The following is a 144,179-nucleotide window of genomic DNA, read 5'->3' as shown; positions in this document are numbered from 1 at the left end:
GATCTAATCTCTTAGCAACTTTCACGTGTGCAATATGTTATTATTAACTGTAGTCACCATGCTGTCCAATAGGTCTCCAGGACTTATTTATCCTGTCTAACCAAAACTTTGTACCCTTTGTACCTACCAGAATATGCTATATTTATCAAGGGAGACAATATTCATTCATCTGTTAATTCAATAATTAATTAGTGTATTCACCGAACAAATATTTTCCAAGTGTTTGGAATATGCCAAGCACTAGACTGTATGCATTCTACTTCTGAAGGTTTTTTCCTTAACTGTTCAAAGGAAAAAAAAATCAAAGCAAAATGGAAGCCTCTAACTCATCCTGCCTCGTTATCTTCCATGAGCAGGACTAGGTCCACTTTATTATATACACTCCCTGGAACAGGGGAACTTTTGAGGAGAAAAAACACAAATAACTAGAACCATTTTTTTCCATGTCATTTGGACAGAATAAGAACACCTTTTGGGGAGGTAAATTTAAATCATTTAGCTTCCAAAGTACAAACTGTGAGAAACTAAATAAGAATTATTTCATATTCTCTCAGTATTTTATTTGTTATTCATTTGTGTACATCCCAGTCCACAATAATTTAAAAGAACTTGAGAAAACATTTGAAATACAGATGATATAGAAGTGAAAGGCAAAAATAGAACAATAAAACAGATTGAATGGGAGGTTAAAATTTGAAAAAAAAAATTAAAAATACAGGACATACAGGTGAACAAAATTGTTATAACTGAACACTAACTTTGGGATTGAATTGCCTAGTAGCCACAGTGAAAAAGTTTCTTTTCACAATTTTATACCTACAGGGAACTAATGATATCTGAGGAAAGGTCAGTGCAAATAAGTTCCCCACAGAATAATTCATCTTTCTTTTTCTGTTTTCTCAGAAGGAAATATATACTTTCTTTTTGGGAGAAGTTTCCCTGGCTGTTAAATATATAAAAAAAGTTGAATGCTTTGAAAATAAAACTGCAACAATTACTGTTAACTATTAAGCTGTTTATATTAAACTATTTAACTTAAGTCTTTGGTTGATTTCTATTAGCCTATAAGCATTTAGACAACACATTTTTATTGGGTTTTGGTTATAATATGAATAGATATTTTAGCAATCCAATATGCAGTTCCTCATTATTTGATGTTATACAGTCACATTTATACAGTTTTCATGGTTGTGATGGCTAATTTTAGGTGTTGACTTTACTGAATTATGGGATGATTAGAGGGCTGGTAAAGCATTCCTTCTGGGCGTGTCTATAAGTTTCCAGAGGAATTTGACATGTGAGTTGGTGAACTGAGTGGGGAAGACTCATCCTCATGTGGACAAGCACCATCCAGTTATCTGGGTGCCCAGATAAAACAAAAAGTCAGAGAACCTCTCCCTTCTTCCTCTTGTCCTTGGACATTAGAACTAGCTTCTTTGACCTTCAGCTGCTGAGACTTGCACCAGTGGTCCCCCTGGTTCCCAGGCTCTTCAGCCTCAGGCATAAGAGTTACACTATCAGCTTCTTGGTTTGGAGGTCTTTGGACTTGTACTGAGCTCTGCTACCAGTCTCTGTGGGTCTCCAGCTTGCAGGTGGTCTATCCTCAGCCTCCATAATCTCATGAGTTAATTATGCTAATAAATCCCCTCTCATATATTTACCTATCTCTATGTCCTATTAGTTCTGTTTCTGTGGAGAACCCTGGCCAATATAGATTTTAAAATCAAGAGTGAGGACTCTTGGCAGCATCCACATGCTGGCGCATGAGTGCGTGAGCTATGGAGGCATGCCTGCCTCCCTCTAGATTTCAAAGGATGCTGCAGAGACCTGCCACAGGGCAGAGCCAGTGCAGAGAGTTCCACTAGAGGGCAATGCCTAGTGGAGCCATTGGGGTAGGTGCCACCTCTGAGATCCCAGAATTGTAGAGCAACCAGCGTGCAACACCAGCCTGGGAAGGCTGCAGGCTTGAGACTCCAACCCATGATAACTGCTGCATGAGCTGAGCCCAGCAAAGCCTGGGGGAGCGGCTGGCCAAGGCCTTGGGGAACCAACCCTCCACCCCAGTGTTCTTAGAAGTCAGGACAAGGAATCAAAGGAGATTATTCTCAAGCCTCAGAATTTAGTGTTGTTTTTCCTATTGGGTTTTGTACTTACTTGGAACCTGTTTCCCCTTTCTTCTTTGCTGTTGCTCTCTTTTGGAATGGGAATCCTGTGCCTGTCCCGCCATTTTGGGACGTATCATTGTTGAAGTGAACTTAAGTCACCTGACTGAGGTAGTGTTTGTCAGTTTTCTCTATTGTAAAGTTATTCTCGTTTTCTCCGTTTCCATTTCCTTTTTTCCATATAGACTTCTCTTTGAAAGGAAGTCAGTATGTGAAGCCCACACCGAAGGAGTGGGGAGTTATGATGCACCTCCCTGACAGCAGAGTATTTACACAAACTATTTGGAATACTTTTATGTGGGATGTTTGTCTCTTCTCTCCCATTTATTTATGTATTCAATCAATTGTTTATTGATATCAATTTGAACTCATGGATATTTACTTTATACTTCAGGTCATAATCCAATACTACTCTACTTGTTTTGCTGCTCAAATTTTTTCACCTTTGGCCACTGGAAGCACTTTCAGTTGACTCCTGCGTCCCTTTGACATACCCCCATCACTGTGTGTGTGTGTGTGTGTGTGTGTGTGTGTGTGTGTGTGTGTGTGTATGCTTCACACTTTCTTACTTTTTGACACAATCATGTACTCCAGGCTCATGTTGTATATTTCCTGCCCCAGTTCTAGAATCAACCATTTCTCTAAGGAACACTGTTCCTTTTGTTAGTATAGTATTAAAAACCCAAATCACAATGATAGGTGTGTATTTTGCTACTGGGTATCATTGCTTCTAAGCCTTCTCAGCAGACAGAACAAGGATATATGTGTGTATACTAACTCATATATATATATACACACACACATATCTATAAATGCTTATGTAACCATCTGATCTCTGTAAAGCTACCATGAGTACAGATATCTTCAACTGTAATCCACTATCACATAAACCATTCTAGCCTCTTCTTTTTATTATTTTTTGTTTGTTTTTAAAATGTATTTTTAGTTCATTTTTTGTTTATTACATTTACCAGTTTCTGTTCTTCCACTTGGAAAAGTATTCTTGCTTATTTCCAAACTCCCACCCCAACAGTGAGAAAACTGGGTCGCCCCCCACCTTATATCCACTTATTTAATTGTTCAGTGCCGTTATGCATATATAGCAGTATTAGAATTGTTAACCAATACTCCTCTGTGAAACAAATGTATTAATTAGAGTACTGTACTTCAGCATAGTTTCTTTTCCCATTAGTCTTACAGACTCCACTCATTTTCAAAGTTTCTTTGATCAATAACTCACCCCCACCTTTTCCTTCAGTGAGGTTGTTTCATCCATTTGCAGTACAGTTAGATTTTCTTGTCATGTTCTGTATTTCATCCTGTAATTCCCCAACCTCCTTAACAATTTTTAAAAATTTACATACATTCACGTTCACTCTTTTTTTTTCCTAGTTTTTTAAAAATTTTATTATTATTATTTTACTTTAAGTTTTAGGGTACATGGTGCAGTTTTGTTACGTATGTATACATGTGCCATGTTGGTGTGCTGCACCCATTAACTCGTCATTTAGCATTAGGTATATCTCCTAATGCTATCTCTTCCCCCTCCCCCCACCCCACAACAGTCCCCGGTGTGGGTGTGTGATGTTCCCCTTCCTGTGTCCATGTGTTCTCATTGTTCAGTTCCCACCTATGAGTGAGAACATGTGGTGTTTGGTTTTTTGTCCTTGCGATAGTTTGCTGAGAATGATGGTTTCCAGTTTCATCCATGTCCCTACAAAGGACATGAACTCATCATTTTTTATGGCTGCATAGTATTCCATGGTGTATATGTACCACATTTTCTTAATCCAGAGATACAGACCAATGGAACAGAACAGAGCCCTCAGAAATAATGCCGCATATCTACAACTATCTGATCTTTGACAAACCTGACAAAAACAAGAAATGGGGAAAGGATTCCCTATTTAATAAATGGTGCTGGGAAAACTGGCTAGCCATATGTAGAAAGCTGAAACTGGATCCCTTCCTTACCCCTTATACAAAAATTAATTCAAGATGGATTAAAGACTTACATGTTAGACCTAAAACCATAAAAACCCTAGAAGAAAACCTAGGCAATACCATTCAGGACATAGGCATGGGCAAGGACTTCATGTCTAAAACACCAAAAGCAATGGCAACAAAAGCCAAAATTGACAAGTGGGATCTAATTAAACTAAAGAGCTTCTGCACAGCAAAAGAAACTACCATCAGAGTGAACAGGCAACCTACAAAATGGGAGAAAATTTTTGCAACCTACTCATCTGACAAAGGGCTAATATCCAGAATCTACAATGAACTCAAACAAATTTACAAGAAAAAAACAAACAACCCCATCAAAAAGTGGGTGAAGGATATGAACAGACACTTCTCAAAAGAAGACATTTATGCAGCCAAAAAAACACATGAAAAAATGCTCATCATCACTGGCCATCAGAGAAATGCAAATCAAAACCACAATGAGATACCATCTCACACCAGTTAGAATGGCGATCATTAAAAAGTCAGACAGCAACAGCTGCTGGAGAGGATGTAGAGAAATAGGAACACTTTTACACTGTTGGTGGGACCGTAAACTAGTTCAACCATTGTGGAAGTCAATGTGGCGATTCCTCGGGGACTTAGAACTAGAAATACCATTTGACCCAGCCATCCCATTACTGGGTATATACCCAAAGGACTATAAATCATGCTGCTATAAAGACACTTGCACACGTATGTTTATAGCGGCACTATTCACAATAGCAAAGACTTGGATCCAACCTAAATGTCCATGTTCACTCTTTGTGTTGTAAAGTTCTATGAGTTTCCACAAATGCATGGTGTCATGTGTCCATCATTATAGTATGAAACAAAATAGTTTTATGCTGTAAAAATTCCACTCTACCTCACTTATTTAATCCTTCCTACCTCATGCTCCTCCCCAGTTCCTCCCCCTTAAAGTCTGGCAATCACTTTTAAAAAATATTTTCTATAGATTTTTAAAATGACTTAAGCTGCTATAAATATTTATGTACACCCTAAATATCTAGGAGTGTGATTGCCAGATATTATAGTAAGATTACATTTAGCTTTGTAGGAAACTGACACACTGTCTTCCAAAACGGATGCACTATTTTTTATTACCACCAGCAATGAGTGAGAGTTCCTGTTGCTCTGCATCCGTGACAGTAATCTGTATTGTCATTTCTTTTAGGATTTTAGCCATTCTAACAGGTGTGCAGGGGTATGCATAGTTTCTGAGTAGAATTCCAATGTAATTCTTATTCTTGTTCTTCTATAGGTAAGGTATTTGTCCTATCTTCTAGGTTCTTTCAAGATTTTCTCTTTGTCTTTGGTTTTCTGAAGTATGAATATGACATATCTAGTTATACTGAAGTTTTATTTGTTTGTTGCTTTAGTATTTTTACTGGTTGGTGTTTTTTGAGCTTCCTAGATCTGTGGATTGGTGTCTATCACTAATTTTGGAAAGTTCTCAGACATTACTTTACACATTTCATTTGCTCTCTTCTTTCTTCTTCTGGTATTCCAATCCATTTGTTACACCTTTTGAGATCTTCCACAGTTTTTGGATATTCTGTTATGGATTCTTCATTCTTTTTAATTTTGTTCTGTTTTACCTTTGCCTTTTGGTTTGGGAAGTTTCTATTATCATGTCTTCAAGCTTATTGATGCTTTCCTTGGCTGTGGTTAGTCTCATGATAAGCCCATCAAAAACATTCTTCATTTCTGTTGTAATTTTTAAAGATTCTAGCATTTTCTTTTGATTCCTTTCTAGAATTTTCATCTTTTTACTTACATTGTCCATTTTTACTTAAAAACGTTAATCAAAATTTTTAATGTACAATACAGTATTGTTAACTGCTAATTTTAATGTACAATACAGTATTGTTAACAGCAGGCACGGTGTGCCCACCTGTTCTTGCCCATTGTTTACTTTTGCCATTGGAGCCCTTAACATTAAATCATAGTTATTTTAAATTCCCTATCTGGTAATTCCAAAATCTATGTTATATCTGAGTCTGGTTCTCATGCTTGCTTTGTCTATTCATACTGTTTTTTCTTAGAATGCTTTGTATTATTTTGTTGAAGATAGATATAATATATTGAGTGGTAGGAGCTGAGGTAAATACTACACTTTAACTTTGAGCTTATGTAAATCTGGCCAGAACTTGTGCCAAGTTTAATGTCTGCTACAGTTGTAGGTGCCAGAGGCTTTAAATTCCTTTATTATCCTTATTTTTGTTTGTTTTGTTGACTTTGGGCTTCCCTAAGTACCTCTTCTGAAGGAAAATTTGAGTCTTGCAGTTGTTTCAGTTTTAATCTACTGTTATTATACTGGAGCCCTATTGCAGTGGTAGTAAGGTATGTGAGAGGGAGCATATTCTATAATCTGATGATTAAATTTCAGTTTTTGGTGGGCCTGAGTTCCTAGGCTGTGACCGTGTTTCTTAACCTTTTTACTTTCCTTAGGTGAGACAGTAATGCCAAAGGGGGCTGGAGTAGGAGAAATGCCTTGCTGCAAATGGGCAAATATATTTGTAAATAAATAAATAGCTATTATTTGAAACATGTTAAATTCTTACTAAAGATGAATAAATTCCCTAGCCAATACTGAACTATTTGAAGCTATTCACCTGTTGTTGGCCCCTGTTTTTCAACCTTCTCCCTTTTCTTAATAAAGGACAGAAGGGAGAGGGCAAATTTTGGCACTACTCAGGGTTTGTTTGGTTTGGTGTTGACTCCTCTTCCTTGGTTGAGAAGCTCTGGTATAATAAAAAGATCAAGAGAATGCTTCGTGTGGGTCCTAATATTATCCTAAATTTAATCTGAAGATAGGATATGTCAACTGATATGCCCCAAACCACATAGTTAATTTATGGTGTCGTGAACTCCAATCCAAGTTTTACAATTCCAGATGGGACAATCAGCCATCTTGGCTTGCAGGGGACTGAGGGTTTTCCTGGGACATAGCTAATCAAACCAGGAAGGCCCCAGGCAAACCAGGAAATGCCAGTCACCCTCGTGGGGTATTAAAAACCCTTACTTAAAACCAATTTAAAAAGATGATATAAGATGATTAATTTTCCCCTTTGCACTTATTATTTGTGTGCTGATAATAAAACTTGCTTAGAGCATTCCTATAGATGTAACATGGCAGATTACAGGAGGAACAGTTTGCTGGCAAACAGTTTATACATTACTTCATTACTCATATCAGAGTCATCTGCGATTTCTATCTGTCTGACTAAACTAAACAATAAAACAGACAGAAGCTTCTCTTTTCATGGGAACTGCATAAGTGCTAAGCCTATCTACCTACTGGCAACCTACGCTTGGGTGGGAGTTTGATGGAAGCTCTGAGTAAATCTTTCTCTACTTGAGATTTTAGCACCAGAATCAGGAGTGGGAGGAAACAGGATGGGGCTGAAGGGAAAGGTCTTTGCACAGCCAGACTTGGGAACAGCTCATCCTGTCTCTACTGTAACCTCCACTGCAACTGGATTGTGTTTTCCTGAATGTAGTAACAGATTGAGGTCACTGACATGTTCTAGCACCAAAGTCTACTTAATCATCAAAAAGCTTATATTCCCAGGACCCTCAAGAGGGGTCTGGGAGTGGTATTAAGGGTAGAGTTTCTGGCTGTCCTAAGCTGGTTATGTGAGCCAGGTGCTCTGATATGGGACACCATCACCATCACAACTGTGGACCTGTGTGGCCCCGTTCTTACAACTGGGATTAAAGCCTCAATCCCACCACCCAAGTTACAGTTATTGTAATCACCTTGTCTCTTATTTTCATCCAACCTGGGACTGAGGCATAGTGTTTTTCCAGGCAGTTTCCTCTTCTAAGGACAAAAATCTTGCCAGCGACCCCCACAAAATTGCTTAGGACCCCGTGTACAAAGACTGATACTACCTATCACTTGTAGACTGCAGCTTGAAATTCACCATCTCTTTGAGCCCTCGTGGTCACAGACAATCTGCTTTAAATCTAGTTGGAGATGAGTCTATCTCTTAGGCACTATTTTGTATCCAGCCTGCTGGAATTGCAATGTTTGTTTGAAACTTCCCTCCCACTCTCCTGGTCAGAAGGTCCGGTTTGTGTCAGGCTAAACCCGGACAGGTGCTATATGGGTGAATGCACTGTCTGGGAAACTAGAGCACGGAAGAATGAAGTGGTGTCCTGGAATGTTGTCAAAGGTTGGTTACTTGGGCATCAATCCAAGGGCTTTAATGGAGAATCAGACCCAACAGATGGAAGCAAAATGGGAGCCAGGGAATCAGGAAATGGTGGTAATAGGACTAGTGGAACTGCCAAATGAGAGACAACTAGGAGGAATTGCGGAAGGGTTGGTGAGCAGACGGGCACTGCAGCTTTTATCCTGGGATGGCTCAGACTCATGAGGCATGTGGAATTTAGTTAAAGGGGATGTAATGAAATGACCACTGACCTGACGTAATAGGCATGTCTATGGCCATATCCTGCACTTTTGTGGCAAATAGTCCTACTGTGAGGGAACAGCAACATCTCCCCAGAAATTATAAAACTGTGATTCAAATATTCTCTTTGTAACCTGCCAGTACTCTGATATTTGTTTCATCTAAATAGAGTTCTGTTATTGGCTTTTACCTATGCTGATTTCAAATCTTTAGGGAATACCTATTTAGATGAATTTTTCCTCTAAGGCTAGATTCTAATTACTTAATGATCATGCAACTAACAATGAGAAATACTCTAAAATAATAACTGTCATGTTAGAAAAAAAGAAATTGAGACTGCCTTAGGCAAAAACCCCTAATATTTCATGTTTTTACTTTCTGATGTTATGAATAACCATGGAAATTTTTGCTTGAATATTTTCCATGCTTGGAAAAGGGGTTTCCAACTTCTTAGGAGGTAAAGTAGCACCTCTGCTTCATAGCCATTAGACTTTGGGGGAGGTATTTGTTGATAAGAAAATTTTTTACTGAAAGATCGTATATCTTGTGGCAACCTCTGTTCAGCTGGAAATATTACAAGGGTGTGTCCCTGGGGTGTGTGTTTGTGGGGAGAAAGTTTGGCTGAAGGCTTTTCCCCACTGAGCCATCATTTCAGGGACTAATCTCTACCACTTTGGAGAGAATATTCTGCTTATGTGGTCCCTGTTATTTTGAAAAAATGCCTCCGGGAGCCTCTGCTGCACCAGAGGAAGGAAACTGATACGACACCTTCATTTATTGTTTCGAACTTTGCTAAAAAATACCAAAGCACGGCTGGGTGCGTTGGCTCACGCCTGTAATCCCAGCACTTTGGTAGGCCGAGGCGGGCAGATCACGAGGTCAGGAGTTTGAGACCAGCCTGGCTAACATGGTGAAACCTGGTCTCTGCTAAAGATACAAAAAATTAGCTGAGTGTGGTGGTGCGTGCCTGTAATCCCAGCTACTCAGGAGGCTGAGGCAGGAGAATTGCTTGAACCCAGGAGGCAGAGGTTGCAGTGAGCCGAGATTACACCACTGCACTCCAGCCTGGGTGACAGGGTGAGACTCTGTCCCAAACAAACAACACCACCAACAACAAAAAGTACCAAAGCACAGCTTTTCAAAGCTCTCTCGTTCAGGAACCCATTTCATTGAAATTAAAAAATGTTCTGAGATGCAGTTAATGTGTGTTTGCCCTTGTAGGACCAATATAAATCTAAGTCTTTTATGTGAAGAGATTCAGGTCCTTATAACTCACTTGGGGAATATGACAAATGGGATGGTATGCGTGAATGTTGTTTTGATGGCTTAAGGGTGATGATCATATCTGGACACTTCTGAGAACTGTTGTTATGGCTCAATACCTTGCCTCCCTTCCTGTCATTTTTATGTATTTTTATAAACAAAATAATTATTAAGAAAAAGGAACTTAATGAAACCTTTCATTTTAAAATACATTATCCCATAACTGAGAGTTAATAGAATGAATCTAATTAATCAGTTTGAAAGAGAGCTAACATCCGCTATAAAGATTATGCTATTGGACACTTACATGGTGTTTACTTTGAGACTCGTCCTGGTTTGAGCACTTTACGTATGTTTACTTATCTAATTTTTATAACAGTCATTGAAATAGTTGCTCTTATTGTTCTAATTTCACAGATGAGGGAACTGAGTCTTGGAGGAGTTAAGCAAGGTTGGTGGTTGCACACATAGAGCTGACACCAACTCACGGAGTCTTACTCTGTAACCCTTTTAGGCAGTGCTAGAGGAACAAAATTGTCATTTGATCACGATGAGCTCAGGCCTTGATACAGTTTTCTGGTTTGTGTAAATCAACTCTGCATTTTCTCTGCACATTTAAAGTCAGACGATCAACCTTGGACAGGTTGTCTGTTAAAATCCATACCAATGGGAATCATTAAAACAAATGACATTTAGGAGGATTACATTTACTGACTAAATATGCTTGGGGCTTTAATAGCTCCAGTTTTGTTTAGTTTCCACCAACTTCTTGATCATGTGGATGTGCTTTTGTCAACCATTTTTGCACTATTTTCCTCAGTGACTCTGATGACCTCTTCTCCTTGTTAATCAGCTTCTCATATTCTCATGACCTTACCAGAGTGCTGATGCTTGCAGCTGCAATAACAGAATGTGCTTCTAAATTATAATTCTCCCAACCCCGGACTCTGAATCTTCTCTTTTTCCTGTCAACAGTTTGTCCCCTCTACAAAGGCCCTGCTGTTTATTCTTCACTGGCACATGCCCTCTGCCACCTGAAATCCATTGCTGGCCTTCTCACACTCTCTTTTCTTCTTTCAACTTCAAGGTCTTTCTAATTTGTCCTTTCTGCTTGTCCTTTGTTATTACTTATCACATCTCTCCTGGTCGCCTTCACCCCTTCTTTGTTTGGGCCTCCTTCTTTATTTCTGGGTATCTCTTTCTTTCTGTCAGACTCTGACCTTCTTCATGCATTATACTTAAGAACTAATCTTCCACATTTTCTTTTGTTAAAGTAATTCTTAACCTTTTTTTAAATCCCATTCATTAGAATAAGCTCATGAGTATTAATGTTTACATTAGGCCTTCCCTTCTCTGTCTCTTCTCTTCAAAATACCCAGCCTACTTAGAAGGGAGACATTTCCAATATAATAAAAACAATAGCTAACATTATCTGTGCCAGATGTAGAAGTCCACAATAGTCTTTACAACTTTGTCACAAGCATCATTATTATCTTCACCTTACAGATGAGAAAGCTGAGGACCAGAGAGGGAAAGTAACTTGCTCAAGTCACACAAGATAGTTAAGCGGTGGAGCTAGGTTCAGAATGTGGATAAGGTGATTCCAAAGTCTGTGATCTTGACCCCTGCACTTTACTGCTCTTTAAAGAGAGTAATCTGGCTACATAGCCTCTGTCACTTCATTGCAATAAATATTTGAGTCTCTGCATCACTTAAGTAGATTGATCAGTATTGCCAAGTATGGAATTCTCTGCTTCTAAAAAATGAAGAGGCCTCTCAGCCGGTTTAGTTTATGATAGTTTATGTGCAATATAGTAACTTGTCCTTTATTTTGAAGGGAATGTCCCAACATGCCTGAGACCAGTGAACTCCAAAGAACTTCATGGATATAGCAGACTCTAATATCCTTGTAATGTTTATTTCCCTCACTCTGGGGACTATGTTTCTTATTAAGACATCTAGAGTACTTGCCACTTTTTACTCATTGGGTCGAATTTACATGATGTCATCAATAGAGTATATTCATGTGATTTTCTGCAGAGTGTACAGATTGTTCATGCCCCTTCATATTGTGATAGAGGACATAGTTCTGCCTCAATAACGTTAGTATTTACTTTGTTTACTTGTCCACATCAAGTGAATGCAAAGTGCTTCTGATCTCCTAATGGATATTGACTAGAACACATTTACCAAATCAATAGGCACGTGTGACATCCCTGGGACTTCATTCACGTGCTTTAGTAAAAACACCAGATCTGGTACAGAAGCTGTAACTGGGGCTAGCGCTGGTTATGTTTGTGTTAGTCCACTGTCATCTATCAGGATCCACCTGGTTTTTCCACAAGCCAAACTAATGAATTAAATGGGTATAAACAGGGACCACCATTTCTCAGTCCTTTAAGCCTTTGACTGTGGCAGTAGCCCATTCTCCTCAGATTTTTTTTGAATTCACTACCTCAACTAAATGGCTTCTGATGTCAAACACTCAGAGAGTCTCTGTGTATTTTAATGGAAAATTGCTTAAGTATTAAATTAATATTTAAAGACTGAGCAAAAGATGTGAAGTTAATCCATTCTTTAAACAAATTGTTTTTCTATACCTATTAAAGCCTGGTGAAGAATTTTAAGAATTAACCATACTTAGAGGTGAGAGATCAATGAAAAATATAAGAAGATATAAACAGAGATCAGGCAAATGAAAATATGGTGAAGAGCTTTAAAAGTCAACAGGAGGTCTGCACGCAGCATCCAGGAGTTGCTGGAGGGCCTTGATAAGGAAATATATTACTATTACTACTATGATTATAGTAATGTTTAACATTAATGAGCACTTATTATGGGCTAGGCACTTTATTTACATTTTCTCAATTAATCTTTACTTAATCCAGTGAATTGAATTCCATTACAGATCTCATTTTACAACCAAGAATACTGAAGTTGAGAAATGTTAAGTAACTTACTCTAATTTAAATCTGGTTACTGGTGCTACTGTGGTTCAAATGCTCTAAATTGAGAGCTATTACCCCGTGCTCACCACATCTCTATTGGTAGTGATGTGTTCTGTTGGAGACTGTAGTAATCTAAGTCTGTGGTGACTGGAGTGGGAGGGCAGGTTATTAAACGGAGGAGGAAGAAAGATGCAGGAATACATGTTAATACAGCCCCTTGAATGCCGGGGGTATTAGGCAAACAGCCTCCACCTGAAGATCATAAATGAGGAGTGAATAATTTTAGCGTTGAACTTGCTGAAGAAGATAAGGGCATAAGAGGAATTTGGTTACTAGAATTCCCATGTCCTACAAAGGGTTGTCAACATAACAATACTTTGTACACTTTGTAGATATGATGCAAAGAAATAAAAGGCATTTATGAGGATAACCTCTTGAGAAGGCAGAGAAGGCTTATTTCCACCTCTTTTTTCTGTTAGATATATTATAATCCCTCTGTTCCTTGCCCACGCTACAAATTAATCGTCTAATAGAGTTTTAACTTAATGCTTACTTGTTCAACAACAATGTACCATTTTTCTTTTGAAATAGGGATGGTTGAGGTGGTGTTTAAATGCAAACACACTGGTTAAAAATGTGGTTTTCACATAATATCAACATATACTACTGTTTGCTTTTTTAAAAGTAATTTTAAGAAGGCTACATTAAATAACAATGGAAATTAAATACATTACCCACAAACACCATACAATACATTGCTTAATATTTTACTCCCTTCCAGTTCTTGTTAATATGTACATTATTTCTACATAATTGTAATCAAAGCAGAAATATAATTTTGTTTTCTTTTTTCCATCAACCTATGAGTAATTTCCCATATAGCTATTTAGTTTTTTAAATTAACATTTTAATGGCTGTATTAACTCCATAGAGTTACTATAGCAAAATGCATTTAACCATTTTCATATCATTGAACATTTAGTTTTTTCTAATTTTTAAAAAATTTTTAATTTTGGTGGGTATGTAGTAGGTGTATATATTTATAGGCTACATGAGATATTTTGATACAGGCATGCAATGCATGATAGTCACATCAGGGCAAATGGGGTATCCATTACCTCAAGCATTTAGCCTTTGTGTTAGAAACAATCCAGTTATACTCTTTTAGTTATTTTAAAATGTATAGTTAAATAAATTATTATTGACTGTAGTCACCCTGTTGTACTACCAAATACTAGTTCTTATTCATTCTAACTATTTTTTGTACCCATTAACCACCCCACTTCCTCCCCACCCGCTAATACCCTTCCTAGCCTCTAGGAATGATCCTTCCACTCTTTATCTCCATGAGTTCAATTGTTTTAATTTTTAGCTCCCACAAATAAGTGAGAACACGTGAGGTTTGTCTTTCTGTGACTGGTTTATTTAACTTAACATAATGATCTCCAGTTCCATCTATGTTGTGACGAATGACTGGCTCTCATTCTTTTTATGGCTGAATAGCACTCCATTGTGTATAGGTACCATATTTTCTTTCTCCATTCTTCTGTTGATGGACACTTACGTTGCTTCCAAATCTTGGCAATGGTGAACAGTGCTGCAGTGAACCTGGGAGTGCAGCTATCTCTTCATTATGCTGATTTCTTTTCTTTGGGGGTATTTATCTAGCAGTGGGATTGCTGGATCATATAGTAGCTTTATTTTTAATTTTTTGAGGAACCTTCCAACTGTTCTCCATAGTGGTTGTACTAATTTACATTCCCATTAATAGTGTCCAAGGGTTCCCTTTTCTCCACATTCTCATCAGCATTTGTTATTGCCAGTCTTTTGGATATAAGCTATTTTAACTGAGGTGAGAGATGATATCTCATTTTAGTTTTGATTTCCATTTTTCTGATGATCGATGATGTTGAGCATCTTTTCCTATGCCTGTCTGTCATTTGTATGTCTTCTTTTGAGATATGCCTATTCAGATTTTTTGCTCATTTTTAAAGTCAGATTATTAGATTTTTTTTCCATAGAGTTTGAGCTCCTTATATATTATGGTTATTAATCCCTTCTCATATGGGTAGTTTGCAAATATTTTCTCCCAGTCTTTACTTTGTTGATTCTATCCTTTGCTGTGAAGATATTTTTTTCTTTTCTTTTCTTTTTTTTTTTTGAGACAGAGTCTCACTCTGCTGCCCAGGCTGGAGTGCAGTGGTGCGATCTCTGCTCACTGCAAGCTCTGCCCCCCCGGGTTCACGCCATTCTCCTGCCTCAGCCTCCCCAGCAGCTGGGACTACAGGCACCCACCACCACACCCAGCTAATTTTTTTTTTTTGGTATTTTTAGTAGAGACGGGGTTTCACCGTGTTAGCCAGGATGGTCTCGATCTCCTGACCTCGTGATCTGCCCGCCTCAGCCTCCCAAAGTGCTGGGATTACAGGCATGAACCACTGTGCCCGGCCCTGCTGTGATGTTTTTTAACTTGAAGTGATCCAGTTTGTCTATTTTTGCTTGGTTACTTGTGCTTGTGGGGTATTACTCAAGAAATCGTTGCTTACCCCAATGTCCCAAAGAGTTTCCCCAATGTTTTCTTATAGTAGTTTCATAGTTTGAAGTCTTAGATTTAAGTCTTTAATCCATTTTAATTTGATTTTTATCTATGGTGAGAGATAGAGGTCTAGTTTTATTCTATTGCATATAGTTATACAGTTTTCTCAGCACCATTGATTGAAGAGACTATTTCCCCAAATGCATGTTCTTGGCATCTTTGTCAAAAATGAGCTCGCTGTAGATGTATGGATTTGTTTTTGTGTTCTCTATTCTGTTCCATTGGTCTATGGGGCTGTTTTTATGTCAGTACCATGTTGTTTTGGTTACTATAGTGCTATGGTATAATTTGAAGTCAGGTAACGTGATTCCTCCAATTTTAGTCTTTTTGCTCAGCATAGAATTGGCTATCTGAGTCTTTCACGGTTTCATATAAATTTTAGGATTGCTTTTTCTATTTATGTGGAGAATGTCATTGGTGTTTTGATAGGGATTGCATTAAATCTGTAGATTGCTTTGGATATTATGGACATTTTAACAATATTGATTCTTCCAATCCATGAACATGGAACATCTTTCCATTTTTTGTGTCCTCTTCAATTTCTTTTATCAATGTTTTTATACTTTTCATTGTAGATATATTTCATCTCTGGCTCAGTTAATTCCTAGGCATTTTTTAAATTTGTAGCTATTGTAAATGGGATTACTTTCTTGATTTATTTTTCACACTGCCCACTGATGGCATATGGAAATGCTACTGATTTTTGTATGTTGATTTAGTATACTACAACTTTACTGAATTTGTTTATTAGTTCCAACAGGTTTTTGGTGAAGTCTTCGGGTTTTCACAAATATAAGATCATTGTGTCTAGCTTTTTACTTGCATAAATAATGAATTACAAACAAATGGAATTTGAAGTCTGAATGCCCCGAGTTTGAGTCCTGACTTTGCTACTTACAAGGCATGGAATGCTGAGTCAGGTACTTAGGTTCAGTAGCCAACAGTATAATGTACTCACAGATATCTGTTATGTTAGAAACCATGCTTGGTGCTGGGTACATAGTGGAGCACAAGAAAGATGTGGTTCTCTCTCTGCACAAATGCATAGGTAATAGGTTAGTACAGTCTATAGTGATGATAACAATAACATCTATCTCACATGATTATTGTGAGAAGTAACAGAAATAACAAACTGCTTAGCATAGTGCCTGATACAGTGTTTATATTACTTTTATTACTATAAGCATTATCACTATAGTGCTCTTATTACTATGTTATTTATGCTTAATACTTTCTTCAAAACCACTGGTTTTCAAATATTATGAACCTACTGGTTGCTTTTATTATGCATTTTAGCATTTCTTGAAGCTGCCTTAAGGTAGATTGGTTTAAAAGCCCAGTATGGTGCACTTTAAATGACAGCTCTAAAGGAGACCATTGTTTTCATTTATGGAGCCCTGTCTATGCACTGTCAGGCACTGTGTCAGGCACTAGGGGTCCAGGAGTAGAGGCTGACCTCCGTCCTTACCCAGCCACAAGCTAGGTATTTCTTCAAGAAAACAAACAGAATTTCAATGGTCACTGTTGTGTTTTACATAAAGCTACATGATCAATTTTCAGTGTTTATATTCACAGGATATGGAAATCCTGACCTTGTACAGAAAAACCTAAAATCTGTTGTACTGGGACATCAGACTTTTAATAAAACAAATATACTCATTTTCTGAAGTTTACTTAAGTCTGCATGACTTAATTATTATGATCATCTTGATGATGATAACTCCCTTGGGTCACTCCATATAGTTATCATGTTGGTTTTAACTCCCAAATTATGAGTCAGCATTGCCACTATTTAAAACCCCTGGAAAATTCAGCCTTTTAATGTAGCCAAGGTGACATTTAAATAGAACAATTTTATTACAGTATACATTTTGTTCATTGGCTTTATTTCCTAATATGAGACTATATTCCAAAAATTAGTTACTAAGAGCCTGTGTAATTAATTTTTGCTTATGAATTTAATAACTTTTAAAAATTAAATCTGAACACAGATATCTGTGTAGTTTAGTGGACATGCCTAAGCAGTGGGCTTGTACCATAAGCCATAGTCTGCATGGGAAAGTGGTCAAATGTAGTCTGATCCATGTGCCATTTGAGGAAAATAATGTATCTGTACCATTTCTCTTTTACCTCTCAGCCCATAGTTGTTTTTGTGCATATTTAAAGTGTTACAGTGTAATGTTTTGATATAATATGAACCCAGGAAACCATCATCATAGTCAAGATAATGGCCATTTCCATCACTCTCAAATGTTTCCTTATATCCTTTTATAATCCATCCTCCCCAATCTCCTTGGCTTTACCTTCATCTTCAGGCAACCACTGATGTGCTTTTTTTTTCATTCTAGATAAGTGTTTTGCTTTTAGAATTTTATATAAATTGAATCATATAATATGTACTCTCATTGCTTGGCATCTTTCACTCTGCAGTTATTTTGAGATGCATCCATATTGCACGTGTATCAACAGTCTATTCTTTAGATTCTTTTGATTCTTGAGATTTAGTCCATTATATGAATATACTGAAATTTGTTTATCCATTACCTATTGGTGGAGGTTTGATTTGTTTCCAGTTTCTGGTTATTGTACATAAAGTTGCTCTGAACATCATGCATAAGCCTGTGTACTTTCGCTTCTCTTGGGCAAACACCTCGGAGAGGAAGGACTAGGTCATGTGGTAGGTGAGCTTTTAAAATGTATTTGAGCTTTTAAAATACTGAGGAACTGTTTCCTAAAGTGGGTGTACCACTTTACATTCCCACCAACAATAAATTTTCATATTGAGTTTCAAATATTTGGCCCCTGCTGTAGAAAATGCTAGATATCTGAAATGAGAAATTTAGGCTCTGTTAGGAAATCTCTATCTGTTAAATGCACATTTGTCTTACCAGACTAAAGCTTGCTGAAAAAAAAGTGAGGATATTCCTGTACTCTCAACACAACATGAGAAAGATTTTCTTGACATCTTAATTTTTGGGCTTATGTGAATTGATCTGTGTAAGGACATTTATGGAATATCTAACTATGCTTTCTTTTTTAACTTATTGAGCGATGAAAGAAGTGGATTTCCTCACATTTCTTTTCTTTGATGCTTCCGCAGGTATTTCTAAGGGGTATTCAACAGAGGAGGAGCATCAAAGTTGGCAATTAGTGTTTTGATCAAGCCAGTATGCCAATTTCATTATTCAGCTTACATCAGATACGTTAACCTTTGAAAGGATTTTTTTTTCTACTTGAAGACCAAAGGATTTTCTTTCGAATGTAGTAAACTTACTCAACCAATAAGGCATTTTGTTGATGACTTTTTGTAAAGACCAATGAATAAGACACTTGACAGAGGTCAACAATAGTTGAACGTCCAGGAAATCTCTTGGAACACTTCAATTCTGTTCTTCTCATCAAGCTTTCTCCAGTGCCTAGAACAATGCTTGAATACAGTAGGACTTCAGAAGCTAGTTACTGAAGGAATATTATAAATATATGAGAGTCCTTGTATCGTATTCTTGTCTTCTGTCCCTAAAACAAAGATATATCTTTTTTTAAAAAAACTGAGCACCTTTCATTTCCATGTTTGCCAAAAACATTTGTTTTAAAATACTAAAAATAGAGAGAACTTAATTTATTGAGGTGGACCTATATGACAATACTGTTTGAGCCTGTTGCATGAACACTGGATCTCATTTTTGATATGGTCAGAAATAATGTATTCTCTTTTCCTCCATTAAAAAAATAACAGACAAGCAAAACATGATCACCCAAGTTTCTTTTTGAATGTTCAGTGAGCACACTGGGAATGACCACAAGAAACACTTCAGAGAAAAACAATTGTGAGGGTTGTAATTTCTGATAATACTGTGAGATAAAGACTGTAATGGAAATCTAAGCCTAAAGGACAACAAATTTAATTTGCTCTGTTGTTTTTATAAGCCTTAAATGTAATAATAGTTTTAGTTAGGTTCCCCCACCCCCTTCCTCTAAGCTTTAAATAGACTACAAAGACAGGAAAGCCTATTGTTTGGTCATCTTAATGTGTCTAGTACTTTTGTTTATGCTAAATATTACAGTAGATGCCAAGAAGAACATCTGCTCTTAAAAATTACCAACATTCCTAAGATTGTAGAGCTGTAAAGTACAGTAGAATTTTCACTCAACAGTGAGCCACCCACACAGTTTTTTTAAGCATATGTCTTATAATAAAAATTCTCAGAATATAATTGTTCATGAGAGCTTCTAAAATAAAACAAATTGACATTATATATTTACACATGGATTGCTGTGTTCTGAGATTCTACACCATAATTTCATAAATTAAACTCTTGTCCAAAATATTATCAGATTATATAAGAACAATATTTCAAACTCTTTCTCCAGCAAAAATTCCCATGCTAATAACATAAGCTTTAACAGTTCAGCCAAGTTTCTTTACTTTCGCATATCTCTTGAAAAGATGGTGTAACTCTACTTGTATTGGTGGCTATATATGTAAAATGATAAAAAGATGATATTCCTCCTCTATCTCTGTCTTTTATATTTTCTAGAATGCTAGTACATACAACTGAAAAGGAAGTATAACTGAAAAAGAGTATGATTTCTGTATAAATGCTTTTTTTGAAGAGATAGCATTCGAAATAATTTTTAGAAAGAGATTTTTTTAGCTTGATAAGTTTATTTAAATAGGCATGGGCAAAGACTTCATGACTAAAACACGAAAAGCAATGGCAACAAAAGCCAAAATTGACAAACCAGATCTAATTAAACTAAAGAGCTTCTGCACAGCAAAAGAAACTATCATCAGAGTGAACAGGCAACCTACAGAATGGGAGAACATTTTTGCAATCTACCCATCTGACAAAGGGTTAATATCCGGAATCTACAAAGAATTGAAATTTACAAGAAAAAAAACACTCCATCAAAAAGTGGGAGAAGGATATGAACAGACACTCCTCAAAAGAAGACATTTATGTGGCCAAAAAATATGAAAAAAAGCTCATCATCATTGGTCGTTAGAGAAATGCAAATCAAAACCACAATGAGATGCCATCTCATACCAGTTAGAATGGCAATCATTGAAAAGTTAGGAAACAGCAGATGCTGGAGAGGATGTGGAGAAATAGGAATGCTTTTACACTGTTGGTGGGACTGTAAACTAGTTCAACCATTGTGGAAGACAGTGTGGCAATTTCTCAAGGATCTAGAACCAGAAATACCATTTGACCCAGCAATCCCATTACCAGGGGGTATACACCCAAAGGATTATAAATCATTCTACTGTAAAGACACATGCACACATATGTTTATAGCAGCACTGTTCACAATAGCAAAGACTTGGAACCAACCCAAATGCCCATCAATGATAAAGAAAATATTGCACATACACCGTGGAATACTATGCGGCCATAAAAAAGGATGAGTTCATGTCCTTTGCAAGGACATGGGTGAAGCTGGAAGCCATCATTCTCAGCAAACTAACACAGGAACAGAAAGCCAAACACTGCATGTTCTCATTCATAAGTGAGAGTTGAACAATGAGAACACATGGACACAGGGAGGGCAACATCATATACTGGGGCCTGTCGGGGGGTGGGGGGCTAGGGAGGGATAGCATTAGGAGAAATAGCTAATGCAGATAACGGGTTGGTGGGTGCAGCAAATCACCATGGCACGTGTGTACCTCTGTAACAAACCTGCACGTTCTGCACATGTATCCCAGAACTTAAAGTATCATAAAAAAAATCAAGCATTAATCACCTACAGTAAATAACTTATAAAAATAATATAAGACAAACCTAAATCTAAGATTTTTGTGGAAATTTATCTCAGCCCTACAGTAGGAAACACTTAGAAAGCATTTCTGAAATAAGTCTACAAAACTGCTTTTTATTGCATAATTCTTTACTCACTTTAGATTCTATGTTTAGGGATTAAAAAAGAGGCTGGGTGCAGTGGCTCATTCCTGTCATCCCAGCACTTTGGGAGGCTGAGTAAGGCGGGTTGCTTGAGCTCAGAAGTTTGAGACCAGCCTGGGCAACCTGATAAAACCCCATTTCTACAAAAGATACAAAAATTAGCAGGGCATGGTAGCATGCACCTGTAGTCCCAGCTAACTGGGAGGCTGAAGTGGAAGGATGGCTTGAGCCTGGAAGGTTGAGGCTGCAGTGAGCCATGATTGTGCCACTGAGAGTCTTTCTCTGTCATCCAGGCCAAAGTGCAGTGGCACAACTTCGAACTGTGTGACAGAGCAAGACCCAGTTTCAAAAATAAATAAAGAAAAAAGAAAGAAGAAAAGAAAACAGAAAAAGAAATCGAAAGAACAAAAAATTTATAAAGGTCTACAGATCCCTAGGGGCACATGGTTCTGTCTTTTTTTCCGCTTACTATGACTCAAAGATAATTCTTGGATTTATAATCTAGCTATGTTTCTGTTTTTTCCTAACAATGAGGTTGAATGCATAAACTATTCTTGAAAATATATTTTGAGATTTCAAACACAATTAGAATATTTGACTAAATGAAATCACTCTTTCTCTTCTTAAGTTGATTGATGTTGATATTTATTTGTTTTCCTGGTCTTTAAACTACCCACTCTAGCATTTCTTATAAATCAGTTATGAATAACTTTATTAGTCACTTTAGCATCAACTATTTATGAATAAGTAAAAGAGTATCTAGCATGAAAAGTCATAAAGTTATAATTTAAATGGTAAAATGTCTGCTTTGGTTTGCCATTTTGAATTAAAATGGCTGTTCATAAAAGTTTTCAAATGGGCAATAACAGTTTGCTGTTATTGCTCACAAATTTTGGTAAAAATGAAAGTGGTGTGGTGGCTTACACCTATAGTCCCAGCACTATGGGAGGCCGAGGCAGGTGGATCATCCGAGGTCAGGAATTTGAGACCAGCCTGGCCAACATGTTGAAACCTCGTCTCTACTAAAGATACAAAATAAATTAGCTGGGCATGGTGGCATGCTTCTGTAATCCCAGCTACTTGGGAGGCTGAGGTGGGAGAATTGCTTGAACCCAGGATGGGGAGGTTGCACTGAGCCAAGATCACATCACTGCACTCCAGCCTGGGTGACAGACAGAGACTCTGTTTAAAAAAAAAAAAAAAGGAAAAGAAAAGAAAAGAAAAGACAAGGGGCTATACCAATCAACCTCTCAAAAACACTACTTAAACTTCTCATAACTGTCAGCCAAGCATGCTATTGTGGGGTACTGGAATTCTCTGATTATTGAAGTAATCATGTTCTTAACGCATCTCGTTAGGAACAGCATCCAGCTGTGGCAAGAGAGAACATTAACTGTAACTTGAAGACTGAATCCAAGGTGAGCATAAGAAGAAAGCTACAGGCATCTGTAGCAACATGGCTATAAAGTCCAGCCTCGTTGAAGTCCAGATTGCCTCAGTTTCCAGGACTATGCTTCTTTAATACTGTCTGCCTGCAGTCTCCTCTCCCTTCAATCCCCTTCTCACTCCTACCTTGTCTTGACATCAATCCTTACGTGTTTTCTGGATCCTGACAACCTGCCTCAGAGTCTAGTCCTGTGTCTGACAGTGCTGCCTAGAATCTCTGCCCAACGCAGAAACCAAAACAACAATAATTGAGAAATTCCTACATTCATTAAAAAAAAACTTAGCCTGTTTTTGTGGAAAGTTAGATTAACATTAAAGAGCACAAGCTTCAGAGAAAAACAGATTTAACCTAAATTCCTCTCTCAGTTATTGATTAGCACTGTGGTTGTCATCTGGAAAGTGGGGGCAATCATAGTAATCTTATAGGGTTATCATAATAAGTAAAGAAGATAATGCATATAAAGTGTCCAGGGCTATGCCTGCATAAGGAAGATAATGAAATATATCTTATTTTATAACCACGTGCATGCCACAGGTCCTTTAACTAAGAGTCCATTTCACAACCGAAGGCAACAGGCAGTGCACAATTTCTTTTAAGACTATGTGCTTGGGGCCCTTCTTTAAGTTTTAACATCCTTTTATCATGAGATGTCTTCAACACATTCGAACCTTTAACCAGGCAGTCAGAGGTCAAAGTCACTCTAGTACACATAATAAAAATGGACTCAGGACCCCTAGCACGCACTGCACACAGTGTGAAAGACTGTGGCTGACACAGTTCCAAGACTCTCTTAGAAGTAACTTCTTTGAACCATCTTTTCTTTCCTGGAGGGAGAGCCCCAGTTAGCTCCTCCGAACTGGCCCGCCCACTTCCCACATAAAAGATGCAATACATCAGAGTAAAAATTGTTGTAAAAACCCACATGAGTCATTCTCAGGAAGCCACAACTATTTTAAAAGGAAGACTGATGTAGCGTTTTAGAATATGGAGGTTTGGATCCTGGCTTTGGCGTTTCTAGCTATGTGACACCAGGCACATGACTCACTCTGTCTGTGCCTCAGCTTTCTTCACTGTATAATGGGAAATAATATTGTTAGTGAGGATTAAACAAATTACCATTGTGAAGCACTTAGAACGGTGTCTGGCATCTAGTGATCACTAGATGAATATTAACTATTATTACTCTTCTGAGGCCAGCAGAAAGAGTTTATTACGATTTTTTTTAGAAGACCTGACTGTCCACTTTTATTTCTTGTTTCCTGTAAGTTTTGAAAACATTAGGAAGTACATTGACTATCTGCAGAGGTAATGAGCCACTTGAAATGTTCTCAGTGCTATCCAAGGAGATTAATATTATGTGGTATTTCCCTTGGAGCAATTACGTTGGAGGGAAGTTTTCTCATTTCAGGGCTTAAGAGCAGTATGTTCCCATATTTAACAAGGAAAGTGTTCAAAGCTGCTTTTGTGAACTGTTGGAAATCTAGAGTTTAAAGGGGAGAGTAGCTGTTGTTAAACTAAGTAGGTCTGATCAGGGACCATTTTGGTATGATCTTTTTGAGATTTTGTTAAACGAGCATCCAAAAAATATTTAATTTAGTTTAATTATTATCACCAAATCTAACAATTTTTTGTGAGTTTGTCAGCCATAAGTGACAGAGTTTGTTTTGTGGAGATGTTCTGACCTATAATAACAACAATGTCCCATTGTTGGAATCTGCTGGACCTGCAATGTTGCATTTGGGGCTTAGGATCCCTTTAAAAAAGAAGAAAGCAGAATATAGTGAAACTCCATTTTTAGGTATTTATGGTAAGTAAATCTTAGGAGGGACTTATTTCAAAATGGTCACCCTAGGTTTAATTAGTTTGCCACCAGCCACTCTTCTGGAGATCCTTGCCGAAGAACTCTCATCCATGTTGAACCAAAATGATCCAACACAGGCCGGGCACGGTGGTTCATGCCTGTAATCCCAGCACTTTGGGAGGCCAAGGTGGGCAGATGATGAGGTCAGGAGTTTGAGACCAGCCTGGCCAGCATGGTGAAAGCCCATCTCCACTAAAAATACAAAAATTAGCTGGGCGTGGTGGCGGGCACCTGTAGTCCCAGCTACTTGGGAGGCTGAGACAGGAGAATGGCGTGAACCTGGGAGGTGGAGCTTTCAATGAGCCGAGATCGCGCCACTGCACTACAGCCTGAGCAACAGAGCAAGAGTCCATCTCAAAAAAACAAAAACAAAAACAAAAAAAAAACGATCCAACACAAGCCTGGGCCACGACTGCCCTGTCCTTTGGCCAAGACCAATGGCATAGTAAGTTTTCTCCTATGTCACCTACATCAAAGGTCAGAATGTGTGAAGAAATTAAAAACTAGAGATATAATTTAAATGTTCATTCCCCAAATTTTAAAGCTTGAAGTTGGTGAAAAAAAACCATCTTATGTTCTGTACATTATATAATGATGACCATAAAATAAACAAGCATAATCTACAAACCATAGGGCAGATATTAATCACTGAATATCTAAACTTTCCAAATAAAATATATTAAAAAATATTAATGAGCAAACAGAGCTTTCCTACAGGAATGTTCTTTGTGAACTTTTTGTTGCAGTAAAGCATACACGTAAAAAAGTATGCAAATTATAAGTGTATAGCTCTAAATTTTACAAAGTCAATTTTCCTATGTAACCACCACCCAGATCAAGATGTAGCAAGTTGCTTCCTGCTCTTCCTAGTCAGAACCCCCTCCCCAGATGCAGTGAACAGAGTTCTAAAGATGGTCCTCCAAGATTCTCATTCCCTGATTATCTTATTGAGCACTAATCTAGGCATTGTAGTGAAGAGAGCTTGCAGATGTCAGTTGACCTTAAGATAAGGAGGTTATTTAGGAGAGTCTGTAGAGCATCATCTCTGCTTGATGTCAGAGAGAAGCCAGAGATTTGAAGTGAGAGGGGAATTCAAAGTATCTTTGCTGCTTTTGAAGATGGAGGTGGCCTTTAAGAACAGAGAGCTTATACCCAGCAAGCAACTGAATTTAGCCATTAACTTGAATGAGCTTGGGAAGTCTATTCTTCCCCAGAGCCTCCAGATAAGAGCTCAGCCTAGCCAACCCCTTGATTTAGGCCCTGTGAGATCCTCATCGGTGACCTTAGCTAAGACTGTGAAGACTTCTGACCCATAGTACTGTGAGCTCACAATGATTTAATCTCAGAAAGAAGTGAGGGACGTATTATTAGAAACTGGAGGAAAGGGGATCCTTGTTAAGCAGAGGCAGGGAGTTTAGCAGAATTATTCTTGCAGCTATGTGGAAAGCAGAACTTGTAAACAACGAGCTTGGATATTTAACAAAGATTTCCAAGTACTGAAGGTGTGGCCTAGTTTTTTCTTATAGCTTATAGTAAAATAAGAGAAGTGAGATATAATTCGAGACAAGAATCACACAAAAGAGAACCAGAACTTGATGATTTGGAATATTCTCAATCTATCCAGGTGGTGAAAGAGGCTAAAATTCACAAATGACTGCCAAAAGCATGGCATAGAGAAAAGGCTGAGTGTGTGGCTGTACAACTTCTTGTGGAAATTTTTGAAAGATCAAAGATTATTCAGTTGCAAGAGATTAAGGGTGCGGCTCACAGATTTCAAGTTTAAGAGTCTTGAATGGTGTGATCCCTTGGCCATCTCAGCAGAAGCCAAAAATAAAGAAGGGATTAGCCCAGAAAGATCTGTTGGTGAGAGTTTAATGGAGTGAACCCTCATGAAATTCATTCAAAATCCACAAGACTCTAGAGAAAATGATGTTGGCAGAAACACTGCAAGCTAGACTGAAAGGAACAGAAAGTGTATAAAATAAAAGGTGACTGTCAACCCTCATAAACCTACTTACCTGCAAACACAAGCTACATTTCATGCATAAAGGAAAGATGAATCAGAAGGTGGAACCAAGAGCTAGGAGAGCAGAGCCTGGAGCCCACAGGGTGGGATTGAGGACTCAGTGTGAAGCCCACAGCCTGGAGGACAGAGCTAAGAGACATAGGGGATTATTCAAGGCCTTCAATCTGGTAGCCACTGCCTGGATGCTGGTTTTTAAACCCGCTTTGCACTCACGACTTCTTTTTATTTTCCATTTCCTCCTGTATATTCATCTGTCAAACATTACCAGTCTCTCAATTACTGTAGCTTATGGTCAACCTTGATATCTGGTAGATTGTCAGTCCTCCGACTTTGTTTTTCCTTCTGTAGAATTGTCTAAGCTATTCTCAGTCTTTTGCATTTCTGTTTAAGTTTTAGAATCAGTTTGTCAATTTCCATGAAAAAAAATTGCAAGATTTTGATTAGGATTTCATTGAATTTATGTATATAGTTGAGGAGAAGTGACACCTTAACAATATTGAATCTTCCAATCCATAAACTTGGTATATATCCTGATATATTTAGATTTTCTTTAACTTTCTTCAGTGAGGTTTGTAGCTTTCAGTTTAGAGTTCTTGCACAGATTTTGCCCAATTAATCTCTAAATATTTAAAGGTTTTGATGCTACTGAAAATAATGGTGTTTTTAAAAATTTTAGTTTCTAATTGTTCATTGCTAGTATATAGAAATAAAATTAATTTTTAAATGTTGATTTCGTGACTGGTGAAAGTTATTTAGTAATTATAATAATTTGTTGGAGACCCTTTGGATTTTTAATGTACAAAATATCTGTAAATAATAACAGATTTTCTTCTTCCTTTTCAATTATTATTTGTTTATTTCTTTTTATTGCCTTAGTAGTTTGGCTAGGATTTCTGGTACAATGTTATATAGTAATGGTGAGAATGGACATCTTTATAGATGGAAAGCATTTATATTTCAACATAGTATAATGTTAAATGTACATGTATATTATACACGAATATGTAATAGATTATATATCATTGACATTCTTACCAAATTTAGAAAGTTTCTTTCTATTTCTAGTTTGTTCAGAGAATTTTATTATGAGTGGGGTTTATTTATCAAATATATTCTCTGTATCTATTAAGTTGATTATATGCTTTTTCCTCCTTATTCTATTAAATTTAATATAAATAATGCCAACAGAAATCCTTTGCTTTTAAAATGTTAATCCAGTCTTGAATCCTTGGAATAAACTCCACCTATTGTTATGGATTGTGTTATTCAAATAACTTGTCCATTTTCATAAAATTATTGAATTTATTGACAGAAATTTCTTCATAATATCCCCTTATTAGCTTTTTAATGTCTGTGGGATCTATAGCCAAGTCCCTGTTTTCATTTCTGCTATTAGAAATTATGTTTTCCCTCTTTTTTCTTTGACCAATCTTGCCAGGGTTTATTAGGTTTTTCAAGAAACTACTCACCTTTGGCTTTGCTTTTTTTTCCTTTTATATGTTAATTCTCTATTTTATTTATTTTGGCTCTTAAGATATTATTTCTTTTCATTTAATATTCTGTTCTTTTATTAGCTTATTGTGAAGAATACTTAGTTCATTCATTTTAATACTTTTTTCTTTTGAGATGGAGTCACGCTCTGTGGCCCAAGCTGGAGTGCAATGGTGTGATCTTGGCTCACTGCAACCTCCGCCTTCTGGGTTCAAGTGATTCTCCTCCCTCAGCCTCCCAAGTAGCTGGTATTTCAGGCATCTGCCACCACACCTGGCTAATTTTTAATACTTTTCTTTTTTTCTATTCATTTAGCCTATAAACATATTTTCAAGTATACCTTTAGCTGCATTTTACAATAGTATTTTAATTTGCATTTAGTTCAAAATAGTTTCTACTTTCTAATATTTCTTTGATTGTGAGTTATGTAGAAATATATTGCTTGATATCCAAAAACACGGTTTAGTTGTCACTTTGAAACTCTTTAATTTTATTTATGCTCTGTTATATTTTTGACAACTGATTCGATATTTGTTACATAAATATCTTAAATATTATACTATTGACAAAAAGAATCAGCACTCAAAGTCATTAGTCTGTATTTTGTTCATGATGCATTCATTCCACATTTATTGAGCATGTGCTAGATACAAGTACTGTGTATGTTAGTGACTAAGTGAGGGATTCAAAGGAAATGTATGGACCCTGCCCTTGCCCTAGAGGAACTCACAACCTACTGAAGTGACAATCCCAGGAAAGGCAGGGTTCATTGGTTCCCGTTAGCTTTGTTCTTTTCAACTGTAGCCACCAAATTAAAATGTTAATGATAAAGCCTCACAAGCTTTGAGTGAAGTGAAAATTCTCATATACAAGTAAATGTTGACTGCTTTATGGTTGCTCTATAATGCTCACAGATAATACCGTAGAAGGGATAAGCTTAAACGTGCAAGACTTTTTTTTTTTCTGTAACTGAAACTTATTTGTATTTGAAGCCCCCATTTAGCTGCAGTGATAAAAATCTTATCAATGGGAGGCCTCTCCATCAGAAAGTCAGAAACACTGACTGAAACATAGTCATCAGTGCGCTGTGGATTCTCCAAGGCTCCTCTGCATGGCCTCTGCCCTGGAAGTAGTGGGAGGGCATTCCCAGACAGTCTCTCCTTCCCCTGGAGTGCGGAAGGAGGGTACATGAGTCTCATTCTAATTCCTCCTCTCTTAATCTTGATTTTGTTTTTCTTTTTTGCCTTATATGACGACACTCCTTCTAGCCCAGGATTTTTGCTTCAGAGGCACCTGCCACAACTCATTTTTGCGGATGAAGAGTTTGAGGCTTCAGGTTAGGTGACTGGTTTTTGAAAACCACAGGGAGAAGGAGCACAGCAAGAACCTGGCCCATAGTAAATGTCTAACAAACATTTGGCTGTCAGTCCCAGTGCTCCCCAGCTGGTGTTATTTTTCATATGTGAGCAGGTTAATTCAGAGTATTATTTCAGGGAACAAATACTTGAATACCTGGATGTCCAAGGTGCCAGGGTTACAGGGAATTAGCTAGATAAAGTCTCTGGCCTTACTGGGCTTACATTACATAGAAGGGCAAGTAAGAGACAATAGATTAAAAAAAAAAAAAAGAAAAGAGAAAAACAAGGTAATTTCAACCACAACGGGTGCCATATTTAAGGTAACCTATGTCGTCCTCCATGCCAGAATACTTTCCCTTTAGGGTGCCCCAGGACTGTCTTTGGCCTTTGCCATTGGACATCACAGGAAGCAACTATGGTAGCTGGCTCTTCCCTCTCTTCTTGCAAAACCTGACATGCCATTTATTTCTTTGTGTGACATACCTTTCTTTTCTCTTGTCCTGGGACCATTTATCAGGCACAGGCTCCGGCACCCCACCCAGCAGCCTCTAATTACTTTCTGTTATCAATTTCCTATCTGATTTCTTATGTTGAAAGAACATACTATATAATTTTCATTTTTAGAAATGTGGTTTGTTTTATGGCCAGCATATGGCTTATTTTGGTAAATATTCCTTGTAAACTTGAGAAGAATGTGTATTTTGAAGTAGTTACGTATTTTTTATGTATAATGTATAACAGTGAGGGTGCTTTTGTACTTAGTGGTGTTCAAATATTTGCAAATACCTCCACTGATTTTTTTTCTTCTATCATTTTCTTTTTTTTTTTTTTTTTTTTTTTGAGATGGAGTCTCACTCTGTTGCCCACGCTGGAGTGCAGTAGCGCAATCTCGGCTCACTGCAACCTCTGCCTCCTGGGTTCAAGTGATTCTCCTGCCTCAGCCTCCTGAGTAGCTGGGATTACAGGCGCATGCCGCCAAGCTCAGCTAATTTTTGAATTTTTAATAGAGATGGGGTTTCACTATGTTGGCCAGGCTGGTCTTGAACTCCTGACCTCAAGTGATCCACCCACCTCGGCCTCCCAAAGTGCTGCGATTACAGGCATGAGCCACCACCCTTGGCCTCTTCTATCATTTTCTAAGTTGAGTTAAATCCAAATATTTTCTTGGATTTTCATATTTCTCCTCTTAGTTTTTCCAATTTTGGCTCTATTTCTAGTGCATGTTATTAAGAGCATACACACATAGAGCTGTCATACCTTTCTGTTGAATTATTAGTCTACTGTATCTGGTATCAGTTTGCTATACCACATTTCTTTTACTGAGTTTTATGTGAAGTGTGTGTGTGTATAATATTCTTTTAATGTTTCCTGTGTCCTCATTTTAAAAGCGTGTCTCTCGTAAGATGACCAAACTATAGATACACACACACACATGATTTTCTTGGTATTTTTTCCACTTAATAAATAAAAGGAAAAGTTTCTTGAGGAAGCCACTCTACTGATTTTTTTTTTTTTTTTTTTTTTTGAGACAGAATGTCGCTCTGTCGCCCAGGCTGGAGTGCAGTGGTGCGATCTTGGCTCACTACAAGCTCCGCCTCCCAGGTTCACGCCATTTTCCTGCCTCAGCCTCCCGAGTAGCTGGGACTACAGGTGCCCGCCACCACACCCAGCTAATTTTTTTGTATTTTTAGTAGAGACGAGGTTTCACTGTGTTAGCCAGGATGGTCTTGATCTCCTGACCTCGTGATCTGCCTGCCTCGGCCTCCCAAAGTGCTGGGATTACGGGCGTGAGCCACCACTCCCGTCCCACTCTACTGATTTTTAAAATAATCCACGTGGCTTCCTATCACCTACTTAACTGCCCTGTACTCTTAGCCACCATGCTGACCCTGCCACTTTGGGAAGTGTAGGTGGGACAGGAGGGGCTGGGGAAGAACCTGAAGATGGAAATGGAAAAAAAGATAACAGGTGAAGAGAGGATGGAAGGAAAGCGTGCCATTAGGTTTTTAAAAGAATTTTTACCTCTACACTCTCTCTCCTGTCCTTTTGCAACTTCAGTTACATGTATTTGGCCTTTTTATGAATTCTGTACATTTCTTACCCTCTCCATTATTTTTCCATCTTTTTTGTCTCACACTCCCTCTCGGTTTGTTCTTCTGACCTGTTTTCTAGTTCACTAATTTTCTGTTGTGTGTAATTTATTATTAAGCCCATTCATTGGGTTCTTAATTTTATTACTGTATTTCCAGTTTTCTCCAAAGCCATATCATCTTCCAAAGTACAGATCTCCTTCTCCTTCTTTACTTTAGGCTTTTCTTGATGTTGATTTTCATTTAGCTCACCCAAGGGACATTCATAGCGATAGCATAGACCTTAAAAGATAATACATAACCAATACTTAACAGAAAAATATTTTATATCTCAATTCTGTAGGGGTTTCTTTTCTTAATTAAGAAGATGACTATGCCTAAACGGTGTCAGAATATCAGAGCAGGTTGTCCAACTTGATCAAATTTACTTAGGAACAAAAGAAGAAAAATGTCAAAGGATTTAAGCTTTTATGTTTACTGAATATTAATACTTTCTAAGTCTTCTGTAGCTATCACATTATTTTCTCCTTGGGCATAGATAGATAGTAGTTGCTTTATTTGTACAAAGTTTCACTTTCTAACTTTTACAAGAAATGCTTCTACTCTGAGTCCTCCCACAGTCCAGAGGCCTGAAAGTTCAAGCAGATGTTGATTCTCTGGTATTAATGACCTCTTTAAAGGTGTGTGTCTGACTGAAGCTGGGCCAAGCAGAGCTCTGTCCTGGGATTTTATAATTTTGGATTGGAGAGATAGGTTACAGGCTCCCTTTGATAACAGATATTGGAAACTCTGGCACTGATGGATGGAAATGCGCCCTATCCTGAAGAAGAAGCTAGTTCTTAGCAGATGCTAATGAAACCAAGAAACAGAAACAGAGTCACTTGAGGGCTCCCCATCAGCCCTTTGGTTATCAGAATTAAAAAATTCCTCTTTGCCTAATTTGGATTTTTGTCAGACACAGCCAAAAGAGTTCTGACTAAAGTGTCCTCTTTGTTTTGCTGAGGCCTGAAAATTACGGGGTGGATTTTATAGTTTGATCACTATGGCTTAATCCAAAGGTATTTACAAATTTCAAAGGCATTTTTAAATTTCATATCTATTCCTACAATAGAAGCAGCTTGGTATATTGAGGGAATACCATTGACGAGGTTTGAAGACCCAGAAAACTACTTTTTCTCTCAGAACCTCCAATTTCTCACCTATAAAATGGGGATAAATACTTTCCTGTGACACAATGTGTGACAAGGATTAATTGAGTTAATACAACTGAAGAAATCCTGAAAGAAAAGCAAGGCAAGTATTATCTCAATTTGTTTGAAGAGAAAACTCAGCTTCAGAGAATTCAATCAAATGTCCACAGTACTGTGCACATTGTCAGCACTGGCCTTGGTTGTACATTATGAGCATCTCTATGAGTTCCCTAAGCCATGGTAGACACTTGGCTCCTGTGAAGAGGCACAGGAGGGAAGTGAGAGAGAAGTTAACATCCCCTGAGACAAACGTCAAGCCTCCCAGTCCTTCAGGAAGATAAATCTGAGGCATGTACCACACAGTTTCTCAGAGAGTCCCCACCAAGATTTGAACCCCAGTGGTCCTAAGTGGTAACTGGCTAAATAAGGCACACATTATTGCCTTTCCATATGTCACTCTCCCTACTCTCTTCTGCTCCCCACATTTTTCTCTCAAATAAACTACTTTCACTCAAAATGACATTGTCTCAGCCTCTGCTTTCAGGGGCTGCCAGAATAAGATACAATTATTCAAATCAACAAAAATGAGAAAAAGCATTGACAACACTCATATTTATCAATCTTGAGTAGTCGTTGGTCTCAAAAATAAGACTTGAAGCCCCAGGAAACTTAGGATTTTATTTGCATAAGCCGCAGTAATTAAGAAATTCAGTTTGGTTTTCAAATGGAGATCGACATACAGAAACACAACCCCATACACACATTCTCACACAGTCTGTGGGAAGTGTTTCCAGAGCAGTCTTGTTTGTGGTATTTGTTGTGTGGTCCTAGTGGAGAAGAAGTAAAGAGTCTTTGTTCACCTCAGACAAATTTATAAACTAACTGAATAGATGGCTGACCAAGAGATGGACTTTGTGTACAAGTCTGTTTATAAATAAAATGATGTTCTAATTTTTATTAAATAATAGACACTTAAGCAGCAATAAAAATAAGTATACCAGAATTAAACAGAGAAAGAAGTTCACATCTCACCTTAAAATGGTCAGCTCTTTTCCCCCTAAACCTCAAAAAATCCTCTGTCTCCTCTCACCATCTTGTTTTAGAATTGACTACTAACTATTGCAGGAAATTGAACTGTTTTTGACCTACATTTGTGATGAGTCTGGCATAATGTAATTCTGATTGTGCTGTCGAAGAAAACCACATATTTCCCCCCCCCAAAAAAAATTATGTGTAATGCAAACGTGATTATCATTGTTAGTGTGGAAGGGTACGATCAAAATTCTGAATGAATATTTTTCCCTTTACATTTGCCTTTCCTCTTTGACCTTTCCTCCTTTCAAGAAGCTGGGCAGTTTGATGGAGAAGACACAGAGCAGAAACTAGAAAAAAAATAAACAAGTCTTTTTCCGAATGTTACTCCTTTGAGAACTATGTTTAAGTCAATTTACAAATTAAATGATTTTCTAATTTTTATTAAGTAATAGCAAACAGTGAAATACTATGAAGAATATTTATAATAGAATTAAACATGGGAGGAAGTCCAGAGCTGGTTGTAAAGAAGCCAACTGTATTTTTTTTCACACTAAGTCCCAAACTAAATGTAGCATATCCACTTCCCTTCCTTAGAGAAACAAAAATTACTCATAATTTTGATGAAAGATGTAGAAGAAAATACTATATGAGAAAGAACAACCCTCCTACCCCACATACCCTGGAGAGAAGGGCCTGTGAGAAGAAAAAGAGTCAGGAGAAGTGTTAAGAATGTGGATATCAGTAGTTCAGGGTGGGAAGTCCTTTATCTTACTTCCATGATAGATACCTCCCCAGCCCAGAGGCAGGAAAACCAAAGCAAACCCAACCTAGATGGCCTGGGGTTGGGGGTACATCCCAAAAAAGAAAAGACACTGCCTCCTTTCCTAGTTAAGAATCTGAGCAACGGCAAGACCCCCCAAATCTGAATTGGCTGAGTGGTATATCTAAGCACACGAGACCTTAAAACAGACCAGCTAGGATTTCCACACTCTGTGACAAGAAAAATGAACAATTCCTTCGCACCAAACAGGAACACAGAAGTCATGGAGGTTGTTGCTGGACCTGAGGGGTCTTGTGACAGAAATCAAGCAAAGCTAGTGCAAACAAGAACCAATGACTGAGGCCCAGGGGCCTCCTGGATATCTCTGTGGATTCCAGCGTTCATAGCTGCTGACAACAAGGCCACATCCCCTTCTGTGCCCCCAATACCTTGGCACTATGTAAGCTCCCTGGAGCTTATATGCAACTCAGAGGAAAAATGGAGGTGCCACTAAGTTGGCTAACATGAAGTTTTCACCTCCCTGGAAAAGTTAGGACACAAAGTAGAAATTACGTTTAATTATAGAAAATAAGGGTTTTTTTTATATACTTGAATATGCATGAACACATGAGGCATACACCAATCATAATTTTGTTTTTAATAGAAATTTTGCTTTGTTAAATTCCATATTTATTCTTCCTACTAGACTTAAAAGCAAAAAAACAAGCTCCTTACAAAGAACATTAATGTGACTTTTTAATTCTATTTAACAATTGTCAAATAAAAATAAACTTATGTTGAAGGTTTAAAAGAAAATGACGTCTGCTTGCCTTTCTTTGACTTTTGCCTCTGCTGTGCTGTAATCATGAAAGTTCTGTTCTGTACACTTAGGCCTAAAACTCACTTATTATCTCCATGTTACTAAAAGCTTTTGGTTTGATTCTTTAGTGTCACGATGTAGAAAGATGGCTGCATTTTGCCTGACTCTCATGTACCATTTGACAGCCTCCTACTCAGAGAGGATTGGCAGACTGGGCTCAGTAGTTATTGTGCTGTACGAAGGGAATTATTACAAAGAAATATTCATACAACAGGAAAGGAAAAATGAAACTCACAGATTTTGGCACAACATGAATTGATTTACTTCAGACAATGAATATCTTCATGTTAAGGTTATATAATTAAAATCTTTCTCTTTAAATTCTTTCAAATGTTCCTTAAAGAAGTGAATTTTCTTTCATTAGGAAAATTAGAAGGATCTCTGTACTCCCACATCTCTGTGTGTATAACTACTACTTAAATTATGATAATTATGCCTAAGAAATATCAGCCCTAATTTACTCCCATATGGGCCACCACTCCCACCTCCATTTCCATGCATACATTCATTTTGTAAATTGCTGTTTTAGGTTCTCTAATGTAAATCAATGGCATTGAAGTCCAAAATTAATGGCCTCCTTGTATTCATCCCCTTTGCAAAGTGACCTTGCAGATTCTTCCATCAAGAGGTAGGTCTATTGCCTGACTCTCCTAATCTGGGCTAAGCCTTGTGCCTTGTTTTGGTCAATAGAATGTGACAGAAGTGCTAAGGTGCCACTTTTGAGCTTAGGCTTTAGGCAGTCATGAATGCTTCTGCTTTTTCTCTTGAAACCATGCCACTGCCATGTGAATAAGCCTCGGCCAACTTGTGAAGGATAAGAGACTATGTGGAAGAAAGCCCTATTATTCCATGTAGAAGCCAGGCTAGAGTTAGATGATCCTTAAATGTGTGAGACAGTCCACCCAAGACCAGAAGAGCTGCCTACTAGAGCCACGGCTGATTCAGATGCGTGAGTGGATCTAACAAGAATTCAAGAATTACCCTGATGACTCCTAATATGTGCTTTTGTTTGAAGCCATTTAGTATTGGGGCTTGTTTGTGATGCAGCAGAGCTAACTAATGCATTTAATAATTAGTATTTTCTTCAAACATTTCATTATACCCTAGGATTTCTTAAAAGCCCTTGGATATTTGGACACAGATTTATAATTTGTGTAATATTTTATAATATTGCATTGAGATTTTTCATGTGGACTGGGTGTGTGGGGTACTCCTTTCAGTATTTATTTATGTTGTATTTATGTGGCATTTGTATCAGTCATCTTGGGATGCCATAACAAAATATTATAGGCTATTTGGGTAACCATAGGTTGGCTTAAATAAAAAATACTTACTTCTCAGAGTTCTGAAGTTTGGGAAGTACATGATCGAGGTACAGGCCGGTTTGGTTCCCGGGGAGGGCTGTCCTCCTGGCTTGCTGACAGCTGCCTTCTCACTATGTCCTCTTCATGTGGTGGAGAGAGAGACAGGGAGATAGGGAGAGACGGAGAGAAGGAGAGAGGGAAGGAGAGAGCTCTCCGATATCCCTTCTTATAAGGACACTAATTCTACCAGATTAGGATCCCAACTTTATGACTGCATTTAACCTTAATTACCTTCTTAATCTGAATGCATTCACATTAAAGATGAGAAATTCAACACATACATTTATACTTTTAGGAGGACACAATTCTGTCCATAACAGCATCTGAAGAGGTCATATGGTTCAATCTCAGAGTATGAGGTATCTATAGCTAGATTTTCCTAACAAAGGGAATAAAAAACCTTATTTAAAATATTCCTGGTACTGGCGATTCAACCACCATCCTGGTAATAATATAGTTCCTTTACAATCAGTAAGTGCTTGCTTATATCTACTTATAAAAGTTCAATTTCTTGAAATTGGACACTTTCAATACAATTTCATACTTATATTCTCTTCTGTACAGTTAGGGAATAAGTGATTGCTTTATTATTAAACTTTTATTGCTTAAAGGCAGAATGGTCATGGCATTATTTCCTCTCCTCATTGTGTTTATTGATATAGTTTATGATTATGATTTTCAGGACTATATCTAAAACTGCCAGTAATACCAATTAAGGTATCCTAAGATGGTTTCTTTTAGACAGCATTTGAAAGTTTCTTAAATTTGTTAACTGATTACATAAAGCACACTGTTCCATTGCACCCACAAGGATAATATTCAGAACTACCTAAACATCTTTCTCCACAGGAGGAAAAGGCACACACAAGGAACTGATTTTAAGATAACCAAAATATATTAATTTTTTAGTTGATATAACTAATGTTTATATTAGTATGGATGCTCATCTGTCTCGTTCATCTTTGTATATGGCTTTAGTCACTTTCTACTGACTACATTGTACTGATTTCTGCCAGCTTATTTTTCTGTCATCCTTGAATCAATGAAGTTGATTCACTTATTCAATGTATTATATACTATTCTAAGTTCTGGGAAACCAAATCTGGGTAATAAATGAAGAACAGCCACTATTCCTAGGAATCTTACTATCTACTGGGGAAGAAGGCAGCACACAAATAAATATAAAATATACTGTATAGTAGTACCACAACGTGTTATGAGGAAAAATAAATCAAGATAAGTTAATGGAGAGCAGAGGGGGACCATTTTAGACAAAGGGGTCAGGGATAGTATCTCTGAGGATATGAGATTTGAGTGGACATCTAACCAAAGTTAGGGAACAATCATACATGTATCTGGTGGAAGAAAATTCCAGGTGGAAGAAACAGCAAATGTCAAGGCCTGAAACAGTGACAACTTTGTTTTAAAATTTGTAGCTCAAATAGTACTTTCTATTCCTTCAATCGTTCTACTTAAGATTTTTGTTTTGTTTTATTTGGAAGTAAGATTTCAAAATATAGCAAGAGAAAGCTTTATTTACAGAGACTGAAGAGGCCGGGCGCAGTGGGTGAAAGAGCGAGACTCCGTCTCAAAAAAAAAAAAAAAAAAAAGAGAGACTGAAGAATTTTCTCCCTGGAAATTTCTGAGATTAGGTTGCTTAAGTATTTGAAATAATTTTTATGGCTTTGCCAAACCCATCATATTGTCCCAGCTGATGTTAAATTGGGATTTGTAAGCGTCTTGGTCATTCTCTGCCTCTATGCCTATCGTTAATTTATTAAGAGTATTTATTGGCACATAAGACATGTCAGGGACTGTATTAAAGGCTGAAGATATCTGATTGACAGGTAAACCGTGGTCCTTGCTGCTCTAAAATTGCTTATTCCTACTAGAGACCAGCTGTAATAATTATAAAGATATAAGTTCTGGACTCAGACTTCAAGTGTCTGGTGCTGCCATTTATTAAATTTAGATGTTATACAATTTATGCTTGTTTATGCTTCAAATTTCCAGTTTGCAAAATGGGGATTCATTTACTCCACAAAGCTTTAGTGGTACATTACTAGGTGCCAGACACTGTTATAGGTGCTTTGGGATACAATAGTCAACAAAACAGGCAAAATTAACATAATACCTAATGAGAATGTTTTAAGATTTACCCAAGACGATATCTATAGTTCCCAGAATACAGTAACTACTAGAAAAATACTAGATACACACTTCTTATATTTGCAAAACTAGTGCTGGTAAATAGAAAGCCCTGATAAAGGAGGGTTGAATTGAATTTTGTTATTTTATGGAGCAGGATGCAACCTGTGTTACAGATTGAAAATACAAAGATCGTGATAAATTTAAAGATATTAAAGTGAAAATAGATTAATGAAAGGAAAACCGTCTGAATGTGTGAGGTCTGTTCCTAACTTTTGGAGTTGACATTGGGCAGCGGCCATGGCATTCCTCTTCAGTTCTGTGGCAAAACTGCAAGTTGCCTTCCCAGTAGTCATAGCCTCCCTTCCCTTTTTTTTGTTGTCTTTTTTGCACAGGTTATCATACTTTGTCTAAGTCAAAAGGATTACACTGCCCAGCATTCTTCACAGTCAGGATGGCCAGTGGTATGAAATGAGAATTTACTTGGTGAGATTCCTAAAAATGGAATTTAAAAGAGGAGGGAACTCAGCTTGCATATGCCTTTCACCCTTCAGTGTTCACCTCTTCCCTGCTCTAGGATATGAACACAATGCAGGTTGTAAAGCAGCCATGTTATGAGAATGAGCTAACAAGCAAAAGCAAACATGAGGACAATGAAATAGAAGACTGGAATGAGCCTGGTTCCCCAATGGCATCGTAGAGTTGCTAAATTAGCCCTAGATTTCCTGATCAGAACCTCTTGTTATGTATGCAAAAGAAACCCAAATTTGTTTAAGCCACTGTTACATTTTTTGGGAGGGGAGGGGTAGTTTCTGTTATTCATAGCTGAATGCATCCTTCAACCAATATAAAGTTTTTGGATATCACTGTCTACCAAATGTTTTCATGGACCATCAGTGGTGACTCTTGCATTTTTAGGTGTCTAGGTGGTTGCTCACATTACAAGTCCTGGTTTACCAACCAATAAAATGTGTGGCGTTTCAACCTCATAATTCAGTCCTGTCACCCGTTGTAGACCTTTTCCCCATCAATTTTATGTATCTCATCCTAAATTAACTTGAAGACACAGGTGTAAGATGAATATGAGGGGCTGGCCAAACCTCTTCTTGTGGAGTGTGGAAAAGCTGTTCTCCTAAGGAATGCTCAGTATATTGATGGATGCTCAGTGGTTCCCCAGGGATACACAGAGTTGAAGTTTCTGATGTCATTCATCTCAAAACTAGCTTCCTACCACTGCTTTAGTGGCATCTGTGTGTCATTTAAATGTAGAATTGCGGCTTTTTCACACCTTCTTTTCCCATTTTCAAGAAGTCTTGGTTATAAAACTAGAGAATCAGCTGGCCCTTCCGTAAATAAGTGAAAGTTTTCATCTTTTACTAATTAGAAGATAACCTAGATTCATTACTTTTTTATTCATCTTTCTTTTTAGTTATTAAAAATCGATCTTTTTATTTATAGCTGCATGAAAAATTCTTTTGCAGTTTCTTCAAAGGTTTTCTCTCCCCCATTTCTTTATCTTTCTTTCATTCCTAAAATGTAACTTGAGATGTGCACATGGGAAAATCTGTTTGGTTGGAAATAAAATGTGGAAGGGAAAAACCAGCTATCAATGGCACAGCCGTATTTTAAATTTGGACTCTACCAAGCCATCATAGATCAGGAGTATACCATTTCATTTAAATTGGCTTTTTGTCTACAGGTACCATACTTCAGTATCCATCACCTATGTGAGGTTGTCAGAAATGAGGCTGCATCATAAATTGTCCTAATGGCTCTTAGGTCCTGTGTCTCAGTGTGCTAGCCAGCCTTGGCCCCTTTGATTTCTGTGTCAGAGTAGCATCCCTTAGGCATTTCTTATTACTTGCAGGGCTGAAACCAGCACTTTCTTAGAGTGGGGAGCTCAGGCTTCTTTCCTGGGAGTTGCATGAAAAACTTAAATAGTTATGGGCGAGAATTTGTGCATACTACATTTCTTCAGGTCAGCTGAAAATTAGCAATGAGCCCTGAAATTTCTCTTCAGACTAATCAGTAAGGTATTTTTTTTTCCAGAGCTGAACGCATATGTACACTATGAATGTCTGACTTATCCTATCCTATTTATTCATGGGTGTCTATTTAAGAAGTATGTTTTAGTAGAAATATCACAGTTTTGGAGACAAAAGACCCTGAGCCCTGCCAGTACTTGACAAATGTAACTTCAAACAAGTAGCCTAAGTTCCAGGAGCCTGTTCTTCATCTGTGGATGGAGTTAACAAGGCCTGTCCCATCTTATCTCATATGATTGTTGTGAGGCTTCACAGTGAGGCAATGTGTGGGGGTGATTTGTACACTATAAAGCACTATAAACACGTATTTATAAGATCTCTCCACCATACCAGATCTTATCACTTCCCTTCATAGGCATGGCTCATGGATGGGAAGTAACTTTACTTCCATGCCAAGTCCCTGTAAATACTATCCATCCCTACCAAGGTAAATCTCAACCCAAACTTGACCGCTTTGCTGGGTTCAAATCCAGACTTCTTTGTTCACTAAGTATGGAATCTTGTATTATTTACTTAACCTTACCATGACTGTCACATAATCTAGAACTGGGATATTGATTGTACCCACGCTTAAGGCTGATTTAGGGATTATATGAGATGAGCTCTATAAAGTAGTTATTATGGTGCCTGATATACAGTAAATAATGAATGTTAGGTATTATTAATGTATTACTGTAGGTACAAGTAGATTATGTGATTCTAAGAAGATGGTTGCTAACATCTTTTTTCTTCTTTTTTATTTTTTAAAATTTATTTTTTATTTCAGTAGGTTTTTGGGGAACAAATGGTGTTTGATTACATTAATAAGTTCTTTAGTCATGATTTCTGAGATTTTGGTGCACCATCACCCAAACAGTGTGCACTGTACCCAATGTGTAGTCTTTTGTCCCTCATCTGCCTCCCACCCTTTCCCCTGAGTTGCCAAAGTTGTATCATTCTTATGTCTTTGCATCCTCATAACTTAGCTCCCACTTATGAGTGTGAACATATGATGTTTGTTTTTTCATTCCTGAGTTACTTCACTTAGAATAATAGTCTCTAATTCCATCCAGGTTGTTGGATGTCAAAAGCCATTATTTTTTTCCTTTTTAGGGCTGAGTCATATTTTATGTTCCATGGTGTGTGTGTGTGTGTGTGCATGTGTATGTGTGTGTGTGTGTATATACACACCACATTTTCTTCAGCCACTTGTTGATCGATGGGGATTTGGGCTGGTTCCATATTTTTGCAGTTGCAAATTATGCTGCTATAAACATGCTTGTGTGAGTATTTTTTTCGTATAATAATGACTTCTTTTCCTCTGGGTAGTTACCTAGTAGTGGGATTGCTGGAGCAAATGGTAGATCTACTTGTAGTTCTTTAAGGAATCTCTGCATTGTTTTCCATGGTGGTTCTACTAGTTTACATTTACACCACCAGTGTAAAAGTGTTCTCTTTTTGCCACATCCATGCTAACAGTTATGATTTTTTGATTGTGGCCATTCTTGCAGGAGTGAGGTGGCATTGCTTTGTGGTTTTGATGTGCATTTCCCCACTATCAGTTAGTGATGTTGAGCATTTTTCCATATGCTTTTTGACCATTTGTATATCTTTTTTGACAATTGTCTATTCATGTCTTTAGCCCACTTTTTGATGGGATTGGTTGTTTTTTCCTGCTGATTTGAGTTCTTTGTAGATTCTGGGTATTAGTCCTTTGTCAGATATATAGATTGTGATGACTTTCTCCCACTCTGTGGGTTGTCTGTTAATTCTGCTGATTATTTCTTTTGCTGTGCAGATGGTTTTTAGTTTAATTAAGTCCCATGTGTTTATCTTGGTTTTTGTTGCATTTGCTTTTGGGTGTATGGTCATGAAGTCTTTGCCTAAGCCAATTCGAGAAGGGTTTTCTGATGTTGTCTTCTAGAATTTTTATGGTTTCAGGTCTTAGATTTAAGTATTTGATCCATCTTGAGTTGATTTTTGTATAAGGTGAGAGATGAGGATCCAGTTTCCAACGTGTGGCTTGCCAATTATCCCTGTACCATTTGTTGTTTTCCCCACTGTATGTTCTTGTTTGCTTTGTTGAAGATCAGTTGGCTCTATTTGGCTTTATTTCAGGGTCCTCTATTCTGTTCCATTGGTCTATGTGCCTGTTTTTATACCAGTACCATGCTGTTTTGGTGACTGTGGCCTTATAGTATAGTTTGAAGCTGGGTAATGTGATACCTCCAGATTTGTTCTTTTTGCTTAGTCTTGCTTTGGCTATGTGGATTCTTTTTTGGTTCCATATGAATTTTAGGATTTTTTTTTTCTGGTTCTGTGAAGAATGATGGCAGTATTTTAATGGGAATTGCATTGAATTTGTAGATTACTTTCGGCAGTATGTTCGTTTTCACAATATTGATTCTACCCATCTATGAATATGAGGTGTGTTTCCATTTGTTTATGTCGTCTATGATTCTTCCAGCAGTGTTTCATAGTTTTCTTTGTAGAGCTCTTTCACCTCCTTAGTTAGGTATATTCCTAAGTATTTTGTTTTATTTTTTGTAGCTACTGTCAAAGCAGTTGAGTTTTTATTTGATCATCAGCTTGGTCACTGTTGGTATATAGCAGAACTACTGATTTGTGTACATTAATTTTGTATCCTGAAACTTTGCTGAATTCTTTTATCAGTTCTAGGAGCTTTTTGGAGGAGTCTTTAGGGTTTTCTAGATATACAATCATATCATCAACAAACAGTAACAGTTTGACTTCCTCTTTACTGATTTGGATGCCCTTAATTTCTTTCTCTTGTCTGATTACTCTGGGTAGGACTTCCAGTACTATGTTGAATAGAAGTGGTGAGAGTGGGCATCCTTGTTTTGTTCCAGTTCTCAGGGAATGCTTTCAACTTTTCCCTGTCAGTATAATGTTGGCTGTGTGTTTGTCACAGATGGCTTTTATTACCTTAAGGTATGTCCCTTCTATGCTGATTTTCCTGAGGGTTTTCATCATAAAGGATGCTAGATTTTGTCAAATGCTTTTTCTGCATCTATTGAGGTGATCACGTGATTTAGTTTTTAATTCTGTTTATGTGGTATATCACATTTATTGACTTGTGTATGTTAAACCATCCCTGCATCCGTGGTATGAAACCCACTTCATCATGGTGGATTATCTTTTTTGATATACTGTTGGATTTGGTTAGCTAGTATTTTGTTTAGAATTTTTATATTTATATTTATTAGGGATATTGATCTATAGTTTTCTTTTTTGGTTATGTCCTTCACTGGTTTTGGTATTAAAGTGATATTGGCTTCATAGAATGATTTAAGGAAGATTCCCTCTTTCTCTATCCTGTGGAATAGTGTCACTAGTATTGGTAGCAATTCTTTGAATGTCTGATAGAATTCAGCTGTAAATCTGTCCGGTCCTGGACTTTTTTTGGTGACAATTTTTAAACTACCGTTTCAATCTCGCTGCTTGTTATTGGTCTAGTCAGACTTTCTCTATCTTCATGGCTTAATCTAGGAGGTTTGTATATTTCCAGGAATTTATTGACCTTCCCTAGGTTTTCTAATTTATGTGCATAAAGGTGTTCATATTGGCCTTGAATAATCTCCTGTATTTCTGTAGTATGAGTAATAATATCTCCCATTTTGTTGCTAATTGAGCTTATTTGGATCTTCTCTCATCTTTTCTTGGTTTATCTTGCTAATGGTCTATCAATTTTATTTATCTTTTCAAAGAACCAGCATTTTGTTCATCTTTTGTATTTTTTTTGTTTCAATTTCATTTAGTTCTGCTCTGATCTTTGTTATTTCTGTTCTTCTGCTGAGTTTGGGTTTGGATTGTTCTAGTTCCTCCAGTTCCATGAAGTGTGACCTTAGATTGTTTATTTTTGCTCTTTCAGAATTTTTGATATAGTGATTTAATGCTATAAACTTTCCTCTTAGCACCATTTTCACTGTATCCCAGAGGTTTTATAGGTTGTGTCATTATTATTGTTCAGTTTAAATAATTTTTAATTTCCATCTTGATTTCATTATTGACCCAACAATCATTCAAGAGCAGGTTATTTCATTTTCATGTATTTGCATGGTTTTGAGGGATCCTTTTGGAGTTGATTTGCAATTTTATGGCACTGTGATCTGAGAGAGTACTTGATATAATTTTGATTTTCTTAAATTTACTGAGACTTGTTTTGTGGCCTATCACATGGTCTATCTTCAAGAATATTCCATATGCTGATGAATAGAATGTATGTTCTGCAGCTGTTGGGTAGAATGTTCTGTAAATATCTGTTAAGTTCATTTGTTGTAGGGTATAGCTTAAGTCCACTGTTTCTTTGTTGACTTTCTGTCTTGATGACCTGTCTAGTACTGTTAGTGGAGTATTAAAGTCCCCCACTATTATTGTGTTGCCATCTATCTCATTTCTTAGGTCTAGTAGTAATTGTTTTATAAGTTTGGGAGCTCCAGTGTTAGGTGCATATATATTTAGGATTGTGATATTAATATTTTCTTGTTGGCCTAGTCCTTTTATCATTGTATCATTTCCTTCTTTGTCTTTTTTAACTCCTGTTGCCTTGAACGTTTTTTTAATATGATGTAAGAATAGCTACTCCTGCACACTTTTGGTGTCTATTTGCATGGAATATCGTTTTCCAACTCTTTTGCTTAAGTTTATGTGAGTCCTTGTGGGTTAGGTAAGTCTCCTAAAGACAGCAGAAACCTGGTTGGTGAATTCTTATCCATTCTACCATTCTGTATCTTTTAAGTGGAGCATTTAGGTCATTTACATTCAATGTTAGTATTGGGATGTGAGGTACTATTCTATTCATTGTGCTATATGTTGCTTGAATACCTTTTTTTAAATTTATTTATTGTGTTTTTGTTTTATAGGTCCTGTGAGATTTATGCTTTAAGGAGTTTCTATTTTGGTGTATTTTGAGAATTTATTTCAAGATTTAGAGCCCCTTTTAGCAGTTCTTGTAGTGCTAGCTTGGTAGTGGCGAATTTTCTCAACATTTGTTTGTCTGGAAGAGACTATATCTTTCCTTCCTTTATGAAGCCTAGTTTCGCTGGATACAAAATTCTTCACTGATAATAGTTTTGTTTAAGGCGGCTAAAAATAGGACCCCAATCCCTTCTAGCTTGTAGGGTTTCTGCTGAGAAATCTGCTGTTGCTCTGATAGGTTTTCCTTCATAGGTTACCTGATGGCTTTGCCTCACAGTTCTTAAGATTCTTTCCTTCATCTTAACTTTAGATAACCTGATGACTAACTGCCTAGGTGATGATCTTTTTGTGATGAGTCTCCCAGATGTTCTTTGAGCTTCATGTATTTGGATGTCTAGATCTCTAGCAAGGCTGGGGAAGTTTTCCTCAATTACTCTTTCAAATATGTTTTCCAGACTTTTAGATTTCTCTTCTTCCCCAGGAACACTAATTATTCTTAGATTTGGGCACTTAACACAGTCCTAAACTTTTTGAAGGCTTTGTTCATTTTTTAAAAATTCTTTTTACTTTACCTTTGATGGATTGGGTACATTTGAAAGCCTTGACTTCAAGCTCTGAAATTCTTTCTTCTGCTTATTCAATTCTATTGTTGAGACTTTCAGTGCATTTTGCATTGCTTTAAGTGTGTCCTTGATTTCCAGTTTATTTATGCTATCTATTTCACTGAGGATTTTTCCTTTCATATCCTCAATCAAGTTTTCGATTTCTTTAAGTCGGACTTCACCTTTCTTTGGTGCCTCCTTGATTAGCTTAATAATTAACCTTCTGAATTATTTTTCTAGCGTCAGACATTTTGTCTTGGTTTGGATCTGTTACTGGTGAGCTGGTGTGATTTTTCGGGGTTGTTAAAGAACCTTGTTTTGTCATATTACCAGAATTGTTTTTCTGGCCCCTTCTCATTTGGGTAGACTGTGTCAGAGAGAAGATCTGGGACTCAAGGGCCGTTGTTCAGATTCTTGTGTCCCACAAGGTGCTCCCTTGATGTGGTATTCTCCCCCTTCCCCTAGGGATGGGCTTTCCTGAGAGCAAAACTGCAGTGATTGTTTTTGTTCTTCTGGGTCTAACCACCTAGCAGAGCTACCAGGCTCTGGGCTGGCACTGGGGAGTGTCTGCAAAGCATCCTGTGATGTGATCCATCTTCCAGTCTTTCAGCTGTGGATACCAGCACCGGCTCTGGTGGAGGTAGCAGGGGTGGGAAGTGGACTCTGTGAGGGTTCTTGGTTGTATTTTTATTTAGTGTGCCAGTTTTGTGTTGGTTGGCCTCTAGCCAGGAGGTGGTGCTTTCTAGAGTGCATCAGCTGTGGTACTATAGGGAGGATGCAAACTTGCCCTAGGGTTGCCTGGTTAAGTATTCAGGTTTCTCAGGTGGTGGGCAGGGCCTTAGAGCTCCCAAGACATTATGACCTTTGTCTTCAGCTACCAGGGTGGGTAGAGAGAGACCACTAGGTAGAGGCAGGGATAAGCATGTCTGAGCTCAGACTCTCCTTGGGCAGGGCTTGCTATGACTGCTGTGGGGGATGGGGGTGTGGTTCCAAGGCCAATGGAGTTGTGTTCCCAGGGAGATTATGGCTGCCTCTGTTTCATCATACAGGTCATCAAGGAAGTGGGGGAAAGCTGGCAGTCACAGGCCTCACACTGCTCCCATGCAGCCCACTGTCCTAAAGGCCAGTCTCACTCCCACTCTGCCCCCCAGTAGCACTGAGTCTATTTCCAGGCAGCCAGTGAACAGGGCTGAGAACTTGCCCTGGACAACCAGCCTCCCTGCTGGGAAAGCAAGCAGAGTCTCAGTTTTTTGGAGTCTCAGGGAGCCTGCAGCATTGATCCAGTTCCTTTAAAGGCTCTGTGGATTCTCTCAGCTTTCCTGGTATCTTCCTGTGGTAATTCTTGGAACAAAAGCTCATGATGTGAGTCTCCACATGCTTCTCTGTCTGTCCGAGTGGGAGCTGCCAGCTAGTTTTGCTTCCTATCCTCTGTCTTCCCTATTACCTGTTGCTAACATCTTATTTTTGTTCCCTATAAATGACTAGCAGTTTGCCATAGGGCCTAGGGTACCTGTTTAAATTTTCTTATTCTTTTTCTTTGTATCCCTGTCAGCCAGAGTAGGGTACCTTCTAAGTGCTCATACCAGTGATGGCAGCTAGGTAGGGTTGTGTGTGTGTGTGTGTGTGTGAGCGTGTGTGTGTGTGTGTTTTACCTTTTTTGAGGATATTACAATTTGAATTTGGCCTCTTGACCTGTACCTTCTCTTTATTTCACATTCTGACAGAAATGAAGAGTGATCAATATTTTATAGATACTGTAACTTTATTTTCTGCCAAATATCTGACAGTTTACATTTTTTATTTGAAAATTTATCTATATAGTCTTATAAAGGAGAAATAACATATTTAATTATATATTTATTTAACTTTAATTTTGGGAAAAGAAAAAAGATATGAAATATATTCTCTTCTGGTAAATCTTTTATATATGATGATAGTATTCATGGATTTATGATTTGGATTAATTAAATTAATCTCTTTAAGCTTTCAGAAATATAGTTAAAAATACTCTTTCCTGTAAGGCAAATAAAAATGGTTCTTAGATTATGAAGCTCAACACCTAAAAAGCTTAGGGTGGAATATCAAGTAAGAGGTCTAAAAGAGAAAGACTCATTTCATAGGAATCTATTTCTATTTCTGTGGAGATTTCTGAATGCACTTGTTGAAGGCCTTTTTTTTCTGCTAATCTCTTAACAGGGAAGCTATTGATGACCTGATGTGGATGGGCACAATGGAAATTTTAGGACAAAGAGGATGAAGATTAATGAGGAAATAAATGTATTTCATTGATAGACTTGCTCCTGCATGAGCTTGGAATGGGCTGACTTACAGGACAAAGCTCATATCTGTATAACTTGATTTTTGTTATATGTGTAATCACTTATCTTGCCAGGATGTCTAGGACATCAACAAGTGCCACATACAGGACCCTCCCTCTGCCAATGTATGTCATTCAACTGTCTCCTATTGATCACTGAAGAGCTAGGATAATTTATAAGAATACAGCCATGTGTTGGCAGCCTTCCTGACTCTCCTGTATCTTCAGCCTTTCCCTATTAATTTTAGCTTTATTTCCTTAAACTTGAAATATGTCCAAGGCTCTCTCACATATGTAAGTAAGCAATGACAAAAAACCAAAAAGCCAAAAAGGCTTTCTTCATGCTTCAGGGAATTATCTTAATTATTTTTGTTTGTCCCTATTTCTTTTTTCCCTACTCACTCATTAATCTGGTTTCTCCCTCTGCTATGGTCCAGCACACACATTCTAGTAAGGCTACCCACTCCTAGGTCTTTAGGGACCTTTAGTATGGTGAATCCAATGGACAATGATCAGATATCTTCATACTTCACTTTTCTGTGGCATTTGATACTACTAAAAATTGGTTACCTTTCTATTTCTTTTGTAGAATTCTTTTGTTCCATCTGCCTCTTAAATGTTGATATTCTGTGGTTTAATCCTTGGTTCTTTTTCCTTACTTTCTAAAGCTTTCTTGAGTGATCTAATAGATACCCTTCTATAATGCCAGTGACTCCTACAATGTCTCTCTATCCCAAGGTCCAAGCCTATGCTTCTTACTACCTATTAAGTTGCCCTCTGTGGATATCTAATAGCTAAATTAAATATACTAGGTCTAAAATGAAAAATATTTTTCTCCCTAAATTTGTTTCTTCTCAAAACTTAAAAAAATTGCTTAATAATAATACTGAATATTACTTAATAATAATACTGAATAATAATGAATAATACTGAATATTCATTCAGTAACCCATGAAAATTCAGAATCTTAGTGTTAAATTTCTGCCTGATCATCAACTGATCATCAGCTACTCCCTTTATTACTGCACATATTCATTCCTGATCTCCTCCCATCTGTCTGTGTTGGGGATCCCCAAGACCACCCTCCATGTTCTTTGATTTGCTAGAATGACTTGCAGGACTCAGCATATAGTTGCACTCATGAATAAGATTTATTATAGCTAAAAGATACAAAGAAAAATCTGCAAAGGGAAAAGGTACATGAAGTGAAGTCTGAGAGGAATCCAGGTACAAGCTTCCAAGAGTCCTCTCCCTGTGGAGACACACAGGACATGGTTAATTTTTTCAGCATTAATTTCAGACAACATATATGAAACGTTGTTTACCAGGCAAGCTCATTAGAGACCCAGTGCCCAATGTTTTTGTAGTTGTTTGGTCATGCAGACACCCTCTGTCTTTTACATACCAAAATTCCAAGTTCTCAGAAGGAAAGCTGGTGTTCCCTGAACAACCACACTGTTTGTATAAACAATTTAGGCAGAGCCATTTTAATAAGTTAGGGAACGTTGAGGCTCTTCTTGAAATCCAACTTCCCAGACACAAGCCAAATGCTAATCTTGTAAGTAGCTCTTTCTGAGGATAGCATTCTCAGGCTTGCTATGTAAACTCTCTTCTGTACACTACCATTTGTATTGAATGTCTTTGTGAGAAACATATCAGTTCTCTGGCTAAATGTTTTTAACCTTCATTAACAATACTACAAAGTCCAACCTGCCATTCAATGATGTGTCTCAAAGGTCTATAATGGAGCCTAGAGCATGACAGACACTCGATATACTTCATAATTGTTTTGAAAACATACAAATTCCTCATAATTTTGTCGTGTTCCACATTTCCAATGTCATCTCTTATCTCTCCCCAAAGCATACTCTATATTGCAGACCTTCCAAAGACTGTTCTTCCCAAGTTTTCTCACATTTGTCAGCTGTTTGCAAGGGAAATTTCTTCTTTCTAGAGTACTCTTCCCTCCCTTAGCTACCAGGCCAAGTCAAGCCTCAGCTGAAGGGTTAGCTCCTACTCTTTCATCCCTTATGATATGCTCCAGGTAGAGTTAAGTATGCTGTCTGCACATCTATGATATGGCCTTCATCAGTTTAGGAGATTTAAGAACACATGTAATGAGGACGAATAGGTGTTTTCATGTGGTAGGTCAACAGGTCACCTATATACATTGCCACAGGGTGGTATTCATTTATTTGCCTGGTGACTTCGCCACAGTGCAGAATCAGACCCTGAGCTATGTGTGCTCAGAATCCAGCCTCAACCACATCTCTGTTAATAAGAATGATTGGATGTAAAGATGCTAACTCACACTAAGAGACCACACAGAGGCCATTCTGTCAACTTAAAATGAGAAATATATGTGAAACTGACTTGACATTCACATTTGTCTGTTAGGTACCTTGGTTCTCTGTATTTAAGCTATAATGAAAACCAAATTATCAGGGAGATGCTTGATGAGCATGGAATCAGAACAAGTAGATTTATATCCATTGTGTAATTTCAATATTTTATGACATTAAGCTCCAATAACTGGACACAACTACCTCAGCAACAGGGATGTGCCTTCAGGCAGAGCAGATAATCCTGTAAATCTGATAAAACTCTGGGTAGTTCCTCTGGTAGTTGGAGTAAAACTACTGACCTTTCCCCCTTTTTCTCTGTATATGACTCTCTTTTTCTCTGTATATTTAAATGACTGAAGTACCCCCTGTCTAATTGGCATATTCTTCCTGATTTTAGTGTATTTAAAACAGATAATAGTCTGAGTTTTACTGGCCTGAAGTTCAGTCTGTTTCTTTAAGCAGAGTTTCCAAATCTCTGTTGTGATAGATTGTGTTGATTTTTGAGGGCAAAAATATTTTTTCTTATTTTCTATTTTTTTTTCTGGATATGAAGTGACCCCTGCATTGTGAATGCTTGTTTATTTTACATTTTTGATTTATCAAAAAACCTGTTACTTTCTACAAGTCGGGGACCATAAATTCCTAATTCTGGTGTCCAAATCCCTAAATCAGAATTGTATTACAGACAAATATGTTGCATAAATGAATGTGAGTTGACAATTTTCTTTGGTGGTAAAGCGATGTTAATTTTCATTGGTATTTTAAACTATCTTTAAGTAAAAGTGTTATTTTGCAGTCTGTAATGATTTTAACATTTTAGAAACTGTGATTTTTTTGTATGTTTTCTGCAATTCAGCTTCCTTTTCAGGAAGTGTTATTCCATCAGTCAATAATGTATTGATACAGAGAAAAAAAAGTGGTTAAAAACAAAGCTATTACCTTATAATTTATGGCATTAAAATATTCACATGTTAAAATTATACAATAAACTTTGATAAATAATATTTAGCTTAACAACAATACAGCATTATTTGTTAAATCTCTCAAGTTGGAAACAGCCAGACATATGTGATATCAATGGGATCCTAACTTTGAATTATAATGATTACCAAGATTTCTGAAGGCCACGAATATTTTTCTGACAAAGGAAGCAGATCAATTATTCTAAATAAAGGCCATAATGTTTATCAGTTTTAAATGGTTTATATGTGACAAGTTTATACCAGGATGGTCAGGTATTTAGGCCTGTGTTTTATAGTCAGTTTATCTTGCAGTTTATACTGGAATGTTAGAGCTTGTCAGGTATTTATGAGGTTTTTCTTTGTGGGTTTTTTTTTTTTGGAATGTTTTACAGTCATCGTAGGCATTTTACTGCAGGTGAAATACAATAGAGAGCTAACAAGCATCATATGCAATAGACTGTTGTCTACTTTATCTACAAAGTAGTAGACTAAGTAAAAATGAAAATAGACAAAAGATCTATTAGCTAAATTGGGGCATGATAAGAGAATGAATGAATGGCTTGCAAGATTAAATGAACGCATGTTAACACTGAATATACATGAAAGTAAAAGAGGATCACCATTGGATAAATTGTTGAGATGACCGAAAAGAGGGAGTGGGGGTTAATATAAGACCTTACTTGATAAAATTCAACATCCCTTCATGTTAAAAACTCTCAATAAACTAGGTATTAATGGAACATATCTCAAAAAGAGCTATTTATGACAAACCAACAGCCAATATCATATTAAATGGGCAAAACCTGGAAGCATTCCCTTTGAAAACCAGTACAAGACAAAGATGCCCACTCTCACCACTCTCATTCAACATAGTATTGGAAGTTCTGGCCCCAGCAATCAGGCAAGAGAAAGAAATAAAAGGTATTAAAATAGGAAGAGGGGAAGTCAAGTTGTCTCTGTTTGCAGATGACATGATTTTATATTTAGAAAACCCCATCATCTTAGCCCCAAAACTTCTTGAACTGATAAGCAATTTCAGCAAAGTCTTGGGATACAAAAATAAATGTGCAAAAATGACAAGCATTCCTTTACATCAACAATAGGTAAGCAGAGAGCCAAATCATGAATGAACTCCCATTCACAATCACTGCAAAGAGAATAAAATACCTAGGAATACAGCTAACAAGGGATGTGAAGGACCTCTTCAAAGAGAATGACAAACCACTACTCAAAGAAATTAGAGAGGACACAAACAAATGGAAAATGGAAAAACATTCCATGCTCATGGATAGGAAGAATCAATATCGTGAAAATGACCATACTGCCCAAAGTAATTTATAGATTCAATGCTATTCCCATCAAACTACCATTGACATTCTTCACAGAATTAGAAAAAACTATTTTAAAGTTAGTATGGAATCAAAGAAGACTCCATATAGCCAAGACAATCCGAAGCAAAAAGAACAAAGCTGGAGGCATCATGATACCTGACTTCAAACTATACTACAAAGCTACAGTAACCAAAACACCATGGTACTAATACCAAAACAGACATATAGACCAATGGAGCAGAACAGAGACCTTAGAAATATCACCACACATCTATAACCATCTGATCTTCGACAAACCTGACAAAAACAAGCAATGGGGAAAGGATCTCCTATGCAGTAAATGGTTCTGGGAAAACTGGCTAGCCGTAAGCAGAAAACTGAAACTGGACCCCTTCCTTACACCATATACAAAAATGAACTCAAGATGGATTGAAGGCTTAAATGTAAAACCCCAAACCATAAAAAACCCAGAAGAAAACCTAGGCAATACCATTCAGGACATAGGCATGGAAAAAATGCCAAAAGCAATTGCAACAAAAGCCAAAATTGGCAAATGAGATCTAATTAAACTGAAGAGCTTCTTCACAGCAAAATAAACTATCATTAGAGTGAACAGGTAACCTACAGAATGGGAGAAAATTTTTGCAATCTACCTATCTGACAAAGGTGTAATATCCATAATTTACAAGGAACTTAAACAAATATACAAGAAGAAAATACACAACCCCATCAAAAAGTGGGCAAAGATATGAACAGACACATCTCAAAAGAAGACATTTATGTGGCCAATGAACATATGAAAAAAAGCTCAACATCCCTGATCATCAGAGAAATGTAAATCAAAACCACAATGAGATACCATCTCATGCCAGTCAGAATGGCAATTATTAAAAAGTCAGGAAATGATAGATGCTGGTGAGACCATGGAGAAATAGGAATGCTTTTACGCTGTTGGTGGGAATGTAAATTAGTTCAACCATTGTGGGAGATAGTATGGTGATTCCTCAAGGATCTAGCACCAGAAATACCATTTGACCCAGCAATCCGATTACTGGGTATATACCCAAAGGATTATAAATCATTCTACTATAAAGACACATGCACACATATGTTTATTGCAGCACTATTTACAATAGCAAAGACATGGAACCAACCCAAATACTCATCAGTGATAGACTGGATAAATAAAATGTGGTACAAACACACCACGGAATACTACAGAGCCATAAAAAGGAATGAGATCATGTCCTTTGCAGGGGCATGGATGAAGCAGGAAGCCATCATTCTCCACAAACTAACACCGGAACAGAAAGCCAAACACTGAACGTTCTCACTCATAAGTTGGAGTTGAACAATGAGAACACGTGGACACAGCGTGGGGAACAACACACACCAGGACCTGTTGCGGATGGGGGGTGAGGTGAGGGAACTTAGAGGATGAGTCAATAGGTGTAGCATACCACCACTGCACATGTATACTTATGTAACAAACTTGTACATTCTGCACATGTATTCCATTTTTTTGTGGAAGAAATATAGGAAAAACATATGTAAGACCTTACGTACCCATTAATTTGTCATTTACACACCAACATGGCACATGTATACATATGTAACAAACCTGCACATTGTACACATGTACCCTAGAACTTAAAGTATAATAAAAGGTATATATATATATATATATATATATAAACCTTATGTAAACTTCCTTTTTACTTTTTTTTCTTTTTCTCTGCCTGATTATATAGTGCTGTGACCTGTATTTCATCTATGAGTTCCAGAGAAAGGATCAATTGCCAAACATGACACTATGATAATATATCTAAATATAACTGTCAAATCTATAGAGAAATAGTGGGAGGGGTGTTTATTTCTCACCTGTCTAAGTTGAAATTAATGGTGTCTGCCTTTTTCCTACACAGTGAATAAAAAATGTACTTTTCCAATCCTATTCCAGAGAAAGGATGAAGCACTTGCTACCTGTGTTGCAGGCCATTCCTCTTGCTGAATCTGGCTTGTTATTTTCCATGGCAAAGGGTCTGAATTAAAATTAATGACAAATGGAAAGAAGGTGAAATAACTGCCGATGCAAAGAGAGTAAATAAATAGATAATGCTAAAAGGGAAAGCTAACATTACCTCACTTCGTTGTGAGATGCTGAGATCAAGGGAATGATACTATCCGTAGGCTGTATTCACACATGAACATGTGACTGGCTACAAAATTTGCAGAGCCCGGTGCAAATAAAAGTGCAAGGTGTTTTGTTCAGAAATGATAAAGCATTTGTAGTCAGTCAAGCATTAAACCAAGTATGTCTCTTGTAAGCATGAGGCGCTGTACGACTGCACAGGTCTCAAACTCTTGAAACCAGCCCTGAATCCTAGAGGAAGGAATCTATTTGCCTGAAAAAATATACTCCTTTATTTGGAGCTAAAGGTCAAGGATGGATCCTAGCATTCAATATAGAGTTGGCTATGTGATGTACCTTGATGACCTTAAGACCTTGTGGATGAGCACTTGGAATAATTCTATTTTGCTTTGTCTTTTGTTTTCATTTGATACATTATGTGCACTACAGGGGACTCCTATTAGAAGGTAACATGTGGGGATTATTGCTCCTGTATGCACACAAAGACCTTGTTCTATAACAGAGCCACTGTGTAACTATTAACCTAAGTGACGATCTGTTGAAAGTGCCTGGAATGAGCGGACATAAAACATTCTCTCATGTTTCCTTGTGTTTATAGACATGTTGCTATAAGTGGAGACCAATGGCTAAAGTAAAGATGAAAAACTGGAACCACTGTTTAGGGATGACACGGTGAAGTCATCTACATACTGCTGATAGCCCTGATACTCACCAAGGGCACCTGTGATAAACTCCATGGGATGTTCAAAGTGGAGTATATTTGAGGGTGACTATTAACTATGTGACACTGTCCTGGGACATTGATATCAGTGTTCAGATTTATTGGGAAAATGGAAATGGAAATTTATGTAATTAAATTATACTCTAATACTAAGTCCTCAATGACAATGAAACATTTGGTGGAAAAATAAACATCAGTAAAAAAAATTCTAAAAGGGAATTAGAAGAAATTGGTACAGATCCATGTCCTAGAACAAATCATATTTACCTTTAATGAAGACAGCTGTATTGAGAAAAAAGATTTATTTGCCATATTGAATGCTGAAATGATGCTATTTTGGAAAAAAAGGAAAAGGATGGCAATTGGCCTGGACAGACAACACAGCTTTAGGAAAACAGGTAAAACAAACTCAAGAGATAGGCAGCCAGTTTGCTAGGGGGGCATAAATGGGGAACACTATGCAGGCTGACCCCAGAGGGACTATTGGGTAGCTCAAGGAAAATGGCCAAAATTTTGACAGTAGAAGCCAGGGAATAAATTTGTGGGAGACTTATGATATCTCTAGTAAATTGCAATTTATAAATGAAAAACATACTTTATATGGGTGGCTCTGTAACTGGCAAGACCCCATGTACCAATAAAAACCGCATATATTGGTCAAGTTTCTTCAAAGAAGCTAAACCAGTAGAACACACACACACACACACACATACACACACACACACAGAGTGAGAGAGAGAGAGAGAGAGAGAAAGTCAGCCCTCAGTATTTATGAGTTCCACATCCATGGATTTAATCAACCACAGATAGAAAATATTTGAAAATAATGCAACTGTACTGAACACGGAAAGACTTTTTTTCCTCATTATTATTCCCTAAAAAGGGAGGAATAATGTATAACAGGAATACATTATACCAGAATAATGGAATACAGGAATAATGTACAACAATACAATAATTATTTATATAGACTTTACATTGTATTAGGTATTATAAATAATCTAGAGATGATTTAAAACATACAGAGCATGTGCATAGGTTATATGAAATACTACATCATTTTATTTCAAGGACTGGAGCATCCACAAATTTGGTACCTATGGAAGGGACAACTGTATACACATTATCTAACTATATATTCAACTGTATACACACTCTATATATAGTGTGTATATATACATATATACACCATATATAGTGTATATACAGTTGTATACACACTATGTATATATAAATATACATATATAAATTTATCTATATCTATATATTTATGTATATATAAATATATGTATATATAAATTTATCTTTTATCTTTCTTTCATATATATAATATATTGTCTCCCCATCCACATCTCTATCATCTATATCTATCTATATCTGTATTTATATCTAGAGAGTTCAGTCCATGACAACATCTGTGCAAATATCATTTTTTTAGAAGGGTAAGAAAATTCTACTGATATTCTGATTAATTGTGTTAGGATCTTAGGATAACTCATAATGTAACTGGATTTTGGTGTAATACTGGTATAACTAGTAATGTTAATTTGATTTTAACGAACCTGTAATAAGCTGACATCAGTGCTGCGATTTATTGGGGGAATGAAAAAGCTCCCACGAGCTGTTCTTCTCATTAAAGCTGATTGGTTAGAGAAAGAACAGATTTTTTTTTTAATTTTTTAAAATTTTATTATTATACTTTAGATTTTAGGGTACATGTGCACAATGTGCATGTTTGTTACATATGTATCCATGTGCCATGTTGGTTTGCTGCACCCATTAACTCGTCATTTAGCATTAGGTATATCTCCTAATGATGTCCCTCCCCCCTCCCCCCAACCCACAACAGTCCCCGGAGTGTGATGTTCCCCTTCCTGTGTCCGTGAGTTCTCATTGTTCAATTTCCACCTATGAGTGAGAACATGCGGTGTTTGGTTTTTTGTCCTTGCCATAGTTTACTGAGAATGATGTTTTCCAGTTTCATCCACGTCCCTACAAAGGACATGAACTCATCATTTTTTATGGCTGCATAGTATTCCACGGTGTATATGTGCCACATTTTCTTAATCCAGTCTACTGTTGTTGGACATTTGGGTTGGTTCCAAGTCTTTGCTATTGTGAATAGTGCCGCAATAAACATATGTGTGCATGTGTCTTTATAGCAGCATGATTTATAGTCCTTTGGGTATATACCCAGTAATGGGATGGCTGGGTCAAATGGTATTTCTAGTTCTAGATCCCTGAGGAATCGCCACACTGACTTCCACAATGGTTGAACTAGTTTACAGTCCCACCAACAGTGTAAAAGTGTTCCTATTTCTCCACATCCTCTCCAGCGCCTGTTGTTTCCTGACTTTTTAATGATGGCCATTCTAACTGGTGTGAGATGGTATCTCATTGTGGTTTTGATTTGCATTTCTCTGATGGCCAGTGATGATGAGCATTTTTTCATGTGTTTTTTGGCTGCATAAATGTCTTCTTTTGAGAAGTGTCTGTTCATGTCCTTTGCCCACTTTTTGATGGGGTTGTTTGTTTTTTTCTTGTAAATTTGAGTTCATTGTAGATTCTGGATATTAGCCCTTTGTCAGATGAGTAGGTTGCGAAAATTTTCTCCCATTTTGTAGGTTGCCTGTTCACTCTGATGGTAGTTTCTTTTGCTGTGCAGAAGCTCTTTAGTTTAATTAGATCCCATTTGTCAATTTTGGCTTTTGTTGCCATTGCTTTTGGTGTTTTAGACATGAAGTCCTTGCCCACGCCTAAGTGCTGAATGGTATTGCCTAGGTTTTCTTCTAGGGTTTTTATGGTTTTAGGTCTAACATGTAAGTCTTTAATCCATCTTGAATTAATTTTTGTATAAGGTATAAGGAAAGGATCCAGTTTCAGCTTTCTACATATGGCTAGCCAGTTTTCCCAGCACCATTTATTAAATAGGGAATCCTTTCCCCATTGCTTGTTTTTGTCAGGTTTATCAAAGATCAGATAGTTGTAGATATGCGGCATTATTTCTGAGGGCTCTAAGAACAGATTTTGTTAATCATCAATCAACTGTTACATTAAATTTGTTTATATTGATAACTTTCAGAAAGTTCATATTTAGTAAGGAGCTGTCAAGTTTGTACATGATTTTGAATGCCTATGGTGGAATATTTCGTAAAATCGAATGTAAAGCAATGCCTGCTCCTCAATGGAAGATACAAATGATTAGTGTTTGGGTGTGTATCTTTCTACTTCTTTTATTGTGTAAATGTTGAAAGATGCAAAAAGAATAATGCTATGTGGTTTGGAATTTAGAAAGCTGACCAAGGGTCAGGAGCTTGGACTATGTGATATTAAAAACTCTTGCTCAGGTGGGACTGTGATGCCACTGAAAAGATGTCTCACATAGTCTTTGTGATTCATGATCTGAAGATGAAATGTGTTCTGCGAGACTGAGAAAAAACCCTGGGAACCAGAACTGGAAGTCTCAGTTTACTCTGATGTTGGCCTGTGATTTTCCTGCTGTACCACATTCTTTACTCTTTTAAATGTCTTATGTGAGTACATTGTGGAGTATGATGAATCCTTTCAATTATTAAACATGCTATAATTGCTGCTATATATATATATATATTTGTTTTCCAGAACCATTTAACAGTAAGTTGCAAAGGTGATGACTCTTTACCTCTAAATATGTTAATATGTATTACCAAAAGAAAAAAAAAGAAATTGTCTTGCATAACAACAGCGCAATTATAATATTAAGAGATATACATTAGTATCATGTGATTATTTATGCAGTATATTACATATTATCTGTTATATAATCTGTGGGATTTATTCAAATTTGTCTTTATATAGACTTCATTCAGACTTTATCCAATAATGTTCTGTCTAGACAAAGTAAGTCCAAGGTCATGTATTATATTTGGTTACCATATATCTTAAATATCCTTTAATTTGAATCTTCCTAAGTCTTTGTCTTTCATGACATTGACACTCTTGAAGATCAAGGCCATTTATTCAGTAGACTTTCTCAGTTTGGGTTTGTCTGGTGTTTTCTCAGGATTAAATTTAGTTTATGCACATTTGGCAGGAATATTAAAGATGCGATGCTGAATTCTTCTTCGTGCATTATATCAGGAAGCACAAGCTATCAATTAGTCTCATTATCAAATATATTAAACTTGATTAAGATGGTGTCTGCCAGGTTTTTCCCCTGTGAAGTTACTATTTTATCCTTTGCAATTAATATGTATCCTGGGGGTAGATACTTTGACACTATGTAAATATTCTGTTGTTCCCTTAAATTTTATCCTCTAGTTTTAGCATCCTTTGCTAACTCTTGTTTAAACTGTCATAATAGTTGCCAGTTGATGATTTTCTAATTACATCATTCTGTTGCTATTTATTAGTCGGCTTTCTATTGGAAGAAAGGGCCCCTACTCCTACCTTTCTTTTTATCAGTGTGGATGCATGGATTCTGGCTCTGTCGATTATCTTTATTTATGTTGATGATCACCTTGTTCCCGATTTGGCCAGTGGGGACCACTGTAAGCTGGCTTTTGTGTCCTTTTGAAATATACCCACCATTTTTTGGATGCTTCCAAAATTTTTGGCATAACAAGATGTTCCAGGCTTCATCGTGTACTTTCCTTGCCTCGGCCTTGCAATCAGCTGTTTCTCCAAGAAGCCCTAACTCCTTTCAATGAATAATGGTATTTAATGAAATGACACTAGAGAATGAGAACCATGAACAATATCCTATTCATTTGTCTCAAGAGGGATAACTACAGCAACAAGAGAAGGAAGAACATAATAAAAATAAGTACTACTTTCTGTTCACTTGCAACCTATCAGGTACCAGAGTAGGGGCTTTCAAATAACTGTATGTAAGTTTCATAGCATGTTTAAGAAAGCAATACCCTGGTGCTAAGTATGCTAATTGCAATTCGGTTGTCTTGGCTTATAGACCTCCTCAGCAGACAGAGCTAGAAAATGGAATCTTTATATGAACGTACATGTTCACATACTTAAAACTTTACATCCCACTATCACTCCCAATTTCCTTTTCTCCATGGTACTATCACCTAATATAGTGCATAGTTTATTTATAATGCTTATTAATATTAGATTTGTTGTCATCTTTGTCTTTTTCTACCAGAATGTAAGCTCCATAACAGTGTGAATTTTAATCTGCTTTGTTTACTGATGCATTCCAAGCAGCAAGAACAGCGCTGGGGTTCAACAGCGATTTATAAATGAAAAATAAATGAACTCCAGGGAAAACAAAAATTGGTATAAGAAAGAAAGTCTAATTGTATTCTATAGTTCCACTGTAAGGAGTGTTTCTGTAGTTATAAACTATATTAAATTAACACTACATATTAATGTAAATTAATTACGATATTATATTGTAAAGATGGAGTGGGGAAAAAAGGATATATATATATGTGAGATGAAAGAATTCTAAATCTTTGCTTTTTTGGCAAAGTCAATAGATAATGCCTAAAATGGAAAAATCAATAAATAACTATTTCAACTTTTTGTGTGTTTGTTTGTTTTTTGCTATATAGTTGCCCACCAAAAAACAAAACAACAACAACAAAACAAACAAAAACAAGTAGAGAAGTTGAAGACAGTTGTTTCTGAGGAATTGAGAGCATGATGGAGAGGCTACAGAAAACTATATTTTAAAAATAAATAGGGCAGAATACTTGATGGGTTAAATTAGGTGTCTCTGTTATAACTACTTTTAACATACTGTCTAATCATCTTCCTACAGATCCAAACATACCTTTGATAATAATAAAATAAAAATTGTCTTAAGAAAAATCACATATATGAATGACTATATGAAAATATGCAAGTTATTAATTTTTCTGGAATCTGCTCTAAAATATGCCCTTTTAAAAGACAGGTCAGCAAATACCTGTGCCAACTGACAGTTTTAATGCTCAGTTGCACATTGCAGTGAAACTATCTGCCTACATTGCTGAAAATTTTCATCTTGTTTACTCTAAGTGGAGAATGTCACACACTTGTAACGTTATATAGGATAATTTTTTTCTCTTCTTCATACCACATATTGTGTATTTCTCCCAAGTGAGCTGTTTGCTTTACTGTATGACATGGCAAACCAAAAAGCTGACAGACTTTGTCTGTGTAGGGTGTTAGAAAATTAACAGAAGCATTTTTCTCTCACTATGCAGGATCTCTCAGCAGCTATCCTGTTTACTAATTTTTCTACTGGGCTTTATTACAGCCTTTTCCACCCAGCTGTTCTTTTTTTTCCCTTGATTTCATTACATATTTCACCATAAATTGCATGAAATTCTATAAATTTCTTAAATGTCTTTTGAAACAAAGAAAGGTATAAATGAATAAATAATAAACTACATATCTTTTTATTCACTGAAACAGAAAATTATTCCTGAGGTATTTATAATTCCTAGAGATGAAAGATGTATAGTTATAATTCTTCTAATTGTTTACTTGGAACTTCTCTGCTTTTCTTAATTTACTTAGCGTTTTCTGTAATCTTGCCTTTAATTAAATTTTGAGGGAGACATTTAAGATAATTTAAAATCAATGTACTAAATATTTATTTTTAAATGATAGGACAGTAGATTTTTGAGTGAGAAATAGTTGTAGTTTTTTTCTCTTTCACAGTCCTGTGATTGGCTACTTATTTTATTCCCATTTTCTTTCTCTTGTTTTGTTGGAAAATCCTTTCCTTAAACTAAAATACACACTCTCTCACACACAATAATTTTAGTTTTTTCTCTGTGTTTTATAAAGTGCTCAGCACTGGGAAAATTCAAATCAATAAAACAAGCTCCTTGAGTAAGTTACTCTAAAAACCTGTTTGCTGACCTGTAAAGCAGGGATAATAGTAGCACCTATCTCACAGAAATTTGGTCTGAGTGTTGAACAAGATAAAGCACCAGCCCACATAATGAGGAGCTCAAGGAATGTTTGCTGCTGCCACATTTCACTGGCTTGTTGCTAACGCTAAATAAAGACCTCTGAAAAATGCACAGCATTATTAAAATGTAAGGAAGCATGTCAAATGAAATCTTACTAGTGGTAGGTTATAGTTTCAGCCAAGTCAATACTTTTTGAATGTGATCCTATCTTGAAGCATATTAAGTATTTATATAATTTTTTTTAAAACTGTATGTAGGTCTTAACACAGCTCCATTAACATTTCATACTTAACCCTTAGTTCAAGTTTAATACCTCATTGAATCTTCATCCTAATGTTCAATTCATTACCTCTAATTTTCCAGTTTTGTGTGTTTGTAAATGTTGTAAATAAATATACTTATATCAAAGCCATTAATAATTCTATTGATTTGTGTGAACATTATCCTGCTCCATATTACCACTAAACAGTTATTTAATAAATGTCTTAGACAATTTACTTTTGATTTTTTTTAAAGTAGAGCAATCTCTCAATTTTTGTCTGGAAAGAAATTTTATTTATTTATGTTCCTCAGATGCACAGAAAAAAAGGGCTTGGCTAAAAACTTATTTAAAGCCCTTTGTTGTAATAGGTAGGTTATCTCCCACTGGGGTTGTTCTGGCCAGCAGTCTTACTGAAGCTGGCCTTTTTAATAGCTTAATCAATAGTAGAATTTAGAACCAGGATGACTTCTGTAGTGGATGCGTGCAGTCTTATTGCCTATATTTACTGAGGTGTTTGATAGTAATTTTGGGGGAAAAAGCCTCACAACACCATAATTATTTAATTTGAATTTATTATGACATTAGGTATTTTGTATCAGGAAAGGCACTCTTCCCTAAAGCTATGTTATATCTGTAGGAAAGGTAATTCAGAGAGTGAGCTATAGTTCATGTTCAATTTGAGGTTATTGGTTTTCCTATTATGAAGAAATGCATAAATCTGTATCTTAAAGCACCAAGATTAGGACATTTATTTCTTCCACCTCTATGCTTACAAATGGTCTGGCCCAAATCTATCTATCCAACCTTATTGCTGTAATGTGGACCCTTTGCTCTATTTAATGCAGGTTTCCATCTTTTCCACTTAAGCATATTACTACCCATTTCTGAATTTTCTGTTTCTCTTCTTTCTAGAACCCACTCCTTAGGATCTCTCTACCGATATAAATTCTATTCGAAAATGTTCCCTAAGTAAACCTCTTTCAAAACAATATATATTTCCTTCTTTGTTTCCACTGAACCATAATGTTCGTAACACATTTTATCATATGGATTTTTTTGTGTATAGAAGTGTTAACTTTCCAAATCATATCTCATTAATCCAGGATGAATAGTTAGCTTTATAAAATAACTGAAATTACCATTTTGGTAAGAAACTTTTAAAAAATGTTAATTTTGTTAATTTTTACAAAAGATGTTACTTCCCTACTTAAGTAAATATCTGTATTAGAACAACTTAGGCTTTTCTTGATGATGTATGATCATAAACGTGTTGCTTTCTCCTGATACAATTGGCCCCAAAACTGCTGTCAATTGTCGCTCCTCAAGGCGTGAACATTAACAAGGATCCCCTATTTCTCAATCAAGCCTCTGCTTCTAAGAAGATTCAATTATTTGTTCATTTAGTGTTTATTGATCACTGTATTTCAGTATTAGGCTAGTTACTAGACAATAGTAAAGCAGACATTACTAGGTCTTACAGTACTTATAGAGTATATATACTAAACAAAAAGCACAAAAATAGAAGTATAAATTAGAGAAGGCACAAAGAAGGAAAATTACAGGGATATTATGATGAAGTAAAACAAAGGTAACTGATTTAGACTGGTGTGTCAAGGAAGGCCTCCACAGAGAAGGGGCATTTAAGCTGAAACCCGAAGAGCAGGTAAACCTTAGCCAGATGAGGAGCAAGGGAAGAACATCCCAGGCCAAGGGAATATCATATGTTAAAGCCCCAGGTTGCAAAGGAGCTTGGTGCTTGTAGGAATTAAAGAGAAGCCAATTCGCAGGAGTGTAGTGACACAAAGCAATGTGCAGCTGGTGGAGTCAGACACTGCATAACGTTTTTGGCTATTTTATGGATTTAAATTTTTCCTAAGTGCAGTTGGAAATAGGTTTAAGCAGGAAAGTGGGAAGATCTCAAATATATCTTAAGAAGATTTCCAGCTACATGGATTGAACAGGTAAGGGAGAAATTCCTTGAACAGTCGCTAGGCTGATTACAAGGTCCAGGCAGTGGCTCCACGTATTGGTGACAGTGGAGGTGGTGAGAAGTGGACAGAATCAGGTTTGACTTTGGAGGTCTGGGCAACAGAATTTGCTGATGGATTTGTTATGTGGGTGAGAAGGTAGAGATCAATGATAACATTTTTCAGGGCATGAGTGAGTGAAGGAGGCAGTTTGGAGACAAAGACATAATTATAAGTGTGTATAACCAGGAGGCACAGAATCTCTTGACCTATGTAACTGTTGTCTGTCACCTGAAGTCTCAATTTAGTTATTTTCAGATCCTTGGTGTTATTACTGAGGGCTAAGGCCCCTAGAGATTGGCATTCTGGACATATGAAGGTCAAATTTTAGAGCTTAAGCCTTTTGGTACCAGGGACCAAATATCACACTTCTGAATTCTCTTAAAGTGTTGTTCTCAGCATAGAGTAGGTGGTCACTAAGCTAATTTCATGTTAACTAATTAGTGTTTCATTAATGATAATTGTTTGATAATATCCTTGCTGGTAAGGATTATGTTTTACATTTGTTTTTCACTCTTTTTAGTGGTGGGCACATGGTGCTTCTTTAGAAGACCTGAATTAGAGGTTGCACTTTTACTATTTGGCCTGATTAACACTGAGGACAGGGCAGGAGAAAGAATATTTAAGAACCTCATTGTGCATAGTGAATGTGACTATATTTAGTTAAATTAAAATCTTTCTGCTTTCTTATACGTTTTCCTGCTCAACGAGTTTGGGAGCCAGAATTAGATGTGCATACACATTTTGGCTGCTCCTGGTTCTCTTATTGGGTTCTGCCTGACTGCAGAGAAAGTTTATTCTCATCTTCTTTCTATGCCATGATGTAAACTGAATGGGGCAGTGTTAAGTAATTATTCTGACACTTGTTAAAATGGTGAGGAAGACTATTCAGAACTGTGGTGATAGTTGTCCAGACTATTGTAATAGGGAAGGAAGATCCAGCTCAATTTCAAATACAACAATAAATGGAATTTTACAGCTAAGGAGCAGGTTAGGGAGAAGGGGGGGCAGTGGATGGAAAATTCCTAAGAGAAGACATCAAGGGTAGGGGTAATTCTTGCTAAACATGATCCTTGCTGAAGGCAGACCAAGACGATGAGGTATCACCTGGAAGATGGTAAGAGATGAGGAATTTAATCAGATGTCAAGGATGATCAGATATCAAGGGTGGGGGATTCTTTCTAAACTAATTTAGCAAAATTCATGATAAAACTGGGATATGCAGGCTCAGCAAGAACAGGGGCAAAGGTCAAGCTTTACTAGAAAGAGGGCTCAGAGACAAATTGGTCAAGGAGAGAGTCTGTCAGCAGGCTCTGCCTCTATGGGCCTACAGCGGTCCTCTAGCTGTTCACGGCTGCTAGACTGGCTGAGACATCTTGCATGCAGATCTAAGCTATTCTCCAAATGACTTTACTCAGAATAAAGCTGAAATACTTACCTCCTACTGTTTGACAGCTAGGTCTGTATTTTGAATGGCTCAGAACTCAGGTGGAGAATATGGATGTTGTTGATACTCATCGAGTCAGGGTTCTCTAGAGGGACTGCACTAATGGAATAGATATAAATATAAAGGGAAGTTCATTAAATATTAACTCACACGATCACAAGGTTCCACAATAGGCTGTCTGCAGGCTGAGGACCAAGGAGAGCCAGTCCGAGTTCCAAAAATGAAGAACCTGGAGTCCGATGTTCTAGGGCAGAAAGCATCCAGCACAGGAGAAAGATGTAGGCTGGGAGGCTAGGCCAGTCTCCCTTTACACATTTTTCTGCCTGCTTATATTCCAGCCTCGATGGCAGCTGATTAGATTGTGCCCACCCAGATTAAGGGTGGGTCTGCCTTTCCCAGCCCACTGACTCAAATGTTACTCTCCTTTAGCAACATCTTCATAAACACACCCAGGATCAATACTTTGTATCCTTCAATCCAATCAAGTTGACACTCAGTATTAACCATCACAGCCTTTGAGAAACCCAACACATATGTCCAGATATACCAATGCATTTACCTGTTTTTTGCAACATAGGAAAAGAGGTAACTCCAGAACTACAGTTATAACTACATTGTATTAGTCTAGGTTTTTTAGATATGCTATTTCATTTATTCTCACAATGTCACTGAAGAAGTCAATAATACCATAGAAAACTACAGCAGTGCCAGATGTTTGATTATAATTATTTTGTTTTGTTAGTTTTCTAAAATATACCAGCTGATTCTAGGTATAAAAAGGCGGGACCAGACATTTTCATACATTCTATTATTGCACTCATCTCTGTCATATTGTGCAATTGAGTGTCAGTTGGAAATTTTATATACTGTTCAAGCTTGACACATCCTGAAGGAGTTTTGCTAAAAAGTTATGCTAAGCAAATACAAATTATCAACTTCGTGCAACCAACAGTTCATTTTGCTTATTCTGTAAAAACCTGGTAACCTACTATATCTGCTTCTCCCAGCTCTAATTATCTTCATTTATGTTCTTGAAATTAACTTCTCTGAAAATTATGTAACCAAAAAAAAATTTCTCAGAATGTGATACTGAGATGATTTGTTTGACCAAACTAAATTATAGCAAAGGATTAGACAACTATTATCTTAGTGAAAACAGCAGTAATTTGGAAGTTTAAAATCTTTCAGTTTGCAATTTTTCCTGTAATTTTATCTTTTCTCTGAAAACTGTTTTTCCCTTCTACAAATAATAGTGACTAATTTCCCACTTTTGTATTTTCTTTTTGTCTTATTTTGTTTTTTTTTTTCCCTCATTTAAGAGACTACACTCTCTTTAGCTGCATGACATGTACAGGTATGCACTGGAGGTATTGCAGGTTCAGTTCCAGACCACCACAGTAAAGTGAATATAGCAATAAAGTGAGTCACATGGATTTTTTTTGGTTTCCTAGTACATATGAAAGTTATGTTAGGCCAGGCGCGGTGGCTCACGCTTGTAATCCCAGCACTTTGGGAGGCCGAGGCGGGCGGATCACGAGGTCAGGAGATCGAGACCATGGTGAAACCCTGTCTCTACTAAAAATACAAAAAAATTAGCCGGGCGTGGTGGCGGGCGCCTGTAGTCCCAGCTACTCAGAGAGGCTGAGGCAGGAGAATGGCGTGAACCCGGGAGGCGGAGCTTGCAGTGAGCCGAGATTGCGCCACTGCACTCCAGCCTGGGCGACAGAGCGAGACTCCGTCTCAAAAAAAAAAAAAAAAAAAAAAAAAAAAAGAAAGTTATGTTTACACTATTTGTAGTCTATTAAATGTGCAATAGCATTATGTCTAAAAAATATACATCCCTTACTTAAAAATACTTTATTGCTAGAAAATGCTAATGATCATCTAAGCTTTCACTGAGTCCTAATCTTCCAGTTGGTGGAGAGTCACTACCTCAGTGTTGATGTTTGCTGAATGATCAGGGTGGTGGCTGCTGAATGTTGGGGTGGCAATGGCAATTTTTAAAAAAGATAACCAAGAAGTTTGCTTCATGGATTGACTTTTGTTTTCATGAAAGATTTCTCTGTAGCATGCAATGCTGTTAACATTTTACCAGTATAACTATTTTTCACAGTAGAACTTCCTTCAAAGTTGGAGTAAATCCTATTAAATTCTGACGCTTCTTTATCAAATAAGTGTATAAAATATTCTAAATCCTTTGTTGCCATTTCAACAATGTTCACAGCATGTTCACCAGGAGTAGATTCCATCTGAAAAAATCACTTTTGCTGCTTATCCATAATAAGGAACTCCTTATCTGTGCAAATATGATGAGATTGCAGCAATTCAGTCACATCTTCAGGCTTCACTTCTAATTCTATTTTTTTTTTGCTATTTCTACCACATTTGCAGTGACTTCTTCCACTGATGTCTTGAGCCCCTCAAAGTCATTTATGAGGGTTGGAATACATTTCTTCCAAACTCCTGTTAATGTTAATATTTGGCCTCTTCCCATAAATCACCAATGTTTTAATGGCATCTAGAGTAATGACTTTTTTTCAAAAAGTTTTGAATTTACTTTGATTCTTCATTCCATCAGAGGAATTGTTATGTATTATAGCTGCAGCCTTTCAAAATATATTTTTTAAATAATAAGACTTGAAAGTCTAAATTACTTCTTGATCCATGAGCTGCAGAATGGAAGTTGTATTCACAGGCGTGAAAACATTAATCACATTGCACTTCTCCATCAGAGCTTTTTGGTGATCAGATGCATCATCAATGAGCAGTAGTATTTGGAAAGAAATCTGTTTTTTTTTTTTTTTTTGGTCAGCAGATCTTAAGAATGGGCTTCAGATATTCAGTAAACCATGCTGTCAACAGACGTGCTGTTATCTAGGCTTTTTTGTTCCATTTATAGAGCACAGGCAGAGTAGATTTAGCATAATTCTTAAGAGCTCTAGGATTTATAGACTGGAAAATGAGCATTGGTCTAAACTTCAAGTCGCCAGCTGTATTAGCCCCTCACAAGCTTGTCCTTTGAAGGTTTTAAGTCAGCCACTGACTTCTCTTTAGCTATGAAAGTACTAGATGGCATCTTTTTCCAGTAGAAGGCTGTTTGGTCTACCTTAAAAATCTATTTGGTGTTGCCACCTTTATCAATGATCTTAGCTATATCTTCTGAAAAACTTTCTGGAGCTTCTACATTAGCACTTGCTACTTCACCTTACAATTCTATATTATGAAGATGGATTCTTTCCTTGAAGTACGTGAATCAACCTCCTCAGAAGAAAAGAATCAGACTTTTCTTCAGCAACTTCCTCACCTCTCATAGCCTTCCGAGAATTGAAGAGAGTTAGGGCCTTGCTCTGGATTAGGCTTTGGCTTATGAGAATGTTGTGGCTGGTTAGATCTCCTATCCAGACCACAAGTTTCTCCATATCAGCAATAAGGCTGTTTGGCTTTCTTATCATTTGTATGTTCACTGGAGTAGCACTTTTAATTGTCTTCAAGAACTTTTCATTTGAATTCGCAACTTGGCTATTTAGCACAAGAAACCTAGCTTTTGGTCTATCTTAGCTTTCTGCGTGCCTTCTTCACTAAGTGTAATAATTTTTAACTTTGGATTTAAAGTGAGAGACGCAAAACTCTTCCTTTCACTTGAACACTTGAATAAATTATGCCAATTAACTTCAATTAATTAATTATGCCAATTAACTTCAATTAATTAATTGAAGTTAATTAAAGTTAATTGGTCAAATTTTAATATTGTTGCATTTCAGGGAAGCGGAAGGACTGAGAAGAGAGAGATAAACTACCTGTCAGTGGAGCAGTCAGAACACACACAACATTTATTGATTTTTTTCTGTCTTATCCGGGTGTGGCTCATGGTGCCTCAAATAATTACGATAGTAACATCAAAGATCACTGATTTTTCTGCACATCATATTGGGGCAAATATAAAAAAAGATTACTGATTACAGATCATCATAACCGATATGATAACAATGAAAAAGTTTGAAATATTGTGACAATGACCAAAATGTGACACAGAGACATGAAGTGAGCACATAGTGTTGGAAAAATGGTGCTGATAGACTTGCTCGATGCAACGTTGCCACAAACCTTCAATTTGTAAAAAATGCAATGTCTGAAAAATGCGAAAAAGTGAAGCACATTAAAACTTGGTACGCCTGTATTTCTTGGTCCTAAGGATAGCATTAGAGATAAAAATCATCATTATGTATTAAAATACGCATAACCTTAATTCAGCAAATTCATGTTTAGGAATAAAGTTAGTTCTGCTGTAACACAATTGTCATGTTCTCAAGAAACCTTGAATTATTAAGAATCATGGTGTAAACACAGTTGAATGGAGGCAAGGAAGTTAGAACCTGGGTAAATTTAGAATGACAATTATAAGCTCATATTTTGTACAGGTATTTCAATGACACAGGTATTTGAAAACTATAGATACTTTATATTTTTAATGTAAATATTAAAGATTAATTCAATAAACTAAAAAATCACATTAAAAATTCTGAGTTAAGTCCTATGCATTTTAAACAATGAAAATTAACGAGCCTCTAATGAGTTACCATTATCCTAAATAATTTTTGTAACCTATTGCTATGATAAAGACATGGCTGAAATTAGATATTTTAAAAATGCATCGTCAAAGTTAATTATAACATTCATAGCTGCCAATGGTTTTTAATTATAAGTAAAGAAAAAGGCTAAGAGATGTAAGTCATGTGCTTAACATTTAAAAAGTCTTTAAGATACCAGTTCCTGGGCCTGGCCTCTTATAATTAATAACAATTCACATATTAAAAATTAGGGTCATTATGAAAATCACAATAAAAATGAAGTTCTGGTATAGCTCAAAAAATTAGAAAAAATGTTGCATAAGTGTATTTACAAGTAGATACATCACAGCATGCTTTATAACAGGAAAATATAGAAAATAACCTAAAATTTCAGGAACAGAGAATTGGATAAATATATTTCATCTTGATAAATTCCCATAATGTATGTATGTATGTATGTATGTATGTATGTATGTGTAATGTATATATTCATGATATATTATTAAGTGACAAAATCTTATAGAATAGGCTGTCTATAATAATTCTGTTTTTGAAAAAATGCTTGACTTGATACATAATATTTGTACATATTTGTGGGGTACATGCATAGAATGTGTAATGCTCAAGTCATGGTATTTAGGTTATCGATCGCCTTGAGTATTTATTATTTCTATGCGTTAGAAACATTTCAAGTCCTCTCTCCTGGCTGTTTTGAAATATACATTGGTTGTTAACTACAGCCATCCTACTCTGCTATCGAACATCAGAACATATTCCTTCTACTTAGACTCACATTTGTAGCCATTAACCAACCTCTCTTATCTCCTACTGCCACCGCCACCAAATCAGACACCCTTCCCAGCTTCTGGTATCTGTCATTCTACTCTGTACCTCCACGAGATCAACTTTTTTAGCTCCCACATATGAGTGACAACACGCAGTATTTGTCTTACTGTGCCCGGTTTATTTCACTTAACATAATGACCTCGTTTCATTTATGTTGCTAGAGATGACATGATTTCATATTTCTTCGTGGCTGAATAGTATTCCATTGTATATATGTACAACATTTTCTTTATCCATTCATCTGTTGATGGACACTTAGGTTGACTGCATATCTTGCCTACTGTGAATAGTGCTGTAATAAACATGCAAGTGCAGGTATCCCTTCGATATATTTCATTTCTTTTCCTTTGGATAAATACTCGTGGGATACCATAAATCATATGGTAGTTCTATTCTCAGTTTTTTGAGAAATCTCCATACTGTTTTCCATAGTGGTTGTACTAATTTCCATTCTCACCAACAGCATATAAAAGTTCCCTTTTCTCTGCATTCTTGTCAGCATCTGTTATTTTTTGCCTTTTTAACAGTAGCCATTGTTACCAGGATAAGAAGCTTCTTAGGACTTGTGGAGGTGTGTGGGACCCAGCTTGAGCTCCTTCTCTGGAGCAATGCCATCATTCGGCTTCCAGGCAGCTCCTTATTTATGTTAGTCTCAGGGCCGGTGTGGGTTGAGGGGCTATTCTGTGGTTTGGATTGCAGGAGTCCACAGAGGGAATATGGACCACTGGTGGGGGGTCACTCACTTATCCTTTTCCACACTGGGGAGCCTCTCTTGGCTCCCAGCTGATCCTGCCTTGCTTCCCCCTCCTTCCTTGCTTTAGTTGTTTCCTGTTACTTCTCTATTGAATTCCAGCGTTCTCTCTTAGGTGATCTATCCGAAGTGTGATTATTTACTTCCTATTTTGTTTCTTCTTTTTAGAGGAGGTGGGTGCCATATGCCTCTAGTCAGCCATCTTGAAGCCCCTCTACCTGAAATTTTATATTTGCATTTATTTTCCAATGAAAATATCTGCAAAGGTATATAACAAAATACTAAGACTGGTTCTCTCTGGTTGGTGGAATTATGAATGCCTTTTCATTTTGCTCCCTTCAGTTGAGTTTGTTTTCTAGAATAAACATGGGTTACGTTGCTGAGAATTATAATAATCGTCTTTTGTAATTATTATTACTTAATTAATAAGTAATTTTAAAAGAACTCAAATCTCCTTTAGCACTGCAAAATTGAAATGGGGCTTTTGGAAAGTGAGAAAAAACCAGAACCACAATACAAAATTGTTTATAAGTACTTGCTAAGCTATTCTATCTTAATAAATGATTCAACGAAACAATATTCTAAAAAAATGTAATGGACAGAGTGCTAGAGCATGAAGCATATATAGTTTATAGAATGCATCCAAGTTTAACTACTTATTTTCTATGTGTCCTTAAGTATAATTAAAAAATAATATATAGATAGAGATGTGTATTGTTAATATTCTTCATGGCTGAATGGCCAAGCTATGAAAAAAAGACAATAAAATACGAATGCATTGGCTTTCCATGTAAAAATTAACATTTTAAAAGCAGTTTGACAGTCATTTATTTAGCCTTTATCATGTTGTAGACTTGGTGCTAGGTGGTAGGGTACAGATGCAGGCAACATGGTGCTTTGCCCCCAACAACTCACTGTCCAGCTAGAGAGAAAGAAACATCAAATACCTAGTGCTGCTTTAAAAGCCTTGCTAAGTCCCCGTTGCAGCCCACAGCTGTCAGAATATGGCAGTGCTTCTTGAGCTGGCACAAAAAACTCATCTTCTGCAGCACGTTTTTCGGCATGAGGGTATTTTATCCCCAAGCAGCTACTCCCTCCTTTACAAAGGACTGATTTGGTATTCAGTTTGGTTGCGATGCCACAGGTGTTTTAAATTTGATGGCAGCTTCCAGCAAGCGTGGGTCTGAGAAGCTCTCTGTGTTGCCTGCCTGGGTGAGCATTTGCCAGGCCAAGTAAGCTCATTCATTGAAGGGAGGGCCTTGCAGTTGAAACGGCGTGCAGCATAAATGCATTGTCATGAGTTTGCCTGTTTTCCTCTTTTATTCTGTGCTCTCTGCCGTGAGCCCCAAAATGTATTACTTCAAAGGGAGGGATGAATGCCAGCATTTGCCGAGACATTAAGATACAGATCCTGCTTTTTCAGTTGACTAGATTAACATACTAAACAGCCTATTCTGGTAAGATGGTTTCAACTAAAATTTATATTTCCTTTCTCCTCCTGCTGGCTATGATGTCGCTGGGTGATTTTTCTCCTGTGATGGCGCTCCCTCCAGTCCTAGTCTGCTCCAGTCATCATCCGCACTGCCAACAGACTCATCTGTTTTACATGAAAACCTGAACATGTTATCCCCTGCCTAAAATTTGTACAAAATGAGCTCATCCTCCAATATTTAGCTCACACTTTGCTTCCCATGCAGAGATGAACACCTTCTGGTCCAGCTGAACTTTGGCATACCCTTGTTAAAAGATAAGCATATTCAAATTTTAATGAGTTTATTCGATCAGATAATGATTCATGATTTGGGCAGCAGCAGACCACTGGGGTTAGGGGGCTGGGGCAAGAGAGGAAACTTATAAGGTGTTCACGGAAGAAAGACAAAGAAAATGCATTTGATTGGTTAAAATAGAAAGTCCCTAGTTAGAGGTTAGTGGTGGTTTCTGATAGGTAAAGTCGATATTTAGAGGTTAGCTGATGATTTCTGATTGGCTAAGCATAATTTCATTTTGCTGTTTTCATCAGGCTTTGGTTTGCTTATGGAGGAACCCAAGGCACTGAAGCTGTCTCAGCCTAATGAACTCCCAATTAAATTTTTAAAAACACCTTTCATATGTTATCTATGCATGGTATTTGCAGTTCTTTTTGTCATCTATTTCTGTTTCTAGTTAATATCTGAGTTCAAGGACTATATCTTATTTACCCTTTTAGTATCTACTATCAAGACACATGCACATGTATGTTTATTGTGGCACTGTTCACAATAGCAAAGACTTGGAACCAACCCAAATGTCCGTCAATGATAGACTGGATAAAGAAAATGTGGCACATATACACCATGGAATACTATGCAGCCATAAAAAGGATGAGTTCATGTCCTTTGCAGGGACATGGATGAAGCTGGAAACCATCATTCTCAGCAAACTAACACAGGAACAGAAAACCAAACACTGCATGTTCTCACTCATAAGTGGGAATTGAACAATGAGAACACATGGACACAGGGAGGGGCATATCACACACCAGGGCCTGTCGGGGAATGGGGGGCTAGGGGAGGGATAGCATTAGGAGAAATACCTAATGTAGATGATGGGTTGATGGGTGCAGCAAACAACCATGGCATGTGTGTACCTATGTAACAAACTTGCACATTCTGCACATGTATCCCAGAACTTAAAGTATAGTAATAATAAAAAAAGTATCTAAATCTCATGTAAGCCTGGGTTATAATATGTACAAAAAACATTTGCTGAAAATAATAAATGTATTAAATATTGAATAAACTATTAAATATTAAATGAATGAATGGCAGTGGTTAAATCTCAGTAACCTCAGTAGAAGATGAAGGTGGAGGAGTTGGGAGGGAGCATGTCTAATTGTTATCTATAGTATCTGATAAGACTCAATGAAAATGGCTGGGATTTCTTTAAAATGATGTGTAGCTGGCAGCCTCTGACACAGTGTTTTCCTGTCTATGGAAATTCTAGTTGTTTGTATGAATTCACTGGATATCTCAGTGGTTAGTCTACAAATGAGTAATGAATGCTTTTTGGCAATAAAGAAAATGAGTACAAGATGTGACCTAGGCAAATGCATAATTAAAAAATGGTGCATTTAAAATCCCTCTTTATCCTAGAGCTTGTGAAAAGATCATCCTATTACATAAATAATACTTAGGGTGCTTTAAAAATCAGTTTTCCTTAAGATATTGCAAATACCAGAAACTACCTTTCCTCTGAGGCTCTTAAGGAATAGTGAAAACCTCAGATAAACGAAAATTATTCAATCTTTTATAGAACTTTCTGAATTTCCTTTTCCTTTTTCTTACTCTAGGGGAGTATCTAAGAGAAAATTTTTCATTTTTTTCCTCCTCAAATTTTGCTCCATTTGAATAGCAGACAAAACAGCAGGGGATAATCTAATACTTTAACAAAAATGGAAGATAATAATCCCAGCACTTTGGGAGGCAGAGGCGGGCGGATCACAAGGTCAGGAGATCAAGACCATCCTGGCTAACATGGTGAAACCCCGTCTCTACTAAAAATACAAAAAATTAGCCAGTCGTGGTGGCGGGCACCTGTAGTCCCAGCTACTCGGGAGGCTGAGGCAGGAGGATGGCATGAACCCAGGAGGCGGAGCTTGCAGTGAGCCGAGATCACGCCACTGCACTCCAGCCTGGGCGACAGAGCGAGACTCCATCTCAAAACAAAAAACAAACAAACAAAAAAGGAAGATAGAATTTCCAACTTAATAATCTTAAAAGTTAATTTCAACTAATTATAGTAAAAATACATTATCCTATCAGTATGAAGAATATATATGTGAAAAAGATATCAGAAGGCTGCATAATAGATACTCAAAAGGTTAATGGTAAAAGAGAACTAAACATAGCCCAATCATTTTTTAATGTCATGAATTATATCTGGGTAATATTTTACATTGGATGACAACTATGTGTTAAGCCTCAGGTTACTCTTGGATTCTTGAAATTAAAGAGAGAAATACATGATATTTGATGATTGGTACCTAAATTTGAAAGTTTTCTTTAATCAAAATTTGAATAATTTCTCTCTAATTTAGAGAAAATATTTCATGTCTTGTTTGTGCCCCTTCATTTTTCTAGAACAAACCAAGTTGAGCTATTTATAATTGGAAATTAACATGGAAACTAAGGAGAGGATTTTATATCAAGGCAAGGAAGGCAACTGAGCAGAAAGAGACGTAGGACCTGGCCCAAATATACCCTAAAAGAGCCGTCAATAGAACCAACTGGATAATAATAGAATTCACTTGCCATCAGATACATGAGAATGTTTTTTGATACAAATGTCTTGTTTTCAAAATACCTGTTACAACACCAATTTTCTTTTTTTCATATTATTTTAATTTTTTAATTATTATACTTTATGTTCTGGGGTACAAGTGCAGAACGTGCAGGTTTGTTACATAGGTATACATGTGCCATGTTGGTTTGCTGCACACATCAACCCATCATCTACATTAGGTATTTCTCCTAATGCTATTCCTTCCCCAGCCCCCCACCCCCCGACAGGCCCCGGTGTGTGATGCCCCCACCCCGTGTCCATGTGTTCTCATTGTTCAGCTCCCACTTATAAGTGAAAATATGCGGACAACACCAATTTTTAGTTTTGCATAGTTTTCCTGAGAGATGAAGACCCCTATGTCTAGCTGCACAAAGGACCTCTCTTCTATGTCTGAATCTCAACATATAAAACTACCACCTTAACCCCCAACATGATTCTTCTGCAGTTCTTCTATCTTAGAAAGGACACCATCTACTAAATTCTTAGGCCAAAAATTTATGAGTTATTTTAATGTTTCCTGTTTTCTTACTTCTGCATTCAATCTAGTACATCCTAATACCTACTAAACATCTTTTTAGTATTTTCTCCTTCTACTACCACCACTGCCTTAGTACCAGTTACCATGACCTAGGAGAGACCAAAAAATGGCCTTCTGACTGATTGCCTGCTTTATCTTCAGACCCTCTCCAATTCCTTGTGCATCCTGCAGCCAGAGCTATCTTTCTGAAATGCAAATTATATTATGTCATTGTCCCACTTGAAACCCCTCAGTGGTTTTCAATCATTTTAAAGTTTAAAAAGAAAGTATTAAACATAGATTGCAAGGTCCTAAGTGGTCTGGCCCATCTCCCTCTTTAACCTTCCCTGAGCCTGCTCTCATTTCTTTAGCATCACTGGCTTTCTTTCAGTCCTACACATACATCAAGCCCCCTCCCTCCTGTGAACGGACCTTTGCACATGCTCTTCTTCAGTCTGGAAAACTCTTCTGTCTTCTTATCACTGAATAAACTGATATTCTTCCTTCCTCAGCTTAGCCATGAAACCTCTGACCGTGACCTCTTGCCCAGTCTCAAGCACCATGTAACTCTCTTCTATGGCACTAATCATAATGGAAAGTTTAGATTTGTTGAATTAGTAAGCAGTCTCCTTTACTGGGCTGTAAGCTCTTTAAGGACAGGGACCACATCTTGTTTTGTTTACCTATGTGTCCAGAACTTACCATATTACTCAACATGTACTGTATTATCAATGATAATGGGCATATTAGCATGTATTGACATTGGAGATCATAATTTTTTGTTTAATAATTAATATTCAAAAAGAGAAAATCTGTTTTTTAACATAATTACACAAAATAGATCTATCTTAGATACTATTATTGATTATATATGGGGGGTCAATGTACTTACTTGCATTCTTAAAAACAACCGAGCAGGGGGCCAGGCGTGGTGGCTCATGCCTGTAATCCCAGCACTTTGGGAGGCCAAGGCAGGTGAATCATGAGGTCAGGAGATCTAGACTATCCTGGCTAACACGGTGAAACCCCGTCTGTACTAAAAATACAAAAAATTAGCCGGGCATGGTGGTGTGCGCCTGTAATCCCAGCTACTCGGGAGGCTGAGGCGGGAGAATAGCTTGAACCGGGGAAGCAGAGGTTGCGGTGAGCTGAAATTGTGCCACTGCACTCCAGCCTGGGCAACGACAGAGTGAGACTCCATCAAAACAAACATACAAATAAACAAAAAACAAACAAACAAAAAAACTGAGCAGATGTTACACATTTGGATTATTTGGCTTATGTTAAGACATGTTAGGCTTGGAATATGTTTTATCTACCTCAAAATATTGTACATTTTTAGTTTATCAGTATAAGAAGATCTTTTTGAGAAATATCAGTCACTGGGCACAATGGATTCATTAAATGGAGCCACTGGTTCTGCTATTTCTTACGTGTGTAAATTTGGGCAAATGACTTCATTTCTCTGAGCATTAGTTAAATCATCTATAAAAGGGGTTTTGTGATCTCTATCCCATGGGATCATTGTATGGGTTACTAAATTTAGTATATATAATTATAATTCTTTCTATTTAATAGGTACTAAATAAAAAGGCTTTATTATTCTTGCTGTCTATACCTTCCTCCCAGGTAATCTGCATGTTTAGAAAGACATATCAATTTGATTTTCATCTCTTCTGCATGCTCCATCTGCATGGAGAATGTTCTTTAAAACTGAACTTTAACTTAAAGGGAGCTAGAGAAAAAGGATAGAAGGAGGACACAATATGTCAGTGAATCACCATGGGACACCCAGGCTAATGCCTTGTAAACAGCCAGAAAAAAAAAGGATAAGGGCTATTAGGCTTTGATATAGTGGTTACTTGATTTCAGGTTGCTTTTAGTTTGCTCAAGTTATTCATTTAAAAACCCCTCTTCTTTGGGAGCAATTGGTTTTGTTTATCTGCTTCTATGAGGGAAGGGTGTATTATGTTTCATGTTATAAGTGCTTTCAGTGTGCTCTTTTAACATTACTTAGTTTAAAATGAAAAGATAAAGTGGATACTGCAAACATAGTAATCAAGTTAACTCCTACTTTAGTTCAAAACTACAAATATAGCTAATGACTGTATAAGGGTGCTGTTACACGGTGAGGAGACAGATAATCTTGAGGTCCCTAATTTTATTAACAAATCATGTAGCTAAAAAAGATTACTATAATCAATTACTTGGCTACTTTTACCTTCAGGGAAAACTGTGCTTGGACCACTTCAGCAGAAAGATTGTCTGGTTCATTGCTTCTAAAATACTGTATGGGCTGGGCGTGGTGGCTCAGGCCTGTAATCTCAGCACTTTGGGAGGCCAAGGCTGTTGGATCACTTGAGATGAGGAGCTCGAGACAATCCTGTCCAACATGGTGAAACCCCGTCTCTACTAAAAATACAAAAATTAGCTGGGCGTGATGGCGCGTGCCTGTAGTCCCAGCTAATCAGGAGGCTGAGGCAGAAGAATCACATCACACCACTGCACTCCAGCCTTGGTGTCAAAGGAGGACTCCGTCTCAAAAATAAAAATAAAAATAAAAAATAAAATAGTGTATGAGAAAGACACTTCTGTTAATTGAAGCCTGGTGAGTTTTGCCCTTTTTGTCTTCCTTTTCCTTCAGAGATAGTCTTCGTGTCTTGATGCCCACTTCTTAGCAGGTAATCTGAAATATTATAGATGAATGTATTAGTAAAGAGAGCATAGGAGCATTCTCTAACAAATTGAGAGTGTTATAAGAATTAATGATGTAGTACACATCTGTCTTAAGAGGACAGATAATAAATATAAAGTCAGTATATGATGAAGGCGTTACTCTTTGACCTCTTGTTGCTCATTGTGCAATTTTATTTTTTCACAAAATTAAGGAATAGGTGTTATTTCCACATAAAAATAAATACATGTATGCACTGTAAAGATGCTTCAATGGGCTATAAAAATCTCTCTTCACAGGCATTAATCTCTATAAATTCCTCCTTGATTAACATGCTACAATAATAATAATGATATGTATGGCTAACATTTAGTGCTTATCATGTGTTTGATACTGTGATAATTATTTTATGTACTTAATTCTCATCACATTTTGTAGAGGTAGGTATTTATAAGTTATGTTTACTACATGAGGCAAGTGAATCTTGGAGAGGTTAGGTAACTTTCCTAAGATCTCTGCAGCCTAGCATGTGATGGAAGTGTTTTGAGCCCAAGTTTGTTTGATTCTGAAGCCTTTGATCTTGGTCATTAGTCAGAAGTCAGCAGATGGACACTGATGGGAAGTCAATGCATTTTTTTTGGGTAATGTCATTCTTTTATATATTTCTGTGAGCATTTGAGTAACATAAGCAACATGAATTTAAGTTATTTTTTACCTCTATATTCTCTGAAAAAGCTTCTGGGTATGATCCTTCTTGCTAGTGAGCGCAATTGGATGTGAGTAATAGCCTATGAGATTACTCAAGCACTTTGTTGCCATGGAGTCAATAAAAATGCCAGGACTAAGAAAAATTGCGATGTGCAAAAACTGCTGCTGCTACATTAGTTAAATCATTCATTAATCCACCAAAGCATTGGGAAGCTACTATATGCCAAGTAAGATTTCAGGTTTTAAAAACACAAAAAAATGAACAGCATACATTCTATGTTCTTCATAAGCACATATTCTAGTGTGTGTGGCAAGATAGGAATTGAAAATTAATAAATGAAATATATAATGACATACATTTAATAGTAAAGGCATAGAAAATGACTCTTACCACACATACAAGGAGTGCACATAAAAGAGAGTGTTTAACTGGTTGGAGTTTTAAGGAATCATTCTAGAGAAAGTTATAGTTGAGTGTGAGATGCAGTTCTTCATGTGGACCAGGAGGAGTACGAGGTGATGGCCATTCCAGAAAGAGAAAATGATGCAAAAGCAACTGAGACTCTGAGTAGTTTGATGTGACTAAAATGGAATCACCATGTGTACAAAGGTGGGAGACCAAGTTGGAAGGGTGAGTTAAGAAGAGTGTATTGGAAACTTTGTAAAGGTTTCTATCTATGTTTGATGAGGAATCATTAAAGGATTCTAGGTAGAATAGTGACATCATCAGAGTTATATTTTAAAAAGATCATTCCAGATTTGGACATCACTATCTATAAGAAACATATGTTGGTAAGGGCTACAGACCACAGAATTCACTCTAGCTAGTTTAAGGAGAATGACATTTATTGACAAATACAAGGCTTACATAATTTTATAGTATTCATCCTGGAAAACATGTCCAGGAACTATGAAGCCAAAAAAATTCCACTCTGTACACCTTGAACTATTCTAGCAGGAACACCACACCTACTTTGAACCTGCTTGGATCGCTGATGTTCTGGAATGGACACCAAAAGCTCTAACACATCTATTTAATTAGTCAGAGTTCTCCAGAAAAACATATCTATCTATCTATCTATCTATCTATCATCTATCTATCTATCTGCTATTCTAGCAGAAACACCACACCTACTTTGATCTGTTTGGATCACTGATATTCTGGAATGGATACCAAAAGCTCTGCCACGTCTATTTAATTAGAGTGCTCCAGAAGAACACAATTATCTATCATCTATCATCTATCTATCTATCTATCTATCTATCTATCTATCTATCTATCATCTATCTATCTATCATCTATCTATCTATCTATCTATCTATCTATCTATCATCTATCTATCTATCATCTATCTATCTATCTATCTATCTATCTATCTATCTATCTATCTATCTTTCTATCTATCTATCATCTATCATCTGTTTTAAGGAATTGGCTCATGTGACTGTTTAATTGTGGGAGCTGGCAAGACTGAAATCTGTGGGGCAAGTTAGCAGGTAGGTCTTTATGTTGCAGTCTTGACACAGACTTGTTTCTTCTTTGAGAAACCTCAGTCTTTGCCTGTGAGAAACACACACTCAACCGTCCAAACCCAAAGAATGGACTTGGAGACACGAAGAACAGTGGAAGTGAGACTTTTAATGGTGGTCTTGCAAGATTGTGTGTCTGGTAGGCCCGCAGTTACAGCAGGTTACAGCAGGTAATTTATCTTCTAGCATGCAAGTCCCTCCCCCAGTTCCTCATTGGTCAAACTATGGGGTTACAATCTTCCCGGAGATCGCCTAAATTTCATTATCCCCCTTACGAGGTTATAGCCCCGTCCCCTTCCCCGCTTAAGTTTCGATTTCGCAGTAGTGAAACTTTCTTCCTTTTTATGGGCTGACCCCCCCTCTACATCCCTTTTCCTTATTGTAACTTTTTAGGTGCACGAGCCATGTGGTTTGTTACATCTGCAGGCTACCTGCCAGTACTTAGATTTATCATGCCTCAAAACTGACCATTTAAAGTGTTTTCTCATATTGCCTTCAAGGCTTTCAACTGATTGGATGAAGCTCACCCACATTATGGAGAGTAATCTGCTTTACTCAAAGTGTACTGATTGTAAATGTTAATCACATTCTTAAAAGTATGTCCACAGCACCATCTATACTAATGTTTGACCAAACTGGCCACCATAGCCTAATCAAGCTGACACATAAAATTAACCGTTACGCCTGCTAAAGAAGAACCAGTTTCTTTCTCCTTCATGTATTTTTTTTCCTCTTGCTTATAATGAACTTGTCTTATATAGATATGGAGCATAGATCACTTACTTGCACCCGAATTGCAAGTGAGTCTAAGAAATAGAATCTTTAACTTTCCAGCCTTTAGAAAACTAGGAAGACAAACGAGAGGTGAGCTCGAATGGGCATTGAATTAGCCAACTAAATACTCCTTTAACTATTCAACATCTGTTCAAACCTTATTCCCATACCTAAACTTTCAAGCAAGAACAATGAAAACTAGAACAACAAGAACAATAACGTCAACAACATAAAAGTAAACACAATATAACATAATTCAATTACCCTTTGCTCAACTGAAAACTCACTTATTCTCTCCTCAAAAGGGAGGTCCACAATCTCATCTATTTCTGCATTCTTTTCTGGATAATGTTCATAATGTTCATTTCTATTGTATTACAGATACATATCTTGGTATCATATCTTGGTATTTTGTAAGTTGTGGAATAAATTGTAAAGTTACTAGCAAAGAATTCATCCTATATAAAGGAGGAGAAGAAAGCTATACAGGAAAAATAGAAACATTCTCTCTCTCTCTCTCCCCCCTCCCCAACCCTGCTCTCTCTCTCTCTCTCAGAGTAGATATAAAGTGGCTTACCATATTGCTAATGTCTGCAACTTTTATGAGGCATTAGTTAATATTTGTAACTAGTCATAAGTCTGTAGTTATTATTTGTAACATCCTGCATCACTAGCCATTTGTTTTTGTTTTGTGCTGCTATAACAGAATACCTGAGACTGGGTAATTTATAAAAGGTGGAGACTTATTTCTTGCAATTCTGGAGGCTGGGAAGTTTAAGGTTGGAGATTCCTCCTTTGGTGAGGGCTTTCTTGCTGTATCATCCTATGGAGGAAGGTGGAAAGGCAAAAGGGAGAGAGAGAGAGGAGAGAGAGAGAGAGAAAGAGAGAGAGAGCGCACGCAAGTGACCAAAGGGGACAGAACTCACTTTTAAAACAAGTTCACGCTTGAGATAACTAACCCACTCCCATGATAATGGCATTAATCTATATTCATGAAGGCAGAGTCCTCATGCTCTAATCATCTCTTAAAGGTCTCACTTCTCAACACTGTTGCATTGAGGTTAAGTTTCCAGCACAAGAATTTTGGAAAACACATTTAAACCATAGCACCTTTCTTAAGTTAGATTACTACTCATAAATTTGTGGCCTTTTTTTCTTTTCTAATATAAGCATTTTAATCTATAAAATCTGTGTCCCGAATCGGTGGGTTCTTGGTCTCACTGACTTCAAGGATGAAGCTGCGGACCCTCGCGGTGAGTGTTACAGTTCTAAAGGCGGCGTGTCCAGAGTTTGTCCTTCTGATGTTCGGATGTGTTCGGAGTTTCTTCCTTCTGGTGGGTTCGTGGTCTCGCTGGCTCAGGAGTGAAGCTGCAGACCTTCGCGGTGAGTGTTACAGCTCTTAAAGCGGCACGTCTGGAGTTGTTCGTTCCTCCCGGTGGGCTCGTGGTCTCGCTGGCTTCAGGAGTGAAGCTGCAGACCTTTGCGGTGAATGTTACAGCTCATAAAAGCAGTGTGGACCCAAACAGTGAGCAGTAGCAAGATTTATTGCAAAGAGCGAAAGAACAAAGCTTCCACAATGCAGAAGGGGACCCGAGCTGGTTGCCACTGCTGGCTGGGGCAGCCTGCTTTTATTCTCTTATCTGGCCCCACCCACGTTCTGCTGATTGGTAGAGCCGAGTGGTCTGTTCTGACAGGGCACTGATTGCTGCGTTTACCATCCCTGAGCTAGACATAAAAGTTCTCCACGTCCCCATCAGATCAGTTAGAGACAGAGTATGGACACAAAGGTTCTCCAAGGCCCCACCAGAGCAGCCAGACACAGAGTGTCGATTGGTGCATCCACAAACCTCGAGCTAGACACAGGGTGCTGACTGGTGTGTTTACAATCCCTGAGCTAGACATAAAGGTTCTCCACATCTCCACCAGACTCGGGAGCCCAGCTGGCTTCACCCAGTGGTTCCTGCACCGGGGCTGCAGGTGGAGCTGCCTGCCAGTTGCGCTTGCACTCCCCAGCCCTTGGGTGGTCGATGGGACTGGGCGCCCTGGAGCAGGGGGTGGCGCTCGTCGGGGAGGCTCCGCGGCACAGGAGCCCAGGGAGGGGGTGGGAGGCTCAGGCATGGCGGGCTGCAGGTCCGAGGCCTGCCCTGTGAGAAGGCAGCTAAGGCCTGGCGAGAAATCGAGCGCAGTGCCGGTGGGCTGGCACTGCTGGGGGACCCAGTACACCCTCCGCAGCCGCTGGCCCAGGTGCTAAGTCCCTCATTGCCCGGGGCCGGCAGGGCGGACCGGCTGCTCTGAGTGAGGGGCCCGCCAAGCCCACGCCCACCCGGAACTCCAGCTGGCCCGCAAGCGCCGTGCGCAGCCCCGGTTCCCGCTCGCGCCTCTCCCTCCACACTCCCTGCAAGCTGAGGGAGTCGGCTCCCGCCTTGGCCAGCCCAAAAAGGGGCTCCCACAGTGCAGCGGTGGGCTGAAGGGCTCCTCAAGTGCCACCAAAGTGGGAGCCCAGGCAGAGGAGGCGCCGAGAGCGAGTGAGGGCTGTGAGAACTGCCAGCATGCTGTCACCTCTCATTTCTAATACTACTTTTTTGGATCATGTAAGTTTTTATATACAACATTTACATTATTGTTTATCTTGTAGTATTTTCAAATTTCTATGAACATTTCTTCTCTGACTTGTAAGGTATTTAGAAGTGATCTTTGAAATTTTTTAAGTATGTGGGTTTTCATTTGTCTTTTTGGAATTGATTAATTAATTTCATTGTGTTCAGATAATATGGTTGATAATATATTAGGTTTTTGAAATGGTTTTGCAAACTTTTTATATGTACTTGAGAAAAATGTATATTTTCTAATTCTTACTTGCATAGCTCCACATACGTTTTTAAAGATTGTGTTTGGTAATTGTGCAATTTAAATATTCTTTCCTGACTTGTTCTTTGTTTATCCTGTTGAAAATTGAGAGAAGCATGTTGAAAACTCTAACTATGGCCATGGATTTGCCAAATTTTCTTATAGTTCACCCAATTTTTGATTTACATATTTGAAGTTACTTTCTTTTGAATTGTTATATCTTCTTAGTAAACTTAAACTTTTATTATTATGTATGTATCTTAGTGATTTTCTGATGTTTTGCCTTCCCATCACCCTTTCTACACGCTTATGGTAACAGAATGTTTCTTTCTTGTGGGAAATTCATTCCGTGTGATTCAAGTGGGACAGCCTAAGCATTCATCCTGTCTGACAAGTCCTAGGGCTGGCTTCATTTTCCGCATAGATTCTTAAAACATGTTTATGTACTCTTACATATTCAGATCTGATTTAGCGTGTTTATTGATATATGTTTATTTCTACTTTTTTCTTTGTGTGTTCTGAAGTTTTTAGAATTGAGGCTATGTCATTTCTTTTTCTTTTCTTACTTATGATACAAATAATCTTAAGCGTTTCCTTCAGATTTGATATAAAATTAATATTTGTCCTATAATTTTCTGTGCCAATTTAGGGCTCATATCCATTTGCTTTGGCAGAAACCTTCAAGTTTCCTGCCATTTTCCCAATGTAGAATGCAGTCCTGAACCTTAGCGTCTACGGAGAAAATCAGGACCAAATATAGATTTATCTTATTTCACCACCTCTCCCTAAAAAGGTTTCACTTGCCTACAATTCACCAAAGGCAAAATATTAACAAGGTGACATTTATGTATCTTATTCATGGAATTAATGGGGAGAAGGATGGAGCAGGGAGACATCTTATTTGGAGATCTTTGTGTACCAGTATCCCACTCCTCACAACCCAATTTTCACTCACCAGAACTTAATTTCTGATAAGATTTTCTCAAACTCATTCTTTTCTTTTGCTTTTTAAATTGTCTTTTATCTTGAACTTTCTCCCATTTAATAAAAGTCAATATGATATACCCCTGTAGATTTTGTGTCTTAATGGAAAATGTGTATTAAAATTATTTATTTATGTAGTCGAGTAAAAAAAAAAATCTTGGGGGCTGCCTTGGTCATATGTCTGGGTTTGTCATATACCTTCTCGTCTGCTGTGCTACAAGTGGTTGCAAGTGTGGCCTCATTTTTTTTTATTTTATTTTTGTAGGGTATGCTCTATTTAGTTCCTTTCTTTGTTATTTATAATTTTTGCCTTTGAGAGGAGATAAGGTTAGGAGTTTTTGAGTCATATGGATCTTTCTGGCTGTCCTTTTCAAAGACTTTGGCCTGGGTTTGTACCCCTTTTTTCAAAGAGTTTGAGCTGACACATTAGCTTCCTCTTTGTAAGATTCGTTGTGGCTGTAAGTTTCCTAAGATTTTTGGGAGATAGAAAAATTGCTATCCAACCTATTTCTTTTTACCTTGATATTGTTCATAGTTTTTAAACATAGGGTGATTTAGATATTTATCCCAATTAAATACTACTACCAATGTGGCATAACAGGAACTAGTCATTTACCTAAAGTATGCAAGATATGTTTCCATTTGGTTGCACAGACAAGGAGATGAGCCTGAAGTAATGATCTCTGGCTTTGTTTCCCAATAGTACTAGGATGCTGTTGGGAACAAATTGCATAGCTGAGTAAAAGGGCAATTTATTAACACTCAACATTAACCTTTGCCTTAAGAGAAATACACATAGATTTATCATGTCATTTTAATAAGCATGAGTAACTGAGAGAAAAAAATAGTTACATGATGTTATACTGAATCAGGAAAAAATATAATCTGAGGATTTTAAGCAAATGTCTAGCAAGTGCGACTATAGATATTCAAGCATCCCAGGAAGAGTAAAGTTTTTATCAAGTTTTACATAATAAAAATCAGAGAAATGAAGCATGCAGAAAGTTTTGAGAAGGCTCTAACTAGAAAAGCTAGAGTTGATTTTTTTCTAGGTGATAGATTCATCATGCATAAATTGCTGTTCTGCTTGTGAGTCATAATTTATTTCTCATTCCTGCCCATACATATACTATACTCTTATTCAAAGCTTTATAAGGTTCCATTCCATTTGATAAAGGAAATGAAAACAAGAAGGTAATTATGAATTGCATGCCTGTATCAAATATGTCATATACTCTATAAATATATACACTTATCATGTACTGACACAAAATAAAAATTAAAATAAAGGTAAGTTGAAGGGAAAAAGAAATATAAAATAAATAGGTATAAGAAATTTATTAAGGTCTCAGGTCTAAACACAATTCCTTTTTATTATTCTAAAAGTAAAGTCTTAAAAATATAATAAACATGGAAAAATTTAAATGGAAAATTATTTGCACTAAAAAAATGCATGAAAATAATTGGGAGTATTGAAGTTTGTCCTTTGATTTCTTACGTTCTGATTTCTACTGATTCTCTGACGTTTGCTTTCCCAGTTTCCCCTCTCTAATCCTCCCGTTTTTAGGAAAGGTAGGTGGGTGAGAGAACAAAAGAAAAGTGAGAGGTTTCTTAATCTTTAATAGTGGCCAGTGAAGTATATTCATATATCTTATATCTGTCTCTAAGAACCCCACAAATTCATGCCTCATGAGGAACTCAGTGCCCCTTCAGATTCTTTCCCTCTCCTATACCAGACACAAACATATTCTAAATTCTCCATGCCGTCTGGTATTCTGGCCACATCACATTGTCTATTATATTTTTGTCTCTCCCATCCTCACTGATTTATTTAAATTATGGAATATAATACAGTAAACATTAAAGGCAGCCTAGAGATAATGAAGCAAGGAACACAATGTCATAAAATATCAATATGCTCGATACCCCTGTGGCTCCCACTCAACAGAAGCAGCTCAGACTTCCCAGAGCCTTTGTGCTGTAAGCCTTGTTCATCATCTTATGACTCACAGTTCCACCCCTCCCAAACTCAACCCTTCAAATCTTTGCATCGTGTGCTTTGCAACACATGGTCTGTCATTAGCAAAATCCCCTCTACTTTAGACTCTTTTCAGAATATTCCCTTCAACTGTATGGTATAGCAGGACCTTCCAGTTCCCTGAGGATACTCTTTTCCTTGCAACCTCTTCACCTAGTGTTCTGTGTTCTTTCAGGTGATGATCGGTCAAGTGAAGCCGCAAGAGGGGCACAGGAGAGGCCCAGGAAAATGAGGTTTATTATACTCACAGAGCCTCGGGAGACAGAGACCTTGTACATCAAGAGGAGGTCACAGGAAAGAGGGCCAAGAAAGTGGGCTCAACCAAACAGGCAGGGAGCTGAGAGGCAGTGAGGACCTGTGGGCAAGTGTCTTGATCGGGGTTCAGGGTGGAGGATACAGCAAAAGTCTGGAGAGAATTTCATTGGTGCATTTGAATGTCAGTTGGTCACAGTCATGGGATGTCAAGAAGGGAAAATTGTGGCAGGGCCAGTCTTATCACATTGGTGTACCTGGATGCACAGCTTATTTGTGATGATGTCGAGGAAATAGGAAAACATAAAAATTTAAAATTATACAATAAATAAATGACTGTTTTCTCCTACACTGTCCCCTAACTAAAAGCAAGATAGTTGTTGTTTCTTATCATGACTTCCAGGTCATTATTCCTTTTAACCTCTAAAGAATTCCAACTTCCTTAAGCACATATCAATAAACAGCAAAAGCTTCACTTGGCCAAATGTCCCTCTCTGGATTCTGCCCCATATGTTGTTTTCTTTCATTGAAAATCTCTTGGAAACATGTTTACATTCTTTCTTCTACTACCTTACTTCTTCCTCTGAGGAGTCCATCATAGTGACATGTTGGCTATGAAACCAGACTTTCAGAGCCAGCATTTCACCGAAGCTGCTCTTGTCAAAGTCAATGGTCCCTGATGACTTGACGTGGCCAAATGAGTAGTGAAGTCTAATTTCTTATCTTGTTCTACTTTCTGCTGAATTTAACACAATTAAACATTCCCTCCTTCTTGAAACCTTTTCTTCACTTAGCTTACAGGACACTGAACTCTGGGACTTCTCGCTCTATCTCTCTGAATAGCCTTTTTCAATCTCTTTTCCAGCTCCTGTTCTTTTCCTGAATTCTAGGTGTTGGAGTCCCCATGGTTTGGAAGTTTTCCTTTCTATATTCATTGCCTAGTTGATCACATCCATACACCCATCTTTGAGCATCATTTACCTGCCAACCACTTCCACCTTTTTCCAGCTGGTCCTTTCCTCTGAACCCTTGATTCATATTTTAAACTCTCTACTCCATGCCACTCAGCATTTCAAAAACAGAACTCTTGAGCCTTTCCAAAAGACTTTCCATCTCTGTAATTGTCATATCTATTCTTGTATTTTCTTAGGCCTCTCCTACATCTCTTCTGGTCCATCAGTAAGTCCTATTGGCTCTACCTTCAAACTGTATTGTGAATCCTATCACTTAGGACTACCTCCATGATTACTGTCATACCTCAAGCTATCATCATTTCTCTCCTGGACTATTGGAATAAGTTCCTTCCTTTCTTCTCTGCTCTTGACTTTGTCACTCTGATGTCTTTTTTCCATATAGGAGCCAGAGTGATAGTTCTAAAATGTAAATCAAATGATGTCACTGTGAATCTTCAGTGCCTACAGGACATTCTGGCACATGGTTAGCATTCAGTGTTTGTTGAATGAATTAAACAGAAGTGTTCTTTAGAGAAAGGGGTTAAATATAATAGTTTGCCCCAGTCCTAGTTTCAAGGAATTTAAATTTTAACTGTACATATGTGTTAGTTCCTTCAGTAGCCCAGCCTCATTATCACCCATGAACTACTCTCCTAAATTTTGAGAAAGTTACGCATACTCTATTGTTCTCTTTTACTAGCCAACAGCTTAGTACCCCCAAATGTGATACTGAGAGTAAACTTGTGGATTTCCCACAATACAGACATTGGGTATTGCTGTCTTCCTTGCTCTCTACCATCCAATAAGAGAAGTCATTGACAGGAACTAGTACATTAATTTAAGAGGCTTATACCCTTATGATACTTAAAATTATTTTTCAGGAAACAGCATATCTGAGCTGTAACTCAAAGTGTCAGCTATGTAGAGGTTATAATATAAATCTAACTTTAATAGGTAGGGTCAGAGAACATTGGTGGAGGGGATTGGTAGACTAGTGGAGAGAACTTGTATTGTCTCTCAAATCATACAAAGCATGTAGCCTGCTAATGCATAGCATCAGTCCTAATCACGACATCCATTATTCAGAAATGTAGATATTTTAGATTAGCATTCAGATTGGGTACAGTAGTTTTTTATTTTTCTTAACTACACATATGACAAAATATGAAAATCCAGAAAGGCTATTTTATTTGTCTTTATTCTGGTATAACTAACACCTTATCATCAATCCACTGACTAGTTAATTAACAAGAGCAGAATTAAACTCCCAGGACATGAAGCATTTGATTTGCCTTGGGATCCTAATCTATTTAAATGCTGAGTCTCTAGGGAAAGACACTATCTTGCTACATTTTGCTCTTGGTAAACTGTTCGGAGTTAGAATAATTAAAGCCCAGAAAGAATAAGTGGCTTTTGGCATAAGCAGCCCTTTGGTGAGATTGAACTGCATACATATGCTTGTCAATCTCAATTAATTAACTAAGAAAAAGAAAAATTTAAGAAAAAGCAATTTATGTATCCAAAAGTCAGCTTTTATATGTGACCTAAGACAAACCAAATTGGTAACAACACCAGTACACTGGACATTTTCCTGTGACCTTGGACATTTTCCTGTGACCTTGTTGGAACAAATGGAAAAAAATAATAGAAAGCTGCTGCCTTTTCACTAAATCCATTCTAAGATCATGAACTACTTCAATACTTAAGAAAAAAGTGAAACACTTTTCACTGTGAAATAATGGGTGCCAAGATTTTATAGCTCCAGGGTCAGCATCCTGAAGAAATTCAGTCACAAAAAGAGCAGAAAATTTACGATCTATAATTAGCCCTCTTTCCACTGTTTTTGGCTTTACCCGATGGCAGGAGACCCATGGTTTGCAATTGCTTCCATTAAATAGCCTTAGGATATTTCGTTTGGGATGCTAACTTTAAGTGTTGCTGAACTTGGCACCTGTCTGCTAATATTTAAAAGATTTTCTTTGTTTCAATACCTTCTACCTTCCTTGAGTCACAATAAAAGGTGACACATTTGCGTATTAGGTGAAGGTGAATGGCAGTTCATACCAGTTAGGAATTTATTTAGAGAATGTAAAGTCTTTCAAAATCTAACTTTTTTTTTTGCATAAAGAGATTCATTTTCAATCTAGTGGCAGAAATCACGAATACAATCAATTATTGAAAAGGGAAAATAATGTGTTGCTGAAAAATGAATAGAGAAATAATAAAATACAGAGAGTCCTCTGACAAGGTAAAGGACTATTCCCAGGGCCCTGATTCAGCTCTGAAAGAGGTTTTTATCAGTGAGTATGAGATAAGACCAAAGGCTATTTGCTCACAGTCTGGGAGAGATGGAGAAAGAGAAGACTAGAGCGAGAAAAACAGGACAGGAGATAGTCAATTGGATTTAATAAGGCAACATGTAGATGAATGTTAAGATACATGCATGCTTGTGTAGAAAGTAAGGCACAGATCAAAGATATGGAAACAAAATTTATTATGTTGATACAAACAGAAACTTAATGTTGGATTTGTTCTTGACAAGTGCAAGATTGCAGGAGGACAGCTCAAAAACAGACTAAAATATATGATTGTATTAAAAGAAGTAAACACTGGGTCTTTTCTTTGAACTCACACTCTATGATCTCCTAAATTCTGTGCCTCTTATTGAAAAACACTCTGAGGATTGCATTTATATTTTGGCTTTGATTCTGCAATTAAGCTTTCTTTTAAGTAAAGAAAAAAACAAACCAGCTCTCAAAGAGCGTTTTGTTTGTTTCCCGAAGTATGTTAAAGACTCCAAGTAGATGAACTGTTTTTGTTTCTTTTAGTGAGTCAGAACACTTCCATCAGTTTTTGCACGTGGGCCTTTGAAGGTGGCGACAATCATATGACATTCATTTTATCTTTCACATGGAAAATCTCTGATCACGAGAGGTAATGGGCCTCTGAACATCAACAATTGTCTCATGTTTACGCCACTACAATGATTTACTGATACAAGAAGCTTGAAATTAGAGTCTTGTTAGCTAGGCATGTGGTACCTAAAATACTGTTTAAAAATGTAAATGATGAAATAATTAGGTCTTTTGTTGGACATATGTGTTGAAAGGCTGAAACTTGGAATTAATTTCAGTATTGAAAAGATTCCTTAATTTTATCTGGGCTTCACCCCAAACAGCTGTTAGTATAGATGTTACAAATTTCATAGAGTCTTCACCATGAATAAATGATGATCTTCTGGCTTAGGAGAAAAGTAAAAACTTTCCTGGATACCTCTATAAATGGCGGTTTGCTTGGGTATGTTGATGTGCATTCTGGATGCTTATGAGTATACTGAGAGAATATACTCACCTTAAAAACATTAGGTTTGTGATGAAGAAACTGAAGCTATACTATATCCACGAGTTTACTAAAGGTTTTAGTCAATCTTTGCTTTAGATACTTTTCTAGTTAGCAATTTTGGTGATAATACCACCAGATAGATGGTACTTTCTCTTTCCCCACCTCCAAACTGCAAATGAACCTTTGACCATTGTTAAGCGTGTTATTTCAGACACGTTTAGGTGTCTTGGCTTCCTCACTGCTAAACAAGGATGATACCACTTATCCCAGAGTGCTGATGTGAGAATTAAATGAGAAAATACAGTAGTCCCCCCATTATGAATGGTTTTGCTTTCCATGGTTTCAGTTACCTGTGGTCACCTGTGGTCCAAAAATAGGTGAATATAGTGCAATAAAATATTGTGGGGGGAGTGGGAGAGACCACACTCACTAACTTTTATTACAGTATTATGTTATAATTGTTCTTTTTTATTAATTAGCTATTGTTATTAATCTCTTATTATGCCTAATTTATAAATTAAACTTTATGATGGATATATAGGAAAAAACAGAGTATATATAGGATTTGGTACTCTCTGTGGTTTCAGGCATCCATTGGTGTCTCTCTGTATCCCCTGAGGATAAAGGAGGCCTACTGTATACATGTAGCAGGGACTGAAGCTGAGACTCACATAGGCTTTTATTTGCTTCGCCAACACCATTTAATCACTCCACCTTACATCTTCTTGCAGTCTGTATTGTCAGCCTACTTGAACAGCTTGAAAATGTCTCTCAGACTGCTGGTAAAGAGCTGAAAACTTATCTATTGCTATAATTTGGCCTTGGCTATATGTAGACAATTGATTTACTCATAGAGGATAAAGTGTGGTATCTAGATAGCGGACTGTGATAACAGAGACCTTATAGAAGGTCCTCATAAATGAAGAAGAAATATGATTGTTCTAGAATCTGCATGTGGACCGAGCAAGCTCCACCTTGGTTCCAGAGAAAGCCTAAGGAAGTGGGCAGAAAGATGTGGACACTTGATGCTTTGAAAGCTGTCAGTGTGCGGGGGAATGTACCATGGCAGCTGCAGTGAACTTAGAGCTGCATCTGGGGGATGTGGGAAGAGAGTCTGGAATTCCAAGGGTACACTGCATTCGCCAGTGAGCAAATACCAACTTGTGGGAAGTCTCTATCCTCTAGAGGGTTCTGGCAGCAGATGCGGCTACAAACAGTGTTGCAAAAGGTTGAAAAGGATACCACTGAGTGAGAGCTGCAAGCATCATTCACCTTCCGTCCTTGGGGACTCTAGGAGGGGTACAAAAATAGGCAGTGGCATTTTATTAAAAAAAAATAAAAAATAGCAAATGTTGGTGAGGATGTGGGGAAAGAAGAACTCTTATACACTGTTAGTAGGAATGTCAGTTAGTACAGCCACTATGGAAGAAGACAGTATGGAACTTCTCAAAAAATTAAAAATAGAACTACTGTATGGCCCAGCAATTCTACTGCTAGATATATAGACAAATGAAAGGAAATCAATATCTTGAACAGATATCAGCACTCCCATGTTTATTATAGCACTATTCACAATAGCCAAGATATGGAATTAACCTAAGCGTCCTTAAACAGATGAATGGATAAGGAAAATGTGGTATATATACACAATGGTATACACAGCCTTAAAAAGAATGAAATACTGTCATTTGCAAAAACACTCATGAGCTTGAAGGACATCATAAGTGAAATACACCAGACTCATAAAGACAAATACCTCATGATCCCTCTCATATGTGGAGTCTAAACAAGTTGATCTCATAGAAGTAGAGGCTAAAATGGTAGTTATCAGAGGCTGTGAAAAGGAGGGGAGTGTTGGTCAAGGGGTAAAAAGTTACAGCTGGATAAGTGGAATAAGTTCTAGTGTTCCACGGAACAGTAGAGTGACTGTGATTAAGAATAATATATTGTATGTTTCAGAATAGCTAGAAGAGAGAAATTTGAATGTTCTTACAACAAATAAATGATACATTTTTAGGTGATGGATATGCTAATTATCCTAATTTGATTTTTACACATTGCATATATGTATTGATGCATCACTCTGTATGCAAAAAGTATGTATAACTATTATGCATCTATTTTATAAAATCAGATTTTAAAAAAAGAATGGGGAGCAGCAGTTGGAAAGTATTATTAATAGACCTAGGGGTGAACTACTTAAAATGACTGGGCCTAGAATCTCATAGTAGATTACATTTAGACTACCTACTCAAGGGCCACTGGGAATTCTGGGTGATAAGTGAAGGTAGGAAGTCTTGGAAAAAGTCTAGAATTCTCTTAGTATCATGACTTGGTGTTTTCTTATAAATATGACCCTATTTGTTTTTTTGTTTTGTTTTGTTTTTTGAGATGAAGTCTCACTCTGTCACCCAGGCTGGAGTGCAGTGGCACGATCTGGGCTCACTGCAACCTCCGCCTCTGGGGTTCAAGTGATTCTCCTGCCTCAGCCTCCCAAGAAGCTAGGACTACAGGTGTGTGCCACTACACCTAGTTAATTTTTGTATTTTTAGTAGAGATGGGTTTTCACCATGTTGGCCAGGCTGATCTTGAACTCCTGACCTCGAACGATCTGCCTTGGCCTCCCAAAGTGCTGGCATTACAGATGTGAGCCACCACACCTGGCCAAATATGACCCTATTTGTATTCACCCCTGAAATGTACACATTAGATGCATATAAAACACATAACAGAAAGTACAACATACAATAAGCAGTTAAGAAATGGATGTTGCTATTTAATATTGTTGTTGTTGTCAATATCAATCCATTAACCCCACTCTAGCAAATATCTGCTATTTCTATAAGCACAGTAGAAAATCAATTAAAACGTGTTAGATAAATTAAAAAATGCATCTCTGAGATCTGTATAGCTTTTCTGCAGAAGCCTGAAGTTATAATTATAGAAGATGAATTCAGAATCAATGAAAAATATAGATCTAGATACTTATCATTCTATTTCAGGATGTTTCTGTCTGTAGCATTTTTTACCACTATCCTAATGCAACTGTTATTTTTCTATTACTGCCAATGACATTCTGTTTCTATAATCACTAAAACCATCATCCTGGTGCTGCTTCTCTACTGATAGTGGGAACACTTTGCTGAGCTGCTGCAGGGATGTGGAATGGTCCACATCCTTTGAGAAATGGTCCCTCTCCTTATCATTCCTAGGGAATTTGTGCTTCCTGTCTGCTTTGAGTAATTAGAGGTCCTGGTTCTAATCAGGGGCAATAATAAAATTTCCACTAAACTGGAAGGATTGGCTTACACCAGTTTATTTAGGGTCCCTCATTCTAGTAAACCATCAGGCAAAGAAATCAGATACTCTACAGGAAGGAATAATTGAGCCAAATTATCATAAGGAGATAAGGATGTTGCTACATAATGAAGCTTTATGGAGACTCCCGATGCTTATATGCTGGAAGGATTGGCTTATATGCTGGAAGGATTGGCTTACACCAGTTTATTTAGGGTCCCTCATTCTAGTAAACCATCAGACAAAGAAATTAGATATTCTACAGGAAGGAATAATTGAGCCAAATTATCATAAGGAGATAAGGATGTTGCTACATAATGAAGCTTTATGGAGATCCCGATGCTTATATGCTGGAAGGATTGGCTTATATGCTGGAAGGATTGGCTTACACCAGTTTATTTAGGGTCCCTCATTCTAGTAAACCATCAGACAAAGAAATTAGATACTCTACAGGAAGGAATAATTGAGCCAAATTATCATAAGGAGATAAGGATGTTGCTACATAATGAAGCTTTGTGGAGACTCCTGATGCTTATATGCATAGTGATAATAGTGAACAGATTATTCTAAAAACTATAGCCCTGACAAGGGCCTCATATTTAAGGGCCTAGACACCTCAGTGGTGAAACAGGTTGACCTTACTTTACAGAACCAGTGACCTAGACCAAAGCGCTGGCTGAATTTGATGACAACCTAAAATAGGTGGTGGAGGAGAAAGAAAATTAATATCAGTTGTGGTCTGAACAAATTGTATCAAGCAACTGGGAATAAGGTTTATACCATGAATCTTCCTATTATCTTTTTTTAATAAAAAAGAAATTGTGAATACGTATCAATTTTAAATATCTGTGATAGGACTGAGGTCTGAGTAAATTTAATTTGGATCATGAGTTGGGTCACAAGGGAGGGACTGTAGCAGATGCTATCAGTTGACCACCAGTATTTCCCTGGCACTAACTCTATCTATACAAGTTGATTGCTTCTTACTGCAAATACCTGACAATTCTCTGTCTGAATACTTTCACTGTTTGTAGGAATGAGCTTGGCTTGTGTGCATGACTGGCTGGAAATGACGAGGAGTTAACATTCCTGAGAGCAACCCTAAACCAATTATGGATGGAAGCGATGAAGTAATATCGTAGTGTCTCATCCCTCTGGTGGGATGACTGAGGGGCGTTCTACATGGTCTCCCAGAGGTCCCTAAAAGATTGTTTCAATTTCCCACAATGGCAAACTGTTCATTAAGGTACCCTATATTGGCTCTGTTATCTTTCCTGTCTTACTTCCCCGCTCTCTTACTGGTGCTTCTTGGAATTACGTCCCAAATAAGATATTTGCACCTACATCTTCGTCTCAAGGAACCAAACCTAAAAGTGGCAAAACAAGTCAGAGTCCTGACCTCCCTCTATTTATAGACTAGTAAAAGAGAATGATATTAATCAAATAATTACATTATAATTGTAAAATTGCAACAGTGATGAGTACTGCAAAGAAGGTGTATTGCATATAAAAGGGACTAGAAGGGGATTTGATGTGTGTATGTATGTTGGAGTCAGGGAAGGTCTCTCCTTAGGAAGTGATGCTTTAGCTGTGAACTGGAAGACAAGAGAGATAGAGCAGTGTTCTGCATGGAAGAGCAATCTGCGCCAAGAGCCTGTGGGAGAAAGCAGTGTGGGATGTAGAGAGACTCAAGAAAAACCAGTGTGGATGAAGTAGAGGATGATGGGAAGTTCAGTGGGAAACAAGACCAGAAGGTAGGTAGGATTCAGACGGTGCTAGGCTTTCTAATGGCATATTTCTATGAAGCTCTGTGGGAAGCCACTGGGAGAGCTTAACCAGGGGTTCGTATTATCAGATTTACATTTTACAAAGGTCACTTTGTATGCGGTATGGAAAGAGTGAGTCAACTGAAGGATGTTTGGTCTTAGCTGATACAGGAGTCTAGGTGAAGGCTTTCTCTATTGTCATTACTTGGACCTGATTTGAGCCCAGGGTATCCTGGCCCTGTCACTTTCAAAATGATCTTTGGCATGTGACTTAATTTTCCTGAGCTGCAGTTGTCTTATGGGTAAAATAATTATAACTACATATTACAATACTGATTAGAACAGTGCCTGACACATAGTAAGCGCAATCCATATGTTAGCTGTTATTAACATCGTTATTATCTTCCAACATGACATAGTTGAAAGTGGATTGACTTTCAGGTGGATTATTGTCCAGGGGCTCTAGTTTCGTTTTTGGTGCATACAACTTCTGCTTTAAAAACTTGTGTAGTGGGACGCGAAGTGGCAGAGGGTCTAGAATCAAATACAGGCATGGATGCTTCCCAGCTGGACAAACTTGAGCAAGTTACGTCATTCCTGCTTCCTTCTCTCTACTATAAGGAGGGAGCTAATAATGGTACCTACTTCTTTGGATTATTGTGGGAAATAAATGAACTTGCCATCAAATACTGGTAGATAGATGACACATAAGCTTCATATACATTGTAGCTATTGTGATAAGAACTAATAATTGTCCTTTCTCGTTGCCATTCTACTAGTTTATTCTTCTTCCAATGTGATCCTGTTATAATCCTTAAATAAGAATCTAAGGTAGCATTTTGGAATCACTTTTACCTTGTAAAAGCACCTGGACAATAACCCACCTTAAAACCAAGCCCTTAGTTTAGAAAATCTTGCAAAAACATAGATACATTCACCACCTTTCGTTCATAGATACATTCATTCACGTTTAAAGGAGGATACGTTCTCCTTTAAATTTTACATTTTATACCACTTTAATGTGTTTATATTGTGAACATCACACATCTACTGCTATATTATTATTGCAATAAGGTCCTCATCAAAATGACTCTGTCTGTAGTATCTCTATGAGTGAAATAACCACTCTGAACTGAACGATTATCTAAGCAAATTGCTGAGAACCTTCCAGGTGTTATACCACTTTCCTCTTGGCTTCAATGATTTCATCATAATTATTATTGCAAAATACCACATATTTTGCTCATAAGCATGAAAACTTGTGTTCTTACACAGTTTTCTGTCAGGGCTGAATTATAATGTTTTATGAAGTAGAAGAAAAACATGTTTTTTTACTTGGAAATTATGTGAAGTAAAAAACAACCAAACTATGAATACGAATACATTTTTTATTGAAGTATATTAAGCACATTAACTTTTTTGTGAACATTGTCTATTTATTGAGTGTGGCTTTTAAAACAATTTTTAGCATGATATAGAGATGTTGAGAAACAATCTCCTTTCTCGGATAGAATTAGATTAGTCTTTTCCTTTTTATGTTTTTAGCACATTTTTCTGTATGTATACTTATGCTTTCTTTCTACATAGATTATTAAGTTTCTTTAACTAATGATTGGGTTTAATTAATTTTATGCATTTAAATATGTGATATATAAAGTTGAAGACTGTTTCTTAATTGATTTTTGTTCTGCTAAACAACTGTGCACATTTAATAGTTACAAGATACCAAATTTAATCCAGATAACAATGTACATTATTCATATGTTTTAAAATATTTTTCCTTCATGTTACAAAATATTACTAGTATCTTTTGCGTAAGAAATTTTCCCATTGTTCTTGATTCAAATTCTCATCATCAAAAGGAGATTTCTAAAATTAGTTGATTCCATTTTTGATTGTTTCTGCAACCTCTTTTGAGCCCATTTTCTATCAAAGACACTTTACTGAGAATACTTTGAAAATAGCACTGTTTATTTTCTGTTTATATCAGCAGGTGTGCAAAGTGATTACTTCAGTTTTCATACCTTGTTTCTGACAAGTTACCCCAAATTTTCAATGGCTCAATGACTGTAAAATGCATAGTAACAACTCTTGAAAACTTTAAATAATTTTGAGCTTCAATATATGTAAGTACATGGGTAGTCACTGGCAGTGTCAACTATTGTGCAAGGAACAATTTCAAAGATGAAACATAAAATTCCATTTCAGATCAGCATTAACAAATTAACATTTGTAATCGTTTTGGGGATTGGAAACACTAACTTGAATCCCAGTTAAGCAAAATGTTATTTCTTCCAAAATGATTGCTTCCTTTTTATTAATTTACATGTATTATGACAAAATTGTACTCAATTATTATTATATTTTTAATTCTGTCAATAAACATTTTTTGATTTTTTTTCTTTTTTGTTTTAAAAGTGCCTACATTATATCTTTGATTTTTGCCTCTTTTCTTGCAAAGCCTAAGATATTTGTTTATATATATATATATATATATATATATATATGTGCTGACTTCTGCCTTCAGGAAATTGTCCTGGTTGTACGAGGAAGAATGGATTGTAGGGAGGTGAGGTGTCTGGTTAGGGTGCTATTTGCAGAAGTGCAGGTGAGAGCGGATGGAGTTTGGAACCAAGCAGGAGTGTTAGAGTGGTCCCCCGACTAACAAGAGAGTGCTGAGCCTTTTCTGTGCTCCCTTGGCAGGAGAAGGGAAGGGGTGGGAGTCATCCTTCCTGTCACCAAAAATGGTTTCTAAAACAACCATTAACAGAAATTTGGGTTGATAACAGACAGAATATATTGATTGCAATTTTTACTAGAATTAACTTATTTGATCTTCATAGTAATCCTATGGTAGGAGATATTATTATCTCCATTTTATAGATGAGTTATCTGAGGTACAGAGAAATTTAAAAACATGCCTAGTGTCGCAGGAGCAGTAAATGGAGGCACTGTAGCTTGAATTGAGCAGTGTGGCTCAAGCGCTCAGTCTCTGAGTCACGACTAGACTGCCATTTTGACAAAGAAGGGAGGCAGCTATCTCTCATCCTGGATGGATGTCTGCCGAGGTGGTGTGCTTGTGGTTCTGTCCCATTACCTACCAGAACAGGAGAAAGGAGCAGGGAAGAGACGGCAGGGTGAATACACAGGAGAAGTATGAGAGAAATCTGCATTCCCAATGCATGGTGTGTCATGGGTGTGTGGGCTAGGTAGACGGACCCCGTGAAAAGAAGCAAGACTTCATCTATCTCAAGAGGACTTTCTGGCAGAGAGTGGCTTGCTGAGGTAGGAATTCAAAAAGCAAGAGGTGAGAGGAGAGAGAGGTGGGGGATTTAAGCTGGAAAGTCTCCCACATCAGCAACTACACCGTGAAGATTTCTTTTAAGATTTTCTGAGGAACTCACTAGGTCACCTACCACATAGAGTAAAATGACAGCCAGGCTGGATGTGGTGGCTCATGCCTATAATTCCAGCCCTTTAGGAGGCTGAGATGGGACTACCACTTGAGGCCAAAGGTTTGAGACCAGCCTGGGAAACACAGCGAGACCCCATTTCTACAAAAGTAAAAATTAGCCAGGTGTGGTGGTGTGCTCCTGTAGTCCCAGCTATTTGGGAGGTGGGAGGCTGAGGTGGGAGGATTGCTTGAGCCCAGGAGTTTGAGGCTGCAGTGAGCTTTACTTCCACCGTTGCACTCCAGCCTGGGCAACAGAGTGAGAAAGAAAAGAAAAGGAAATGACAGCCAAGAGAAGAAGAGAAAAAGACAGCCAGGAGAGGTTTTCAGCAGCAAGAGGTATTTGGAAAAATGCGTGCCCTTTCCTCTGTTTCCTGCTCCACCCTACCCTACTCCAACATTGAAGAAGATGTAATGAAAGCCAAATTGTGTGGGTGTGTGAGAGGAGGTGGGGAGTGGTGGCAGACTAGTGGGGCGGGGAAGCAAGCACAGAATGAGGGCAAGAGGAGATGGGAGAGGTAAGACCAGCATCCTTCTCACTCCATTTCCTTCACACTGACTCTGAATCTGCTCGAGCTGAGATAAAATTCAAATTTGTCTCCTACAAAGTCTTCATGTGCTCAGAGAATAGGAACAAATCTGACTGTGGAATAATGCCAATAAATAGATCTGATTATACACAGATGCTGCAAAGCCTTTCATAAGACAAGCTGGGGCAGAACATGTTTTACAGTAGTATTGACTATATGCCTATATTATGTGGATTCTCTTTGCAAATGAATTTACCATGATTTTTAAAACTTTTCAAAGAAAACTGGCATCCGTATTGACTGTCTGCAACGTCCTTCCCCATCTCCACCCTCAGTTTCATACTGTGCTGAACCCAAAGTGATGCAGACAAAGGTGAAGTGAAGTGCAACAGGCTGACCTGTGAGAATCAGCTATTTGTCTTAGAATCTAAAAGACGTCTATGTATTTGTGCAAAACGTGAATCGTGCTGCTGCTGCTGATGTTGACATCATGTAATTTAATTGCCAAGGTAAAACGGGGAGAACTGGAGTTATACTTCTAATATTCAAAAAGCCAAAGTGGCTGGGTGAGGTGCTCACACCTGTAATCCCAGTACTTTGGGAGGCTGAGGTAGGAGGATCACTTGAGCCCAGGAGTTTGAGATCTTCCTGGAAAACAAAGTGAGATGACCCCCGTCTCTACTAAAAAAATACCAAAATTAGCCAGACCTGGTGGCGGGTGCCTGGAGTCCCAGCTCCTCAGGAGGCTGAGCGGAGAGGATTGCTTGAGACCTGAGACCAGGAAGTTAAGCCTGCAGTGAGCGCACTGTTCTCCAGGCTGGGCAACAGAGTGAGGAGTGAGGCTGTCTCAAAACAAAACAAAATGAAACAAAACAAAGCAACCCAAACTCCCTCATCCTCAAATTTTACTCATTTAAAAAAACATAAAAATGTTGTAAAAACTGCATTCATTCTTTTATTCAATGAAATTTTACTAATCACCTATTACGTACCAGTCTGAGTTTTAGGCATGAGAGATTCAGCAGTGAAGAAAAGAAACATAATTCCTTTCTTTCACATAGCTTATAATGTGGATGTGGGTTTGTTGGAGTTGGCAAGATAGAGAAGAGACAGACAATAAATCGATTATATAAATAAATTATATAATATGCTAGAAGGTGTTTGTTGTTATGGGGGGAAAAAGAAAGATGGGGATTGCAATTAGGCGATATGTGTAAAAGTGGTTTGCAATTTTAAATAGGGGTTTTCCGGGTAATATATATGAGATTACTTTGCACATGGCAAAACATCATACAAAACCTAATTGCTTTTATTGTTTGGGGGAATCACAATATAGGCATCTGTTTTTCAGGGTGGGTACATGCAAATTTTGTAATAAAGAATGTACAAAGTCACAGAGTAGCAGAGTATCCTGTTTAAGCTTTATGTACTTATTAAGCATCTCTGCACCCTGATCCGTAAATGTCTTCTAATAATGCTGTGAAACTACTTCTTTGGAAGTGGATGTCCTTATGGTGACTATGAATGATTTAAGGAAAGATTTAAAACAGAAGACTGAGGTCAGATGTACTTATCTCTATAGTGATTTCCAAATATCAAGTCATCCATTGGTCCATCTATCCATCACCTAATATTTACTCTGATGCATGATATCCAGGGCATTCTTTTTTATTATTATACTTTAAGGGCATCTTGAATAAGTGCTAGCACAGTTATAAAAGTGCTCATGGTCTAGGGTGAGAGTAGAGGTAATAGGGTTATTTAGGAATTATGCTCTGGAGATTTAATTTGGTGCTAACTATACTATTTCAGGAAACTGACTAAAAATCTCATTTGACATCAAAGCAAAAATGTAAAATGATCCTTTGAAAAGTGGAGTAATGTATCTTCATATATATAGCATGCAGATCTTTAGTTTGATGATGGAGGTGATGAACCAGCATAGACTTCTATAGAAAGTTTCATAGTGTGGGAAGCATTGTAAAAATCAAACTGAAATGAAAAGCAAAAGGAGTTAGCTGTTGAAATATCCTTTAAATAGTATTAATATTAAAAATTCTAATTATTAACATAATAAAAGCCAGATTTGAATAGAAATAGTTTATGTCATTTAGGATAATTTTCAAGATGGCCCTGACAGCTTTGTATTAATGGACCTTTTTCAAATTCCTGTATTTATAATCACTGTGATCTCATTAAGATTATATACTCCAATTACATAAATATTAAATAAATAATTTTTATTATAAATGTTCAAATAATTCAGATAAAGAATGCTATGGTTTAAATATTTGTTCCCTTGAAAACTCATGTTGAAATTTAATCCCCAATGTGGCAGTATCCAGAGGCTGGGTCTTAAAGAGGTGTTGGGTCATGAGGGTTCTTTCCTCTTCAATGGATTAATCCATTCATGGATTAATGGTCAATGAATTAATGGATTAATGGGTTATCACGGGAGTGGAACAGGTGGCTTTACAAGATGAGGAAGAGAGACCCGAGCTAGCATGCTCAGCCCCCTCACTATGTTATGTTCTGTGCCACCTTGGGACTCTGCAGAGTCCCCACTAGCAAGAAAATGTATGGCCTCTCAGCTTTGGTCTTCTCAGATTCCATAACTATAAGAATTGTTTTCATTATAAATTACCTAGTTTTAGGTATTCTGTTATAAGCAACAGAAAATGGACTAAGACAAAGTAAAGGTTCCATTTACCTTATTCCTAGTCCCAGCTACCTCCTAGGAAATATCCACCATTATTAGTTTAACATTCTGCATAACATTATTACATAAGAGTTTATTACATATGTGTATATAGGAATATAGTTTTATTTTGTGTGACTAGTTTTTAAATTAAATGGGACTATAATGTGAATATTGTTCTACAAATTGTAGTTTTACCCTATAGTACACCTCGGAGATCTTTCCACATGTGTAAATATTGATGTCTTATTCTTTCCAAGAGCTGCATAGCAGTCCATTGTATGACCTTCCATAATCATTATTTTATTCATGGATATTTTGGTGTTTTCAACTTTTTACTCTAACAGACAATGTCACAGTGAATGCCATGTGTGCTTTCTTCTACACAAATATTTCTTTCATTAATATATTGAAAAGTACAATTGCTGCGAGACAAAGTAGCCATATTTTAACTTCTAAGAGTACTGACAAATCATTCCCTAGAAAGAGGGTGCCAGTTTACACCCCTAGCAGTAATATACAACAATATCAATCTTCCAACAATCTCATCGACACATAGTAGTATCAAAGTTTAAAGTGTTTTCATAATTTTCTATTATTTCTCATTGATTTATATGAGGTCTGTATCTATTTTAGGAAGTAATCGTCTCCCCATTACAAAGATTGAAAATATACTCTTCCTATCTGAAGTTTATCTATTCTGAATGCTAGTCAGTTTTTCTGTTATGTAGGTGGACAGTACATTCTCCCAATCTGTAGTTTGTTTTCTGATTTTTAAAGTTCTTAATTTTGGTGTAGTCAAAATTATGAGTCTTCAGTATTTTCTTTGTGGCTTCTGTGTTTTATATGTTGTTTAAAAAAGTCTCTTTTATCCCAAAGTTATAAACAGGCTTTTTAAAAAAAATAGTGTGTTTGCAGTTTTGATTTTCACCTTTACGTCTTTAATCCATATGGAATTTGTTTCTTTGCAAACGGTGTAAAAAAGAGATTTAACCTAATTTTTTTCTCGCGTTTTACTGACTACACCCTCCCCACTGGGTTGTTTTATCAATTATTGCATATTTATCCATACAAAGGCTCGTTTCTGGACCCTATCCTCTTACAATAATCCATTTATCTCTTTGTGTATCAATACTATCATTTTTTAATTCTTACTTCCTTCTGACTTTACAATGCCTGCCACTCTGCATGTTAATATTAGCAAACTAAATATCATGTTTCTAAGAAAGGATCCTGGCATAGGGTAGAAGTTAAATCGACACTTACTGAATTTAAAAAAAAACTGTGAGTCTCCTTCAGCAGACTGAAAAAATAGTGTATATAATAATAAGATAAATTGGACTCTATTTTTTTCCTCTTTTCCAGGCTCACATATTCCAAACTTTGGGATTGAAATAAACTCATTATATCAGCCCCCGAACCGCCCCCCCACCACACTGCCAAGGGGAGAAGCTAGCATAGCCATCTGACTTCTGCATTTATAAATAGCTATGTTTACAGTAAAACATAGTGGACTGGAGTTTCCAGTAGCTCCTGTCAATCAGGAAAAGAAAGACCAGGCTGTAAAGCAGTAAGACAAGGCATTTACTGGGGTCTTAGGAGCTACAGTTCAGGAGATACAGATTCAACTAGAAGCCAAATTGTGTTCCAAAAAGAGGAAAGGGAGTAGTGATTTTTGAAAGGACACTGAGGGTGATTACACAAACTGTTTTAAAAGAATTATCATAAGTGGAGGTGGCTGGTTTAGTACGAGTCTATAGCTCATTGGTTGTTGCTGTTTAGGAGCTGCAGGGATGGCAAAATTCAGCTATTTTCTGGGATGTTGTGGTTGTGGTGGTTTGGCCCAGCTTACTTTAGGTCATTCAGGGAATTCTTAGAATGGCTTCTTGACTCCATTTTAGACCTCTGAACCAAAGTAACACCATTTTGTTTATCACATATTACACCCCTATGATTGAGGGTTTGAAGAAACTGCAGTTCTTTCTTTTGATTGTTGCCATGTGTCTTTAAAGAAAACAACATTATTTTGACATGGTAACTAATTGAGAAAAATTATTCCATAAGCATTACTTTCAAAATGTTTTATTGATGATTTAAAAATTTTAAAGTAAATAGCAACAAAACAGCAGAATACACACCATGAAATAATACAAATTAAAATAATTTAAAACTTTTGCTTTCTGCTAAGAGAGCTGATGACATTAATAAGAATATTGTAAAAAGAAGTCCTGAATATGATAGAAAATAAAATAAACCTAACACGGTGGCTAAAATAAAATATCCACAGAGCATAACAGAAGACTGTTATGCTGTTAGGCAATTAATTCATTTCTCATTGCTAGGAGATAAGTAATTTAATTTTGTTCTTAACATTAATTATAATCCCTTTTCAAAGTCATTTGGATTTAGGTCAGAAAAAAGAGTCTTATACTTTTAGGTGTTCTAAAAAATACATTATGTAATTTCTGGTTCAGCATACTGGCAGCTTAGAAGTTGCCACTCCATTCTAACAAGGAAAAAGCTGAACAAACTGAAAAAGAAACAACTCTTCTTAAATTGGTAAAAGATGTGAGGTCACAGGGCAAACTACTATCTCCAAAATTGGAGAGATCAACAGACTAATACAGAGAATCTCATTTTAACAGAGCAGAAATCCAGGAGCTGAAACCTCTGTGGGAACCAGTACCAGGATAGGGAAACCTGAACTGTGATTGATAGATTGTTGGAGGCTTCGTGCAGACAAGTCTGAGATATAAAACCTCCAGGGGGCCCCAGTTATTGGGAGTCCCCCCACTTTTGCAAGTTTTATCTCCAAGAGCTTGACCTGGTTCTCATAGTGAATAGAGAAGAAAAATCCCCTCCTGCTTCAGGCAAAGGACAAACAAAAGAACCATTTTGAAATATGCCAGTGCACTGTGTACTTAGCAAGGCTGGCCACCAGGAGCAACTATTTAATCAGAGCCTCACCTGTTGATCTTTATCAGAACTTAACTGACCTGGGGGACAGGAGATACCCTACTCCAGCTGGCTGTAGTCTTCCAAAGGAGAAAGGAAATAGCCAACTCTAGTCCACTTTAGCCATCCTGTTCCACCAAAGGCAGGGGTGGGGAATGCGAGATGGGGGACCGAGAAGCATTTGTGAAGTTCCTAGGCCAGAGGCACAGTCTCAGCCCTCCTCAGAGGCAGAGCCCTCACGAATGCAATTAGTGCACTTATAAAAGGGGCCCAAGGGAGTGCTTTTGTCTTTCTACTACATGAGGACACAGTGAAAAGACTGCTGTGGGTGCCTCAGGAAGTGGGCCCTCACCAGACACCAAATCTGCCAGGGCCTTCACCTTTGACTTCTCAACTTACATGACTGTGAAAAATAAACCCATTGTTTATAAGCCACCCAGTCTATGGTATTTTGTTATGGCAGCATGAATAGACTAGGAGAACTGGAGGAAACACAAATCCCAGTCACACACATAGTGCAAGTCCTTTATTGTAAACTATGAATTTATAACTGTCGTTTATCAGTCAGTCAAAATTTAATTTGCGTCAGTTCCTCTTATCTTGGTCACCTTTAAATGGGTGGTTTATATCGTTTATGAACTTCCAAAGTGGTGCGCCCTTCTGGGACTGCATTGCTCCTTCATGAAGCCTCCCCTGAGTGGTAAACCATCCAATTTCTCATGTTAAAACATGAATTTTCCCCCTGCAAACCTGAACTGAAATGCTCTTTATTTATTCATTTATTGAACGTCTCTTAGAAAATATTGTTGTAGGCACTGAAGATACAGCAATGAACAAAATTAACAAAATCTTTGCATTCATAGAGCTTATGTTCTAGTGCAATGCTAATAATGTATATCCTTAGTTGTAAGAGTCCTTGAAAAGCTTTTAGTTCAGTTTCCTTATTTTAATAATCAGAAAATGAACTCTTTTAAAGATGAGATCCCCTGCCCTAGGCCAGATAGTTAATAGTACAGCTAGGGCTTAAAGCTAAGTTTTCTCATTGGCTGTCAAGAAAAGGAGAAGCTGATAGCAGATCCAAATTTGTGTTTCCATTGACTGCTGTGTAGTATTGGTAGAGAGGAACGAGGGCCACCTATACTAGTGAAGATTACCAGTGGGGATGACAGACCAGGACAGGAATGATTATTCATGTAATTTCCTCATTACCCTGTTTTCAGCAAAAAATTGCCAAAACGTCTAGAAGAAAAACTGAGAGGCTATATTTTTAAACCACATAAATATAATATACAATCAAATAATGAAGCGAAACCAAGTAAAAACAAAAAAAGCATTAGCTAGTTAAGTGGAGATCTTTAGTCAATTCTAAAGATTTTGTTTAGTGTTGCTATTGACGTTGTTACTTAAATAACAAAACAACAATTTAGCTATGAGAAAGGAAGTGTTTAAAATATAGACTCAACTAACTCAATTATTGTGACATTAGGACAATTATGACTATTTGACTTAAGAAACAATTCAATAAATCATGTGTTTACAGGGCTATAAACCTAACTCAACATTTTCAGTGTTTTGCCACTCATCCCTGGCAAAGTAGCACAAAGTATGGTTTTGAAGCCTAGGTCCCGGATGTACATGCTTCTTCTACCTATTACTTGGTACGAGTGACTTTGGCCAAGACACTAGCCTTTGTAAGCCTCTGTTTTCTGTTCCTTAAAACATGGCCAATATTTGTTTCCTTACAGATCTGCTGACAGGATCAAATAGATCTTTGCATAAACACACACACACTGTAAGTTAGGGGAAGTGTATATTAAACTGGTCAAACAAATACTAGGCATTCATCATACATAAAGGCCTATAAAGTCTATGAGGAAATTCGCTTAGTTCAAAACATTCTCTGACCTATACTAGCATTTCACTTGCTTCTTAGAGGACTCCTATCAAAGGCCTACCCTGTTATTATATTAGAAATAAGCAACCTCTAGTTAAAATTGTGAGGTAAGAGAAGTTTTTCTTTATTCTTGCTCAAACTATTTTCCAATTCATTTTTCCTTTTTCAGATTCTATACAATGGACATTAAGACATAGGACTTCCTGTGGTTTTGATTTGCATTTCTCTGATGGCCAGTGATGATGAGCATTTCTTCATGTGTTTTCTGGCTGCATAAATGTCTTCTTTTGAGAAGTGTCTGTTCATGTCCTCTGCCCACTTTTTGATGGGGTTGTTTGTTTTTTTCTTGTAAATTTGTTGGAGTTCATTGTAGATTCTGGATATTAGCCCTTTGTCAGATGAGTAGGTTGCAAAAATTTTCTCCCATTCTGTAGGTTGCCTGTTCATTCTGATGATAGTTTCTTTTGCTGTGCAGAAGCTCTTTAGTTTAATGAGATCCCATTTGTCGATTTTGGCTTTTGTTGCCATTGCTTTTGGTGTTTTAGACATGAAGTCCTTGCCCACGCCTATGTCCTGAATGGTATTGCCTAGGTTTTCTTGTAGGATTTTAATGGTTTTAGGTCTAACATATAAGTCTTTAATCCATCTTGAATTAATTTTTGTATAAGGTGTAAGGAAGGGATCCAGTTGCAGCTTTCTACATATGGCTAGCCAGTTTTCCCAGCACCATTTATTAAATAGGGAATCCTTTCCCCATTCCTTGTTTTTGTCAGGTTTGTCAAAGATCAGATAGTTGTAGCTATGCGGCATCATTTCTGAGGGCTCTGTTCTGTTCCATTGATCTATGTCTCTGTTGTGGTACCAGTACCATGCTGTTTTGGTTACTGTAGCCTTGTGGTATAGTTTAAAGTCAGGTAGCATGATGCCTCCAGCTTTGTTCTTTTGGCTTAGGATTGACTTGGCGATGCGGGCTCTTTTTTGGTTCCATATGAACTTTAAAGTAGTTTTTTCCAATTCTGTGAAGAAAGTCATTGGTAGCTTGATGGGGATGACATTGAATCTATAAATTACCTTGGGCAGTATGGCCATTTTCACGATATTGATTCTTCCAACCCATGAGCATGGAATGTTCTTCCATTTGTTTGTATCCTCTTTTATTTCATTGAGGAGTGGTTTGTAGTTCTCCTTGAAGAGGTCCTTCACATCCCTTGTAAGTTGGATTCCTAGGTATTTTATTCTCTTTGAAGCAATTGTGAATGGGAGTTCACTCATGATTTGGCTCTCTGTTTGTCTGTGATTGGTGTACAAGAATGCTTGTGATTTTTGTACATTAATTTTGTATCCTGAGACTTTGCTGAAGTTGCTAATCAGCTTAAGGAGATTTTGGGCTGAGACAATGGGGTTTTCTAGATATACAATCATGTCATCTGCAAACAGGGACAATTTGACTTCCTCTTTTCCTAATTGAATACCCTTTATTTCCTTCTCCTGCCTGATTGCTCTGGCCAGAACTTCCAGCACTATGTTGAATAGGAGCGGTGAGAGAGGGCATCCCTGTCTTGTGCCAGTTTTCAGAGGGAATGCTTCCAGTTTTTGCCCATTCAGTATGATATTGGCTGTGGGTTTGTCGTAGATAGCTCTTATTATTTTGAGATACGTCCCATCAATACCTAATTTATTGAGAGTTTTTAGCATGAAGAGTTGTTGAATTTTGTCAAAGGCCTTTTCTGCATCTATTGAGATAATCATGTGGTTTTTGTCTTTGATTCTGTTTATATGCTGGATTACATTTATTGATTTGCGTATGTTGAACCAGCCTTGCATCCCAGGGATGAAGCCCACTTGATCATGGTGGATAAGCTTTTTGATGTGCTGCTGGATTCGGTTTGCCAGTATTTTATTGAGGATTTTTGCATCAATGTTCATCAAGGATATTGGTCTGAAATTCTCTTTTTTGGTTATGTCTCTGCCAGGTTTTGGTATCAGGACGATGCTGGCTTCATAAAACATGTTAGGGAGGATTCCCTCTTTTTCTATCGATTGGAATAGTTTCAGAAGGAATGGTACCAGTTCCTCCTTGTACCTCTGGTAGAATTCAGCTGTGAATCCGTCAGGTCCTGGACTCTTTTTGGTTGGTAAGCTATTGATTATTGCCACAATTTCAGAACCTGTTATTGGTCTATTCAGAGATTCAACTTCTTCCTGGTTTAGTCTTGGGAGGGTGTATTTGTCCAGGAATTTATCCATTTCTTCTAGATTTTCTAGTTTATTTGCATAGAGGTGTTTGTAGTATTCTCTGATGGTAGATTGTATTTCTGTGGGATCGGTGGTGATATCCCCTTTTTCGTTTTTTATTGCATCTATTTGATTCTTCTCTCTTTTCTTCTTTATTAGTCTTGCTAGCGGTCCATCAATTTTGTTGATCTTTTCAAAAAACCAGCTCCTGGATTCATTAATTTTTTGAAGGGTTTTTTGTGTCTCTATTTCCTTCAGTTCTGCTCTGATTTTAGTTATTTCTAGCCTTCTGCTAGCTTTTGAATGTGTTTGCTCTTGCTTTTCTAGTTCTTTTAATTGTGATGTTAGGGTGTGAATTTTGGATCTTTCCTGCTTTCTCTTGTGGGCATATAGTGCTATAAATTTCCCTCTACACACTGCTTTGAATGTGTCCCAGAGATTCTGGTATGTTGTGTCTTTGTTCTCGTTGGTTTCAAAGAACATCTTTATTTCTGCCTTCATTTCATTATGTACCCAATAGTCATTCAGGAGCAGGTTGTTCAGTTTCCATGTAGTTGAGCGGTTTTGAGTGAGTTTCTTAATCCTGAGTTCTAGTTTGATTGCACTGTGGTCTGAGAGACAGTTTGTTATAATTTCTGTTCTTTTACATTTGCTGAGGAGAGCTTTACTTCCAACTATGTGGTCAATTTTGGAATAGGTGTAGTGTGGTGCTGAAAAAAATGTATATTCTGTTGACTTGGGGTGGAGAGTTCTGTAGATGTCTATTAGGTCCACTTTATGTAGAGCTGAGTTCAATTCCTGGGTATCCTTGTTAACTTTCTGTCTCGTTGATCTGTCTAATGCTGACAGTGGGGTGTTAAAATCTCCCATTATTATTGTGTGGGAGTTTAAGTCCCTTTGTAGGTCACTGAGGACTTGCTTTATGAATCTGGGTGCTCCTGTGTTGGGTGCATATATATTTAGGATAGTTAGCTCTTCTTGTTGAATTGATCCCTTTACCATTATGTAATGGCCTTCTTTGTCTCTTTTGATCTTTGTTGGTTTAAAGTCTATTTTATCAGAGACTAGGATTGCAACCCCTGCCTTTTTTTGTTTTCCAGTTGCTTGATAGATCTTCCTCCATCCCATTATTTTGAGTCTATGTGTGTCTCTGCACGTGAGATGGGTTTCCTGAATACAGCACACTGATGGGTCCTGACTCCTTATCCAGTTTGCCAGTCTGTGTCTTTTGACATCTCACACCAGTTAGAATGGCCATCATTAAAAAATCAGGAAACAACAGGTGCTGGAGAGGATGTGGAGAAATAGGAACACTTTTACACTGTTGGTGGGACTGTAAACTAGTTCAACCATTGTGGAAGTCAGTGTGGCGATTCCTCAGGGATCTCGAACTAGAAATACCATTTGACCCAGCCATCCCATTACTGGGTATATACCCAAAGGACTATAAATCATGCTGCTATAAAGACACATGCACACGTATGTTTATTGCAGCACTATTCACAATAGCAAAGAGTTGTAACCAACCCAAATGTCCAACAACAATAGACTGGATTAAGAAAATGTGGCACATATACACCATGGAATACTATGCAGCCATAAAAAATGATGAGTTCGTGTCCTTTGTAGGGACATGGATGAAACTGGAAAACATCATTCTCAGTAAACTATCGCAAGGACAAAAAACCAAACACCGCATGTTCTCACTCATAGGTGGAATTGAACAATGAGAACTCATGGACACAGGAAGGGGAACATCACACTCCGGGGACTGTTGTGGGGTGGGGGGAGGGGGGAGGGACAGCATTAGGAGATACACCTAATGCTAAATGACGAGTTAATGGGTGCAGGAAATCAACATGGCACATGGATACATATGTAACAAACCTGCACATTGTGCACATGTATCCTAAAACCCTAAAGTATAAAAAAAAAAAAAAAAAAAGACATAGGACTTCCTGATTAAGGTTCTTACAAGGATGTCATGAGAAATATGCAATAAAAAGTGCTTCAGATATACAAATAGGTATTATTATTCTTTATTTCAGTTTCTATCATTTGTGCAGGTGAAAGTTAAACACCTACAGTCGATAAGTGCTGCTCAGTGATTTCAGATTGTCTCGCACCTCCTACGTACAGAAGGTTGGAAACCAATTTGCCTTATTTTGTTTGCCTGCTTATGAAACTTTTATCCAGTAGGCTTTCCACATTTTCTTTGGATTATAATTTGAAGTGTTTTTAGATTCTCCTGTGGCTTTTTACAAATTATTATTATTACTGGAGCTTTCTGATGCAAGCAGTTTCTGATTTTCCCTTACATATAATTCATCTCAGTACTACCAGAGGCTTAAATGATATATGGACTCAGATTAAACAGAACTCCAAGTTAAGTACAATCAGATACAATTTTAGATTATATGTTTATAGACAAAGTTTCTATTTAATTTCTGCTTCTTTTGTACAATCTGAAAAGAGTTTAAACCCTCAAAACTTTTCTAGATTCCTGAATGGTTCACCAAGTTCGAATTTCAGTTCTCCATTCAGTGTATAAGAATGCTTGTGATTTTTGTACATTGATTTTGTATCCTGAGACTTTGCTGAAGTTGCTTATTAGCTTAAGGAGATTTTGGGCTGAGACAATGGGGTTTTCTAAATATACAATCATGTCATCTGCAAACAGACAATTTGACTTCCTCTATTCCTATTTGAATACCCTTTATTTCTTTCTCTTGCCTGATTGCCCTGGCCAGAAATTTCCTGAAAAGCTAGCAGAAGACAAGAAATAACTAAGATCAGAGCAGAACTGAAGGAAATAGAGACGCAAAAAACCCTTCAAAAAATCAATGAATCCAGGAGCTGGTATTTTGAAAAGATCAACAAAATAGATAGATCGCTAGCCAGATTAATAAAGAAGAAAAGAGAGAAGAATCAAATAGATGCAATAAAAAATGATATAGGGGATATCACCACTGATCCCACAGAAACAAAAACCACCATCAGAGAATACTATAAACACCTCTGTGCAAACAAACTAGAAAACCTGGAAGAAATAGATACATTCTGGACACGTACATCCTTCCAAGTCTAAACCAGAAAGACGTCAAATCCCTGAATAGACCAATAGCAAGTTCTGAAATTGAGGCAGTAATTAATAGCCTACCAACCAAAAAAGTCCAGGACCAGATGGATTCACAGCTGAATTCTGCCAGAGGTACAAAGGGGAGCTGGTACCGTTCCTTCTGAAACTATTCCAAAGAATAGAAAAAGAGGGAATCCTCCCTAACTCATTTTATGAGGCCAGCATCATCCTGATACCAAAGCCTGGCAGAGACACAACAAAAAAAGAAAATTTCAGGCCGATATCCCTGATGAACATCAATGCGAAAATCCTCAATAAAATACTGGCAAACCGAATCCAGCAGCACATCAAAAAGCTTATCCACCACGATCAAGTCGGCTTCATACCTGGGATGCAAGGCTGGTTCAACATACGCAAATCAATAAACGTAATCCATCACATAAACAGAACCAATGACAAAAACCACATGATGATCTCAATAGATGCAGAAAAGGCCTTCGACAAAATTCAACAGCCCTTCATGCTAAAAACTCTCAATAAACTAGGTATTGATGGAATGTATTCCAAAATAATAAGGGCTATTTATGACAAACCCTCAACCAATATCATGCTGAATGGGCAAAAACTGGAAGCATTCCCTTTGAAAATCAGCACAAGATAAGATACTATTATTTTCATTGAGAACCAAATATTTCCATATTCTAAAACTCATAGAGATGAAGTATTGGACCATGTATAAAGAAAAGCATTTCTGCCTTTAAAAGAAGTACAAGCAATTTGGAGTTACAGACAGGCTATTACACGTAACAATCAGAGGCAGGGCACAGTCAATCAGAAAGTGGGTTGGAGAGCAAGCAAATGGGAGGTGTTTGGTCTAAAACTTCATAGCATTGCAAATTTGGCATCAGAGATAACATTTACATAGTGGGACACTAGGGAAATAATCTAATTTACTGTACTGACATTTTATGATTTCTAGTTTCTAGAACTAGATATTAAGGATTGTTTTCCAGAATCAGGACCCATTTTTTTGTCACTATTTTTCTGATAATTTATTTAAATGGAATACATGTATGTGGTTATAGGCAGAATAAGCTCTGCTGAACAGATCAAAAAATGGAAGGCATTGCTGATATTTCATTTTTGATACTATTTTTTCTTTCCAATAATTATAGCACTTACATATCTTTAAAAGCATTGCTTATTGCAGGCATAAAAAATGTAATTGGGTTTCTTTAGCACCAGAAATGTGTATTTAACCATAATTTTCTGAACATCAGAAATAATAGTTGATACTATAATGTAATTGAATCATATTTTTGTTATAATGGAAGACATTTTGATTACTACAAGATACAATTACTTCAGTTATTAGGCATCTAATAAGGTCAAGTCATGCTTTTAAATACAAAGCAGCTTAAATGTCTAGCAGGCATTAAATGTCTGACATGCATTTCATTACACAGTCTTTCCTGAAATGAATGCGCAAATGCATCCTTAATGGAACATTGTACTGACTGGAATAAAATCAAGATACTTTCTTCCATCCTCTGTATGTTATTACCATTGTTCTGAAGAAACCTCAGAAACTATAATATAAATCTGAACTTTTATGGGTAATTTGTATTTGTCTACGCTAACACACAGTGAGGAATATGTAACTTACATTTTCTATATTAAAAAGCACAGCTAATACAATTTATTAATTTGTATCATGAATTTACCCAGAAAGTATAATTCTAAAGATAGAGAAACAATCAAATTTTTGAGAAGATAAAAACCTGACTAGATATTTAGATTATTTAGATGATTTTAGTGTTTTGTTTCAAATATTTTTTTTCCAGAAAAAAGACACATTTTAGAATAGACATTTTTGATCTTTCTGTTCTCTTATGTGAGACACCCACAGTTAGCCCTCTGATTCTGATTAAAGTGAAAAAAAAAACCCTTCTTCAGTTAAATGTACAATCATTTTCTATGTGAAAAGCATTTAGAAATAAGACCAAATGAGGTATCAAAATACAATTTCAAAGCAGAATAAAATTTCATAGGCTTCAATCAAACTGTGGGCTTTTTCACTGACAAAAATTAATGAAGGCAGTAAGGACTGATTGATTGATTCAACAACACTGAATGAGTTTCCTTTGTGGGCCTGGGCATCCCAAAATGAACAAGGTGGACTTAAAGGTGCTCACAATACAGTGGTGATTATATCATATGAAAACTTACAACACTTACTACATTTAGAAAAAAGTTATGGTTAATCATTTTTGTAAAATAAAAGAGTAGTAATATGTTAATTATGTTTTAGAATTATCAGCCCTCTCTCTGGCTATTCATGTATTAATTGGGGCAGATATATACAAACTCATACATTTATGTATATGTATTATTTTTCTTTGACATTTTGGCATATACTTAGATGATTTTCAAAAATATACAAATAACTTGATGATCTATAAGGAAAGCTTTATAATATATATACAGATAGCTAATGAGAACATGCCTTAGTATTTTTTAAAATATATAAAGAAACTAAAAAACTGATAGAACTAGTAAGAGAATGCAGTTAGATGACAAAATGCAAGATAAACATGCCTGAATAGGTAATATTAATGGCAATAAGTAATTAGAAAGAATAACTGGAAAAAATATTTCAGGCACAATAGCACGAAACTACACAATTCTAGAATTTTTTTAAGCAGACAATAAAATATTACAGTTTTACCGTCGAACATAAAACTGAACAGACCAAGTGGAGACACAACCCATGTTTCTGCATGGAAGATTAAACATTATATAGATGTAAATTGTGAACTCAGTAATAAACCAAATGCAAACAGTGCTGGGAATTTTATGGAACTTCTGGCTGGTTCCAATGTTCATAAAAAAGAGTAAATAAACAGGTTACTGGCACACATTTGATACTTCCTACTACACAGTTGATCCTTGAACTGCATGGATTCACTTTTATGTGGATTTTTATTCCACCTCTGCCACCCCTGAGTCATCAAGACCAACCCTTCTTCTTCCTCAGCCTGCTCAACATGAAGATGACAAGAATGAAGATCTTTATGTGAATCCACTTCCACGTAATAAATAGGAAGTGTATTTTCTCTCCCTTATGATTTTCTTAGTAGCGTTTTCTTTTCTCTAGCTCACTGTATTGTAAGAATACAGTATATAATACATATAATTTACAAAATATGTGTTAATCAACTGTTTATCTTGTGGGTAAGGCTTCTGGTCAACAGTAGGCTGTTAGTACTTAAATTTTTGCGGAGCCAAAAGTTACATGCAGATTTTCAATTATGCAGGAGTAAAAACATAATATACTTTAAGACTATTCAAGAATGAAAAAGAAGTATAGAGGAATGTGTTTGTAATCTTGCAGTAGAAAAGTCTCCCTAAGTTAAGCACAGATTCAGAAGCCACAGTGGAAAGCCTGCCATATTTGACTACATAAACTAAAATGGTCAGTATAGCAAATAAAACCATAAGACAATGAAAGTTAAAAGATAAAGAACAAATTGGAAGATAATATATACTTTCTGTATAACCAAGGGATAACAGCCATACATAAGAGTTTCTACAAAGTCACATTGAAGAGTAATACAAGAAGGTGATGAAAGAAATGCAGACTGTAGTTTGTGTGTAGTTAATAAATGTTATTTTAAAAGATAGCATGAATTTTTTAATGGAGGCCAAATGTAAAAGTATATCCCAATTTTACATTTTTCTTTTTAAATGGTTGAGTATTCCTTTCTTTTCACCATATGCTTGCCAGCATGCATCTACACGAATTTTCTATTTGACTCTTCTATTTTTACACTATGACAGGTACAAGAGATCTGTTTCCATAAACCTTGATTCATATGTTATTTTCTAGCAATTTTCCTTCTTATTGCAGAAGGGTTCTCAAAAATTGAACTCTGATAAGCCTGTTATTATAAAATATCTATTTATAGGTAGGCAACTGGCAGAGTTACCATAGAAACCAAAACAGCAATCAATTCAGAAACCATAAAAGTGTAAGTAAAGATGTATTATGAATAGAAACCAATAAAACACACAATCCTTCATAATTATTAAAAAAATGCAAAATAGAATCTTTTTCAAGGGATAATAACAGAAGGAAAAACAGTTTACAATTATGGTTTATCCACTAATGTAAATTTGTGCAACTGTAATGAAGCTAGGCATGCTCTCATTTTAAGATGCTGTCACGAAATTGGTTATTTTAAGAAAACTGGGTAAATATAAAACTTCAGTACACTTTGAGAGTGTTAAGTACGCTGAACACTATGTGTTAAGGCAAGCAATTATCACTCCTCTGTCTATACCCCCAGTATTAGACCTACCTCAAATGCAATGCCCAGATCATTTTGATTTGGCTATCTTGACCCACATCTACCCCTTCTACAGCTACCACCACAGAGACACGGGAGTTGAATTCAGTGGGTGAAATTGAGGAACAGGTCAAGAATCTTTTTTGTTGTTGTTGTTGTTTGTTTTTTGAGACGGAGTCTCGCTCTGTCGCCCAGGCTCGAGTGCAGTGGCGCGATCTCGGCTCACTGCAAGCTCCGCCTCCTGGGTTCCCGCCATTCTCCTGCCTCAGCCTCCCGAGTAGCTGGGACTACAGGCTGCCGCCACCACGCCTGGTTAATTTTTAAAATATTTTTAGTAGAGACGGGGTTTCACCGTGTTAGTCAGGATGGTCTCGATCTCCTGACCTCGTGATCCACCCGCCTCGGCCTCCCAAAGTGCTAGGATTACAGGCGTGAGCCACCACGCCCTGCGGAACAGGTCAAGAATCTTAATAGATGACCATCAAAGTGATAAAATCCTTTGACAAATAATTGTCTAGGTATTTTTAGCTGGGATGTTTGGTGCAGTAATGTAATAATTCCCAAATTCATGATTGTGACTCTCTGGTAAGATTGCAGAAGGAATTATAGCTAATTCTGGTGGGAATGGCATTTAGTTTTCTCTTTTGAAAACATGCTTTAATTTTTTAAAGGCAGAACAAAAGAAAGCAAGTGTTCTGTTGATAAATGATTTCATGAATGGATTTTTCTCATTTGTAGGTATTCACTACTAGAAAATGGAATTGTGTGAAGAATGTTAGAGTCAATATCCTTTATTTAGTAAATTAATATGAGTTACACCCTAAAGTCAAAGGCACCTTGTAATTTAACCTCACGTAAACCAATATGAGTAACTGGATTTTTTTTTTAACCGAACAACAAAGGAAGTTTATAGTATACTAGGGAGCATAAGATAATTCATGTTTCTATGAATATTCTCTTGCTAAATTAGAAGTTTCTCAAAATTTGGCTGGCAAAGAACATGGATTGCTTTCCCATATGTCTACTAAATGAAAAGGAAAATGATTAGTTTTAAAAATTCATATTAATTATATCAGATAGTTCCAAAAATGAAGATTATGACTCACTATAGGCTTGTTCAGTTGCAGAAAGCAATGCATTTCATTCCAAAGGGAAATAGCTCAGGTAGCTTTCATTACACTTAGGGAGCTGTAGACTACACTACCCTGACTCAAAGAGGTTTACACAACTGCAGGGGGATTACATAGTAAATCAGTAACCTCAAAAATAATTCTCTTTGTGAAAAATTGACAGTATTATTTGATTTTGAGAGTGTTAAAGGCCTTTCATTTATCTGAACACCCAAATTGTACATACTAAGTATGAGAACTAACAAAACAGTACAAGTGATTTTAACTAAATGTAATGAGAAAAAGAACAGTAGTTGGTAATTTTAGGAATGAGAAATCCTGACAATGAAAATACTTTGCTGATGACTTTTATGAGTCAAATAAAATTAAGAGGGAATATTTCTTCTACCTTTATTTAAAATTTTAATGTTCTATACAACAGTTTCTATGTGTACAGCCCAGTAAATTTCACCAAGTGAAAACCCACTTGTAGTCCATTCTCATGCTGCTATGAATAAATGCCCAAGACAGTAATTTATAAAGGAAAGAGATTTAGTTTACTCACAGTTCTGCATGGCTCACGGGGACCTCAGGAAACTTACAATCATGGCAGAAGGTACCTCTTCACAGGGCAGCAGGAGAGAGAATGAGTGCAAGCAGGGCAAATGCCAGATGCTTATAAAACCATCAGATCTCGTGAGAGCTCACTCACTATTGTGAGAACAGCCTGGGGGAAACTGCTCCAGGATTCAATTACTTCCCACTGAGTCCCTCCCAGGGCACGTGGGGATTATGGGAACTACAATTCAAGATGAGATATGGGTGTGGATACAGCCAAACCATATCATCTCTCATGTAAATAGCACCCAAGTCGAGGAATAGGATATTGTCAGCATCCCAAAGCTACCCTCACGTTCCTTACCAGTCACTACTCATGCTTCCTAAGGTTAAACATTATTCCAACTTCTACCATCGTGGAATACTTTGCCTATTTTTGAAATTTGTCTGAATAGAGTATTTTGTATATATTCTTTTATGTATGCTGCTTCTCTTACTCATTATCTTTATGGTATTTATCTACCTTTTGCATTTATTTGTAGTTTTCCCCCCATATTTATTGTATAGCATTTAATTGTGTGAATGTTTCGATTCATGTATCTGTTCTGTTGACAGACAGACATGTAGTTTTCATTTTGGCTCTTACAAACAGCACTGCTCTGAACACTGTTGTTCTCTGACCATTTTTGATCAGTATGTAAGTATTTCTATAGAGTAGATACTAAGGAAGTGAGTTGCGGAGTCATGAGGAATGTGCATATTCGGCTTCAGCAGATACTGCCAAACAATTCTCCAAAGTGGTTATGTACCAATTTAAACTCCCATCGACAGAATGAGAGTTGTAGTTGTTTCACATATTTGCAACAGTTAGCATTTTTTGTTCTTTTCATTAGTTATTCTTGTGAGTACGTAGTGAATTCTCATTGTGGTTTCTAATTAGCACTTTCCTAATATGTAATGAAATTGAGGACTTCTTCATACGTTTATTAGTCACATGGATCTTTTCATTGCGAAGAGCTTCTCCAGAACAGTGATTGCTTCATAAGGGAAAATTGTAATCTGGTCTACACTTTTAATAATTCTGCATTTTAATAAATACTCCTGGTGATGATTATTCATGCCGACATATGACAACCATTGCACCAGGCTCTATTCACTAAGACAGGGATTTTGTTTTAGCTACCATTGTATTTCTAGTGTCTAGCACAGTGCCTTGCTTTCGATCATTGGCTTTGCATTTTTCTTTTTAAATATGGACATTTAAAACTATAAATTTCCTTCTAAGTAAAGCAATAGCATTTCTTTAGCTGCATCCTGCTAGTTTTGGTATGTTGTATGTATCTTTATTATCATTTAATAAGAAATATTTTCTAATTCTTTTGTGATTTCCTTTTCATTCCGAAGTTATTTAGAAGGAAGCTGATTAATTTCCAAATAATTGGGGATGTTCTAGATATCTTATTGATTTGTTTAAAAAATCCAGCTATGGTATGAAAACATGTGAATCCAATCCTTTTAAAGTTAACAAGACTTGCTTTATGGCCCAGCAGTTGGTCCATCTTAGTAAGTATTTCATTGTGCACATAAAAGGAATATATATTCTGCAGTTGTATGTGTGTATAAATAAATAAATAAATAAATAAATAAATAAATAAATAAGGCCGGGCATGGTGGCTCACGCCTGTAATCCCCAGCACTTTGGGAGGCTGAGGTGGGCAGATCATGAAGTCAAGAGTTTGAGACCAGCCTGACCAGCATGGTGAAACCCCATCTCTATTAAAAATACAAAAAAATTAGCTGGGTGTGGTGGCGGCGCCTGTAATCCCAGCTACTCTGGAGGCTGAGGCAGGAGAATGGCTTCAACCCAGGAGGCAGAGGTTGTGCTGAGCCAAGATTGCGCCATTGCACTCCAGCCTGGACAACAGAGCCAGTCTCTGTCTCAAAAAAAAAAAAAAAAAAAGGTAATTTAAATTGCTATACTGAGATATTGGAGCTAAACATTACATTTTTTTTCTTTTTTTTTGAGATGGAGTTTCGCTCTTGTTGCCCAAGCTAGAGTGCAATGGTGTGATCTCGACTCCTTGCAGCCTCCACCTCCTGGGTTCAAGTGATCCTCATGCCTCAGCCTCCCGAGTAGCTGGGATTATAGCACGCGCCACCATGCCCGGCCCAGCTACTTTTTGTATTTTTAGTAGAGATGGGGTGGGTACGCCATCTCTAAAAGAGTTTTACTCTTTCACTCCTGATCTCAGGTGATCCACCTGCCTTGGCCTCCCAAAGGACTGGGATTACAGGCGTCAGCCACTGGACCCAGTCAAATATATATATTTTTTGATTTTAATTTTAATTTTAAGTTCTGGGGTACATGTGCAGGATGTGCAGGTTTGTTACATAGGTAAATGTGTGTCACGGTGGCTTGCTGCACCTATCAACACATCACCTAGGTATTTAACCCAGCAAGCATTAGCTATTTTTTCTAATGTTCTCCCTCCCCACATCCCACCCTCTGACAGGCCCCAGTGTGTGTTGTTCCCCTCCCTGTGTCCAAGTGTTCACATTGTTCACCTCCCACTTATAAGTGAGAACATGCAGTGTTTCATTTTCTGTTCCTTCATTTGTTTACTGAGGATAATGGCTTCCAGCTCCATTCATGTCCCTGCAAAGGACATGATCTTATTCCTTTTTATGGCTGCATTGTATTCCATGGTGTATCTGTAGCACATTTTCTTTATCCAGGCTGTCATTAATTAGGTCAAGTTTTGGCAGTGTTATTCAAAGCTTCTGTGTGCTTACTGATATTTTTCTACCTATCAATTACAAAGAGAAGGGTGTTAAAATCTCCACCTTTGAATGTAGATTTGTTAATTTTTGCTTTATATATTTTAAAGTTCTGTTAATGGGTGCATGCAAACCTGGGACTATTATGTTTTCTTGATTCACTGATACCCCATCTGGTTAATCTGGCTCGGCTGATATCAATCCCCTTAGTACTTTTCTCTTGTGCTAGTCAAATTCTCTTAGGTGAGTAACTTTGAGATTTTAATAAGGATTTCTGTTCCTATCTGTGATGAGTGCTTCCCATGGACAGATCTCTTATCCTCTCAGATAAGCCTCTGTGTTATAGTCTCAGGGACAAAGCTGAAGTCTTCTGCAGAAGTGGGAAAGGAACAGTGAGAAGGTTATGTGGTAGCTCTTGCTGATTCTTAAACATCTTGTTTTAAACTCTACCTTCATCTCTATTTTTAAAGGTACCCAGTGCTGCAAATTCAGCATTGTGGGAAGAGTTGATAAAGAAAAAGCAGATTGCTTCTAAGTTTCCAAAATTTTGTTGCAGAGTTGAGGACTGTATGTAAAGGGAATAGTGGCCCAAATTATGGAAAGTAGGAGATTATTGGGGTTTATGGTTGAGTTGCTGCTGAAATTCTAACATCATAAATCAATTCGTCCTTTGAGTACTCATTTATGCACTTATTTGTTAAAAAACATTTCCTCTATTTCCAAAGGATTCAAATCAGCAAATTAATTTTTTAATTTAAATATCTCTTTTAAATGTAGATCACCCTGGGAAGTGTAACACATTGACCTCCCCATCAGTCATTTACCTGATATTGTTAAAAAAAATTAATCAGATCTTTCTAATGAACACATAAGAACCTCCCCCGCCCCCACTAAGGCTTGGGAATGTGGGTAAGGAAATGCAAAAAAGCCAGGGTGGGTCTGTTTCTGAGCATTGTAAGCCTACAGTGTGGGGACCTAGAGCACCTGGGGAAGAGAGTGCTATGAGGTGATGGGGAAAGAAGATAATTGACAAGATGCAGAGTTTTATCAGAAGTTGGACATGAAGAGAAAAAGGAAAGAATTCAAAGATAATACTAAAGTTTCTAGAACTTATCTGCTGTTAATATTGTAATACTTAAACTCCTCTTCGAAAGCTATATGCAGACATTCTGGAGAATTACAGGTTTTTCTAAAATGGAATTTTTTCTCTGGGCTCTTAAAATACAGTACAGAATTAATCTTGCTTTCTTATGTTGTTTATAGGAAGTTATTTGTAAGTTACCAACTTTTTTCTAAATCAAATTATTTCATAGCAGTTAATCTTGTAAATTTATAAATGTTTTACGTTACTTATTGCTTATTATTTTTTGACTCTTCAGGCTCTCTCTCAAGTAGCTAACATGTTTGGCAGTTAGATGTACTACAAAGCTACTAATTAAGAAAAAGTAATTACTTTGCATTGCCTTAATTTTCTCCTAGAGTATTTGTGTTTTATGCTGGTCTTTTTTCTTATACTCAAATAGTACCAATGCAAATAAAAATTGTAATTAATTTTCTGATTTGAAATATTTTTATTTTTAGAGGTCAGATAGATTCTATTTCTATACTTCGAAAAAATTTGTGAATACTACCCATGGAAGGTTTTTAGAGATGATGTTTGGAAATGCAATTAAATTGGTTACATGTATTGCTTGTAACACTGGTGGTGTGAGTTCAGCTTACCTGGAGGTGGCCTTCTAGACTAACAGGTTTTTCCGTTGTTACGTTTGTGCCTATGGAAACTGGCCTCTCTTGCATTCTCTCTCTCTTTTTATCACTTTAGAAACAGGTTACAGAAGCAATGGCCAGGAGGAAATATAAAATATTCATACAGCCACTACTTAGGAGCTTCGGCTAACATACTTACAGGTGTATATTTTCCCTTAAAGGTTATGCACACACATGCATAAACCCCCAAGGCATGTATCTATATATTTCTAGCAATCCAGACCACAAAGCTGAAAGAATTCTCTCTGACTTGGTAATTAAACAGTTCAGTGATGATGCTGTAATATCTGTCAAGGCATGTGTGGAAGTGGACCCAAGCAGCATTAACAGAACTGAAAGACAATGTTGACTTCTTGGGTACATTGCAGTTCTGGGCCAGGATGAATACATACATTCCAGCCGTGCTCCTGGTGCCCATTGATTAACAAAGAAACTGATTAAAATCATAAAGTGGATTAAAATCTCAGTTCTCAATCTTTCAGCTCACCAGTTTGCTCATCTGTAAGGTGGGAAAAATAATATTTTTGTGAGATTACTCTGAGGACTCAAGTACCCTACTACTGCAGGCACATGCTGAGCTGGTACTAGAGTTCTGCACGGGCACAAAGAAGATAATACCTAGTTTCTATCTTGTCACAGCACTGAGCACAGCTTGCAACAGCAAAAGCAACAGAAATAACAACACTTGCAATACTCTTTAAACAACTATGTTGGAGCCCTTTGTGTGCCCTGAGCCCCATTGTTTTAAAGGAGAGGAAGGGACCCACTCTAGTTCCGTATCTAGGTGGCGGCAGCAGCTGCAAGGGACTGGGAAAGCACCTCCTCCCAGGTGCAGAAAATAGAGTCTATGCTACATTCTTCCCTAAGTGTTGATTTATCCGTTGACTAAAATTAGTTTAAATAAACCAAGCTGCTTTATATGTGGGTTTTACATTTCTTAAAATCCTCCTCTACATGCTATTTTCTTTATTTTATGTAAATGCCTATATTTAATATTTGAGCAGTTTATTATTTTAATAAATATTAAGTAACTTATTCATTATAATTTAAATTGCTATGCTGAAGTATTGGTGCTAAACATTGCATTCCAATTATAGAACACAAATAGTGCTACCATCTCCTGGTGGCGGCCTGCTGAATCACAGGTGGAAATAACTGAGCATTGCCAATTCACATTGCCAATATTTGAACCATTTACTGAAATGATTTACTTGAATATATCACATCTCATTTATTACACCTTCAGCTATGTATAATGAGGAAGTTAAATTATGAATTTTAAGCAAATCCTAAATTTATTTGCTAGTTTATATTTATGGTATTCACTAATCTTTTATAATTTTAAAAGAAATTGTAGATGTACCATCAATCCGATTCTCAAAAATCTTTGTGAGCTCATGTTTTTGGACTGATTTTTTTAAATTTTATTTTACAGAGGCAGAAATGTAAGTTCAGATAGATTAAAGGATAATTGCCTAAGATTTACACTGCAGGGAAGTTGCAGACCTGGGACTTGAATCCAAATCTTGTGACTGTATCTCAAGCCCTTATTCACTCTACAAGATTAACTCTAACCTGGAGTTATCATCTGATTTTAAAATACAGCTACAAACATATATACAATATCTCCCACAAATTTCAGGTCATAAGTTTGACAAATCCAATTAATTTTAAATATATAGAGTTAGAAAAGACTAATTTCCTGAAAGATCACTTTGCTTATTTATTACATAGTGAAAGTATCACAAATGTGCCAGGGTGCTGTTTAAAATAGCCGTAGCAAAGGCTTATTAAGCTTACTGTTAACAAGACAGTCTGTTGTGGTTCCCCCACAGCCTATGTATGTCTTTGTTGAATATGTTTAACTGCAAGACCTAAGTGTCCTCTGATCCAGAAGCATTTACTTAATTTTTCATGTAGGGTCTCAAGCAGTTCGAGGTGACTAGAACATGAATACCTAGGTCCTGCTTGCTCCCTGCTGGAGGGAAAATGGCTTGTTACTGTTTGCTACAAATTGTGCTGAACTCCTAGTCCTGGGTTCCCCAGCCATAATCACCATCTGGGTCCACTGTTTCACCTCACAGTACTTGGGGGAATTTGTGCTACTATTTGATGGTCCTGATGTTTGCTGTGATGTGAGTGATAAATTGTTCTCTGATCCAATGTGTCTTGTCTACTCTTGGGATGTGTGCAATTGTCACAAGTCAGTTTTTTTTTGCTTAGTTTTCTCTTTTGGAGTCTTGCTACTCTTTGCTATTCTCTACGAGATTGAGGGCTCTTCCCTGACACTTTCCTTTATTCCCAGCAATTATCTAGGCACATGGGATTCTGGATCATACTTTACAAATAAGGACATTGAGAGGCTTAGTACAAAATAGAAAGTGACAGAACTGAAATGAAAATATGGCAGATGTTCTGTCTTAATCATTACTTTTGAAAGAACAACAACAACAACAACAACAACAACAAAAAACAACAACAAAATAGCAAACCTTAAGCTAGGTTCTGACATTTTTTGAATAAATTCCAAGGATCACCAGATCTGATGGAATTGAGATGCCATTTCATTTATTTTGAAAGTTGCTACTGTTGATCAAATCTGAACTCCATAATTATTGCAATTATTGTATTTTCTTCTGGCAGGATTAGAATATATGATTTGTTTGTGCAGTATGCTAGCAGCAATACTGGACTTCCTTCAGTGGAGAGGAAAGACTGTGAAGCTAGAATAGAAACTATGGAAAGCGCAGTCAAGTTTGTAGCTTTTAGAGGATAAGGTTGAAGGATCTCATCCTATCTAGAGGATAGGATTGACAAGACTAATGCTACAAGAAGTTCCTGGAGATTCCATTCAGCTCTAATCCTAGAGCTGGAACCCAGGTATTGGACTATCTAATTGGGGAAAGAGGCTGTAGAAAGAGGTAGAACGTTCAAAAACAGAGCAGACATGGTGGGGGTATCAGGAAAATATGGGCTCATTTCAACAACTGCAGCATCCAGGCCCTGAGTAATGGAGTTTGTGGAAATCAGGATCATACCTAGCTACATGAATTTGGGGGCATGCCTTTAATTCCACTAGCGGCTTAGACTAAAAGGGGACAACATTACCTAAAAGATCACAAAAGACTTCAAGATAAAAGTCAAAGTAATGACTTTGATAAAAGTCAAGATGAAAGGTCAAGACTTCAGATAAAAGTGTTTTATTGAGGGAGGTAAAGGGAGAAGGGATCCGGAGGGCAGGAGGAACTGTGGGAAAATCACTTTTGCTTGCCCCTGGGTTTATCTCAGCAGAATGACATTCCACCTGCCACTGATACATGGGTGAGGGCTCTTGATGTGTCATAGCCCTCATGTTGTGCAGTTACTTTCTCAGTAGTTCAGAGAGTAATATGATTGCCTGCTGATTGCCAGGTGTTCATTAGAAGTCTCTGGAGTAGAGGCTAGTCCTATCACTCAGGCTAACTTTCATGGCTATTTAAAGAAAAACAGCTTTTAAAAATGCTGATATCATGATTAATCTTAATAATGAAAGAATCCCAAGACTGTGCATGATTATATGCACTCAACATCAATTTGAAGTGAGAAAATAGTCTGTCATCTGCAATGCTTTACCATTTTGATTTGCTTAGCAGAAAATGATTTGCTTAGCTAGTGAAGCACCTCCTTCTCTGTCATAGATGTTTTTTAGTATTTAGACTCAGCAAGGTGGAGAAACTTGACTAGAACATTTGGCCTGGACAAGGAAAGCTGACAGCATAAACGATTTCTATTTATAGATAAGTGTAGATTAAGACTTTTTTTTCCACTTAGTTGTTATATATCCTTCAGCTGAAGTCTTAAAATTGAGTTATTCAAAACTTGATGATGGAGGAACGGTGTATAGTGAGAGTCCTTAACTGGATTAACCTTTTTTTTTTCTGAGACAGGATCTTTCTCTGTCACCCATGCTGAAATGCAGTGGCACAATCTCAGCTCACTACAACAGCTACCCCCTGGGCTCAAGTGATCTTCTCACCTCAGCCTCCTGAGCAGCTGAGACTACAAGTGGGTGCTTTTATTTTTTTGATTTTTAGTAAAGACAGGGTCTCGCTATGTTGGCCAGGCTGGTCTTGAACTCCTGGCTTCAAGTGATCCTCCTTCCTTGACCTCCCAAAGTAGTGGGATTACAGGCGTGAGCTACTGTGTTCAGACTGGATCAACTTTTAAATAGCATATAAACAAATTTACATATGTTTTTCATATAATGTATAGTTTCAGCATTTTTTGAAGTATTAATTCCAACTTGCACAAAAATAAAAATCTTTAATGATGCTGAGATAAATGTTTGCTGAAACTTGTTGAAAGCATTGCCTACATTTGCCGTCTCCAGTTCCTCTCCTATTTGTTCCTGAACCCACTCCAATCAGGCTCTCCTCCTGCAAGTCCCTGAACACTTTCCTCATCATAGTCACTGATGACCTTCCTGTTGCACAAATTTATATTAAGGCAATGGTTGGTGCTCATGTATGTATATTATTATGTAAATTTTATTCACCGTGGAGTCAAGCATGCACAAATCTACTTTTTCATTTTTTTTGTTCCAAAAGTTTTTTAATAGTTGCCTTTTTTATTTCCTTAGTTTTCTTTAAAGGTCTAATGGGTAATTTTTTCCAAAATGCTCTGAGGTCTGTCAAATTTCTAGCAACAGTTCTTCCGGATGCTCAAACATTTCAGATGCACTCAGCTGAATTCCATTTCTAATGACATCTCACCATCCAGCCTCCAGCCTCCTTCTCCAATTTGGACTACTTGATTTCTGCACCTGGTTACAACCAGACTCCTGAGGCTGCCCTTCAGTATTTCTGTGTGTTAGAATTGTGTTTTGGATCCTATATCTTCTTTCTCATTTACTCTCTCATTGTTAAAGCAAACTTGCCAGCACTTCCTAAGCATTACAAAATAAGGAACTTTTTTTCTCATGCTACATCTCAAAAACAGAGAACAGTACTTAGCGCATAGGAGATACTCTTTAAATATTTTAGTTTTTGTTTATTTTTAATTGTCAAAATAATTGTATATATTTATGGGTACAATGTGATGTTTGATATATGTAGACATTGTAGAATAATGAAATAAAGTGAATTAGCATATTCATTATCTCACCTTACTATTTTTTTGTGGTGAGAACATTTAAAATATACTCTTTTAGCAATTTTGAGATATAAAATACGTTATAATTAACTATGGTCACCATGATGTGCAACAGATCACTAACACTTATTTCTCTTGTCTAACTGAAGTTTTCTATCTTTTGCCTAACATCTCATTTTTCCACCCCCTTACATCCACCTCCAGTAACCATCTCTACTTCTGTGAGTTTAACTTCTTTGGGCTCCACATATAAGTGAGAAGATGCAGAATGTGTCTTTTTGTGCCTGCCTTATTTCACTTAACGTAATGTACTCTATGTTCATCCAGGTTGTTCCAAATGACAGAATTTCCTGCTTTTTTTAAAGCTGTATAGTATTCCACCATGTGTATATACTACATTTTCTTTATCCGTTGATCCACTGACAGACACTTAAGTTGCTTTCATGTCTTGACTATTGTGAATAATGCCACAATGAACATGGGAATGTAGATATTTTTTCAACATACAAATTTCAATTTCTTTGGATGTATACCCATAAGTGGAATTGCTGGATTCTATGGTAACTCTAGTTTTAGTTTTCTTAGGAACTTCTATATTGTTTTCCATAATGGGTATACTACTTTACATTCCCACAAACAGTGTGCAATGGTTTCCTTTTCTTTCCAACATTTGTTATCTTTTCACTTTTTGACAATAGCCATTCAACAGGTGTGAGATGATAGCTCATTGTGGTTTTAATTTGCATTTCTCTGATGATTAGTGACATTGAGCATTTTTTCATATATCAGTTGGCCATTCATATGTCTACTTTTGAGAACTGTCTGTTTATGTGTTCATGTCCTTTGTCTTTTTTTTTTTTTTTTTTTTGCTTTGAGACGGAGTCTCCCTCTGTCACCTAGGCTGCATGGAGTATGGTGGCGTGATCTTGGCTCACTGCAACCTCCACCTCTCTGGTTCAAGCAATTCTCCTGCCTTGGCTTCCTGAGCAGCTGGGACTACAGGTGTACGCCTGGCTAATTTTTGTATTTTTAGTAGAGATGGGGTTTCGCCATGTTGGCCAGGCTGGTCTCGAACTCCTGACCTCAGGTGATCCACCTGTCTCAGCCTCCCAAAGTGCTGGGATTACAGGTGTGAGCCACTGTGCCCAGCTCCTTGCCATTTTTTAATAAGGTTATTTTTTTTTCTTGCTATTGGGTTGAGTTCCTTACCTATTTAGGATATTTGCCCCTTACGAGATATACGATTTGCAAATATTTGCTTTTCTATTCCATGGGTTGTCTCTTCACTCTGTTAATTATGTTCTTTGCTATGTAAAATATTTTTGAAATGAAATTCCATTTGTCTCTTTTTGCTTTTTTTTGCCTTTGCTTTTGAGGTTATAGCCAAGAAATCACTGCCCAGATAAATGTCATGAAGAATTTTCCCCTGTTTTATCCTAATAGTTTTACAATTTAAGGTCTTATGTTTAATTGTTTAATCTATTTCAAGTAGATGTTTGTATATGGTACAAGATGAGGATCTAATTTCACTTTTTATATGTGAATGTCCAGTTTTTCCAACAACATTTGTTTTGAAAAGACTGTCTTTCACCACGGTATGTTTGTGACACCTTTGTGGAAAATTAATTGACCATAAGTGCGTGGGTTATATCTGGGCTTTTCATCCTATTCCATTGGCTAATGTGTTTGTATGAAGAAAACCCTAAAGATTTCACCAAAAAAACTGTTAGAACAGATAAATGAATTCAATAAATTTGCAGAATACAAAATCAACATACAAAAATCAATAGGATTTCTATACAATAACAATTATTGAAAGCAGAAATCAAGAAAGCAATGTCAGTTGCAATAGCATTAAAAAAAGACAGGAGTAAATTTAACTGAAAAGGTTCAAGATCTGTATACTGAAAACTACAAAACATTAATGAAATAAATTGAAAACGACAGAAATAAATAGAAAGATACCCCATTCTCATAGATTGGAATAATTTAGTTAAAATGTCCAATACTACCCAAAGTTATTTACATATTCAATGCAATACTCATCAAAATTTCAATGTTATTTTTCACAGAAATAGAAAAACAATCCTAGAATTTGTGTGGAATCACCATAAACCCCAATAGACAAAGCAGTCTGGAGAAAAACGAACAAAGCTGGAGGCACCACATGACCTGATTTTCAAATATACTGCAAAGCTATAGTAATCAAAACAGCATGATGCTAGCAAAAAACAGATATACATTATTCATTACATATTTTAAATGAATGAGTTAATAAATGAACACATTAAAGAGTGTGTAAGGAATAAATTTTCTGAGACTACACATTTCTAGTTTCTTATTTTTACTATTTACATATTACCTTTACATGATGGTTTGGTGAGCTATGCTATCCTAGATTGAAAATAATTTTCTTTCTCAATTTTAAGCTTACGAATTTTGCTCAACTGTTTTCTCACATCTGGTATTAATAATGGAGAAGGCTGACGTTATTTTATTTCTGTTTCTTTCTCTCGTTCTTTCAAGAAGTAGTTAGATTATTTTCTTTCTTTTAAATTTCATGATGGTATCTTGGTGTGGTTATTTTTATTATCTTTTTGTATATTTCATGGGCTCTTTCAAGTTATAGTGTTAGGTCCTTCAGTTCTGAAAAAAAAATTCTTGTATTATTCAATATTTTTCCCTTTATATTGGACTTCTAGCATTACTATTCTCATTTTCTTTTTCCTCATTTCTTCTTTCCCTCCCTTCCTTCCTTCCTTCCTTCCTTTCTTTCCTTTTAGCTCTATTGCTCATTTGTCTTTTTCCTCTAATTTCCAGGAGATTTGCCTGCTTTTGCCTTTTAAATCTTTGATTAAAAATTTTATCATATTTTTAATTTCAAGAATTGTTATTCTCAGGTTAGCTTATTTTCATGCATCCTATTCCTGTTTCATAGATGTAATATCTTCTCTTATCTCTGAGGAATTTAATTATAGTTTTCTCACAAAGATTTATTCTCCTATCTGAATTTTTTGTTTTTTCTGAATACTACTTTATAGTTTGTTTTGTTTTGGTCTCTATCTTTCACATGGAAGTTTTTAACAAACATGAAATGCTAAGTTTGGCTATCCATTCATATTTATTGCAAAACACTAAAGTATTGGTTGGAAATTGTGTGGATGAGCAATGCTTTTGATTAGTGGTATACTCTAGGAAGATCAAAGAGTAAGTCAACCATGTGAGTAAGGATCTTCAGATGTTAGCATGTGGGAATATTTTGCATGGAACTGTTCATTTCTTCCATTTCTTCAGAGAAGAGTCATCCAATCTGAAGCTTGGTTGGGAAGGTGGGACTTGTATCAGCGAATTGCAGTATTCTACCAAAAATGTGGAATGAAGGTCTTACAGGTCAGACTTCACATGCCCCCTTTTTTGAGACTTACACATCCAACTTGCCCCCATTGCACCTCACATTTGTGTTGTTTACCCAAAATATAATCCCCCAGTCTTTTCTATGGAAGTGGTTGACAGATGGCTGCACATAAAGGGTATAGGGAGGACAAATGACCTATGTACGTGCTTTCTGCAAGCCACTTGTTTTTATTTGTGTAATCTACCCTTATGGACTGAAGCTCTTACAGTCTTTGAGAGCTGAGCCTTTCAGGGGTTTCTTCTTTTTAGGCTTACCCCTCTGTAGGTACATAGATTGCAAAACTCCTTTTTCCTTTTTTAAATTTACTAATAGAGCTACCACTCTAGTATCTACATTTTTACAAAATGATTTTAAAATATTAATCTCCTATTACATTCTCTCCCATTTCCTTGTCTTTGTAGGTAGTTATTTTTTATTTGTTTGCTTTTCTACATTTGATTTAATAGAGTTTTGGGACAGAGAGAAGTTAAATGCATGTGGTCAGGTGGCTATTCAAATGAAGTAGGTGAAACAAGGAGTGATCAATATATGTGGGACACCTGCTGTGTACTGAATGGGTTAAAATGTGTTGTAGAATCGGGAACTTGTTGCTGTCACTATGTATATGTGATTCACAGGTACAACTATAGCTAGAAAGCTGTTTCTATGGTGAAAGTACTGCTAGAAAAAAATAGGATCTGATTTGGTTATTTGGATATGAGAATAGCACTCACAGATATTTGGCATTTAGGCAAAAAGACTGGCAAAAATGTTCTCTTCTTCCAAATTTTTTTCCAAAACATCATGGAGAAATATTTGCTGTGATTTATGAAACAGTGAGGAGTTAAAGAGGGGGAGGAGTCATCAAATGCCAAAAAAAGAACCCAAACCATGCCCCCACTGAAGAAAACTGTAAGGAAACTTCATTTTTTTAGCATGTTCTTGACATGTTTTAAAATGCTTTTAGAATGGAAAGTGGCATTAGAGTTCCTACAGTGGGTAGTTATTCTAGGGAAACAAATGAACATTAATCCATTAAATAGTTTTCGTGTAAATGTTAGAGTAGTGAGTAAGGGCAGTATTACGTAAGCCTAGGAGAAAAGTGGTAGTTTGAGACTATAAAAAGATAAAAATTACGAGAAAATCTTATGGTAAATATGTTGCTTGCTTTAAATGATTTTTGATTCAATCAGGTCAAGTATACTGTTGTTTATGTTTTAAAAATATCATAGTTATTGCCAGAATACTGTCAGGCAGTGAAATTTGTCAGAAAGGGGGGCTAAATATTTCTTAACTGCATAGTTCAGAATTGGGAAGAGGCTGCCTCACTGAACCTACAGGCTTCATTAATAATCTTGTATTCTAATGTGTGAAAATTATTTATTGGTCTAGAATTTTAAAATTATTATATGTAATGCTTGTTATTTACTCATAATTAAACTTATCTTTTTATAAAGAAATATTTAGATCTTGTTTTTGTTATATTGTGTATGAATGGTTTAGTTATATTGTGTATGTATGTTTTGTGTTTATGTGGGTGTGTGCATTTCATGCATTCCTAAGTTGTTGCCTGTACTGTTTAAATATGATGCTGATGTTGTATTTAATGGTGAGTTTTAATTTTAGCCGAGATTTCAGTGTTTTTAAAGGAATTAATTAACACATTATTAGAGAATTAGAAAAAAATTAAAAAAATAGATCTGTACCATGCTAAGTATAATCTAGCAAAATATATGTGTTTAAAAAAATCCTGGATTTTTTTAAGACAAGAGGGCAGTGAGGATGTTTCCACAAAATCTCTAGACAAAAAACTGTCTCTAGAAGAACAGCTCAGATTTAAACATGAGTATTATCAGAAAGGGACCAGCTTGGAACCTATGTAAATGTTCTTGGGGGTGGGAGGTGAGGAGAAAAACCCAGAAGGAAAGAAACATGGTAAACCAAAGACAAATGAAGACTAAACCAAGGACAACTGTGTCAAGAATAAAACGAAAGCTTATAAACACTTGTCTTTGAAAAAGAAGTCTGTATGAGAAGAAGAGATACAGAATCTCAAGAAAGGGACATAAGAGAAGAGGATGAAAACTGAGATAGTGATGCTTATGAAGGATAAAAGTAATATCTCAACAGAAATACATTCACATTAGAGAGAGGGGGTGGGAGGATATTCAATAGTTACTCCAGTGGAAGAGTAAAGGAACTTATCTGCAGCTCATTCTGATGGGGAAATCTCAAATGGCCCAAATTTAAATTTCTTGGTGGACTTGGATAGCCAAAGGGCTCCAAAGTCTCTTTCCAGAAGCTCTACTCCCAGGGAATTATTCTAACACTTAAGTAGAGCCTTAAAAAAGGTAGGTGGCATGGGGTGAAACTAGCTCGTGTCAGTATGAGTTAGAGCTTTTCTCAACAGAGAGAACAAAAAGGAAAAAGTGTTTTTAAGAGACTTAAATAAATAGAAGCAAAATGAGAAACTGTGACCTAAGTAAAAAGAACCCAGGAAGTTAAACTCTTCACAAGGGCCCATCGGTGATCCACTATGGGCCCTTGTGAAGAGTTTAACTTTCTGAGTTCTTTTTCTTTAACCTGGCTTTTCATTGCAGTAACCAATTTTTTTAGCAGTTGGTTAGAAGCCCTTGTTTTTCCATTCTTTAGTATCTTCTTTAATTTTGTGTATGTCCAGCAGCAGTAGAGAGCCTGCCTTGATCAGTTGACTTTAGTCATTGGGATAAGGGAGAGTTTTTGGTATATTTTTTCTAAGACAAGGAAACCATCAAAGTTGCAGAGAGAGTCACATTTGAATGGCATTGCCTTGATTTTAGATTTACTACCTTACAAGTGCTATCATTGCAGACCAGAATTCCTGTCTTAGGGATGCTGATGGCCAACATGGATCTAAGAGAGGGAAACCATTCCCATCTTCGTGTTCCAGTTGTACCTTGAGGCTTACCTTACCAAATGACCTGTTTTCTCCTTTTCTTCCCCACCAGCCTATGATTTCCTCAAACAAGGAAATGGTGTTTTATTCATGTTTATAAACTTAAGGTGCAATACTTAGTTGGAAATTGCTAGTAAAGGTATAAAACAGAGAGGATCAGAAGAAATGCCCCATGAGTCTTGGCTCCCCTGTGTTGTGTAGGCAACAGAGTTTCCCAAATATGCTCAGTAGAAACACAGGAGACAACTGTGTTTGAAGTCCATGGGTCTGCCCTGGAATTCTGTGGAAAGAAGTGAGTGAGGTGCCTCCATAACAGCACATCCTCACCTGGAGTAAGAAAGAAAATATGGCTGAGACTCAGAGAATCTGGAATTCCAACAAGTGAAGGGATAGCGTCAAGTCAGTGAAGGACAATCACAGGACCCAACACACTGAAAGAACATATCTCACTTTTTCTGGCTGCCCACTGTAGCAGGAGCTACAAGCAGCATTAAAAGGTGTGGAAGTTAAGCTAGTGAGGGCTCATAATAAAATTCAAGGTTTGGCATATGGGCTAGTTATGACTAATCCTACTGCCATCTGGACACATTAGTCTTTTTGCCCTGTTCCCTGAAGACTTTACCCAAGACAGACTTTTGTAGGAAAAGTGGTTGATATACCTTTAACTGATAATTTTGGCACATAATCTCCAGACTACCACCAAGATGGGTGCTTCAAAGCAGCTGAGAACAGTAATGGTAAAAAAGCCATTCTGTCTTGTTTTGTATATTTGTATGCAGGGCACAAATTTTGACCTTGCTATATGTATGTTGAAGAGTTTAATATTAATAATCTGGTGACTCGGGCATATGTTAAATGATGTTTAATTTTTTTAAGTAGATGGCAGTTAATAGAATTATGCTCTAGAAGGCTGTGACTTTAAATCTCACGCACACACACACACACACATACGCACACACACTTCTTATTCTTACCAAATAAACAAACTGAAGAACTTTTGGGATCTTTGAAAACCCATTTTCTATCACTATGGTGAAACGTTGAAAGATTTCAATCTAACGGAGTGCCTGAAACATATACATGTTGAATGTGAATCATAATTATATACCAATTGTATAACTAAAATAATTGATTTGTGGTATTAATAATAGAGGTAACTTTTGATTAATTGAGGTCACTAGATAGTCTTAGATCCCATGAGTAATGTCATTGAAGTAAAAGTGAAAATGGCAGTCTTTTATCACTGGGTCCTCTGCTCAGATTGAATTCATTCTACTTTCTCCATCTCACAGATAACATCACTGAATATTGAAATTTGTTCATGAGGAAACCTATCTGCCAATGAAGGAAACTGGATAGCCATATCTGAAGTTTCAATCTTTTTAGAATCTGAATTTCCATAAGCCATTTGGAGAATATTTGGAGGAGATCTGATCTGATTTTTTTTAAGAAGTTCACCTTGACTGCCACCTGAAGACTATAAGGGGAGCCTCAAGCCTGGATAAGAATATCAAGAGTTGATGGTGAGATAGCTAAGGGTAAAGGCAGTGATGATAGGAAAAAGCGATCATAGTTGGGTTATATTTTGGAGGAAGAGCGGATAAGACTTAGTTTGAGAGTGAATGGTGAGAGAAAAGAATGGATTAAGGATAGAGTTTAGAATTTTTCTTTAGCAGCTGTGGTGGGAGGGTGGACAGTTAGATATTACTAAGACAAATAAACAAGTTTGGGAGTAGAAATCAGGACGTGTATTTTGAAAATGTTAAATATGAGATAGTTATAGATATTTAAGTAAAGATATCAATGAAGTAGGGAGTTACATATTTGAGTCTAGAATTCTAGGAAGAAGTGAGGACTGGAGATAAAGAAGCCACAGAACACTTCCAAATAATAAAACTAAGAAAGAACATTTATGTGCTGCTTGCTAAATGTCACATAGTATTTTAAATATTGTACCTATATTTATTCATTTAATCCCCATAACAACCCTAAATTATTATACTTATTGTACAGATAAGAAAACGGAAGCACACAGTAGGTGGTGCTGAAATTTGAATACTTGTCAGTCTGACCTCAAAGACTCTCACTACTCTAGAATTCTGAAAAATATTGTGATATTTGAGTGGCACATTGAGTAGCAAGAAGAGAGCAGTTGATATGCCAGGTACAAAGAAATCACTGTAGGTCCTGGTCTATTATTTGATTTTGAATTAAGAAAAAACCTTGCATGCTTGACTATATAGAGGGTTTTCTGTTTTTTTGTTTTTGTTTTTTAAATGTTGGAATAAGTAGGTATACTTTATTGGCACTTGCCTCCACAAAGATTACTGTGGAGGTGGGAACATCTGAACAAACAACTGTTGCTAAATCATATGTATTGTGAGAAGACAGCTTGTTCCAAGAAATCTGGCTTATACTATGTCAACACTTTTTAAACATGCTTCAAATAAGAAGAAAGGGAAAAACATAAACAGCATAAGTTTGACTTCAGGGTCTCAGAGTGGATTTTTGAGAAACTGGAACTTCAGGACACAATCAAATGGACAACCATTCCTTTCTCTTCCAAATAAGTCTCATTTACTTATTTTATTTATTTTTTATTCACAGTAGATAGAGCACACTGTACTCATTCAATTATTCTATATCTATTAAACACTTGTTGTGCTAGATCTGCTTATAAAGAACTTACAGTTCAGGGTGTAGTAAATATTCAATGTCTCATTTATCAAATTGATTAATCACACAAACTGTATGATTAAGTAAATGCATTGGTCATACAGATCAAAGATCTTTAAGAAGTTTCAAAAAGGAGAGATGAGGTTAGCCCTTTAAAAAAATATACTAACTCTAGTGATGTCAGAAGATTATTTGATTATTTAAAAATGTTTAATTACCTATCTGTCATCTATCTATATATCTATCTATCAAACAGGTTTTCCTGGAGAAGTAGTAGACTATAGGAACTTGCAGGTTAGATTGTGAAGAGTGTTGAAGCTGGTATGACAGAGACTGATCATTAGTCCCCAGGAATTATTCTCATCCTCTTCTACCTACTTAGAAAAGACACACATACAATTTTAGCTGGGCCCAGGGCCTCCCAGCTAGAGAGTACGTTCTTCAGTCTCTCTTGCAGCAATGTGATCTATTAGGTTGGTGAAAAGTCATCGCAGTTTTTGCCATTACTTTCAATGGGACCAACATAATAATTACTTTTGCACCAAACTAATAGTTTGGGCCAGTTGGGTAGATCATAAATAATGGATGCCAGTTATGTCATCTTCTTAAAGGTAAAGCTACTTATCCTTGACTTCCTCCCTCCTACTCCTACTACTGCTTGGAAATTGTGGCAATTAGAACAACCTTGAAAGCCATGTATTAAAGATGAAAATCCACCTCTCCAAATACAGATTGCTTGTATCTATACTGTTTATTACATGAGATAAATTCATGCATTGTATAACTGTTTGGTGTTGGCTTTTTCATTCCATATAATTCTCTGGAGATTCAATCAAGTTGGTGGGGGTATCAATAGTTCATTTCTTTTTATTGCTGAATAATATTCTGTGATATGATTATATAATAGTTTGTTTAATCATTCACCCATTGAAGGACACCTGAGTTATTCCTAGTTTTTGGCTATTAGTAATAAAGAAGCTACGAATATATATGTACCGTTTTTGTTGTAGGCAGATAAGTTTTCACTTCTGTGGGATAAATGCCCAAGAGTGCAATTGCTGGGTTGTATGGTTAAGTGTATGCTTAGTTTTTAAAATATATTATAAGTCTGTTTTTCAGAGTGGTTGTACCTTTTACATCCCCGCCAGCAGTATATGAGTGATTCAGTTTCTCCACATTATTGCTATTTTTGATATTATTACTGTGTTTAATGTTAATCATTCTGATAGATGACTAGTGATATTTCATTGTGGTTGTGATTAGCATTTTCCAAATGGCTAATGATGCAGAATATCTATTCGTATGTTTATTTGCCATCTGTATATGTTTTTTTGGTGTAACTTCTGTACATATTTTTGTCCATTTTTATTTCACTTTTTTACTTTTTTTATTTGCTCTGTTTTTTTTCTACTGTTGAGTTTTGAGAATTATTTTAATATTCTAGATTTGACCTTAAAAGCATGACTCATAAAAGGAAAAGTTTAACTGGATCTAGTTTGAGTCAATCGAGTGGATTATAAATGATGGTCACTTCTATATCATCTTTCTTTTGTTTTCTTCTTCTTCTTTTTTTTTTTTTTTTTTGACAGAGTCACATTCTGTCTTCCAGGCTGGAGTGCAGTGGCGTGATTTCTGCTCACTGCAACCTCTGCCTCCCAGGTTCAAGGGATTCTCCTACCTCAGCCTCCTGAGTAGCTGGGATTACAGGTGCTCGGCACCATGCCCAGCTAATTTTTGCATTTTTAGTAGAGATGGGGTTTCACCACATTGGCCAGGCTGGTCTTGAACCCCTGACCTCAGGTGATCCGCCTGCCTTGGCCTCCCAAAGTGCTGGGATTACAGGCGTGAGCCACCATGCCTGGCCTTATATCATCTTTTCAAAGACAAAGAGGCTTATCCTTGACTTCCTTTCTCTCACTCTTATAAGGAAGTAGCCAGGCATAAAAAGTGATAAATAGAAAATAAGATTTTATACAAATGCAATTTTCATATTTTCTCTTCTTCAAACTCATTCATCTAATGGTCAGTTGTACCATTTTGAAAATGTAACTTTAGAATTTAGATAAATTTTTCTCATAGGCAATGACAGAATCTTAAGGTAGGGGAGTAAAGGAGATGAAAAGGGCATTCAAGTTTGTTAAGTAGAATAGGTGGCAGAACTATAGTTTCACTTGTCATTAACTGTAGTGCACAAATACACAAAATTAGGAACTTTCTTTGGCTGACAATTGTTTTGACAGTGAAATAAAAGTCACTTCTATATCAAATGGGTCATCTAAATATTCTTTCAACTTGAGAGCATTGTCAATGGGGATCTTCTATAAATAGATCTTACTTGCAATCTATATACTATTACTGAAGTATATGCTTTCTTCAAATGGGAACATTTGATCCTAGGGCATTTTAGAATCTTCTTACAGAATAAAGGCAGAAACATATTTAAGCAGAGGAAATGAAATATCCAGTCACAGACAGGCCTTTGGCAATTTTCCAAGTCATAGTTGTTTTTTTAGATTAAATCATCTTAACTCATTTTGATCTTGTCATTTATATTGATTACATTACTCTCAGAATCATGCATACATGTTCATATTCCCTTCGACCTGTAATATGGAATTACCCATAGACATCAAGTAAAGACTTGACCTATAAAAGACAGAAATATCAGGGCCCTTAATGATAGAATCTACTCACCTGTTGCCTCATGAGAACGGTACTAGGACTAGGGGTATATGTATACAGGTCACCTGTTTTCATATGTTATGTGGTGAAATAGTTGATGTAGGCTTTCAGCAACTCCAGTTGGCTTGCTTCTATTACCGTTGTAGTCAAAGATGGCAATACTACTTAGTTACTTATTTTAGATCATCAAGTTATTTCCTATTTTCTTACCAGTTATTGCTTATTGGATAAAATACATAATGATAATCCATAGAAATTGAGAACTTTAGGACATCTTTTAGAAAGGGAAATATGGCTGAATGTCTCCATTTTAGAAATGAAAAAATCAAGACCTAGAGAAGTTTAATTTAAAGACCTAGAGAAACTGTATTTCACCCATTATATAAGATACACATTGTTTTTTCACATGTTAACTTCTCTAAAACCAGGATGTTTCCTACAATCAATAGTATCTTACATTGGCTGTTGGCCAGGTAGTGATTGTGATATTGTTGCCTGGTATGTATGAGCTTGGTTGCGATTGGACAGCTACGTGAACTTGGTGGCATTACTGGACATTTGTAACTTCACATATCATTCAACAAACTCCTTAGGACCATTTGAGTAAATCCTAAGTTCTGGTTGTGGTCTAAAAACTTGTGCTAATACCTTCCAGTGAGATGTACAAATCATCAGCAGTAAAATTCATATAATGAGTCTTAAAGGCTTGAAAGAAAATCATGGAGTTAATGGTGAAGCATTCTTTTAAGAAAAGCTTCAACGCCAATGGCCGTGATGACATAAACGGCTCTACTGTTTGGGAAAATAAG

The 144,179-nt window shown here is 36.9% G+C and overlaps 1 long non-coding RNA gene and 1 pseudogene across 1 annotated transcript; both read right to left on the bottom strand.

The window, feature by feature from the left end:
• The window catches only part of LOC134734824 (CXXC motif containing zinc binding protein-like), a 2,678-nt pseudogene extending 1,174 nt beyond the window's left edge, over positions 1 to 1,504 (bottom strand).
• A 48,456-nt stretch (positions 1,505 to 49,960) lies between these two features.
• Positions 49,961 to 122,076, bottom strand: LOC134734639 (uncharacterized). The gene is made up of 4 exons (XR_010117763.1): positions 122,016 to 122,076; positions 80,207 to 80,671; positions 66,975 to 67,082; positions 49,961 to 50,083 (listed from the first exon to the last, which is right to left on the bottom strand). It is a non-coding gene; the product is annotated as an uncharacterized lncRNA (long non-coding RNA).
• Positions 122,077 to 144,179: the final 22,103 nt, after the last annotated feature.

This window comes from Symphalangus syndactylus, chromosome 12 (assembly GCF_028878055.3).
Source record: "Symphalangus syndactylus isolate Jambi chromosome 12, NHGRI_mSymSyn1-v2.1_pri, whole genome shotgun sequence".
Classification (NCBI taxonomy): domain Eukaryota; kingdom Metazoa; phylum Chordata; class Mammalia; order Primates; family Hylobatidae; genus Symphalangus; species Symphalangus syndactylus.
Note: the sequence above shows the minus strand (reverse complement) of the source record. Positions and strands in the feature narration are given on the sequence as shown.